The sequence below is a fragment of the Pseudophryne corroboree genome, chromosome 11 (genome assembly GCF_028390025.1).
Source record: "Pseudophryne corroboree isolate aPseCor3 chromosome 11, aPseCor3.hap2, whole genome shotgun sequence".
NCBI lineage: Eukaryota > Metazoa > Chordata > Amphibia > Anura > Myobatrachidae > Pseudophryne > Pseudophryne corroboree.
In genome coordinates this window covers 18228939-18364556 of record NC_086454.1, presented here as the reverse complement: position 1 = coordinate 18364556, position 135618 = coordinate 18228939, and the positions used below count along the sequence as shown (strand labels likewise).

At 49.1% G+C, this 135618-nt stretch overlaps 1 protein-coding gene and 1 non-coding gene across 3 annotated transcripts; both read left to right on the top strand.

Moving 5' to 3' along the window:
• The first annotated feature begins 28440 nt into the window (after positions 1-28440).
• CARS1 (cysteinyl-tRNA synthetase 1) lies at positions 28441-98224 on the top strand. 2 transcript variants are annotated; one of them, XM_063946324.1, is made up of 23 exons: positions 28441-28545; positions 32789-33034; positions 38069-38160; positions 51386-51474; positions 55901-55997; positions 56458-56556; positions 57782-57931; positions 58092-58232; positions 58433-58521; positions 58624-58745; positions 58834-58946; positions 59831-59959; positions 60059-60188; positions 78622-78725; positions 90007-90104; positions 90751-90940; positions 91489-91557; positions 92499-92580; positions 93448-93528; positions 94081-94148; positions 95029-95088; positions 96069-96152; positions 97830-98224. In XM_063946324.1, the coding sequence occupies exons 1-23, from the start codon at positions 28521-28523 to the stop codon at positions 97959-97961; spliced, it is 2490 nt and encodes an 829-aa protein (XP_063802394.1). In that variant the 5' UTR covers positions 28441-28520; the 3' UTR covers positions 97962-98224. The 2 variants fall into 2 exon arrangements, with proteins under 2 accessions (XP_063802394.1, XP_063802395.1); XM_063946325.1 differs by lacking the exon at positions 32789-33034.
• On the top strand, positions 86612-86727 carry LOC134971062 (U5 spliceosomal RNA). The gene has a single exon (XR_010190211.1). It is a non-coding gene; the product is annotated as a U5 spliceosomal RNA (small nuclear RNA).
• Positions 98225-135618: the final 37394 nt, after the last annotated feature.

Genomic DNA, 135618 nt, shown 5'->3' with positions numbered 1-135618 from the left:
ATACGGCCGCCCTTAAGGAACCTGCTGACAGAAAGCAGGAAAATATCCTAAAATGTATATACACTCACACGGGTGTGATACTGCGACCAGCAATCGCCTCAGCCTGGATGTGCAGTGCTGGGGTGGCTTGGTCGGATTCCCTGACTGACAATATTGATACCCTAGATAGGGACAGTATATTACTGACTATAGAGCATTTAAAAGATGCATTTCTATATATGCGTGATGCACAGAGGGATATTTGCCGACTGGCATCAAGAGTAAGTGCGCTGTCCATTTCTGTCAGAACAGCCAGTTCCCAGGAACAGAAGCCCTCTCCCGTTTCTGCCAAGTCCTCAGCATGACGCTGGGGCTTTACAAGCGGACTCAGGCACGGTGGGGGCCCGTCTCAAAAATTTCAGCAAAAATGTCAGCAAAAATGTCACAGGTGGACCCCTGGATCCTTCAGGTGGTATCTCAGGGGTACAAATTGGAATTCGAGACGTCTCCCCTTCGCCGTTTCCTAAAGTCTGCTTTACCGACGTCTCCCTCCGACAGGGAGGCGGTATTGGAAGCCATTCACAAGCTGTATTCCCAGCAGGTGATAATCAAGGTACCCCTCCTACAACAGGGAAAGGGGTATTATTCCACGCTGTTTGTGGTACCGAAGCCGGACGGCTCGGTGAGACCTATTTTAAATCTGAAATCCTTGAACACTTACATACAAAGGTTCAAATTCAAGATGGAGTCACTCAGAGCGGTGATTGCGAACCTGGAAGAAGGGGATTATATGGTGTCTCTGGACATCAAGGATGCTTATCTCCATGTCCCAATTTACCCTTCTCACCAAGAGTACCTCAGGTTTGTGGTACAGAACTGTCACTATCAGTTTCAGACGCTGCCGTTTGGTTTGTCCACGGCACCCCGGGTCTTTACCAAAGTAATGGCCGAAATGATGATACTCCTTTGAAGGAAGGGAGTTTTAGTTATCCCTTACTTGGACGATCTCCTGATAAGGGCAAGATCCAGGGAACAGTTGGTAGTCGGGGTAGCACTATCAAGTAGTGTTGCGGCAGCACGGTTGGATTCTCAATATTCCAAAATCGCAGCTGATCCCGGCGACACGTCTTCTATTCCTAGGGATGATCCTGGACACAGTCCAGAAAAAGGTGTTTCTCCCGGAGGAGAAAGCCAGGGAGTTATCCGAACTAGTCAGAAACCTCCTAAAACCAGGCCAAGTGTCAGTGCATCAGTGCACAAGGGTCCTGGGAAAAATGGTGGCTTCCTACGAAGCAATTCCATTCGGCAGACTCCACGCAAGAACTTTCCAGTGGGACCTGCTGGACAAATGGTCCGGATCGCATCTTCAGATGCATCAGCGGATAACCCTGTCACCAAAGACAAGGGTGTCTCTCCTGTGGTGGTTGCAGAGTGCTCATCTTCTAGAGGGCTGCAGATTCGGCATTCAGGACTGGGTCCTGGTGACCACGGATGCCAGCCTGCGAGGCTGGGGAGCAGTCACACAGGGAAGAAATTTCCAGGGCTTGTGGTCAAGCCTGGAGACATCACTTCACATAAATATTTTGGAGCTAAGGGCCATTTACAATGCCCTAAGCCAAGCAAGACCTCTGCTTCAAGGTCAGCCGGTGCTGATCCAGTCGGACAACATCACGGCAGTCGCCCACGTAAACAGACAGGGCGGCACAAGAAGCAGGAGGGCAATGGCAGAAGCTGCAAGGATTTTTCGCTTGGCAGAAAATCATGTGATAGCATTGTCAGCAGTGTTCATTCCGGGAGTGGACAACTGGGAAGCAGACTTCCTCAGCAGGCACGACCTCCACCCGGGAGAGTGGGGACTTCACCCAGAAGTCTTCCACATGATTGTAAACCGTTGGGAAAAACCAAAAGGTGGACATGATGGCGTCCCGCCTAAACAAAAAAATTGGACAGGTATTGCGCCAGGTCAAGGGATCCTCAGGCAATAGCTGTGGACGCTCTGGTAACACCGTGGGTGTACCAGTCAGTGTATGTGTTCCCTCCTCTTCCTCTCATACCAAAAGTACTGAGAATTATAAGACGGAGGGGAGTAAGAATATACTCGTGGCTCCGGATTGGCCAAGAAGGACTTGGTACCCGGAACTTCAAGAGATGCTCACGGAGGACCCGTGGCCTCTACCTCTAAGAAGGGACCTGCTCCAGCAAGGACCCTGTCTATTCCAAGACTTACCGCGGCTGCGTTTGACGGCAGGGCGGTTGAACGCCGGATCCTGAAGGAAAAAGGCATTCCGGATGAAGTCATCCCTACCCTGATCAAGCCAGGAAGGATGTAACCGCAAAGCATTATCACCGCATTTGGCGAAAATATGTTGCGTGGTGCGAGGCCAGTAAGGCCCGATGGAGGAATTTCAACTAGGTCGATTCCTGCATTTCCTGTAAACAGGAGTCTCTATGGGCCTAAAATTGGGGTCCATTAAGGTTCAAATTTCGTCCCTGTCAATTTTCTTCCAGAAAGAACTAGCTTCAGTTCCTGAAGTTCAGACGTTTGTCAAGGGGTACTGCATATACAGCCTCCTTTTGTGCCTCCAGTGGCACCTTGGGATCTCAATGTAGTTTTGGGGTTCCTAAAGTCACATTGGGTTGAACCACTTGAATCTGTGGAGTTAAAATATCTCACATGGAAAGTGGTCATGTTGTTGGCCCTGGCCTCGGCGTGTCAGAATTGGCGGGCTTTATCCTGTAAAAGCCCTTATCTGATCTTCCAGACAGGGCGGAATTGAGGACTCGTCCTCATTTTCTCCCTAAGGTGGTTTCAGTGTTTCATCTGAACCAACCTATTGTGGTACCTGCGGCTACTAGTGACTTGGAGGACTCCAAGTTGTTGGACGTAGTCAGGGCCTTGAAAATATATGTTTCCAGGACGGCTGGAGTCAAAAAATCTGACTCGCTGTTTATCCTGTATGCACCCAACAAGCTGGGTGCTCCTGCTTCTAAGCAGACTATTGCTCGTTGGATTTGTAATACAATTCAGCTTGCACATTCTGTGGCAGGCCTGCCACAGCCAAAATCTGTAAAAGCCCATTCCACAAGGAAGGTGGGCTCATCTTGGGCGGCTGCCCGAGGGGTCTCGGCTTTACAACTTTGCCGAGCAGCTACTTGGTCAGGGGAAAACACGTTTGCTAAATTCAACAAATTTGATACCCTGGCTGAGGAGGACCTGGAGTTCTCTCATTCGGTGCTGCAGAGTCATCCGCACTCTCCCGCCCGTTTGGGAGCTTTGGTATAATCCCCATGGTCCTTACGGAGTTCCCAGCATCCACTAGGACGTCAGAGAAAAATAAGAATTTACTTACCGATAATTCTATTTCTCTGACGTCCTAGTGGATGCTGGGACTCCGTAAGGACCATGGGGAATAGCGGCTCCGCAGGAGACAGGGCACAAAATAAAAGCTTAAGGATCAGGTGGTGTGCACTGGCTCCTCCCCCTATGACCCTCCTCCAAGCCTCAGTTAGATTTTTGTGCCCGGCCGAGAAGGGTGCAATCTAGGTGGCTCTCCTGAGCTGCTTAGAATAAAAGTTTAGTTTAGGATTTTTTATTTTCAGTGAGTCCTGCTGGCAACAGGCTCACTGCATCGTGGGACTAAGGGGAGAAGAAACGGACTCACCTGAGTGCAGAGTGGATCGGGTTTCTTAGGCTACTGGACATTAGCTCCAGAGGGACGATCACAGGTTCAGCCTGGATGGGTCACCGGAGCCGCGCCGCCGTCCCCCTTACAGAGCCAGAAGAGACGAAGAGGTCCGGTGAAATCGGCGGCAGAAGACGATCCTGTCTTCAGACTAAGGTAGCGCACAGCACCGCAGCTGTGCGCCATTGCTCTCAGCACACTTCACACTCCGGTCACTGAGGGTGCAGGGCGCTGGGGGGGGGAGCGCCCTGAGACGCAATATTACAGTATATACCTTAGGTGGCTAAAAAGAATACATCACATATAGCTCCTGGGCTATATGGATGTATTTTACCCCTGCCATTTTACACAGAAAAAGCGGGAGATAAGGACGTCGTGAAGGGGCGGAGCCTATCTCCTCAGCACACAAGCGCCATTTTCCCTCACAGCTCCGCTGGAAGGACGGCTCCCTGACTCTCCCCTGCAGTCCTGCTTCAGAATCAGGGTAAAAAAGAGAAGGGGGGGCACGTTTGGCAGCAAATAAATATATTAACAGCAGCTATAAGGGAGTAACACTTATATAAGGTTATCCCTGTATATATATATATATATATATATATATATATATATATATATATATATATATATATATATATATATATATATATATATATATATATATATATATATATATATATATATATATATATATATATATATATATATATAGCGCTTGGTGTGTGCTGGCAGACTCTCCCTCTGTCTCTCCAAAGGGCTAAGTGGGGTCCTGTCCTCTATCAGAGCATTCCCGGTGTGTGTGCTGTGTGTCGGTACGCGTGTGTCGACATGTATGAGGAGGAAAATGATGTGGAGGCGGAGCCGTTGCCTGTGTTGGTGATGTCACCCCCTAGGGAGTCGACACCTGACTGGATGATTGTATTTAAACAATTAAGTGATGTCAGCAATTTGCAAAAAACTGTTGACGACATGAGACAGCCGGCAAATCAATTAGTGCCTGTCCAGGCGTCTCAGACACCGTCAGGGGCGCTAAAACGCCCGTTACCTCAGTGGGTCGACACAGACCCTGACACAGATACTGAGTCTAGTGTCGACGGTGACGAGACAAACGTAATGTCCAGTAGGGCCACACGTTACATGATCACGGCAATGAAAGAGGCATTGAACCTTTCTGACACTACAAGTACCACAAAGAAGGGTATTATGTGGGGTGAGAAAAAACTACCAATAGTTTTTCCTGAGTCAGAGGAAATAAATGAGGTGTGTGAAAAAGCGTGGGTTTCCCCCGATAAAAAACAGCTAATTTCTAAAAAATTATTAGCATTATATCCTTTCCCGCCAGAGGTTAGGGCGCGTTGGGAAACACCCCCTAGGGTAGATATGGCGCTCACACGTTTATCTAAACAAGTAGCGTTACCGTCTCCTGATACGGCCACCCTCAAAGAACCAGCTGATAGAAGGCTGGAAAATATCTTAAAAAGTATATACACACATACTGGTGTTATACTGCGACCAGCAATCGCCTCAGCCTGGATGTGCAGTGCTGGAGTCGCATGGTCGGATTCCCTGACTGAGAATATTGATACCCTGGATAGGGACAATATTTTGTTAACTATAGAACATTTAAAGGATGCATTACTATATATGCGTGATGCACAGAGGGATATTTGCACCCTGGCATCAAGAGTAAGTGCTATGCCCATCTCTGCCAGAAGAGCGTTATGGACGCGACAGTGGTCAGGGGATGCGGATTCCAAACGGCACATGGAAGTATTGCCGTATAAAGGGGAGGAGTTATTTGGGGCTGGTCTATTGGACCTGGTGGCCACGGCAACGGCTGGAAAATCCACCTTTTTACCCCAGGTCACTCCACATCAGCAGAAAAAGACACCGTCTTTTCAAACTCAGTCCTTTCGTTCCCATAAGTACAAGCGAGCAAAAGGCCACTCTTTTCTGCCCCGGGGCAGAGGAAGAGGAAAAAGACTGCACCATGCAGCCGCTTCCCAGGAGCAGAAGCCCTCCCCTGCTTCTGCCAAGTCTTCAGCATGACGCTGGGGCTTTACAAGCAGACTCAGATATGGTGGGGGCCCGTCTCAAGAATTTCAACGCGCAGTGGGCTCACTCGCAAGTGGATCCCTGGATTCTACAGGTAGTATCGCAGGGGTACAAACTGGAATTCGAGGCGTTTCCCCCTCGTCGGTTCCTGAAGTCTGCTTTACCAAAGTCTCCCTCCGACAGGGAGGCAGTTTTGGAAGCCATTCACAAGCTGTATTCCCAGCAGGTGATAATCAAGGTACCCCTCCTGCAACAAGGAAAGGGGTATTATTCCACGCTGTTTGTGGTACCGAAGCCGGACGGCTCGGTGAGACCAATTTTAAATCTGAAATCCTTGAACACTTACATAAAAAGGTTCAAATTCAAGATGGAGTCACTCAGAGCAGTGATAGCGAACCTGGAAGAAGGGGACTATATGGTGTCTCTGGACATCAAAGATGCTTATCTCCACGTCCCAATATACCCTTCTCACCAAGGGTACCTCAGGTTTGTAGTACAAAACTGTCATTATCAGTTTCAGACGCTGCCGTTTGGATTGTCCACGGCACCTCGGGTCTTTACCAAGGTAATGGCCGAAATGATGATTCTTCTACGAAGAAAAGGCATTTTAATTATCCCTTACTTGGACGATCTCCTGATAAGGGCAAGATCCAGGGAACAGTTAGAAGTCGGAGTAGCACTATCTCAGGTAGTGTTACGTCAGCACGGGTGGATTCTAAATATTCCAAAATCGCAGCTGATTCCAACGACACGTCTACTGTTCCTAGGAATGATTCTGGACACAGTCCAGAAGAAGGTGTTTCTCCCGGAGGAGAAGGCCAGGGAGTTATCCGAGCTAGTCAGGAACCTCCTAAAACCAGGCCAGGTCTCAGTGCATCAGTGCACGAGGGTCCTGGGAAAAATGGTGGCTTCTTACGAAGCGATTCCATTCGGAAGATTCCATGCAAGAACATTTCAGTGGGATCTACTGGACAAATGGTCCGGATCGCATCTGCAGATGCATCAGCAGATAACCCTGTCGCCAAGGACAAGGGTGTCTCTCCTGTGGTGGCTGCAGAGTGCTCATCTACTAGAGGGCCGCAGATTTGGCATTCAGGATTGGATCCTGGTAACCACGGATGCCAGCCTGAGAGGCTGGGGAGCAGTCACACAGGGAAGGAATTTCCAGGGCCTGTGGTCAAGCATGGAAACATCTCTTCATATAAACATTCTGGAACTAAGGGCCATTTACAATGCCCTAAGTCAAGCAAAACCTCTGCTTCAGGGTCAGGCGGTGTTGATCCAATCGGACAACATCACGTCAGTCGCCCACGTAAACAGACAGGGCGGCACGAGAAGCAGGAGGGCAATGGCAGAAGCTGCAAGGATTCTTCGCTGGGCGGAAAATCATGTGATAGCACTGTCAGCAGTTTTCATTCCGGGAGTGGACAACTGGGAAGCAGACTTCCTCAGCAGACACGACCTTCACCCGGGAGAGTGGGGACTTCACCCAGAAGTCTTCCACCTGATTGTAAACCGTTGGGAAAAACCAAAGGTGGACATGATGGCGTCACGTCTAAACAAAAAACTGGACAGATATTGCGCCAGGTCAAGGGACCCTCAGGCAATAGCAGTGGACGCTCTGGTAACGCCGTGGGTGTACCAGTCAGTGTATGTGTTCCCTCCTCTGCCTCTCATACCAAAAGTACTGAGAATCATAAGAAGGAGAGGAGTAAGAACTATACTCGTGGTCCCGGATTGGCCAAGAAGGACGGAACTTCAAGAGATGCTCACGGACGAACCGTGGCCTCTACCTCTAAGAAAGGACCTGCTACTGCAGGGGCCTTGTCTGTTCCAAGACTTACCGCGGCTGCGTTTGACGGCATGGCGGTTGAACGCCGGATCCTGAGGGAAAAAGGCATTCCAGAAGAAGTCATTCCTACTCTGGTCAAAGCCAGGAAGGACGTAACCGCAAAACATTATCACCGCATTTGGCGTAAATATGTTGCGTGGTGTGAGGCCAAGAGGGCCCCTACAGAGGAATTTCAACTGGGTCGTTTCCTTCATTTCCTGCAAACAGGACTGTCTATGGGCCTAAAATTAGGGTCCATTAAGGTTCAAATTTCGGCCCTGTCGATTTTCTTCCAGAAAGAACTGGCTTCAGTACCTGAAGTTCAGACATTTGTAAAAGGGGTGCTGCACATACAGCCTCCTTTTGTGCCTCCAGTGGCACCTTGGGATCTCAACGTGGTGTTGAGTTTTCTAAAGTCACATTGGTTTGAACCACTTTCCACTGTGGACTTGAAATATCTCACATGGAAGGTGTCGATGCTGTTAGCCTTGGCTTCAGCCAGGCGTGTGTCAGAATTGGCGGCTTTATCATATAAAAGCCCTTACTTAATTTTTCATTCTGACAGGGCGGAATTGAGGACTCGTCCTCAATTTCTACCTAAGGTGGTTTCTGCATTTCACATGAACCAACCTATTGTGGTACCTGCGGCTACCAGGGACTTAGAGGACTCTAAGTTGCTTGACGTTGTCAGGGCCTTAAAAATATATGTTTCCAGGACGGCTGGAGTCAGAAAATCTGACTCGCTGTTTATCCTGTATGCACCCAACAAGCTGGGTGCCCCTGCTTCTAAGCAGACGATTGCTCGTTGGATTTGTAGTACAATTCAGCTTGCACATTCTGTGGCAGGCCTGCCACAGCCAAAATCAATAAAAGCCCATTCCACAAGGAAAGTGGGCTCATCTTGGGCGGCTGCCCGAGGGGTCTCGGCTTTACAACTTTGCCGAGCAGCTACTTGGTCAGGGGCAAACACGTTTGCTAAATTCTACAAATTTGATACCCTGGCTGAGGAGGACCTGGAGTTCTCTCATTCGGTGCTGCAGAGTCATCCGCACTCTCCCGCCCGTTTGGGAGCTTTGGTATAATCCCCATGGTCCTTACGGAGTCCCAGCATCCACTAGGACGTCAGAGAAAATAAGATTTTACTTACCGATAAATCTATTTCTCGTAGTCCGTAGTGGATGCTGGGCGCCCATCCCTAGTGCGGATTGTCTGCAATACTTGTATATAGTTATTGTTACAAAAATTCGGGTTATTATTGTTGTGAGCCATCTTTTCAGAGGCTCCCTTGCGTTTATCATACTGTTAACTGGGTTCAGATCACAAGTTGTACGGTGTGATTGGTGTGGCTGGTATGAGTCTTACCCGGGATTCAATATCCTTCCTTATTCTGTACGCTCGTCCGGGCACAGTATCCTAACTGAGGCTTGGAGGAGGGTCATAGGGGGAGGAGCCAGTGCACACCATCTGATCCTTAAGCTTTTATTTTGTGCCCTGTCTCCTGCGGAGCCGCTATTCCCCATGGTCCTTACGGAGTCCCAGCATCCACTACGGACTACGAGAAATAGATTTATCGGTAAGTAAAATCTTATTTTCTCATAGTCCGTAGTGGATGCTGGGCGCCCATCCCAAGTGCGGATTGTCTGCAATACTTGTACATAGTTATTGTTAACTAAATCGGGTTATTGTTGTGAGCCATCTATCCAGAGGCTCCTCTGTTATCATGCTGTTAACTGGGTTCAGATCACAAGTTGTACGGTGTGATTGGTGTGGCTGGTATGAGTCTTACCCGGGATTCATAAATCCTTCCTTATTGTGTACGCTCGTCCGGGCACAGTATCCTAACTGAGGCTTGGAGGAGGGTCATAGGGGGAGGAGCCAGTGCACACCAGCTAGTCCTAAAGCTTTACTTTTGTGCCCAGTCTCCTGCGGAGCCTCTATTCCCCATGGTCCTTACGGAGTTCCCAGCATCCACTACGGACTACGAGAAATAGAATTATCGGTAAGTAAATTCTTATTTTATATATATATATATATATATATATAGACAAATATGATATAGCGCTGATTATTGCCTTACAGAGAAAATATAAGATATGTGTAAAGATACACTAGGCGTGTGTCCATATATTTGAATCACAGCAACTTCATGTGGATGTTGCCAGAAGCACTAGATCCTCGTTATAATAGTGGGACCGCAGCTCCCCTTCCAACAATCCGAACTCCTCCGGAGAAAAAGTATCTGTCAACAAAGCATATATAGGGGGCGCTCCATAGTGCATAAAAGTTTTATTTTAAAAATAATACACAGGGTATTTTAAAACCAATAGTAAATATTCGTACCAGAAGGCAACCAGTGTGGGCTGGTTACCACGTGATTCAAGTAAGGGTGATCAATTGGAGCGGAGTCTGGTGACGTACATGATCGTTGGTATCGCTGAGCAAGGAGTCGGGGACGTGTGTGATTCCTGCCCGAGAGCCTGGGGAGACCAGCCGTCGTCGGGTGGAGGTATCCGGTATGATCGCCTGACACTTGCTGCTGCTTTTCCAATTGATCACCCTTACTTGAATCACGTGGTAACCAGCCCACACTGGTTGCCTTCTGGTACGAATATTTACTATTGGTTTTAAAATACCCTGTGTATTATTTTTAAAATAAAACTTTTATGCACTATGGAGCGCCCCCTATATATGCTTTGTTGACAGATAGATATATATATATATATATATATATATTTACAGTATTTAATCTAAACAATTTGTGGGAAGATGGAGATAACATTTTGAGTCTTGATAATTCTCCCCAAATATTCGTACAGATTAATAATAGATAAATGAGATGATTGCAGCCATCAGAAACCCATGCGTAATAAAACCAAAACAAATGGTCTATATGGCACTGAAAGTAGACAGATGATAAAGAATTACATACTACTGCATGTCATTTTATTGCACCAGCATTGATGTGGAAAGCAATATGTTTCTCTAGAACTTACACGGCCCACTATAAATAATGGAGACCGATAAATAGACGGAGAAGAAATCAGATGAAGTAGTGGCTCCCAAACTGGGTGCCGTGACTCCCTCAGGCATCACAGTGCCCTCACCGGGGTGGTCCAATGGGGTAGGGGCCCAGGCTTAGAGAGTACATACCCTGCAGACAACATGGATACTACAGTGGTTGGACCCATATAAATATGTTAACGCAACCATTACATTTGATTGGCAGGAGGGCGGAGCTTCTAGAAACAAACCAAGCAGCCATGTTCCAGCTGTACCAGGTAACTGACCCTCAAATAGAGTAACAATGAGTAACAATGTTTCATGCAATTGGGGCCCACCGGGAATTTTCCACATGGGGCCCAACGCCTCCGCTGTCCACCCCGGACACTGGTCCACCCTCCTACATTTGTTAGATACTCTCTGTGTGCCTGTCACCCCCTTTGTATAACCAGTCTCCAATTCTGAATGTGTACCAGCGTCTCTGTTGTCCATGTCTGTATGTGTCTCCCTTCATACCCCCATACCCATATGTTCCCCCTATTTTATGAGGAGATTTATTTCAGAATGCCGTTCTGATTGCACACACAGCGGGTTACGTCATGCTGCCCGCACGCCCACCCCCACCTCACTCCTTCTATGCTATGCCAATGCCAGCCACTGATGAGGAGCAGCATGCAGCCAGCGATCCTCTTAGGAAGACAAATTCAATACTGGCAGGCGGTCCGCAGCAGCATTGACACATCACTCATTTTTCCAGCAGCGGCAGTACTAGTCTGTGACTGTCAGTGAGTGACTGACTTGTAAGTAAGCTGCTGCAGCTTGCAGGGGAAAGTGAGGGGGAGCCAGAACAGGCTGAGGAGGAGCACAGTAATTGCAGTGAGTGCCATCAGGGGTGTTTGTTTGGTGCACACCACAACATCTGACAATGTATCTGCTTTATTAGGATTGGTACAAGGGTGGATATTTTATATTGCGTTGACCGTCAATAGATTGTGTTAGACACGCCCAAAAGGCGGTGCTAGACATCCCTCAGACAGTGCACCCCCTTATAAAATGTGCTGCGCACGCATATGAGAGACAGGGGTATATAATGGGGGCACTGTGTGCAGGTGTCAGTATATAGAGACAGGGGTATATAATGGGGGCACTGTGTGCAGGTGTCAGTAGATAGAGACAGTGGTATATAATGGGGGCTCGGTGTGCAGGTGTCAGTAGATAGAGACAGGGGTATATAATGGGGGCTCGGTGTGCAGGTGTCAGTATATAGTGACAGGGGTATATAATGGGGGCACTGTGTGCAGGTGTCAGTATATAGAGACAGGGGTATATAATGGGGGCACTGTGTGCAGGTGTCAGTATACGGAGACAGGGGTATATAATGGGGGGGGGTGTACTGTGTGCAGGTGTCAGTATATAGAGACAGGGGTATATAATGGGGGGTACTGTGTGCAGGTGTCAGTATATAGTGACAGGGGTATATAATGGGGGCACTGTGTGCAGGTGTCAGTAGATAGAGACAGGGGTATATAATGGGGGGTACTGTGTGCAGGTGTCAGTATATAGTGACAGGGGTATATAATGGGGGCACTGTGTGCAGGTGTCAGTATATAGAGACAGGGGTATATAATGGGGGTACTGTGTGCAGGTGTCAGTATATAGAGACAGGGGTATATAATGGGGGGGGGGTACTGTGTGCAGGTGTCAGTAAATAGAGACAGGGGTATATAATGGGGGAGTACTGTGTGTAGGTGTCAGTAGATAGAGACAGGGGTATATAATGGGGGGGTACTGTGTGCAGGTGTCAGTATACAGAGACAGGGGTATATAATGGGGGAGTACTGTGTGTAGGTGTCAGTATATAGAGACAGGGGTATATAATGGGGGAGTACTGTGTGTAGGTGTCAGTATATAGAGACAGGGGTATATAATGGGGGAGTACTGTGTGTAGGTGTCAGTATACAGAGACAGGGGTATATAATGGGGGGGTACTGTGTGCAGGTGTCAGTATATAGAGACAGGGGTATATAATGGGGGAGTACTGTGTGCAGGTGTCAGTATACAGAGACAGGGGTATATAATGGGGGGTGGTACTGTGTGCAGGTGTCAGTATATAGAGACAGGGGTATATAATGGGGGAGTACTGTGTGTAGGTGTCAGTATACAGAGACAGGGGTATATAATGGGGGGGTACTGTGTGCAGGTGTCAGTATACAGAGACAGGGGTATATAATGGGGGGGTACTGTGTGCAGGTGTCAGTATACAGAGACAGGGGTATATAATGGGGGAGTACTGTGTGTAGGTGTCAGTATATAGAGACAGGGGTATATAATGGGGGGGGGTACTGTGTGTAGGTGTCAGTATATAGAGACGGGTATATAATGGGGGGTACTGTGTGCAGGTGTCAGTATATAGAGACAGGGGTATATAATGGGGGGGTACTGTGTGCAGGTGTCAGTATACGGAGACAGGGGTATATAATGGGGGAGTACTGTGTGCAGGTGTCAGTATATAGAGACAGGGGTATATAATGGGGGGGGTACTGTGTGCAGGTGTCAGTATATAGAGACAGGGGTATATAATGGGGGGGTACTGTGTGCAGGTGTCAGTATACAGAGACAGGGGTATATAATGGGGGAGTACTGTGTGCAGGTGTCAGTATATAGAGACAGGGGTATATAATGGGGGGGGTACTGTGTGCAGGTGTCAGTATATAGAGACAGGGGTATATAATGGGGGGGTACTGTGTGCAGGTGTCAGTATATAGAGACAGGGGTATATAATGGGGGGGGGTATTGTGTGCAGGTGTCAGTATATAGAGACAGGGGTATATAATGGGGTGGTATTGTGTGCAGGTGTCAGTATATAGAGACAGGGGTATATAATGGGGTGGTATTGTGTGCAGGTGTCAGTATATAGAGACAGGGGTATATAATGGGGGGGTACTGTGTGCAGGTGTCAGTATATAGAGACAGGGGTATATAATGGGGGGGGGTATTGTGTGCAGGTGTCAGTATATAGAGACAGGGGTATATAATGGGGGGTACTGTGTGTAGGTGTCAGTAAATAGAGACAGGGGTATATAATGGGGGGGGGTACTGTGTGCAGGTGTCAGTATATAGAGACAGGGGTATATAATGGGGGGGTACTGTGTGCAGGTGTCAGTATACAGAGACAGGGGTATATAATGGGGGGGGTACTGTGTGCAGGTGTCAGTATATAGAGACAGGGGTATATAATGGGGGAGTACTGTGTGCAGGTGTCAGTATACAGAGACAGGGGTATATAATGGGGGGGTACTGTGTGCAGGTGTCAGTATATAGAGACAGGGGTATATAATGGGGGGGTACTGTGTGCAGGTGTCAGTATATAGAGACAGGGGTATATAATGGGGGGGGGGTACTGTGTGCAGGTGTCAGTATATAGAGACAGGGGTATATAATGGGGGGGGGTACTGTGTGCAGGTGTCAGTAGATAGAGACAGGGGTATATAATGGGGGAGTACTGTGTGTAGGTGTCAGTATATAGAGACAGGGGTATATAATGGGGGGTGGTATTGTGTGCAGGTGTCAGTATACAGAGACAGGGGTATATAATGGGGGGTACTGTGTGCAGGTGTCAGTATATAGAGACAGGGGTATATAATGGGGGGTGGTATTGTGTGCAGGTGTCAGTATATAGAGACAGGGGTATATAATGGGGGGGTACTGTGTGCAGGTGTCAGTATATAGAGACAGGGGTATATAATGGGGGGGGGTACTGTGTGCAGGTGTCAGTATATAGAGACAGGGGTATATAATGGGGGGGGTACTGTGTGCAGGTGTCAGTATATAGAGACAGGGGTATATAATGGGGGGGGGTACTGTGTGCAGGTGTCAGTATACAGAGACAGGGGTATATAATGGGGGGGGGTACTGTGTGCAGGTGTCAGTATATAGAGACAGGGGTATATAATGGGGGGGTACTGTGTGCAGGTGTCAGTATATAGAGACAGGGGTATATAATGGGGGTACTGTGTGCAGGTGTCAGTATATAGAGACAGGGGTATATAATGGGGTGTACTGTGTGCAGGTGTCAGTATATAGAGACAGGGGTATATAATGGGGGGTGGTACTGTGTGCAGGTGTCAGTATATAGAGACAGGGGTATATAATGGGGGGGGGTACTGTGTGCAGGTGTCAGTATATAGAGACAGGGGTATATAATGGGGGTACTATGTGCAGGTGTCAGTATATAGAGACGGGTATATAATGGGGGGGGTACTGTGTGCAGGTGTCAGTATATAGAGACAGGGGTATATAATGGGGGGTACTGTGTGCAGGTGTCAGTATATAGAGACAGGGGTATATAATGGGGGGTACTGTGTGTAGGTGTCAGTATATAGAGACAGGGGTATATAATGGGGGAGTACTGTGTGCAGGTGTCAGTATATAGAGACAGGGGTATATAATGGGGGGTACTGTGTGCAGGTGTCAGTATATAGAGACAGGGGTATATAATGGGGGTACTGTGTGCAGGTGTCAGTATATAGAGACAGGGGTATATAATGGAGGGGGGTACTGTGTGCAGGTGTCAGTATATAGAGACAGGGGTATATAATGGGGGGGGGTACTGTGTGTAGGTGTCAGTATATAGAGACAGGGGTATATAATGGGGGGGGGGTACTGTGTGCAGGTGTCAGTATATAGAGACAGGAGTATATAATGGGGGTACTGTGTGCAGGTGTCCGTATATAGAGACAGGGGTATATAATGGGGGGGGGGGGGGAGTACTGTGTGCAGGTGTCAGTATATAGAGACAGGGGTATATAATGGGGGGTACTGTGTGCAGGTGTCCGTATATAGAGACAGGGGTATATAATGGGGGGGGGGGGGGAGTACTGTGTGCAGGTGTCAGTATATAGAGACAGGGGTATATAATGGGGGGGGGGGGGGAGTACTGTGTGCAGGTGTCAGTATATAGAGACAGGGGTATATAATGGGGGGGGGTACTGTGTGCAGGTGTCAGTATACAGAGACAGGGGTATATAATGGGGGGGGTACTGTGTGTAGGTGTCAGTATATAGAGACAGGGGTATATAATGGGGGGGTACTGTGTGTAGGTGTCAGTATATAGAGACAGGGGTATATAATGGGGGGGGGTACTGTGTGCAGGTGTCAGTAAATAGAGACAGGGGTATATAATGGGGGGGGGGTACTGTGTGCAGGTGTCAGTATACAGAGACAGGGGTATATAATGGGGGGTACTGTGTGCAGGTGTCAGTATATAGAGACAGGGGTATATAATGGGGGGTACTGTGTGCAGGTGTCAGTATATAGAGACAGGGGTATATAATGGGGGAGTACTGTGTGTAGGTGTCAGTATATAGAGACAGGGGTATATAATGGGGGGGTACTGTGTGCAGGTGTCAGTATATAGAGACGGGTATATAATGGGGGGTACTGTGTGCAGGTGTCAGTATATAGAGACAGGGGTATATAATGGGGGGTACTGTGTGCAGGTGTCAGTATATAGAGACAGGGGTATATAATGGGGGGGGGTACTGTGTGCAGGTGTCAGTATATAGAGACAGGGGTATATAATGGGGGGGGGTACTGTGTGCAGGTGTCAGTATACAGAGACAGGGGTATATAATGGGGGGGGGTACTGTGTGCAGGTGTCAGTATATAGAGACAGGGGTATATAATGGGGGGGTACTGTGTGCAGGTGTCAGTATATAGAGACGGGTATATAATGGGGGGTACTGTGTGCAGGTGTCAGTATATAGAGACAGGGGTATATAATGGGGGGGGGGGGAGTACTGTGTGCAGGTGTCAGTATATAGAGACAGGGGTATATAATGGGGGGGTACTGTGTGCAGGTGTCAGTATATAGAGACAGGGGTATATAATGGGGGGGGGTACTGTGTGCAGGTGTCAGTATACAGAGACAGGGGTATATAATGTGGGGGTACTGTGTGCAGGTGTCAGTATATAGAGACAGGGGTATATAATGGGGGGTACTGTGTGCAGGTGTCAGTAAATAGAGACAGGGGTATATAATGGGGGGGGGGGAGTACTGTGTGCAGGTGTCAGTATATAGAGACAGGGGTATATAATGGGGGAGTACTGTGTGCAGGTGTCAGTATATAGAGACAGGGGTATATAATGGGGGAGTACTGTGTGCAGGTGTCAGTATATAGAGACAGGGGTATATAATGGGGGAGTACTGTGTGCAGGTGTCAGTATATAGAGACAGGGGTATATAATGGGGGGGGTACTGTGTGCAGGTGTCAGTATATAGAGACAGGGGTATATAATGGGGGGGGTACTGTGTGCAGGTGTCAGTATATAGAGACAGGGGTATATAATGGGGGAGTACTGTGTGCAGGTGTCAGTATATAGAGACAGGGGTATATAATGGGGGAGTACTGTGTGCAGGTGTCAGTATATAGAGACAGGGGTATATAATGGGGGGGTACTGTGTGCAGGTGTCAGTATATAGAGACAGGGGTATATAATGGGGGGGGTACTGTGTGCAGGTGTCAGTATATAGAGACAGGGGTATATAATGGGGGAGTACTGTGTGCAGGTGTCAGTATATAGAGACAGGGGTATATAATGGGGGGGTACTGTGTGCAGGTGTCAGTATATAGAGACAGGGGTATATAATGGGGGGGGTACTGTGTGCAGGTGTCAGTATATAGAGACAGGGGTATATAATGGGGGGGTACTGTGTGCAGGTGTCAGTATATAGAGACAGGTATATAATGGGGGGTGGTACTGTGTGCAGGTGTCAGTATATAGAGACAGGGGTATATAATGGGGGGTACTGTGTGCAGGTGTCAGTATATAGAGACAGGGGTATATAATGGGGGGTGGTACTGTGTGCAGGTGTCAGTATATAGAGACAGGGGTATATAATGGGGGGGGGTACTGTGTGCAGGTGTCAGTATATAGAGACAGGGGTATATAATGGGGGGTACTATGTGCAGGTGTCAGTATACAGAGACAGGGGTATATAATGGGGGGTGGTATTGTGTGCAGGTGTCAGTATATAGAGACAGGGGTATATAATGGGGGGTACTGTGTGCAGGTGTCAGTATATAGAGACAGGGGTATATAATGGGGGGGGGGGGGTACTGTGTGCAGGTGTCAGTATATAGAGACAGGGGTATATAATGGGGGGGGTACTGTGTGCAGGTGTCAGTATATAGAGACAGGGGTATATAATGGGGGAGTACTGTGTGCAGGTGTCAGTATACAGAGACAGGGGTATATAATGGGGGGGGGATGTACTGTGTGCAGGTGTCAGTATATAGAGACAGGGGTATATAATGGGGGGTACTGTGTGCAGGTGTCAGTATATAGAGACAGGGGTATATAATGGGGGGTGGTACTGTGTGCAGGTGTCAGTATATAGAGACAGGGGTATATAATGGGGGGGGGGTACTGTGTGCAGGTGTCAGTATATAGAGACAGGGGTATATAATGGGGGGTACTATGTGCAGGTGTCAGTATACAGAGACAGGGGTATATAATGGGGGGTGGTATTGTGTGCAGGTGTCAGTATATAGAGACAGGGGTATATAATGGGGGGGTACTGTGTGCAGGTGTCAGTATATAGATACAGGGGTATATAATGGGGGGGGGGGGGGGGGGGGAGTACTGTGGGCAGGTGTCAGTATATAGAGACAGGGGTATATAATGGGGGGGGGTACTGTGTGCAGGTGTCAGTATACAGAGACAGGGGTATATAATGGGGGGGGTACTGTGTGCAGGTGTCAGTATATAGAGACAGGGGTATATAATGGGGGGGTACTGTGTGCAGGTGTCAGTATATAGAGACAGGGGTATATAATGGGGGGGGGTACTGTGTGCAGGTGTCAGTATACGGAGACAGGGGTATATAATGGGGGGTGGTATTGTGTGCAGGTGTCAGTATATAGAGACAGGGGTATATAATGGGGGGTACTGTGTGCAGGTGTCAGTATATAGATACAGGGGTATATAATGGGGGGTGGTATTGTGTGCAGGTGTCAGTATATAGAGACAGGGGTATATAATGGGGGGTACTGTGTGCAGGTGTCAGTATATAGAGACAGGGGTATATAATGGGGGGTGGTATTGTGTGCAGGTGTCAGTATATAGAGACAGGGGTATATAATGGGGGGGTACTGTGTGCAGGTGTCAGTATATAGAGACAGGGGTATATAATGGGGGGTGGTATTGTGTGCAGGTGTCAGTATATAGAGACAGGGGTATATAATGGGGGGTACTGTGTGCAGGTGTCATTATATAGATACAGGGGTATATAATGGGGGGGGGGGGGGGGGGGGGGAGTACTGTGTGCAGGTGTCAGTATATAGAGACAGGGGTATATAATGGGGGGGGTACTGTGTGCAGGTGTCAGTATATAGAGACAGGGGTATATAATGGGGGGGGGTACTGTGTGCAGGTGTCAGTATATAGAGACAGGGGTATATAATGGGGGGGTACTGTGTGCAGGTGTCAGTATATAGAGACAGGGGTATATAATGGGGGGGGGTACTGTGTGCAGGTGTCAGTATACGGAGACAGGGGTATATAATGGGGGGGGGTACTGTGTGCAGGTGTCAGTATATAGAGACAGGGGTATATAATGGGGGGGGGTGTACTGTGTGCAGGTGTCAGTATATAGAGACAGGGGTATATAATGGGGGGGCACTGTGTGCAGGTGTCAGTATATAGAGACAGGGGTATATAATGGGGGGGGGTACTGTGTGCAGGTGTCAGTATATAGAGACAGGGGTATATAATGGGGGGTACTGTGTGCAGGTGTCAGTAAATAGAGACAGGGGTATATAATGGGGGGGGGGGGGGAGTACTGTGTGCAGGTGTCAGTATATAGAGACAGGGGTATATAATGGGGGCACTGTGTGCAGGTGTCAGTATATAGAGACAGGGGTATATAATGGAGGGGGGTACTGTGTGCAGGTGTCAGTATATAGAGACAGGAGTATATAATGGGGGGTACTGTGTGCAGGTGTCAGTATATAGAGACAGGAGTATATAATGGGGGTACTGTGTGCAGGTGTCAGTATATAGAGACAGGGGTATATAATGGGGGGGGGGGTACTGTGTGCAGGTGTCAGTATATAGAGACAGGGGTATATAATGGGGGGTACTGTGTGCAGGTGTCCGTATATAGAGACAGGGGTATATAATGGGGGGGGGGGGGAGTACTGTGTGCAGGTGTCAGTATATAGAGACAGGGGTATATAATGGGGGGGTACTGTGTGCAGGTGTCCGTATATAGAGACAGGGGTATATAATGGGGGGGGGGGGGGAGTACTGTGTGCAGGTGTCAGTATATAGAGACAGGGGTATATAATGGGGGGTACTGTGTGCAGGTGTCCGTATATAGAGACAGGGGTATATAATGGGGGGGGGGGGGGAGTACTGTGTGCAGGTGTCAGTATATAGAGACAGGGGTATATAATGGGGGGGGGGGGGAGTACTGTGTGCAGGTGTCAGTATATAGAGACAGGGGTATATAATGGGGGGGGGCACTGTGTGCAGGTGTCAGTATACAGAGACAGGGGTATATAATGGGGGAGTACTGTGTGTAGGTGTCAGTATATAGAGACAGGGGTATATAATGGGGGGGGTACTGTGTGTAGGTGTCAGTATATAGAGACAGGGGTATATAATGGGGGGGGTACTGTGTGCAGGTGTCAGTAAATAGAGACAGGGGTATATAATGGGGGGGGGGTACTGTGTGCAGGTGTCAGTATATAGAGACAGGGGTATATAATGGGGGAGTACTGTGTGTAGGTGTCAGTATATAGAGACAGGGGTATATAATGGGGGGGTACTGTGTGCAGGTGTCAGTATATAGAGACGGGTATATAATGGGGGGTACTGTGTGCAGGTGTCAGTATATAGAGACAGGGGTATATAATGGGGGGGTACTGTGTGCAGGTGTCAGTATATAGAGACAGGGGTATATAATGGGGGGGGGTACTGTGTGCAGGTGTCAGTATACGGAGACAGGGGTATATAATGGGGGGGGGTACTGTGTGCAGGTGTCAGTATATAGAGACAGGGGTATATAATGGGGGGGGGTGTACTGTGTGCAGGTGTCAGTATATAGAGACAGGGGTATATAATGGGGGGGCACTGTGTGCAGGTGTCAGTATATAGAGACAGGGGTATATAATGGGGGGGGGGTACTGTGTGCAGGTGTCAGTATATAGAGACAGGGGTATATAATGGGGGGTACTGTGTGCAGGTGTCAGTAAATAGAGACAGGGGTATATAATGGGGGGGGGGGAGTACTGTGTGCAGGTGTCAGTATATAGAGACAGGGGTATATAATGGGGGGGTACTGTGTGCAGGTGTCAGTATATAGAGACAGGGGTATATAATGGAGGGGGGGTACTGTGTGCAGGTGTCAGTATATAGAGACAGGAGTATATAATGGGGGTACTGTGTGCAGGTGTCAGTATATAGAGACAGGAGTATATAATGGGGGGGGGGGTACTGTGTGCAGGTGTCAGTATATAGAGACAGGGGTATATAATGGGGGGGGGGGGAGTACTGTGTGCAGGTGTCAGTATATAGAGACAGGGGTATATAATGGGGGGTACTGTGTGCAGGTGTCAGTAAATAGAGACAGGGGTATATAATGGGGGGGGGGGGAGTACTGTGTGCAGGTGTCAGTATATAGAGACAGGGGTATATAATGGGGGGTACTGTGTGCAGGTGTCCGTATATAGAGACAGGGGTATATAATGGGGGGGGGGGGGAGTACTGTGTGCAGGTGTCAGTATATAGAGACAGGGGTATATAATGGGGGGGGGGGGAGTACTGTGTGCAGGTGTCAGTATATAGAGACAGGGGTATATAATGGGGGGGGCACTGTGTGCAGGTGTCAGTATACAGAGACAGGGGTATATAATGGGGGGGTACTGTGTGTAGGTGTCAGTATATAGAGACAGGGGTATATAATGGGGGGGGTACTGTGTGTAGGTGTCAGTATATAGAGACAGGGGTATATAATGGGGGGGTACTGTGTGCAGGTGTCAGTAAATAGAGACAGGGGTATATAATGGGGGGGGGGGTACTGTGTGCAGGTGTCAGTATATAGAGACAGGGGTATATAATGGGGGAGTACTGTGTGTAGGTGTCAGTATATAGAGACAGGGGTATATAATGGGGGGGTACTGTGTGCAGGTGTCAGTATATAGAGACGGGTATATAATGGGGGGTACTGTGTGCAGGTGTCAGTATATAGAGACAGGGGTATATAATGGGGGGTACTGTGTGCAGGTGTCAGTATATAGAGACAGGGGTATATAATGGGGGGGGGGTACTGTGTGCAGGTGTCAGTATATAGAGACAGGGGTATATAATGGGGGGGGGTACTGTGTGCAGGTGTCAGTATACAGAGACAGGGGTATATAATGGGGGGGGGGTACTGTGTGCAGGTGTCAGTATATAGAGACAGGGGTATATAATGGGGGGGGGTACTGTGTGCAGGTGTCAGTATATAGAGACAGGGGTATATAATGGGGGGGTACTGTGTGCAGGTGTCAGTATATAGAGACAGGGGTATATAATGGGGGGGTACTGTGTGCAGGTGTCAGTATATAGAGACAGGGGTATATAATGGGGGGGTACTGTGTGCAGGTGTCAGTATATAGAGACAGGGGTATATAATGGGGGGTGGTATTGTGTGCAGGTGTCAGTATATAGAGACAGGGGTATATAATGGGGGGTACTATGTGCAGGTGTCAGTATACAGAGACAGGGGTATATAATGGGGGGTGGTATTGTGTGCAGGTGTCAGTATATAGAGACAGGGGTATATAATGGGGGGGTACTGTGTGCAGGTGTCAGTATATAGAGACAGGGGTATATAATGGGGGGTACTGTGTGCAGGTGTCAGTATATAGATACAGGGGTATATAATGGGGGGGGGGGGGGGGGGAGTACTGTGTGCAGGTGTCAGTATATAGAGACAGGGGTATATAATGGGGGGTGGTACTGTGTGCAGGTGTCAGTATACAGAGACAGGGGTATATAATGGGGGGGTACTGTGTGCAGGTGTCAGTATATAGAGACAGGGGTATATAATGGGGGGGTACTGTGTGCAGGTGTCAGTATATAGAGACAGGGGTATATAATGGGGGGGGGTACTGTGTGCAGGTGTCAGTATATAGAGACAGGGGTATATAATGGGGGGGGGGTACTGTGTGTAGGTGTCAGTATATAGAGACAGGGGTATATAATGGGGGGGCACTGTGTGCAGGTGTCAGTATATAGAGACAGGGGTATATAATGGGGGGGGGTACTGTGTGCAGGTGTCAGTATACAGAGACAGGGGTATATAATGGGGGGTACTGTGTGCAGGTGTCAGTATATAGAGACAGGAGTATATAATGGGGGGGGGGGGGGGAGTACTGTGTGCAGGTGTCAGTAAATAGAGACAGGGGTATATAATGGGGGGGTACTGTGTGTAGGTGTCAGTATATAGAGACAGGGGTATATAATGGGGGGGTACTGTGTGCAGGTGTCAGTAAATAGAGACAGGGGTATATAATGGGGGGGGGGTACTGTGTGCAGGTGTCAGTATATAGAGACAGGGGTATATAATGGGGGAGTACTGTGTGTAGGTGTCAGTATATAGAGACAGGGGTATATAATGGGGGGGGGTACTGTGTGTAGGTGTCAGTATATAGAGACAGGGGTATATAATGGGGGGGTACTGTGTGCAGGTGTCAGTAAATAGAGACAGGGGTATATAATGGGGGGGGGGTACTGTGTGCAGGTGTCAGTATATAGAGACAGGGGTATATAATGGGGGAGTACTGTGTGTAGGTGTCAGTAAATAGAGACAGGGGTATATAATGGGGGAGTACTGTGTGTAGGTGTCAGTATATAGAGACAGGGGTATATAATGGGGGGGTACTGTGTGCAGGTGTCAGTAAATAGAGACAGGGGTATATAATGGGGGGGGGGTACTGTGTGCAGGTGTCAGTATATAGAGACAGGGGTATATAATGGGGGAGTACTGTGTGCAGGTGTCAGTATATAGAGACAGGGGTATATAATGGGGGGGTACTGTGTGCAGGTGTCAGTATATAGAGACGGGGTATATAATGGGGGGGTACTGTGTGCAGGTGTCAGTATATAGAGACAGGGGTATATAATGGGGGGTACTGTGTGCAGGTGTCAGTATATAGAGACAGGGGTATATAATGGGGGGGGGTACTGTGTGCAGGTGTCAGTATATAGAGACAGGGGTATATAATGGGGGGGTACTGTGTGCAGGTGTCAGTATACAGAGACAGGGGTATATAATGGGGGGGTACTGTGTGCAGGTGTCAGTATATAGAGACAGGGGTATATAATGGGGGGGTACTGTGTGCAGGTGTCAGTATATAGAGACAGGGGTATATAATGGGGGGTACTGTGTGCAGGTGTCAGTATATAGAGACAGGGGTATATAATGGGGGGGTACTGTGTGCAGGTGTCAGTATATAGAGACAGGGGTATATAATGGGGGGGGGGTACTGTGTGCAGGTGTCAGTATACGGAGACAGGGGTATATAATGGGGGGGTACTGTGTGCAGGTGTCAGTATAGAGACAGGTATATAATGGGGGGGGGGGGGTACTGTGTGCAGGTGTCAGTATAGAGACAGGGGTATATAATGGGGGGGGGGTACTGTGTGCAGGTGTCAGTATATAGAGACAGGGGTATATAATGGGGGGGGGGTACTGTGTGCAGGTGTCAGTATACAGAGACAGGGGTATATAATGGGGGGGGGGTACTGTGTGCAGGTGTCAGTATATAGAGACAGGGGTATATAATGGGGGGGGGTACTGTGTGCAGGTGTCAGTATATAGAGACAGGGGTATATAATGGGGGGGGGTACTGTGTGCAGGTGTCAGTATATAGAGACAGGGGTATATAATGGGGGGTACTGTGTGTAGGTGTCAGTATACAGAGACAGGGGTATATAATGGGGGGTACTGTGTGCAGGTGTCAGTATATAGAGACAGGGGTATATAATGGGGGGTACTGTGTGCAGGTGTCAGTATATAGAGACAGGGGTATATAATGGGGGGGAGTACTGTGTGCAGGTGTCAGTATATAGAGACAGGGGTATATAATGGGGGGGGGGTACTGTGTGCAGGTGTCAGTATATAGAGACAGGGGTATATAATGGGGGGGTACTGTGTGCAGGTGTCAGTATATAGAGACAGGGGTATATAATGGGGGGGCACTGTGTGCAGGTGTCAGTATATAGAGACAGGGGTATATAATGGGGGGGGCACTGTGTACAGGTGCCAGTATATAGAGACAGGAGTATATAATGGGGGTACTGTGTGCAGGTGTCAGTAAATAGAGACAGGGGTATATAATGGGGGGGGGGGGGGGGAGTACTGTGTGCAGGTGTCAGTATATAGAGACAGGAGTATATAATGGGGGGGGGGGGGGGGAGTACTGTGTGCAGGTGTCAGTAAATAGAGACAGGGGTATATAATGGGGGGGGGGGGGAGTACTGTGTGCAGGTGTCAGTATATAGAGACAGGAGTATATAATGGGGGTACTGTGTGCAGGTGTCAGTAAATAGAGACAGGGGTATATAATGGGGGGGGGGTACTGTGTGCAGGTGTCAGTATATAGAGACAGGAGTATATAATGGGGGTACTGTGTGCAGGTGTCAGTAAATAGAGACAGGGGTATATAATGGGGGGGGGGGGAGTACTGTGTGCAGGTGTCAGTATATAGAGACAGGAGTATATAATGGGGGTACTGTGTGCAGGTGTCAGTAAATAGAGACAGGGGTATATAATGGGGGGGGGTACTGTGTGCAGGTGTCAGTATATAGAGACAGGGGTATATAATGGGGGTACTGTGTGCAGGTGTCAGTATATAGAGACAGGGGTATATAATGGGGGGGGGTACTGTGTGCAGGTGTCAGTAAATAGAGACAGGGGTATATAATGGGGGGGGGGGGAGTACTGTGTGCAGGTGTCAGTATATAGAGACAGGGGTATATAATGGGGGGTACTGTGTGTAGGTGTCAGTATATAGAGACAGGGGTATATAATGGGGGGGTACTGTGTGCAGGTGTCAGTAAATAGAGACAGGGGTATATAATGGGGGGGGGGTACTGTGTGCAGGTGTCAGTATATAGAGACAGGGGTATATAATGGGGGGGTACTGTGTGTAGGTGTCAGTATATAGAGACAGGGGTATATAATGGGGGGGGTACTGTGTGCAGGTGTCAGTAAATAGAGACAGGGGTATATAATGGGGGGGGGGTACTGTGTGCAGGTGTCAGTATATAGAGACAGGGGTATATAATGGGGGAGTACTGTGTGTAGGTGTCAGTATATAGAGACAGGGGTATATAATGGGGGGGTACTGTGTGCAGGTGTCAGTATATAGAGACGGGTATATAATGGGGGGTACTGTGTGCAGGTGTCAGTATATAGAGACAGGGGTATATAATGGGGGGGGTACTGTGTGCAGGTGTCAGTATATAGAGACAGGGGTATATAATGGGGGGTACTGTGTGCAGGTGTCAGTATATAGAGACAGGGGTATATAATGGGGGGGTACTGTGTGCAGGTGTCAGTATACAGAGAGAGACAGGGGTATATAATGGGGGGTACTGTGTGCAGGTGTCAGTATATAGAGACGGGTATATAATGGGGGGTACTGTGTGCAGGTGTCAGTATATAGAGACAGGGGTATATAATGGGGGGTGGTACTGTGTGTAGGTGTCAGTATATAGAGACAGGGGTATATAATGGGGGTGTACTGTGTGCAGGTGTCAGTATATAGAGACAGGGGTATATAATGGGGGGTACTGTGTGCAGGTGTCAGTATACGGAGACAGGGGTATATAATGGGGGGGGTACTGTGTGCAGGTGTCAGTATATAGAGACAGGGGTATATAATGGGGGGGGGGTACTATGTGCAGGTGTCAGTATACAGAGACAGGGGTATATAATGGGGGGGGGTACTGTGTGCAGGTGTCAGTATATAGAGACAGGGGTATATAATGGGGGGGGGGTACTGTGTGCAGGTGTCAGTATACAGAGACAGGGGTATATAATGGGGGGTACTGTGTGCAGGTGTCAGTATATAGAGACAGGGGTATATAATGGGGGGGGGTACTGTGTGCAGGTGTCAGTATATAGAGACAGGGGTATATAATGGGGGGTACTGTGTGCAGGTGTCAGTATATAGAGACAGGGGTATATAATGGGGGGGCACTGTGTGCAGGTGTCAGTATATAGAGACAGGGGTATATAATGGGGGGTACTGTGTGCAGGTGTCAGTATATAGAGACAGTGGTATATAATGGGGGGGGGATGTACTGTGTGCAGGTGTCAGTATATAGAGACAGGGGTATATAATGGGGGGGGGATGTACTGTGTGCAGGTGTCAGTATATAGAGACAGGGGTATATAATGGGGGGTACTGTGTGCAGGTGTCAGTATACGGAGACAGGGGTATATAATGGGGGTGTGTGTACTGTGTGCAGGTGTCAGTATATAGAGACAGGGGTATATAATGGGGGGGGGGGTGTACTGTGTGCAGGTGTCAGTATACAGAGACAGGGGTATATAATGGGGGGGGGTGTACTGTGTGCAGGTGTCAGTATACAGAGACAGGGGTATATAATGGGGGGTGGTACTGTGTGCAGGTGTCAGTATATAGAGACAGGGGTATATAATGGAGGGGGGTACTGTGTGCAGGTGTCAGTATATAGAGACAGGGGTATATAATGGGGGGTACTGTGTGCAGGTGTCAGTATATAGATACAGGGGTATATAATGGGGGGGGGGGGGGGGGGAGTACTGTGTGCAGGTGTCAGTATATAGAGACAGGGGTATATAATGGGGGGGTACTGTGTGCAGGTGTCAGTATACGGAGACAGGGGTATATAATGGGGGGGGGATGTACTGTGTGCAGGTGTCAGTATACAGAGACAGGGGTATATAATGGGGGGGCACTGTGTGCAGGTGTCAGTATATAGAGACAGGGGTATATAATGGGGGGCACTGTGTGCAGGTGTCAGTATATAGAGACGGTATATAATGGGGGGGGGGGGGGGGGGGGGAGTACTGTGTGCAGGTGTCAGTATATAGAGACAGGGGTATATAATGGGGGGGTACTATGTGCAGGTGTCAGTATATAGAGACAGGGGTATATAATGGGGGAGTACTGTGTGCAGGTGTCAGTATATAGAGACAGGGGTATATAATGGGGGGGGGGGGGGGGGGAGTACTGTGTGCAGGTGTTAGTATACAGAGACAGGTGTATATAATTGGGGGGGGGGGGGGGCACTGTGTGCAGGTGTCAGTATATAGAGACAGGGGTATATAATGGGGGGGGGGGGGGGGGAGTACTGTGTGCAGGTGTCAGTATATAGAGACAGGGGTATATAATGGGGGAGTACTGTGTGCAGGTGTCAGTATATAGAGACAGGGGTATATAATGGGGGGGGGGGGGGGGAGTACTGTGTGCAGGTGTTAGTATACAGAGACAGGTGTATATAATTGGGGGGGGGGGGGCACTGTGTGCAGGTGTCAGTATATAGATACAGGGGTATATAATGGAAGGTTAGGGTTAGGCTGCGGCCCGGGGGGATGGTGGTGGTATAGGCTGCTAGAGGTGAGGGGTATGGGGGACGGTAAGTATACTCACCTTCCCCTGTCGGGATTCTGAGCGCCTGCATTTCACTGACTGGCAGTGTACAGCACCGAGCACACCCTGGGGTGACACTCAGGGAGGAGACCGTACTGGGGAGTATGAGGCCGGGGAGACCAGGAGAGCAGCGGTGTCACCGCCTGCCCCGCCTGAGCCCTGCGCTAGGCCGCAGCGGCGTCCCTGTTGCCTGGTAACCGAGCGCGCCGGAAGTGGGGCAGACAGCGACTTCCGGACACGTTATGTTGATGGTTGCATCAGCGACTGAGCAGCAGGGACGGGATGGCGGCAGCTACCGGGGAGCAGGGTGAGTTGCCCGGGGGGTGATCCAGTGCCCAGCTGTCACTGGCTGCAGGGGCATGGGTGCCACAGCACTGATAGTCAGCTCTTCTGCCAACTCCTGAGGGGCAATCGCAGGGAATGCAGTGGGCGAACCCTTCCTGGGCAGGGCTGTATATATATATATATATATATATATATATATATATATTACACTCACCTTTCCAGTAGGGATATGTATGTATATATATATATATATATATATATATATATATATATATATATATATATATATACATACATACACTATTCAAGTACAGGTGCTGATCACTTCTGTTTATCATATGGTTACCCCCTTTCTATCTTAGTGGGTGAGGGGTGATTATCACTTCTGGGGCTGTAGATAGGATGTGTGCCAGCGGCGCTCTTAGACATTTGCAGTTACAGTGGAGAATCCTTCCAGAATTGCTCATTTTCCTGGTTCCTTTCATTGCTATGTATCTGGGTGTGAGGCTATGAGCGGGTTGGGCAGGGACATTGGCAGATACACCCATACACCCACATCTTCTCTATAGTATTGCGGCTGCTAGTGGAGGTCACCTAAGTGCACGATGGCTAAGGCGCAGAAGTATCTTTGGGCTGAACGTGCACATCAGTTTGGCGCACATGTGCCCAGCTTTCTGGGAGAAGCGCGCTGGTTTATGGAATGTGGCTTTGGTGGTGAAGCAGAAGTTTGCGCAGGGCAGTGGCAGTGTAAGGGCATCTTTGGCTATTTGCTGGCATTTGCCCCGTTTGCAGAGCATTACAATAGGAACAGCTATAAAGCATATGTGTATATGAAGAGTATATCCTGCACTGAATCTGTGTGTTGATGTACTGGTCACAGTAGGTTGTGTTGGGGTTGGTGTACACAGATGTACTGAATTCATATAAGCATTCTATCGCTTCTGTTCTCCTGTAGTTAGAAGATATTTGGAGCAGAGTATTTGATTAGTCCCCATGATGTTCCCAGATAGTGGGAAAACATTCAGATTCCTCCCACGCATTTCCTAGAAAGGTCAATGGAACCTTTCCCCTAAACACAGCTGTACAAGTGCTGACAGTCCTGCTAGGAGTCCCATCGTTTCATGAACCCCTATACGCCCTCCCAGACCCCGGGAGTGGGCATCGCAATCTGGTCTCCATTGCCTGTAGTTCCCTCTGAGTGATCACAGCTTCGTGACCATTTAGCTATAAGTAAGTGGTGGTAGTACGACAGTAACGCTTAGTAAAGGAATGAGGGTGAATTATATATTTCATGTATGTGACGGGGCTTTATTAGCCTTCGTAAATTGTATTTTCTTTATTTAAGTTTATTAAATATAAAAATTATTATTTCTATGCCCCAGTAATGTTTTTTTACCTCATTTCCTCTTGTGCAGAGAAAGTCATAGGGGCGAGAATGTTTTTGTATTTCTCCCTCATCCTTGGGAGACGCAGCTCACTCTTCAGCGGGGAACCAGTACCGAACTTCTGTACCACTGGGAAGAGAGTGCAGGGTGTAGAGGGGCGTCAGGTGGGGGCTCCTAGTTTTAGCAGCACCTGGTAGAGTCAGCTCAGTTTCTCAGTGTTGCTGGAACCTGCAGCTGGTGCTTTCCCTGAGTATCACCACCTCCTCGACCATTTCCCAGGTGATAACCCTCTGTAATAGCCATTATTTGGGGTGATGGCAGCTCTCAGAATGGTCATCGTGCTCCCTCTCCTCCTCCACTATCTTCCGGTCATGCTGATGGGGTTTGTTTCCCTGCTGCTCTTCCGCTGTATTTCCGGTAGCATCTTTCTGAGGGGTCCCAGCCGCACATTACTTATATGTGTGTGTGTGTGTGTGTGTGTGTGTGTGTGTGTGTGTGTGTGTGTGTGTATGGGGCTTGGGTCAGTGCATGGCACGTCATATGCTCCCTTGAATTGTAGGCTGCAGCGTTCTGCTTATATAATGGTGCCAGGGTGCGGCCTCTATTCCGAAATAACGACCAAATACAGCTGGTAGATATAAAGACCATATCCACATGCAGTGAAATGTACATCACTATTTCCTGTGCTTTACAGTTATTTTAAAATAGTCAAAACCATATAATGTGATTGCAATAAAAATACAAGTGTGCAATATCAAATTCTCCCTTGTTTCTATTGAGTTGTTTAGAGCCATGTTTTCTGAGCAGTGATGCAGGACTTCATCACATTCAGAAAACAGACAAATTAATATTTGCGGGGTAACCTCCCGATAGTGTACGGGAAATGTCTGTCTCCCGGCAGTTGCAGCTTCCGAAGGCTGGGAGAGAGCTTCTGTTGTCTTTTAATGCTCCCCCGTGGATCCTGCACTGCAGATTAATGTCAGTCATGCTCCGTATTCCATAGAGATTTTCCTGCAATACATTTCCATGAGTTGGGACATGTCTTTTAGCGTGCTCATCTGCTAAATCAAACAGTCCTCTGTACAACGACTGCTCAGTGCTAACCAGACGTATTCTGCGTCTCTCACTGCGGAATATGTTCGGTTGCCGCGTTACGGATTAGCCAGAGGAAATGTTCAGGATTTAGTTTCCTGTTATAGGAAATTCTACTTAAGAATCAGCTTCTCCGCTAAGGTCTGTTGTAGAACCTAGTGCTGGATCTCCATCGCTATCCGCTCTAAGGCCGGTGTGGGAGGTTTCGCTGTACGCTTTATGGCCCGTGGTTGGTTAGGCATTTGATTATTGGGGAACATTCTTTAAAGGCAGGTAATTGGTCTGCAGTGTATACAAGCAGGAAGCTGTGATTGGCATTTGCAGGTGTCTGGAGTCCAGTCCGTATAGCTGTCTGCTCTTTGTAGAAACCCTCCTTACTGATTTATTGTGTGCGTTGTCTAGCGACAGCTAAGGGCGGACTCCAGTGTTGGGTGAATTATTCATATGAAGATAATGGGCTATCAGGTACAACATTTCCCATATGGGCCGTGCACCAAATCACTAGACGGGTCATCCATAAGATACTCAGAAGGCCCAGATGCCATCATACCCTGGCAGCATTGCTGGGGCCAGTACTCTGCCTGTAAAGAACAATATTATTAATATTTACTTGTTACCACTGCCCCCAAATCATCAGGGGTACAGAGAGGAGTGATAGGGCCTGACGCGGAGGTCTGAGTAACGCAAACAAGAGTAAGTGACTGCGCACCTGGAACAATCCACGCAGCACTGCAAGGGGGGAGGGGTGGGGGGCAAATACTTTTTTTTGTATTTGCATGCAGGGTAAATACTGTCTGGTTTTGCATTTAGCCCACACATGCTAGACAGTTTTATATATAGCTTGGACACTCCCCTCTCATATCTCACTCTTTGTGTTTTAAATCTGCCCCACCTGCAGCACAGCATGGTATTGCGTCGGTGCACAGTTATTGTCTGTTTTGCGGTACTTCCAGCTCAGAATCAGGTCGTAGTGCAGTGGTTTCCAAACTTTTTTGAATCACGGCGCCCTAGAACATCAGAATTTTTTTCACGGCGCCCCTAGGCGAGAAATTTAGAAAGAAATATTCCATTAAGTAGATGGCGTTTATATGTCATCCTTAGGGTCAGTTGTGTGGTGAGGGACAAGATTTGCTTCTGTTTGGCCACATATTTTATGACTGGCAGCCACCAGCACTGGTTTTGCCTATTATATTGACCATGAATAATTTGAATTGGTCCTGGACCACCAACCCAGGGCACCCCTGCAAGTGTCCCGTGGCACCCCAGGGAGCCACGGCACACAGTTAGGGAAAGACACTACGGCAGAGGTTCCCAATCTGGTACAGACTTTGCTGAGCATACTGTGTAGACCAGACAGCAGTGACGGGAGACAACCAGACCGCACCCAGAATGATGAGACCTCTACGTGTGGGGATCAGATCGTTGATACACCAGCCGCAGCAGCAGGCAAATGTCACTGCATTTTATACTACACAACAAATGCTGCTGCTTCAGGATCAGAAATACTGACGTCCGCATCACAATTGTGCACTGATCTTATGAGACTTTTTTGACATGTGTTCCATAGGAAAACACAGGGTGATATCCCTCGCTTCCTGTGTGTTCTGGAAATAGCAGTTAGGTTAGCGTAGTCTGTGGGACCAGTCATTTGCGTCACACGGTGTGGACATTGTGTAAGAGAAACACAACATGGTCTGTTGATTGCGTTTGAGGTTCCGTGTGATGGATCTGCCCCCTCCCTAACCCACGGCTGGCCTGCGCACTGAATGTTCTGTCCCTTTCTTGCAGCTCTCAGCTACCGGTCTATCCTGAGCGTTAGTGACGAGGCGGCCCGGCTTTCGGCCTTGCAGGAGTTCCTTAGCACCCGCAGTTACATCCAGGGCTACACTTTCTCACAGGCCGATGTAGAGGTGTTCAGGCGACTGACGGGACCCCCGCCTGACCATTACTTCCATGTGGTCCGATGGTACAGGCACATAGCGTCCATATCATCCAGCGCGGTGCTGCAGAGCGACCCCAGTAGTGCGCAGTCATGTGAGTAACGAGATTGAGCATGCCTGTGATTGTGGGGGTCATTCCGAGTTGTTCGCTCGTTGCCGATTTTCGCAACGGAGCGATTAAGGCAAAAATGCGCATGGTTCGCAGTGCGCATGCGCTAAGTATTTTAACACAAAATTTAGTAGATTTACTCACGCCCGAACGAAGATTTTTCATCGTTGAAGTGATCGGAGTGTGATTGACAGGAAAGGGGTGTTTCTGGGCGGAAACTGGCCGTTTTCTGGGAGTGTGCGGAAAAACGCAGGCGTGCCAGGGAAAAACGCGGGAGTGCCTGGAGAAACTGGGGAGTGTCTGGGCGAACGCTGGGCGTGTTTGTGACGTCAAACCAGGAACGAAACGGACTGAGCTGATCGCAATCTAGGAGTAGGTCTGGAGCTACTCAGAAACTGCAAATAATTTTTTAGTAGCAATTCTGCTAATCTTTCGTTCGCTATTCTGCTAATCTAAGATACACTCCCAGAGGGCGGCGGTCTAGCGTGTGCAATGCTGCTAAAAGCAGCTAGCGAGCGAACAACTCGGAATGAGGGCCAGTGTGCGGTGATGCCCTTTCATGTATATTATATTTTAGGGTTACAGATGCACAGTAGATTATAACCCCATGGTTTTATTATATGTAACCATTGGATTAATACATTGAACTGTAGAGAACATCGATCATTTGTATTGATAGGCAAGCGGGTGTGCTTTTGTGTCCCTACACCCAGCTCCCATCTCTAAGACACCTGAAAATCTGTATTTGTTTCATACACTCTTCTAGAAAATCTTATAAAACAGTCGCTACAGATTGAGGTTATATGTGCGGGTCTGCAGCCTCCGCAGGGTGGTGACTGTGACCAGGGATATAGGATTCATCATTTCATGCTTTTCTAGGAAGACCAGGAAGAATCTGTCACTTGGGGACATGTTGGACATTTGCACATTTTCTGTAGTACGCTTGTAGTGCGGTCGGTGTTTGTATATTTAGCCATGAGCCACTTCTTCGTTGTGACCCTCGGTAAGAAGAGATTACTGGCTGTCGATTTCAGATTTATTTCCCCTTATGACTTTACTAGAGGAAGTCAGGAATATTGGGGTCGATTCAATTCGGCAAGTTATGAATAGCGCCGGGAGTTGGCTCCCAACGCTATTCAATTCAGCTCCAGTTAAGGCGGCGATGGCCCGTTCTCGCCGACTAAACAGGTTGAATTGTCGGGAGAACGGGCATTCCCCGACTTAACTCCCCGGCGAGAGGCTGATTCCCGACAGAATCAGCCTCGCGCCGGCCGCGAGGAAGCACTTTTGTCGGTTTTCTTCTCTCATCCCCCGGGGACGAGAGAAGAATTCCCGACAATTGCGGGTAACTAGCAGCTGAATTGAGTAGCGTCGGGAGCTAATTCCCGGCGCTATTCATAAGTTGCCGAATTGAATCGACCCCATAGAGTAGCAAACCGAAAACGGTCATTAACAGTAATTAGCAGATTAGGCTTTTGCAACCAAATCAAGAAATCAGTATTTATACCTGTGTCTGAATGTGGCCTTCAGTGACGGGATCAGGAGTGTCTGCGATTCTGCTTGTAGAACATGTAGTAAGGGTTAATCTCGTTAAGCAGTGGTTTCATCCGCTGGATTTACTGGGGCAAATATATTCGGTACTAAAGACACCTGATCTTGTATTGAAAACATTTGTCCCTTTAAATCCAGGATCTGAAGCTGCTGAAGACTTTGCAAAGTGTTGCTTAGTAATTTTAGCCACAAGTTCCTGTAATTATTAGCCCTATAGGAAGAGTGCATTACGTTTGTTCTGGGGTCTGTAGGCGGTGCACTCTTTGTGCCACGTGACATGCACTAGTGTTGTACCTAGAGGTGCCTGGCCGGGAAATCCTAGAACGTGTAGTACTTTGGCTTTTCCTAATAGGATTGGTATTGGAAGCTCTTTAGCTTCTTTAGTTGCTTAAACCCAACGTTAATCTTTACAGTGTGCGTACCGCACCCCAGTCCCACAAACATGAATCCCAAGGCACTCCCCAGTTTAGTGTGTATATAAAAGGGGTGGAAGTGATTTATTGGGGATCAGTCACACCTGCCAATCCCCTCTTTACAAGGTAAACCTACCATTCTTTGCAAGACCATGGCCGAAACCCCAAACCCTGCCCTCTCTCCTACCAATCCCACCATCCCTGGAACAAACGCCAAAATATCTTGCCATGCCGGTGTTTGAGGACGTCGGCCACCAAGATGGAGCTAAGAATTGGATCTTTGCTAGACACTTTATTTGTAAGGAAAGTTTTTAGTTGTTCTCCCCCCCCCACCTGTATATTGTCATTTAGTGTGTCACTTCATAGGCACACACATGTCACAGCATGGTGGTGCCGAGCGGAATAGGCAGCACAGACGTTTGTTTCTCACCAGGTTCCTGTCTGTGTGGAGTTTGTGTGTTTCCATGTGTGTATGTTTGTGTGGGTTTTCTCTGGGTGCCAAGGTTTCCTTCCACAATCCGAAAACACAACTGCACTATGTAGACAAAAGTGATTGGACACTGACAGCAGATAGATCAGCGGGATGTTACTGACGTCCGTACCGTGTATGTCCACCGCGGACAGTGATTACTGCAGACACCCTTAATGGCAAACTGTCCACAAGTTCCTGGACAACTGCAGGCGTATGTTCTGCCATTCCGCCTCAATCGCATTGACCAACTGCAACACTGAAGGAGGGCGAGTCTGTCTAGAACGTGTCGCTCCAATTCATCCCAGAGGTTCTCAGTGGGGTCAAGCTCTGGACTCTGAGCTGACCAGTCCATCCGGGTTACTGAATGTTCTGTATAGCAGTCCAGCGTCACCCTGGAAACGTGACATTGCGCAGCCTACGATGATCTGCTTTTCAACCTGTTAGCTCCTTCTAGCAAACTAGCAAATGATCTAATCAGTGCCCTTCTACACGTTTTATACCTTCACAAACACATGGCTGCTGCAGGAACACACCATAGCGTAGTAGGCTAATTGGCTGATGAATCAGTGGTTTTAAGAACGATATTTGATCTTTAGAACGATATTAATGGAAGCACACAGTTGTATGTCTGATGGCTCAGAGGCGTATGTTCCCCCTGGCCGTTTATCCGCATGGTTTTCAGGAGTGTCCCTTTAACACATCTTTATTTTCGAAGCAATAAAATCACTGCAGGAAAGACCATAAACTTGTCCTGTGTCCTTCCAAGTCTCTCCTTCCCTCCCTCCATATATGAATGTACTGTGTGTATGTATACATGTGTATATATGCGTATGTATGTAATACTAGACAGATATCACATCTTACAGTATGTGTCCCTAGATATAGACTATTATAGGCAAAATCCTAGCAGAGAACGTAGGTTGCGTTTCTGAACTGCACATGGCGAGTTCTGTACTATTCATCCTAGCACCCTGCACGCCTGTCTTTCCTGCCTGCGGCGTCATGCTCTGCTCTGGTGCTTCTAGCACACTCTGATCTGTCATCTCAGCAGAGAGTGGCACCTCGGGCAGGAAAGAGGAACTTATGGTGACTGTAGGACGAATAGTAGGGGATGGGGACTGTGGGACGAATAGTAGGGGATGGGGACTGTAGGATGAATAGTAGGGGATGGGGACTGTGGGACGAATAGTAGGGGATGGGGACTGTGGGACGAATAGTAGGGGATGGGAACTGTGGGACGAATAGTAGGGGATGGGGACTGTGGGACGAATAGTAGGGGATGGGGACTGTGGGACGAATAGTAGGGGATGGGGACTGTAGGACGAATAGTAGAGGATGGGGACTGTGGGACGAATAGTAGAGGATGGGGACTGTGGGACGAATAGTAGGGGATGGGGACTGTGGGACGAATAGTAGGGGATGGGGACTGTGGGACGAATAGTAGGGGATGGGGACTGTGGGACGAATAGTAGGGGATGGGAACTGTGGGACGAATAGTAGGGGATGGGAACTGTGGGACGAATAGTAGGGGATGGGGACTGTGGGACGAATAGTAGGGGATGGGGACTGTGGGACGAATAGTAGGGGATGGGGACTGTGGGACGAATAGTAGGTGATGGGGACTGTGGGACGAATAGTAGGGGATGGGGACTGTGGGACGAATAGTAGGAGATGGGGACTGTGGGAAGACTAGTAGGAGATGGGGACTGTGGGAAGACTAGTAGGAGATGGGGACTGTGGGAAGACTAGTAGGAGATGGGGACTGTGGGAAGACTAGTAGGAGATGGGGACTGTGGGAAGAATAGTAGGAGATGGGGACTGTGGGAAGAATAGCGGGGGATGGGGACTGTGGGAATAATAGCAAAGAATGGTGACTGGGAAGAATAGCAGGGGATGGTGAATAGCGGGGGATGGGGACTGCGGGCAGACTAGCGGGGGATGGGGACTGCGGGCAGACTAGCGGGGGATGGGGACTGCGGGCAGACTAGCGGGGGATGGGGACTGCGGGAAGAATAGCGGGGGATGGGGACTGCGGGAAGAATAGCGGGGGATGGGGACTGCGGGAAGAATAGCGGGGGATGGGGACTGCGGGAAGAATAGCGGGGGATGGGCATTGCGGAAGAATAGCGGGAGATGGGGACTGCGAGAAGAATAGCGGGGGATGGGGACTGCGGGAAGAATAGCGGGGGATGGGGACTGCGGGAAGAATAGCGGGGGATGGGGACTGCGGGAAGAATAGCGGGGGATGGGCATTGCGGAAGAATAGCAGAGTATGATGACTGTAGGACGAATAGTAGAGGATGGGGACTGTGGGACGAATAGCGGGGGATGGGGAGTGCGGGAAGAATAGCGGGGGATATAAGTTAACACGTTGGTCAGACCTGCTTATGGCTGTAATGTATGTTCAGCCCCCAGTAATGATCGTTCTCTGGGGTAAAATCGACGCTAACGGTGCCCTCTGATTGTCCTCCATACATGTGTGCTGTGTAGATTCTGTGGAAGTGTCATTAGTACAGTACCGGTGTGCAGCGATGTACTGTACAGTAATCTAGTCATGCTTCACTACTACTCTGTTCTTTACAGGCAAGGGGAGACGCACACAGCCTCCGTGGTCACCTCCAGAGGGAAAAGAACAACCCAGACTGCGCCTGTACAACAGTCTAACGCGCAACAAGGTACTTACAGTGCAAATGTGACAACTCTCTATAAGACCTGCGCTGTGAGTGACGCCGTACAGTAACAGACCATCCGGGACCTGCGCTGTGAGTGACGCTGTACAGTAACAGACCACCCGGGACCTGCGCTGTGAGTGACGCTGTACAGTAACAGACCACCCGGGACCTGCGCTGTGAGTGACGCTGAACAGTAACAGGCTGTCCGGGACCTGCGCTGTGAGTGACGCCGTACAGTAACAGGCCACCCGGGACCTGCGCTGTGAGTGACGCCGTACAGTAACAGACCACCCGGGACCTGCGCTGTGAGTGACGCTGAACAGTAACAGGCTGTCCGGGACCTGCGCTGTGAGTGACGCCGTACAGTAACAGACCATCCGGGACCTGCGCTGTGAGTGACGCCGTAAAGTAACAGACCATCCGGGACCTGCGCTGTGAGTGACGCTGTACAGTAACAGACCATCCGGGACCTGCGCTGTGAGTGACGCTGTACAGTAACAGACCACCCGGGACCTGCGCTGTGAGTGACGCTGTACAGTAACAGACCATCCGGGACCTGCGCTGTGAGTGACGCCGTAAAGTAACAGGCCACCCGGGACCTGCGCTGTGAGTGACGCCGTACAGTAACAGACCATCCGGGACCTGCGCTGTGAGTGACGCTGTACAGTAACAGGCCACCCGGGACCTGCGCTGTGAGTGACGCTGTACAGTAACAGGCCACCCGGGACCTACGCTGTGAGTGACGCCGTACAGTAACAGACCACCCGGGACCTGCGCTGTGAGTGACGCTGTACAGTAACAGACCACCCGGGACCTGCGCTGTGAGTGACGCCGTACAGTAACAGGCCACCCGGGACCTGCGCTGTGAGTGACGCTGTACAGTAACAGACCACCCGGGACCTGCGCTGTGAGTGACGCCGTACAGTAACAGACCACCCGGGACCTGCGCTGTGAGTGACGCTGTACAGTAACAGACCACCCGGGACCTGCGCTGTGAGTGACGCAGTACAGTTACAGACCACCCGGGACCTGCGCTGTGAGTGACGCTGAACAGTAACAGACCACCCGGGACCTGTGCTGTGAGTGACGCTGTACAGTAACAGACCACCCGGGACCTGCGCTGTGAGTGACGCTGTACAGTAACAGACCACCCGGGACCTGCGCTGTGAGTGACGCTGTACAGTAACAGACCACCCGGGACCTGCGCTGTGAGTGACGCTGTACAGTAACAGACCACCCGGGACCTGCGCTGTGAGTGACGCTGTACAGTAACAGACCACCCGGGACCTGCGCTGAGAGTGACGCTGTACAGTAACAGACCACCCGGGACCTGCGCTGTGAGTGACGCTGTACAGTAACAGGCCACCCGGGACCTGCGCTGTGAGTGACGCTGTACAGTAACAGACCACCCGGGACCTGCGCTGTGAGTGACGCTGTACAGTAACAGACCACCCGGGACCTGCGCTGAGAGTGACGCTGTACAGTAACAGGCCACCCGGGACCTGCGCTGAGAGTGACGCTGTACAGTAACAGGCCACCCGGGACCTGCGCTGTGAGTGACGCTGTACAGTAACAGACCACCCGGGACCTGCGCTGTGAGTGACGCTGTACAGTAACAGACCACCCGGGACCTGCGCTGTGAGTGACGCTGTACAGTAACAGACCACCCGGGACCTGCGCTGAGAGTGACGCTGTACAGTAACAGGCCACCCGGGACCTGCGCTGTGAGTGACGCTGTACAGTAACAGGCCACCCGGGACCTGCGCTGTGAGTGACGCTGTACAGTAACAGGCCACCCGGGACCTGCGCTGTGAGCGACGCCGCACAGTAACAGGCCACCCGGGACCTGCGCTGTGAGTGACGCAGTACAATAACAGGCCACCCGGGACCTGCGCTGTGAGTGACGCTGAACAGTAACAGGCCACCCGGGACCTGCGCTGAGAGTGACGCTGAACAGTAACAGGCCACCCGGGACCTGCGCTGTGAGTGACGCTGAACAGTAACAGGCCACCCGGGACATGCGCTGTGAGTGACGCTGAACAGTAACAGGCCACCCGGGACCTGCGCTGTGAGTGACGCAGTACAATAACAGGCCACCCGGGACCTGCGCTGAGAGTGACGCTGTACAGTAACAGACCACCCGGGACCTGCGCTGTGAGTGACGCTGTACAGTAACAGACCACCCGGGACATGCGCTGTGAGTGACGCTGAACAGTAACAGGCCACCCGGGACCTGCGCTGTGAGTGACGCTGTACAGTAACAGACCACCCGGGACATGCGCTGTGAGTGACGCTGAACAGTAACAGGCCACCCGGGACCTGCGCTGCTGCGCTGTGAGTGACGCCGTACAGTAACAGGCCACCCGGGAACGGTGCTGTGAGTGACGCCGTACAGTAACAGGCCACCCGGGAACGGTGCTGTGAGTGACGCCGTACAGTAACAGACCACCCGGGACTTGCGCTGTGAGTGACGCCGTACAGTAACAGACCACCCGGGACTTGCGCTGTGAGTGACGCCGTACAGTAACAGACCACCCGGGACCTGCGCTGTGAGTGACGCCGTACAGTAACAGGCCATCCGGGACCTGCGCTGTGAGTGACGCAGTACAGTAACAGACCACCCGGGACCTGCGCTGTGAGTGACGCCGTACAGTAACAGGCCATCCGGGACCTGCGCTGTGAGTGACGCTGTACAGTAACAGGCCACCCAGGACCTGCGCTGTGAGTAACGCTGTACAGTAACAGACCACCCGGGACCTGCGCTGTGAGTGACGCCGTACAGTAACAGGCCACCCGGGACCTGCGCTGTGAGTAACGCTGTACAGTAACAGACCACCCGGGACCTGCGCTGTGAGTGACGCTGTACAGTAACAGACCACCCGGGACCTGCGCTGTGAGTGACGCTGTACAGTAACAGACCACCCGGGACCTGCGCTGTGAGTGACGCTGTATAGTAACAGACCACCCGGGACCTGCGCTGTGAGTGACGCCGTACAGTAACAGACCACCCGGGACCTGCGCTGTGAGTGACGCCGTACAGTAACAGACCACCCGGGACCTGCACTGTGAGTGACGCTGTACAGTAACAGACCACCCGGGACCTGCGCTGTGAGTGACGCTGTACAGTGACAGACCACCCGGGACCTGCACTGTGAGTGACACTGTACAGTAACAGACCACCCGGGACCTGTGCTGTGAGTGACGCTGTACAGTAACAGACCATCCGGGACCTGCGCTGTGAGTGACGCCGTACAGTAACCGACCACCCGGGACCTGCGCTGTGAGTGACGCTGTACAGTAACAGACCACCCGGGACCTGCGCTGTGAGTGACGCTGTATAGTAACAGACCACCCGGGACCTGCGCTGTGAGTGACGCCGTACAGTTACAGACCACCCGGTACCTGCACTGTGAGTGACGCTGTACAGTAACAGGCCACCCGGGACCTGCGCTGTGAGTGACGCTGTACAGTAACTGTCAGACCACCTGGGACCTGCGCTGTGAGTGACGCCGTACAGTAACAGACCACCCGGGACCTGCGCTGTGAGTGACGCTGTACAGTAACAGGCCATCCGGGACCTGTGCTGTGAGTGACGCCGTACAGTAACCGACCACCCGGGACCTGCGCTGTGAGTGACGCTGTACAGTAACTGTCAGACCACCCGGGACCTGCGCTGTGAGTGACGCTGTATAGTAACAGACCACCCGGGACCTGCGCTGTGAGTGACGCTGTACAGTTACAGACCACCCGGGACCTGCACTGTGAGTGACGCCGTACAGTAACAGGCCACCCGGGACCTGCGCTGTGAGTGACGCTGTATAGTAACAGACCACCCGGGACCTGCGCTGTGAGTGACGCCGCACAGTAACAGACCATCCGGGACCTGTGCTGTGAGTGACGCTGTACAGTAACTGTCAGACCACCCGGGACCTGCGCTGTGAGTGACGCCGTACAGTAACAGACCACCCGGGACCTGTGCTGTGAGTGACACTGTACAGTAACTGTCAGACCACCCGGGACCTGCGCTGTGAGTGACGCCGTACAGTAACAGACCATCCGGGACCTGCGCTGTGAGTGACGCTGTACAGTAACAGACCACCCGGGACCTGCGCTGTGAGTGATGCTGTACAGTAACAGACCACCCGGGACCTGCGCTGTGAGTGACGCCGTACAGTAACAGGCCACCCGGGACCTGCGCTGTGAGTGACGCTGTACAGTAACTGTCAGACCACCCGGGACCTGCGCTGTGAGTGACACTGTACAGTAACAGACCACCCGGGACCTGCGCTGTGAGTGACGCCGCACAGTAACAGACCATCCGGGACCTGCACTGGGAGTGCCGCTGTACAGTAACAGACCACCCGGGACCTGCGCTGTGAGTGACGCTGTACAGTAACAGGCCACCCGGGACCTGCGCTGTGAGTGACGCTGTACAGTAACAGACCACCCGGGACCTGCGCTGTGAGTGACGCTGTACAGTAACAGACCACCCGGGACCTGCGCTGTGAGTGACGCTGTACAGTAACAGACCACCCGGGACCTGCGCTGTGAGTGACGCAGTACAGTAACAGGCCACCCGGGACCTGCGCTGTGAGTGACGCCGTACAGTAACAGACCACCCGGGACCTGCGCTGTGAGTGACGCTGTACAATAACAGGCCACCCGGGACATGCGCTGTGAGTGACACTGAACAGTAACAGGCCACCCGGGACCTGCGCTGTGAGTGACGCTGAACAGTAACAGGCCACCCGGGACCTGCGCTGCTGCGCTGTGAGTGACGCCGTACAGTAACAGGCCACCCGGGAACTGTGCTGTGAGTGACGCTGTACAGTAACAGGCCACCCGGGAACGGTGCTGTGAGTGACGCCGTACAGTAACAGGCCACCCGGTACCTGCGCTGTGAGTGACGCCGTACAGTAACAGACCACCCGGGACTTGCGCTGTGAGTGACGCAGTACAGTAACAGACCATCCGGGACCTGCGCTGTGAGTAACGCTGTACAGTAACAGACCACCCGGGACCTGCGCTGTGAGTGACGCCGTACAGTAACAGACCACCCGGGACCTGCGCTGTGAGTGACGCCGTACAGTAACAGACCACCTGGGACCTGCGCTGTGAGTGACGCCGTACAGTAACAGACCACCCGGGACCTGCGCTGTGAGTGACGCCGTACAGTAACAGACCACCTGGGACCTGCGCTGTGAGTGACGCCGTACAGTAACAGACCACCTGGGACCTGCGCTGTGAGTGACGGCGTACAGTAACAGACCACCCGGGACCTGCGCTGTGAGTGACGCCGTACAGTAACAGACCACCTGGGACCTGCGCTGTGAGTGACGCCGTACAGTAACAGACCACCCGGGACCTGCGCTGTGAGTGACGCCGTACAGTAACAGACCACCCGGGACCTGCGCTGTGAGTGACGCCGTACAGTAACAGACCACCCGGGACCTGCGCTGACCTGCGCTGTGAGTGACGCCGTACAGTAACAGGCCACCCAGGACCTGCGCTGTGAGTGACGCTGTACAGTAACAGGCCACCCGGGACCTGCGCTGTGAGTGACTCCGTACAGTAACAGACCACCCGGTACCTGCACTGTGAGTGACGCCGTACAGTAACAGACCATCCGGGACCTGCGCTGTGAGTGACGCTGTACAGTAACAGACCATCCGGGACCTGCGCTGTGAGTGACGCCGTACAGTAACCGACCACCCGGGACCTGCGCTGTGAGTGACGCTGTACAGTAACAGACCACCCGGGACCTGCGCTGTGAGTGACGCTGTACAGTAACAGACCACCCGGGACCTGCGCTGTGAGTGACGCTGTATAGTAACAGACCACCCGGGACCTGCGCTGTGAGTGACGCCGTACAGTTACAGACCACCCGGGACCTGTGCTGTGAGTGACGCCGTACTGTAACAGACCACCCGGTACCTGCACTGTGAGTGACGCTGTACAGTAACAGGCCACCCGGGACCTGCGCTGTGAGTGACGCTGTACAGTAACTGTCAGACCACCTGGGACCTGCGCTGTGAGTGACGCCGTACAGTAACAGACCACCCGGGACCTGCGCTGTGAGTGACGCCGTACAGTTACAGACCACCCGGGACCTGTGCTGTGAGTGACGCCGTACTGTAACAGACCACCCGGTACCTGCGCTGTGAGTGACGCTGTACAGTAACTGTCAGACCACCTGGGACCTGCGCTGTGAGTGACGCCGTACAGTAACAGACCACCCGGGACCTGCGCTGTGAGTGACGCTGTACAGTAACAGGCCATCCGGGACCTGTGCTGTGAGTGACGCCGTACAGTAACCGACCACCCGGGACCTGCGCTGTGAGTGACGCTGTACAGTAACTGTCAGACCACCCGGGACCTGCGCTGTGAGTGACGCCGTACAGTAACAGACCACCCGGTACCTGCGCTGTGAGTGACGCTGTACAGTAACAGGCCACCCGGTACCTGCGCTGTGAGTGACGCTGTACAGTAACAGACCACCCGGGACCTGCGCTGTGAGTGACGCTGTATAGTAACAGACCACCCGGGACCTGCGCTGTGAGTGACGCTGTACAGTAACAGACCACCCGGTACCTGCACTGTGAGTGACGCCGTACAGTAACAGGCCACCCGGGACCTGCGCTGTGAGTGACGCTGTACAGTAACTGTCAGACCACCCGGGACCTGCGCTGTGAGTGACGCCGTACAGTAACAGACCACCCGGTACCTGCGCTGTGAGTGACGCTGTACAGTAACAGGCCACCCGGTACCTGCGCTGTGAGTGACGCCGTACAGTAACAGACCACCCGGGACCTGCGCTGTGAGTGACGCCGTACAGTAACAGACCACCCGGGACCTGCGCTGTGAGTGACACTGTACAGTAACAGACCACCCGGGACCTGTGCTGTGAGTGACGCCGTACAGTAACAGACCACCCGGGACCTGCGCTGTGAGTGACACTGTACAGTAACAGACCACCCGGGACCTGTGCTGTGAGTGACGCCGTACAGTAACAGACCATCCGGGACCTGCGCTGTGAGTGACGCTGTACAGTAACAGACCACCCGGGACCTGCGCTGTGAGTGATGCTGTACAGTAACAGACCACCCGGGACCTGCGCTGTGAGTGACGCTGTACAGTAACAGACCATCCGGGACCTGCGCTGTGAGTGACGCCGCACAGTAACTGTTAGACCACATGGGACCGTGGTGCTCTGTACCTTACAGCTAATTAAACTGCCACATAGAATGAGACTCTTTGGGGGGAATTCAAATGTTTGAAAAAGTCAGTTGGGTGTCTGTTTTTTCCTGTCTAATAGACAGGAATAAATAGACTTTTCAAACATTTGAATTCCCCCCATAGTGTGACAGGTTACTGCAGTGGTAACCAAGCCCTTTTGAATCGCGACCCCCTAGAGTATCCGTTTTTTCACAGCGCCCCTGGGCCAAACGTTTCTTATTGAGAAATTTTAAAAAAATATTAACTGAAGTAAATTGTGTTTCTCTGCCATCCACTAGGGGACACTGGAGTTCATACAGCTGGGGTGTGAAGAATGGAGACCGGAGGTGGCACAATATATGCAAATAAATTGAAGTGCACAACTGGCTCCTCCCCCTTCACGCCCCTCTTCCTCCAGTTTGAAAAATTGTGCTGAGGAGGAAGAAGCACATGAGGCAGCTCAGGCTCCTCTTAGGATTTTATTTTATTTAAAAACATAGAAAGAAGTGCAATAACCTACTCCCAGCCAATAAAGGGTGAGACCACGGTTTTCGGTTACTCTGAGGAGTAATCGGTGACCAAGATCCGGTCACAAAGGATCCGCTGATCACACTGGGGAGCGCAGTGAGTATTTCCTTCCCCTGCAGCGTCTCAGCGAATAGATTAGATTCCGGGTATCGCACACTCTCTCTCCCGCAGCAGACATACACTACAACTGCTCACTAAAAACCCGGTTCCCTGCTCCCAGCAGCAGAGGCCTCGCAGCCCGTGACCTAGCAACCGGCGGCTAGCACTGCGTTTCCAGTCAGTTTAGGCTGCCGGAGAAGCGATGAGTCAGGCAGCGACGCAGGTCCTTGCTGGACGTAGTGCTGAGGGGGACGCGGAACGGGACGTCTCTGAGATAGGAGCACCTACTTATGGCTTCAAAACCACCATCCAAAAACACAAAAACTTATTATGTTTGTACAAAATGTGACAAGAAGAGCACGCGTGTGGGCAGCGCCGGGGTGTGCGACACAGGCTGGGAGCAGTAGTTCCCATAGTTTGTGGCAAAGTGCCTTGGCAAATTTGTCCAAGGAGATGGTGGCATCTCGTAGGCAACATCAGGAATGGGCTGCGGGATTCTCTAAAACCATGGAGAAATTTATGATAAGACTTACCCCCACGACACAGGTTGAGAGACCTGTCCGAACGGCAGTCAAAAGACCCCTTCAGGTAGTACAGGAGGAGTCAGAGGAAGAAGAAGGCCCTTTGGTAGATGATGAGGACAGGGAGCCGGGGGAGGAGATTGTAGATATTTCACCGTCGGAAGAAGATTCCGATATTAAGGGATTAGAATCCCTTATTGACGCCGTGAAACAGGTCCTTGGCTTCAAGGAAGATGAAGTCAAGGAACCGGAAGAATTTGATTTGTTTGAGTCCCAAAAGCCTCAAACAGACGTATTTCCTATACCCAAGTCGCTGCAAGAACAGATGGGTAAGGCCTGGAAACAGGCTGAAAAAACATTTACAGTTGCCAAAGAAATTTACAGCTAACTATCCTCTACCGATAGCGGTTATGACAAAGTGGGAGAGCCCACCAGTGGTAGACGCTTCCATAGGTAGATTGTCCAAGAAGACAATTTTACCTATTCCCAATGTTACTACATTAAAGGATGCCTCTGACCGCAAGTTGGACACAGCACTTAAGTCCATTTTTGTTGCAGCGGGAGCATCACATAGACCAGCGTTAGTGAGTGCCTGGGTTAGTAAGGCTATGGGGCCTTGGGCTGGTCAGATAGTCAGTGCGGTTTACGGAAGACTGACCAGGAAGAGATTTCCCGGTTAGCAGAACATATCCGCGAGTCAGCCTCCTATCTCTGCCAGGTGGTAAAAGATGCTACTAGAATAGCATCTATGCATCTGCAGTGTCGGCAAGGCGCATTTTATGGCTCAGAGAGTGGCAGGGGGATTCGGAATCCAAGAAGGCGGTAGAGGCCATACCGTTCCTAGGAGATGCCTTGTTCGGTCCAGAATTGGACTAATGGACCTCACATGCTACTGCGGGAAAATCAACCTATTTGTCTATTCCATATCCAAAATACACACCCACGACCAGACGAGGGTACTCGGGACCAACTTTCTCTTCGTTCAGAACTCAATCCTTTCGCGCCAGGGGTAGAGGTTATGGAGGACCATCCTGTGGTAATAGAGGCAGAAGACGTTCCCAGTCAACCGGCCGAAAACAGGACTCTTAGCCCTCGGAAAAGACTGGCAGGACGGTCTCCCAGCTCACTTTGGTTCTCCCAAGGTGGGCGCACGGTTGACGGTGTTTTGGAAAGCCTGGCCGAAACCATTCCAGAGATCGGGGTCAACAATATTATTTCCCAGGGTTACAAAATAGAGTTCCTCATGCGTCCTCACAGCCAATTCTTCACTACGGGTCTACCTCAGTGCCCTCTAAAGGCAAGGGCATTGAAATCGGCTATCCTAAAGTTGATCTTATCAGAGGTCAAAGTGGCAGTGCCGGTACTATAGAGAGGATTGGGAATTTATTCAAATCTTTTTGTTGTACTCCAACCAGACGGGTCAGTCAGAACCATTCTAAATCTGAAGGTCCTAAATCCATTTCTCACATTTTACCGCTTAAAGATGGAATCAATACAGTCTGTCATAGCTGGTTTGGAACAAGAGGGATTCATGATGTTGATGGACATAAGGGACGCGTATCTGCACGTGCCAATCTGGACACCACACCAAGTGTATCTGAGGTTTGCGGTGGAGAAGAACCACTATCGATTCAGAGCGCCTCCGTTCGGTCTATCCTCAGCTCCAAGGATATTCACGAAGATCATGGCAGTAATGGTGGCAAAGTTACGATCCTTGGGAGTAACTATAATACCATACCTGGACAACCTTTTTATCAAGGCCCCAGCTCCAGACATCCTGATCAGACATGCGGAATTGACTCATCAGGTCCTAACTCAGCACGGTTGGATGATACATTTCAAGAAATCCAACTTAAGTCCCTCCCAAAGACTTCACTTCTTGGGTCTGGTTCTGGATACGACTCGGCTCAGGGTCTTTCTTCCAGCAAACAAGATGCAAGATATCAGGCGTATGATTCAACAGGTGCTGCAGAATCCGAAGGTATCTCTACACCTTTGCATAAGGCTTCTGGGGAAGATGGTAGCATCTTTCTAAGCAATTCAGTATGGCGGACTTCATTCGCGAACGTTCCAGATGGAACTAATCTCACAAGGGGAAGGCAGACCTCTTTCTTCACAGGAAGATCCGCCTGAAGTCTCAAACCAGAATTTCGTTGACTTGGTGGTTAATACACAGGAACCTGGCAATGGGGAAGAGGTTCGGAATTTGGGATTGGATCATTTTGACGACGGATGCATGTCTAAGAGGTTGGGGCGCAGTCCTGGGCGAGCACCAGTTTCAAGGGAGATGGTCTCCCTGTGAGAGTCATCTCCCCATAAATGTACTGGAACGCTGAGCGATCTACAATGCTGTCCTTCAAGCAGAGAGCCTGGTCAAAGGTCAACATGTGAGAATTCAAACAGACAATGTCAGAGCGACGGCTTATATATTCCAACAAGGAGGAACAAAGAGCCGAATGGCTCCAAAGGAAGCGGCAAGAATCCTATACTGGGCAGAAAATCGCGACATAATTCTGTCGGCAATCTTCATTCCCGGAGTAGACAGCTGGGAGGCGGATTATCTTAGCCGTCAGGACATGCACCTAGGAGAGTGGGGCCCACACTTTCAGGTATTCAATATGATTGTAAGACGGTGGGGGTTACCTCAGGTGGATCTCATGGCCTTCCTACACAATCATCAACTTCCGAACTATGTCTCCAGGTCAAGGGATCCGAAGGCAGTGGCAGTGGATGTGTTGTCACTTCCTTGGCGTTACAATCTAGTATACATATTCCCACCATTTCCATTTCACACCATTTCACAGTTTTGAAGACGGTAAAAAGAGAGAGAATGTGGGTAATCCTAATAGCTCCGGACTGGCCGCGCAGGATTTGGTATTCAGATCTGAGGAGTCTTCTGACGGAGGAGCCTTGGAGGTTGCCACAGAGCGAAGATCTGTTGTCGCAGAGTCCATTCCTTTATCCATACCTGAACCATCTTTGTTTAACGGCCTGGCTCTTGAGACAAAATTTTAAAGGAAAAGGGTTTTCCTAGTTTGGCGATGCCTACCATGATTGCAGCAAGGAAGACGGTTACGGCGGCTCACTATCATAGAATTTGGAAGAGATACATGGATTGGTGCCAACCTAAGGGTTGGAACCCCAGACAGTTCCGTTTTAACAGATTATTGCGGTTCCTCGAGGGTGGTTTGAGATTGGAATCTTTGAAGGTACATATCTCGGCCCTTTCTATTTTCTTTCAGCAACGTCTGGCTTCCTTGCAGGGTATGTTGAGGCTTCAACCACCTTTTCGTCCTCCCACGGCTCTGTGGGATTTGAATCTGGCTTTAGAATTTAAGATTTGACACTTTTGAAACGTTGCAAAGGGCTGACCTTAAATATGTGTCTTGGAAGACTGTTCTGTTGCTCGCTTTGGCTTCAGCGAGGAGGGTCTCGGAACTAGGAGCCTTATCTTGCACAAGTCCTTTCTTGGTGTTTCATGAGGATAGAGCAGAACTTCGTACTAAAGCGGAGTTCCAAGGTAGTTTCGAGTTTTCACATCAACCAACCTATTGTGGTTCCATCTTTTGGGATGTCGGATGGCGATAGCTCGCTGGATGTCGTAAGGGCACTAAGAGTGTATGTACGAGCAACTAAGTATCTGAGACGGTCAGATGTGTTATTTGTCTTGTATAGTGGGCCAAAATGGGGTTGGCCGGCGACAAAGCAAACCTTGTCAAGGTGGATGAGACTTGCTATCCAACAGGCTTATGTGGCTAGTGGTAAGAAGGTCCCATTTGGGTGAGGGGTCACACCACCAGATCAGTAGGGACTTCTTGGGAGGCTGTCAGGGGAGCCTCTACGAGTTAGCTTTGTAGGGCTGCTACGTGGTCTTCGGCCCATACCTTTACTTGTTTTCATAAGTTTGACACGTTTGCGGCTAAGGATTCCACTTTTGGCCGTTTGGTTCTCCAGGCTTCGGACAGCACTCCCGCCCATGGGAGTATCTTTGGGACGTCCCCAGCTGTATGAACTCCAGTGTCCCCTAGTGGATGACAGAGAAAGGAAGATTTTGGTACTTACTGATAAATCTTTTCTCTGAATCCACTTGGGGACACTGGATGCCCGCCTCGGTCCTGCCTGCCTGTGTGTGTTCTTGTTAATTTGCTTCTATCTGGTTTTCTGCTTGGTTAAGAATTGTTTGTTTACAATGTTGTTGGTTTACGCCATGGCGTGTATGCTTCCTTCCTGTATATCTTTCTCATGTCCCCTATTCTCTCCGGACAGTTTTCCAAACTGGAGGCAGAGGGGCGTGAAGGGTGAGGAGCCAGCTGTGCACTTCAATTAATTTGCTTATATTGTGCCACCTCCGGTCTCCATTCTTCACACCCCAGCTGTATGAACTCCAGTGTCCCCGAGTGGATTCAGAGAAATCGATTTATCGGTAAGTACCAAAATCTTCTTTTTATATGTCATCCATAGGGTCAGTTATGTGGTGGGGAATAATATTTGCTTCTGTTTGCCCACATATGTTATAGCTGACAGCCACCAGCACTGGATTTACCTATTACGTTGACCATAAATAATTTGAATTGGTCCTGGACCACCAATTCAAGGCACCCCTGCACGTGCCCCGAGGCACACCGTTTTAGAACCACTGGGTTACGGTCTAGTTCTGGGCATGAACATATAGCAATGGGACGTTCCATTCCTCCTTTCATTGATGGCGACGTTATACGGTTCTCTAACCCCAATACGCTCCCTCTCTACATGACCGCTTGGTATGGCTACACTGTTACTAGTGACTACTCATTCTCTCTGGGTGTAACCTGGGCTTCTGCTACCTGAGGCACAATGCAGACTGACCGTGTGTTCTGTTCCTGCAGGAGGTGTTTGTGCCGCAGGATGGTAATAAAGTCACGTGGTATTGCTGTGGACCAACCGTGTATGATGCCTCTCACATGGGCCACGCCAGGTGCGTATATATAAATGAGGCCTATTGTCATCTGTGTGGCATCGTTACAGGATTGCCAAGTATCCAGTTATATCATAATATGCACTGTTTGGGCTCATTGAGTGCAATATAATGTGTGTGTGTGTGTGTGTGTGTGTGTGTGTGTGTGTGTGTGTGGTTCCACTCACATGGATCTATACATAAAGACTACAATACACAAGGGACACTAATATCTGTATAAATAATATACGTGTCCGCAGCGAATGCTGGTGTCATTGCCTCGATGTTACTTGCATCTGAAAGGAATAATTGTACATTTCCTAAATATAAGAAATCACTCTCCAGGTTTCTCTAACCTGTGTAAAAGAACTCAGCATGCGGCTTTTTATATGGCGACCTCTGATGTTCCGGGCAGTTACAGTAGGGAGAGACTGTGACCTCTGATGTCCCGGGCAGTTACAGTAGGGAGAGACTGTGACCTCTGATGTCCCGGGCAGTTACAGTAGGGAGAGACGGTGACCTCCGATGTCCCGGCCAGTTACAGTAGGGAGAGATGGCGACCTTTGATCCGGGCAGTTACAGTAGGGAGAGACGGTGACCTCTGATTTCAAGGCCAGTTATAGTAGGGAGAGACTGTGACCTCTGATGTCCCAGGCAGTTACAGTAGGGAGAGACGGTGACCTCTGATGCCTCCGGGCAGTTACAGTAGGGAGAGACGGCGACCTCTGATGTCCCAGCCAGTTACAATAGGGAGTGACCTCTGATGTCCCGGCCAGTTACAGTAGGGAGAGACGGTGACCTCTGATGTCCCGGCCAGTTACAGTAGGGAGAGACTGTGACCTCTGATGTCCCGGTTGGTTACAGTAGGGAGAGACTGTGACCTCTGATGTCCCGGTTGGTTACAGTAGGGAGAGACTGTGACCTCTGATGTCCCGGTTGGTTACAGTAGGGAGAGACAGTGACCTCTGATGTCCCGGTTGGTTACAGTAGGGAGAGACTGTGACCTCTGATGTCCCGGTTGGTTACAGTAGGGAGAGACTGTGACCTCTGATGTCCCGGTTGGTTACAGTAGGGAGAGACTGTGACCTCTGATGTCCCGGTTGGTTACAGTAGGGGAGAGACGGTGACCTCTGATGTCCTGGCCAGTTACAGTAGGGAGAGACGGTGACCTCTGATGTCCCGGGCAGTTATAGTAGGGGGGAGACGGTGACCTCTGATGTCCTGGCCAGTTACAGTAGGGAGAGACGGTGACCTCTGATGTCCCGGTTGGTTACAGTAGGGGAGAGACGGTGACCTCTGATGTCCCAGGCAGTTACAGTAGGGAGAGACGGTGACCTCTGATGTCCTGGGCAGTTACAGTAGGGAGAGTCTGTGACCTCTGATGTCCCGGGCAGTTACAGTAGGGAGAGACGGTGACCTCTGATGTCTCCGGGCAGTTACAGTAGGGAGAGTCTGTGACCTCTGATGTCCCGGGCAGTTACAGTAGGGAGAGACTGTGACCTCTGATGTCTCCGGGCAGTTACAGTAGGGAGAGTCTGTGACCTCTGATGTCCCGGGCAGTTACAGTAGGGAGAGACTGTGACCTCTGATGCCTCCGGGCAGTTACAGTAGGGAGAGACGGAGACCACTGATGTGCCGGGCAGTTACAGTAGGGAGAGACTGTGACCTCTGATGTCCCGGTTGGTTACAGTAGGGGAGAGATGGTGACCTCTGATGTGCCGGGCAGTTACAGTAGGGAGAGACGGTGACCTCTGATGTCCCAGGCAGTTACAGTAGGGAGAGACGGTGACCTCTGATGTCCCAGGCAGTTACAGTAGGGAGAGACGGTGACCTCTGATGTCCTGGCCAGTTACAGTAGGGAGAGACGGTGACCTCTGATGTCCCGGGCAGTTACACTAGGGAGAGACGGTGACCTCTGATGTCCCGGGCAGTTACAGTAGGGAGAGTCTGTGACCTCTGATGTCCCGGGCAGTTACAGTAGGGAGAGACGGTGACCTCTGATGTCCCGGGCAGTTACAGTAGGGGAGAGACGGTGACCTCTGATGTCACGGGCAGTTACAGTAGGGAGAGGTGGTGACCTCTGATGTCCCGGTTGGTTACAGTAGGGAGAGACTGTGACCTCTGATGTCCCGGTTGGTTACGGTAGGGGAGAGACTGTGACCTCTGATGTTCCGGGCAGTTACAGTAGGGAGAGACGGTGACCTCTGATGTCCTGGCCAGTTACAGTAGGGAGAGACGGTGACCACTGATGTGCCGGGCAGTTACAGTAGAGAGAGACTGTGACCTCTGATGTCCCGGTTGGTTACAGTAGGGGAGAGATGGTGACCTCTGATGTCCCGGTTGGTTACAGTAGGGGAGAGATGGTGACCTCTGATGTCCCGGGCAGTTACAGTAGGGAGAGACGGTGACCTCTGATGTCTCCGGGCAGTTACAGTAGGGAGAGTCTGTGACCTCTGATGTCCCGGGCAGTTACAGTAGGGAGAGACGGTGACCTCTGATGTCCCGGGCAGTTACAGTAGGGAGAGATGGTGACCTCTGATGTCCCGGGCAGTTACAGTAGGGAGAGTCTGTGACCTCTGATGTCCCGGGCAGTTACAGTAGGGAGAGACTGTGACCTCTGATGCCTCCGGGCAGTTACAGTAGGGAGAGACGGAGACCACTGATGTGCCGGGCAGTTACAGTAGGGAGAGACTGTGACCTCTGATGTCCCGGTTGGTTACAGTAGGGGAGAGATGGTGACCTCTGATGTGCCGGGCAGTTACAGTAGGGAGAGACGGTGACCTCTGATGTCCCAGGCAGTTACAGTAGGGAGAGACGGTGACCTCTGATGTCCCGGGCAGTTACAGTAGGGAGAGACGGTGACCTCTGATGTCCCGGTTGGTTACAGTAGGGAGAGACGGTGACCTCTGATGTCACGGGCAGTTACAGTAGGGAGAGACTGTGACCTCTGATGTCCCGGTTGGTTACAGTAGGGGAGAGACGGTGACCTCTGATGTCCCGGTTGGTTACAGTAGGGGAGAGACGGTGACCTCTGATGTCCCGGGCAGTTACAGTAGGGAGAGACGGTGACCTCTGATGTCCCGGGCAGTTACAGTAGGGAGAGACGGTGACCTCTGATGTCCCGGGCAGTTACAGTAGGGAGAGACGGTGACCTCTGATGTCCCGGGCAGTTACAGTAGGGAGAGACGGTGACCTCTCATGTCCCGGGCAGTTACAGTAGGGAGAGACGGTGACCTCTGATGTCCCGGGCAGTTACAGTAGGGAGAGACGGTGACCTCTGATGTCCTGGGCAGTTACAGTAGGGAGAGACGGTGACCTCTGATGTCCCGGTTGGTTACAGTAGGGGAGAGATGGCGACCTCTGATGTCCCGGGCAGTTACAGTAGGGAGAGACGGTGACCTCTGATGTCCCAGGCAGTTACAGTAGGGAGAGACGGTGACCTCTGATGTCCCAGGCAGTTACAGTAGGGGGAGACGGTGACCTCTGATTTCTCCGGGCAGTTACAGTAGGGAGAGACGATGACTATATATATATATATATATATATATATATAAGTTTTTTAGATCAGTGCGCTTATCCTGCAATCGGGAATTCCCTCTAGGGGTCAGTCACAAGCTGTTTACAAAGTCTAAACAACCGTCACAGTCCTCAGTAAATTGGTCGGATCGTCAAAATCCTATGGGCCCACTCCAGACTTCCTGGCGGCAGCTCAGTTCTTCAGTAAATGACCCGGGTATATTCAGTCATGGAATTTAAATGGTACTAGGAAAGAAGAACAAGCGCCTTATGGTGCAGTAATTTTGTTAATAGTGTATTTATAAACACAAATAATGGAGAGATCCGTACCAGATGGCAACTTGTGTAAAGGCCTATCAATTCCTTATCCAGTGGCTGTTCTCCACCTATATATCAGGAGACATAGAACATCGCCATATAGTGTAATACCTTCATATATCAACCAGGGTCCCACCCCTATAAATCACGCGTACCAAATCAAATCTTTAACCTGTACGTGTCAGATAAGTCTTTATCCAATCCGTATAAAACAATGGAAGACTCCTGACTCTCATGGGGTTGATATATGAAGGTATTACACTATATGGCGATGTTCTATGTCTCCTGATATATAGGTGGAGAACAGCCACTGGATAAGGAATTGATAGGCCTTTACACAAGTTGCCATCTGGTACGGATCTCTCCATTATTTGTGTTTATAAATACACTATTAACAAAATTACTGCACCATAAGGCGCTTGTTCTTCTTTCCTAGTACTATATATATATATATATATATATATATATATATATATGTTACTATTTTTTTATTATTTTTTTGTGCTTATGAAGTACATTGCAGCATTTGGTAATGGTCCATTTAAACCATATGTGTACATGAATTTCTGCAACATCAATCTCCTATTAAGGAATTCACCTTTCTTCTTTGCAGGTCCTATATTTCTTTTGATATCCTCAGAAGAGTTTTAAAAGACTATTTTAAATATGATGTTTTTTACTGCATGAATATCACGGATATAGATGACAAGGTGAGTGATTAATCTCTGTGAGAGCTAATGGGGGATATGTATTGCTGGGTACCACGGTATAAGCAGTGAGTGCTTTTATGGGCTTACCTCTATATAACACTAATGAGAGATGATACAGTCTAGTTTTACAGAAATCTTTTTTCTACAGAATAAACTTGGACAATATAGTTTTATAGAGGTCGTCTTTCTATAGCATAAGCTGGGAAGGTAACAATAGCGTGCGTATAGAGGCGGTCTATTTCTATATAATAACCCAGTAACCCATCGCATCCTGTAAGATTACTGACCACATACAAGATTTTACGCTGTCCGTTCCCTGCACACATGGCTACAGGTGATGGGAAGACACATAATTGTTATATAGTCGTGTTTTATTATGTTTTTCTCTTTTAGGTTTTACAGGTTCTTTTTTTAATTGTCTGTTTCATTTGTTGTTTTTGGCCTTTCTCCCTATTACTAGATCATAAAGCGGGCCAGGCAGAACTATTTGTTTCAGCAATACAAAGAGAGCCATCCGCAGGCTGCCGCCGTACTGCGTGACGTGAACACTGCGCTAGCGGTACGTATGTATGATCATAGGAATGTGTGTCAGCGTTAGACTTGTATTTATTGTGTCATCTACATAAATATAACATTAGCCTTTTGCAGTAGCTAACATAAACCGTACCACTTAGGGGGTAATTCAGACCTGATCGCAGCAGCCAATTTGTTAGCAGTTGGGCAAAACCATGTGCAGTGCAGGGGGAGCAGCTGTAACATGTGCAGACGGAGTTAGATTTGGGTGGATTATATTGTTTCTGTGCAGAGTAAATACTGGCTGCTCTATTTTTACACTGCAATTTGATCACACCCCACCCAAATCTAACTCTCTCTGCACATGTTACATCTGCCCCCCGTACCCCCCCCTGCACTGCACATGGTTTTGCCCAACTGGTAACAAATTTGCTGCTGTGATCAGGTCTGAATTAGGTGCCATGTGATTAGTGCTTAGTGTTTATGTGGCATTGCTAATCAATAATTGTACAACACAGCATCATAGGAGCAAACTGCAGCAATATACACACCGATATGTTGTCTACAGCAGAGTTTCCCAAACTACGCCATTACAGGCCAGGTTTTAAGGATATCCGTTCTTGAGAACAGATAGGTAAATGAAATTGACTGAGGTACTAATTCAGTCACCTCTGCTAAAGGATGGATATCCTTAAAAGCTGGACGGTAATGGCGTTTGGGAAACACTGGTCTATAGTTTTGTTGTGGTCCATGTGTGGCCTTTCAGTCCGTGTTCTGCCCGTCCACAATGTCACATTACATTGTGCAGCGTAACGTAACGTTGGTGGCTGCTGTTCCCCATGGACGACCTGTAATAAGGGGTCATTGCTGAGCCCTTGTTAATGGTGTTTTTAAAAAGTGTAGAAGCGTATGTATTCACATGGCGCAAGGTGCAGTAGTCAGGTGTAGGCTGTCGTTTTCCAAGCTCGGCAGTAAAAACAAATACAAGCTTAAGTCTGATTGGCTGTAATGGGTGCTTTTATACCTTTGGGAACATCTCACCTTGTTATTAAATTAGGCCTTAATTGCCATAATTGTTAGTCTTTGACCAATCATCTGAGAGCATTTGTTCAAAAGTTACTGCTTGGTTATATAAACATGTTACTATTTTTAATGCTGATTTGGTCTCTTGTCTGCACCATTGTAGTCTATGGGTGATAATTCCTCCTTATATAATGTTTAAATGCTTCTGTCCCTCACAAGTAACACGCCGCTGTTCCTGTTCCCGTTAGCCGTTTGTACAAAAGATCGGTGAGACAACAGACCCGGATAAGAAGCAAATGCTGGAGAAGATTCAAAATGCGGTGACTGCCGCCATCCGTCCCCTTGAAGAAGCGATCAGTAAATCAGCATGTGGCAAGGAAGTTCAGACGTACGCACAGGTGGGTTCCATGGCGACGTCTTCTGCTTTGGTTGCTGAACCTAGAGTGAACCTGTACCCTAAATGCCCCCACACTTTAATCCCCTTTATTTCCTGGGTTATTTAGTTAGTATTCGAATGATTTGGCTGGTATGGAGAACAACTAATTTCTCTTTATCCAGACATTACTAGAGGAATCGGCAGATCTGCTCTCAGACTGGCTGGACACCAAGAAAGGGGGAGACGTGTCCGACAACTCTATCTTCTCACAGCTCCCCAAGTACTGGGAAGGAGAATATCACAAGGACATGGATGCACTGAATGTAAGTGGATCGCTGCTTGTCCGTAGGGCTTGGTCCATTCGATATGGATGTAGCGCATTTGTTTTAACCATGTCCTATATAAAGCACCTAAATATTGTGTATTATTTACATTCATTTTAAATCTTTTATCTGTAACTTTATTTTCCTTCATGTAAATGTTTTATTTTTGAAATGTGAGTGAACGGACATATTTCTTCTAGGTTCTACCCCCAGACGTACTCACACGGGTTAGTGAATACGTGCCAGAGATTGTGGAGTTTGTGCAGAGAATTGTGGATAATGGTTACGGGTAAGGGGTTCTCTTTATTTAATCATCTTTTCTTCTTAAGTTTTTTATTTTTGTACCATTTGCTGCCAACAGAATTCATCCACTTTTTCCGCCTTTCTTTAGGTATGTGTCCAGCGGGTCTGTTTACTTCAGTACGGCAAAGTTTCATGCCAGCGATAAACATTACTACGCCAAGTTAGTGCCAGAAGCCGTCGGAGATCAGAAAGCTCTTCAGGAGGGAGAAGGTGAGCGGGTACCGTCCTCCTGGGTAAATACTTGTCTGTAGAGCTGACGTTTCTTTCTGATGACCGCTAATTGACTCACCGCATACAGGGGACCTCAGCATCTCGGCCGATCGGCTGAGTGAGAAGCAGTCGCCCAATGATTTCGCCCTGTGGAAGGCATCTAAACCAGGGGAACCATCGTGGGATTCTCCCTGGGGCAAGGTCAGGATGGATGGGTTTATTCCATAAATAAAATGAATGAGCCACTAATATGATTTTCCCTTCTCTCTTGTATAATAATATTTGCTTTGCAGCGATTCATGTACAAGTTTATAATACTAGGAACAAGATATCTGGGAGCGGATACTCTTTGTCTGGCCCTGTTGGAGGGTCCTGGGTCCTGCTGACCCCCATTTTACCCGTTACAGACAGCGGCCATTCATGCTTGAGAGAGAAGTCTGACTGCAACAGTCTTTCTCCCCAGCCCAGCAGGTGCTGATTATGTGCTGGGCTGGGAAGACAGGCAGCTGCTGGAGCAGTCGGTCCTTTCTTTCCCTGTGTTATGTGCGGTCGGGACTCGGCGATCACACCCGCCGCCCATCGGATATGACACCAGCACCCCCATCTGTGATGCACGCAGATGCGCGTCAGCTATCATTTTTTTATATTTTCACATGAGTGGGTCTGGCCACACCTCCCTGCACTGACCACACCCCCTCCCAGTATCGGGCCCTGGCACAGCGGTTGGCTCCCCATACTAGGTGCAAGAGATTAGTGAGATACAGGCTTCCTTTCCCTGCATGCATAGCTGAGAATCGCACGGAGCAGATCAGGACGGACATACACAAGGATGCATAAATTTGCATCGGCACATGGGCTGTATGCAGGAAATCGCCGCTTACGCCCCTGCCCAGAGATCTGTCCGCTCAGCACCAGGCCCTATGTAGTAGGAGGACCCAAATGTAGCGAAAGGGCCTCTTACTGTTGCACCTGTAGTTCTATATTCTATTCAGAAAAGAGTTTGCAGCTCACCGGCTGTACTTACTGATTCATTGACTATCCCAGTATACTAGACTGTTACATTATGTTGTCCTTCTTTCTTTCAGGGTCGCCCTGGCTGGCACATTGAGTGTTCGGCAATGGCTGGCTCTATCTTTGGAGAATCCATGGACATTCACGGAGGGGGGTTCGATCTCCGTTTTCCCCACCATGATAATGAGTTGGCGCAGTCTGAGGTACGGGAAAATGAGGAACCTTTTTCTAAGATCCGATGATAATCTTGTCACTTGTATTGCTCCTGTAATATTCACTGATCGAGCTCCTCTTGCGTCTAGGCTTACTTCGACAATGACCACTGGGTGCGCTACTTCCTGCATACCGGTCACCTGACCATCGCAGGCTGCAAAATGTCCAAGTCTCTGAAGAACTTTATCACTATAAAAGATGCACTACAGAAAAATACAGGTATAGGTGCAGAGGATTGGTGTGTGGTCGTTGTTGGTCCTCTTTGGATAATGCAGGGGAAATAGGTGTAGATTTTGGTAATGACAGGAGATCAGGTAGTGGCTATAGAGTGACGTGTGCTGCTATCACAGCTCTCAGTATTTATTACATATATTCATATAGCGCCAGCATAAACTGTAATAAAATGAGACCGGATAATAACCGTCTGTCTAGATCTCGCTCTTGCTCTCTCTCGCTCTATAGATATAATCTGCCATGGTCCGTCTCCAGCATGCATGCCGGGGGGTGGTGGGGTCCAGTGGCTTCCCCTGCTAGGTACCCTAGCATAGCAGGAGCCAGGACGGTGGTGCAACAGAGCAGCAGGCAAAGAGGTGTGCGGGGTCCAGAGGTTCCCACTGCTAAGGAGAGAGGACAGAGCCTAGCAGGAGTCAGGAGAGGCCAGTGAGAACATAGTATAGGGACAGGACAGGTTGGGACAGAGAAGCAGGCAGACAGAGGACGGGGCAGCAGCAGGCAGATACGGGATTGAGGCGGGTCAGAGCAGCAGGCAGAGAGGTGTGCGGGGTCCAGAGGTTCCCACTGCTAAGGAGAGAGGACAGAGCCTAGCAGGAGTCAGGAGAGGCCAGTGAGAACATAGTATAGGGACAGGACAGGTTGGGACAGAGAAGCAGGCAGACAGAGGACGGGACAGCAGCAGGCAGGTACGGGATTGAGGCGGGTCAGAGCAGTGGGCAGACACTGAGGTGACCAAGAATATGCTGGGTTCCATTAATAGCTGTACCTAAGGATTGCAGGTACATATAGATATATATGTGCAATCATTGTGTACCGCTCCTTTAATGAGATAAATATGGTCTACGTATGTTTCTTGGCTGATACTTTATCTCTCTTTATCCGTCTCCACTTTATCTCTTGTTAAGGCTTAATACATGTGGGCCTTCATTCTTTATCTTCTCTCTGGATTTCCTGAACTATTTTACCTCCTTAGTAGTCTCCTCTCCTGTGTTGCCGTCAATGTCGTCCTCTATCTGCCCTTGTCCCCATGTCAGTCATCCCCATACCTTGTGCCTCATTCTATTACTTTTTCTCTAACGTCCTAGTGGATGCTGGGGACTCCGTCAGGACCATGGGGAATAGCGGCTCCGCAGGAGACAGGGCACAAAAGTAAAAGCTTTAGGATCAGGTGGTGTGCACTGGCTCCTCCCCCTATGACCCTCCTCCAAGCCTCAGTTAGATTTTTGTGCCCGGCCGAGAAGGGTGCAATCTAGGTGGCTCTCCTAAAGAGCTGCTTAGAGTAAAAGTTTTGTTAGGTTTTTTTATTTTCAGTGAGTCCTGCTGGCAACAGGCTCACTGCATCGAGGGACTTAGGGGAGAGAAGTGAACTCCCCTGCGTGCAGGATGGATTGGCTTCTTAGGCTACTGGACACCATTAGCTCCAGAGGGAGTCGGAACACAGGTCTCACCCTGGGGTTCGTCCCGGAGCCGCGCCGCCGACCCCCTTGCAGATGCCGAAAAGTGAAGAGGTCCAGAAACCGGCGGCAGAAGACTTTTCAGTCTTCATAAGGTAGCGCACAGCACTGCAGCTGTGCGCCATTGTTGTCAGCACACTTCATAGCAGCGGTCACTGAGGGTGCAGGGCGCTGGGGGGGGCGCCCTGGGCAGCAATGATAGTACCTTATTCTGGCTAAAAATACATCACATATAGCCCCTGGGGGCTATATGGATGTATTTAACCCCTGCCAGGTCTCAGAAAAACGGGAGAAGAAGCCCGCCGAAAAGGGGGCGGGGCCTATTCTCCTCAGCACACAGCGCCATTTTCCCTCACAGAAATGCTGGTGGGAAGGCTCCCAAGCTCTCCCCTGCACTGCACTACAGAAACAGGGTTAAAACAGAGAGGGGGGGCACTGATTTGGCGATATGACTACATATTTTAAAATGCTATAAGGGAAAAGCACTTATATAAAGGTTGTCCCTGTATAATTATAGCGTTTTTGGTGTGTGCTGGCAAACTCTCCCTCTGTCTCCCCAAAGGGCTAGTGGGTCCTGTCCTCTATCAGAGCATTCCCTGTGTGTGTGCTGTGTGTCGGTACGTGTGTGTCGACATGTATGAGGACGATGTTGGGAGGCGGAGCAAATTGCCTGTAATGGTGATGTCACTCTCTAGGGAGTCGACACCGGAATAGATGGCTTATTTAAGGAATTACGTGATAATGTCAACACGCTGCAAGTCGGTTGACAACATGAGACGGCCGGCAAACATATTAGTATCTGTCCAGGCGTCTAAAACACCGTCAGGGACGTTATAATGCCCATTTCTCTAACGTCCTAGTGGATGCTGGGGACTCCGTCAGGACCATGGGGAATAGCGGGCTCCGCAGGAGACAGGGCACATCTAAAAAGCTTTTTAGGTCACATGGTGTGTACTGGCTCCTCCCCCTATGACCCTCCTCCAAGCCTCAGTTAGGTTTTTGTGCCCGTCCGAGAAGGGTGCAAACTGGATGGCTCTCTTAAGGAGCTGTTTAGTAAAGTTTTTTTTTAGGTTTCTAATCAGTGATTCCTGCTGGCGACAGGATCACTGCAACGAGGGACTTAGGGGAGAGACTTGCAACTCACCTGCGTGCAGGAGGATTGAAGTTTTAGGCTACTGGACACTGAGCTCCAGAGGGAGTCGGAACACAGGTCAGCCTGGGGTTCGTCCCGGAGCCGCGCCGCCGATCCCCCTTACAGACGCTGAAGAAAGACGGCGGAACGGAGGTCCGGAAACAGGCGGCAGAAGACTTCACAGTCTTCAGAGAGGTAGCGCACAGCACTGCAGCTGTGCGCCATTGTTGCTACACGGCTCACTGACACGGTCACGGAGGGTGCAGGGCGCTGCTGGGGGCGCCCTGGGCAGCAATATAAATACCTATTTGGCAAATAAATACATCACATATAGCCATTAAGGCTATATGTATGTATTTAACCCAGGCCAGTTTTCCTAATAACCGGGAGAAAAGCCCGCCGTGAAAGGGGCGGAGCTTATTCTCCTCAGCACTCAGCGCCATTTTCCTGACCAGCTCCGCTGGTGAGGAAGGCTCCCACTCTCCCCTGCACTACAGAAACAGGGTTAAAGAGAAGGGGGGCATAAATTGGCGATATAATTATATATTAAGAGCCCATATATAGAAACAACACCTTCTAGGGTTGTTATATACATTATGGCGCTTTTGGTGTGTGCTGGCAAACTCTCCCTCTGTCTCCCCAAAGGGCTAGTGGGTCCTGTCCTCTATCAGAGCATTCCCTGTATGTGTGTGCTGTAGGTCGGTACGTGTGTGTCGACATGTATGAGGAAAATGTTGGTGAGGAGACGGAGAAAATTGCCTGTAATGGTGATGTCACTCTCTAGGGAGTCGACACCAGAATGGATGGCTTACTTATGGAATTACGTGATAATGTCAACACGCTGCAAGCCGGTTGACGACATGAGACAGCCGGCGGACAAATTAGTATCGGTCCAGGCGTCTCAGACACCGTCAGGGGCTTGTAAAAACGCCCATTTACCTCAGTCGGTCGACAGACACTGACACGGACACTGACCCCAGTGTCGACGGTGAAGAAACAAACGTATTTTTCCTTTAGGGCCACAAGTTACGTGTTAAGGGCAATGAAGGAGGTGTTACGTATTTCTGATACCACAAGTACCACAAATAAGGGTATTTTGTAGGGTGGGAAAAAACTACTTGTAGTTTTGCCTAAATCAGATAAATTAAATGAAGTGTGTGATGATACGTGGGGTTCCTCCGACAGAAAGTTATGGGCGGTATACCCTTTTTCCCGCCAGTAGTAAGGGCGAGTTGGAAAACACACCTTAGGGTGGACAAGGCGCTCACACGCTTATAAAAAACATGGCGTTACCGTTTCCAGATACGGCCGCCCTCAAGGAGCCAGCTGATAGGAAGCTGGAAAATATCATAACAGTATATACACACATACTGGTGTTATACTACGACCAGCAATCGCCTCAGCCTGGATGTGCAGCGCTGAGGGGGCTTGGTCGGATTTCCTGACTGAAAATTTTGATACCCTTGACAGGGACAGGATTTTATTGTCTATAGAGCATTTTAAGGATGCATTTCTATATATGTGTGATGCGCAGAGGCATATTTGCATTCTGGCATCAAGAGTAAATGTGATGTACATATCTGCCAGACGAAGACACGACAGTGGTCAGGTGAGGCAGATTCCAGACGGCATATGGAAGTATTGCCGTATAAAGGGGCGGTCCATTGGACCTGGTGGCCATGGCAACAGCTGAAAAATCCACCTTTTGTTACCCCGAGTCACATATTGGCAGAAAAGGACACAGTCTTTTCAGTCTCAGTCCTTTCGTCCCCATACGGGCAGGCGGGCGAAGGCCAGTCATATCTGCCCAGGGGGAGAGGAAAGGGAAGAAGACTGCAGCAAGCAGCTCATTCCCAGGAACAGAAGCTCCTCACGGCTTCTGCCAAGTCCGCAGCATAACGCTGGGGCCGTACAAGCGGACTCAGGTGCGGTAGGGGGTCATCTCAAGAGTTTCAGCAACACTCGCAAGGGAACTCCGGGATCCTACATGTAATATCCCAGGTGTACATTGGAAATTCGAGACGTCTCCCCCTCACACAATTCACAGGCTGTATTCCCAGCAGGTGATAATCAAAGTACCCTTCTTACAACAAGGAAGGGGGTAGTATTCCACACTATATTGTGGTACTGAAGCCAACCGGCTCGGTGAGATCTGAAATATTTGAACACTTACATACAAGCGTTCAAATCAAGATGGAGTCACTCGGAGCAGTGATAGCGAACCAGGAAGAAGGGGACGATATGATGTCACTGGATATCAGGGACGTTTACCTACAGGTCCAAATTTGCCCTTCTCACCAAGGGTACTTCAGGTTCCTGGTACAGAACTGTCACTATCGGTTCAGACGCTGCCGTTTGGATGGTCCACGGCGCCCCGGGTCTTTACCAAGGTAATGGCCGGAATGATGATTTTTCTTAAAAGAAACATGGACGCTTTCCTGATAAGGGCAAGGTCCAGAGAACAGTTGGAGGTCGGAGTAGCACTATCTTAAGTAGTTCTACGACAGCACGAGTGGATTCTAAATATTCCAAAATCGCAGCTTTTTCCGACGACACGTCTACTGTTCCTAGGGAAGATTCTGGACACAGTCCAGAAAAACGTGTTTCTCCCAGTGGAGAAAACCAGGGAGTTATCCGAGCTAATCGGGATCCTCCTAAAACCAGGAAAAGTGTCAGTGCATCATTGCACAAGAGTCCTGGTAAAAATGGTGGCTTATTACGAAGCAATTCCATTCGGCAGATTTCCCGCAAGAACTCTTCAGTGGGATCTGCTGGACAAATGGTCCGGATCGCATCCTCAGATGCATCAGCGGATAACCCTATATCCAAGGAAAAGGGTGTCTCTCCTGTGGTGATTACAGAGTGCTCATCTTCTAGAGGGCCGCAGATTCGGCATTCAGGATTGGATGCCGGTGACCACGGAGGCCAGCCTGAGAGGCTGGGGAACAGTCACACAGGGAAAAAATTTCCAGGGAAGTGTGATTAAGTCTGGAGAATTCTCTCCGCATAAATAAGCTTAGAGCAAATTTATAATGCTCTAAACTTAGCTAGACCTCTGCTTCAAGGTCAGCCGGTATTGATCCAGTGGGATAACATCACGGCAGTCGCCCACGTAAACAGAAGGGCGGCACAAGAAGCAGGAGGGCAGTGAAAACTGCAAGGATTTTTCGCTAGGCGGAAAATCATGTGATAGCACTGTCAGCAGTGTTCTTTCCGGGAGTGGACGACTGGGAAGCAGACTTCCTCAGCAGGCATGACCTCCACCCGGGAGAGTGGAAACTTCATAGGGAAGTTTTTCAACATGATTGTGGACCGTTGGCAAAGACCAAAGGTGGACATGATGGCGTCCCGCCCGAACAAAAACGGGACAGGTATTCCGCCAGGTCATGAGACCTTCAGGCGATAGCTGTGGATGTTCTGGTAACACCGTGGGTGTACCAGTCTGTGTATGTGTTCCCTCCTCTGTTTCTCATAACCAGGGTATTGAGAATTATAAGACATAGAGGAGTATGAACTATACTAGTGGCTCCGGATTGGCCAAGAGGGACTTGGTACCCGGAACTTCAAGAAATGCTCACAGAGGACTAAGGGCCTGGGGAGCTAAGAAGGGACTTGATTCAGCAAGTACCATGTCTATTCCAAGACTTACCGCGGCTGCGTTTGACGGCATGGCGGTTGAATGCCGGATCCTGAGGGGAAAAGGCATTCCATAAGAGGTCATACCTACCCTGGTCAAAGCCAGGAAGGAGGTGACCGCACAACGTCATCACCACATGTGGTGAAAATATGTTGCGTGGGTGAGGCCAGGAAGGCTCCACGACGGAAATTCAACTAGGTCGATTTCTACACTTCCTGAAAACAGGAGTGTTTTGGACCTCAAATTGGGGTTCATTAACATTTAAATTTCGGCCCTGTAGATTTTCTTCCAGAAAGAATTGACTTCTGTTCCTGAAGTCCAGATTGTAAAGGATGTATTGCATATACAGCTTTTTTGTGCCCCTAGGGGCACCGTGAGATCTCAACATAGTGTTGGGATTTCTTAAAATCATATTGGTTTGAACCGCTCAAATCTGTGGATTTGAAATATCTCACATGGAAAGTGACCATGCTGTTGACAAATATCTCACATGGGAAGTGACCATGTTGTTAGCCCTGGCCTCGGCCAGGCGATTGTCAGAATGGGCGGCTTTGTCTTACAAAAGCCCATATTAAAATTTTCCATTTGAGCAGGACAGAACTGGGACTCGTCTCCAGTTTCTTCATGAAGGGGTGTCAGCGTTTTCACCTGAAACAACCTCTTGTGGTGCCTGCGGCTACTAGGGACTTGGAGGACTCCAAGTTACTAGACGTGGTCAGGGCCCTAAAAATATATATATATATATATAGTTAGGACGGCTGGAGTCAGAAAGTCTGACTTGCTGTTTATACTGTATACACCCAACAAGCTGGGTGCTCATGCTTCTAAGCAGTCTATTGCACGCTGGATTTGTAGTACAATTCAGCTTGCACATTCTGTGGCAGGCCTGCCACAGACGAAATATGTAGATGCCCATTCCACAAGGAAGGTGGGCTCATCCTGGGCGGCTGCCCGAGGAGTCTCGGCATTACAACTTTGCCGAGCAGCTACGTGGTCAGGGGAGAACACGTTTGTAAAATTTTACAAATTTTGATACTCTGGCTAAGGAGGACCTGGAGTTCTCTCATTCGGTGCTGCAGAGTCATCCGCACTCTCCCGCCCGTTTGGGAGCTTTGGTATAATCCCCATGGTCCTGACGGAGTCCCCAGCATCCACTAGGACGTTAGAGAAAATAAGAATTTACTTACCGATAATTCTATTTCTCGTAGTCCGTAGTGGATGCTGGGCGCCCATCCCAAGTGCGGATTGTCTGCAATGCTTGTACATAGTTATTGTTACAAAAATCGGGTTATTACTATTGTTGTGAGCCATCTTTTCGGAGGCTACTTCGTTTTGTTATCATACTGTTAACTGGGTTCAGATCACAAGTTGTACGGTGTGATTGGTGTGGCTGGTATGAGTCTTACCCGGGATTCAAGATCCTTCCTTATTGTGTACGCTCGTCCGGGCACAGTACCTAACTGAGGCTTGGAGGAGGGTCATAGGGGGAGGAGCCAGTACACACCATGTGACCTAAAAAGCTTTTTAGATGTGCCCTGTCTCCTGCGGAGCCCGCTATTCCCCATGGTCCTGACGGAGTCCCCAGCATCCACTACGGACTACGAGAAATAGAATTATCGGTAAGTAAATTCTTATTTTCTCTGACGTCCTAGTGGATGCTGGGGACTCCGTCAGGACCATGGGGATTAGCGGCTCCGCAGGAGACAGGGCACAAAAGTAAAAGCTTTAGGATCAGGTGGTGTGCACTGGCTCCTCCCCCTATGACCCTCCTCCAAGCCTCAGTTAGATTTTTGTGCCCGGCCGAGAAGGGTGCAATCTAGGTGGCTCTCCTAAAGAGCTGCTTAGAGTAAAAGTTTTGTTAGGTTTTTTATTTTCAGTGAGTCCTGCTGGCAACAGGCTCACTGCATCGAGGGACTTAGGGGAGAGAAGTGAACTCACCTGCGTGCAGGATGGATTGGCTTCTTAGGCTACTGGACACCATTAGCTCCAGAGGGAGTCGGAACACAGGTCTCACCCTGGGGTTCGTCCCGGAGCCGCGCCGCCGACCCCCTTGCAGATGCCGAAAAGTGAAGAGGTCCAGAAACCGGCGGCAGAAGACTTTTCAGTCTTCATAAGGTAGCGCACAGCACTGCAGCTGTGCGCCATTGTTGTCAGCACACTTCATAGCAGCGGTCACTGAGGGTGCAGGGCGCTGGGGGGGGCGCCCTGGGCAGCAATGATAGTACCTTATTCTGGCTAAAAATACATCACATATAGCCCCTGGGGGCTATATGGATGTATTTAACCCCTGCCAGGTCTCAGAAAAACGGGAGAAGAAGCCCGCCGAAAAGGGGGCGGGGCCTATTCTCCTCAGCACACAGCGCCATTTTCCCTCACAGAAATGCTGGTGGGAAGGCTCCCAGGCTCTCCACTGCACTACAGAAACAGGGTTAAAACAGAGAGGGGGGGCACTTATTTGGCGATATGACTATATATATTAAAATGCTATAAGGGAAAAACACTTATATAAAGGTTGTCCCTGTATAATTATAGCGTTTTTGGTGTGTGCTGGCAAACTCTCCCTCTGTCTCCCCAAAGGGCTAGTGGGGTCCTGTCCTCTATCAGAGCATTCCCTGTGTGTGTGCTGTGTGTCGGTACGTGTGTGTCGACATGTATGAGGACGATGTTGGTGAGGAGGCGGAGCAATTGCCTGTAATGGTGATGTCACTCTCTAGGGAGTCGACACCGGAATGGATGGCTTATTTAAGGAATTACGTGATAATGTCAACACGCTGCAAGGTCGGTTGACGACATGAGACGGCCGGCAAACCAATTAGTACCTGTCCAGGCGTCTCAAACACCGTCAGGGGCGTTAAAACGTCCTTTTACCTCAGTCGGTCGACACAGACACGGACACTGACTCCAGTGTCGACGGTGAAGAAACAAACGTATTTTCCTTTAGGGCCACACGTTACTTGTTAAGGGCAATGAAGGAGGTGTTACATATTTCTGATACTACAAGTACCACAAAAAAGGGTATTATGTGGAGTGTGAAAAAACTACCTGTAGTTTTTCCTGAATCAGATAACTTAAATGAAGTGTGTGATGATGCGTGGGTTTCCCCCGATAGAAAATTATTGGCGGTATACCCTTTCCCGCCAGAAGTTAGGGCGCGTTGGGAAACACCCCTTAGGGTGGATAAGGCGCTCACACGCTTATCAAAACAAGTGGCGGTACCGTCTCCAGATAGGGCCGCCCTCAAGGAGCCAGCTGATAGGAGGCTGGAAAATATCCTAAAAGTATATACACACATACTGGTGTTATACTGCGACCAGCGATCGCCTCAGCCTGGATGTGCAGCGCTGGGGTGGCTTGGTCGGATTCCCTGACTGAAAATATTGATACCCTTGACAGGGACAGTATTTTATTGACTATAGAGCATTTAAAGGATGCATTTCTATATATGCGAGATGCACAGAGGGATATTTGCACTCTGGCATCAACAGTAAGTGCGATGTCCATATCTGCCAGAAGTTGTTTATGGACACGACAGTGGTCAGGTGATGCAGATTCCAAACGGCACATGGAAGTATTGCCGTATAAAGGAGAAAAAGACAACGTCTTTTCAGCCTCAGTCCTTTCGTCCCCATAAGTGCAAAAGCGGGCAAAAGGCCAGTCATATCTGCCATGGGATAGAGGAAAGGGAAGAAGACTGCAGCAGGCAGCCCATTCCCAGAAACAGAAGCCCTCCACCGCTTCTGCCAAGTCCTCAGCATGACGCTGGGGCCGTACAAGCGGACTCAGGTGCGGTGGGGGGGGTCGTCTCAAGAGTTTCAGCACGCAGTGGGCTCACTCGCAAGTGGACCCCTGGATCCTACAAGTAGTATCCCAGGGGTACAGATTGGAAATTCGAGACGTCTCCCCCTCGCAGGTTCCTGAAGTCTGCTTTACCAACGTCTCCCTCCGACAGGGAGGCAGTAGTGGAAACAATTCACAAGCTGTATTCCCAGCAGGTGATAATCAACGTACCCCTCCTACAACAAGGAAAGGGGTATTATTCCACACTATATTGTGGTACTGAAGCCAGATGGCTCGGTGAGACCTATTCTAAATCTGAAATAGTTGAACACTTACATACAAAGGTTCAAATCAAGATGGAGTCACTCAGAGCAGTGATAGCGAACCAGGAAGAAGGGGACTATATGGTGTCCCGGGACATCAGGGATGCTTACCTCCATGTCCCAATTTGCCCTTCTCACTAAGGGTACCTCAGGTTCGTGGTACAGAACTGTCACTATCAGTTTCAGACGCTGCCGGTTGGATTGTCCACGGCACCCCGGGTCCTTACCAAGGTAATGGCCGAAATGATGATTCTTCTTCAAAGAAAATGGACGATCTCCTGATAGGGGCAAGGTCCAGAGAACAGTTGGAGGTCGGAGTAGCACTATCTCAAGTAGTTCTACGACAGCACGGGTGGATTCTAAATATTCCAAAACCGCAGCTGTTTCCGACGACACGTCTGCTGTTCCTAGGGATGATTCTGGACACAGTCCAGAAAAAGGTGTTTCTCCCGGAGAAGAAAGCCAGGGAGTTATCCGAGCTAGTCAGGAACCTCCTAAAACCAGGAAAAGTGTCAGTGCATCATTGCACAAGGGTCCTGGGAAAAATGGTGGCTTCTTACGAAGCGATTCCATTCGGTAGATTTCACGCAAGAACTTTTCAGTGGGATCTGCTGGAAAAATGGTCCGGATCGCATCTTCAGATGCATCAGCGGATAACCCTGTCTCCAAGGACAAGGGTGTTTCTTCTGCGGTGGCTGCAGAGTGCTCATCTACTAAAGGGCCGCAGATTCGGCATTCAGGACTGGGTCCTGGTGACCACGGATGCCAGCCTGAGAGGCTGGGGAGCAGTCACACAGGGAAAAAATTTCCAGGGAGTGTGATCAAGTCTGGAGACTTCTCTCCACATAAATATACTGGAGCTAAGGGCAATTTACAATGTTCTAAGCTTAGCAAGACCTCTGCTTCAAGGTCAGCCGGTATTGATCCAGTGGGACAACATCACGGCAGTCGCCCACGTAAACAGACAGGGCGGCACAAGAAGCAGAAGGGCAATGGCAGAAACTGCAAGGATTCTTCGCTGGGCGAAAAATCATGTGATAGCACTGTCAGCAGTGTTCATTCCGGGAGTGGACAACTGGGAAGCAGACTTCCTCAGCAGGCACGACCTCCACCCGGGAGAGTGGGGACTTCATCGGGAAGTATTCCACATGATTGTGAACCGTTGGGAAAGACCAAAGGTGGACATGATGGCGTCCCGCCTGAACAAAAAACTGGACAGGTATTGCGCCAGGTCAAGAGACCCTCAGGCAATATCTGTGGACGTTCTGGTAACACCGTGGGTGTACCAGTCGGTGTATGTGTTCCCTCCTCTGCTTCTCATAACCAAGGTACTGAGAATTATAAGACGTAGAGGAGTAAGAACTATACTCGTGGCTCCGGATTGGCCAAGAAGGACGTGGCACCCGGAACTTCAAGAAATGCTCACAGAGGACTCATGGCCTCTGCCGCTAAGAAGGGACTTGCTTCAGCAAGTACCAGGTCTGTTCCAAGACTTACCGCGGCTGCGTTTGACGGCATGGCGGTGGAACGCCAGATCCTAAGGGAAAAAGGCATTCCGGAAGAGGTCATTCCTACCCTGGTCAAAGCCAGGAAGGAGGTGACCGCAAAACATTATCACCACATGTGGCGAAAATATGTTGCGTGGTGTGAGGCCAGGAAGGCCCCACGAAGAAATTTCAACTCGGTCGATTCCTGCATTTCCTGCAAACAGGAGTGTCTATGGGCCTCAAATTGGGGTCCATTAAGGTTCAAATTTCGGCCCTGTCAATTTTCTTCCAGAAAGAATTGGCTTCAGTTCCTGAAGTCCAGAAGTTTGTCAAGGGAGTATTGCATATACAACCCCCTTTTTGTGCCTCCAGTGGCACTGTGGGATCTCAACGTAGTTCTGGGATTCCTCAAATCACATTTTAAACCGCTCAAATCTGTGGATTTGAAATATCTCACATGAAAAGTGACCATGCTGTTGGCCCTGGCCTCGGCCAGGCGAGTGTCAGAATTGGCGGCTTTGTCTCACAAAAGCCATATCTGATTGTCCATTCGGACAGGGCAGAGCTGCGGACTCGTCCCCAGTTTCTTCCTAAGGTGGTGTCAGCGTTTCACCTGAACCAGCTTATTGTGGTACCTGCGGCTACTAGGGACTTGGAGGACTCCAAGTTGCTAGATGTTGTCAGGGCCCTGAAAATATAGGTTTCCAGGACGGCTGGAGTCAGGAAAACTGACTCGCTGTTATCCTGTATGCACCCAACAAACTGGGTGCTCTTGCTTCTAAGCAGACGATTGCTCGTTGGATTTGTAGCACATTTCAACTTGCACATTCTGTGGCAGGCCTGCCACAGCCTAAATCTGTCAAGGCCCATTCCACAAGGAAGGTGGGCTCATCCTGGGCGGCTGCCCGAGGGGTCTCGGCATTACAACTCTGCCGAGCAGCTACGTGGTCGGGGGAGAACACGTTTGTAAAATTCTACAAATTTGATACCCTGGCTAAAGAGGACCTGGAGTTCTCTCATTCGGTGCTGCAGAGTCATCCGCACTCTCCCGCCCGTTTGGGAGCTTTGGTATAATCCCCATGGTCCTGACGGAGTCCCCAGCATCCACTAGGACGTCAGAGAAAATAAGATTTTACTTACCGATAAATCTATTTCTCGTAGTCCGTAGTGGATGCTGGGCGCCCATCCCAAGTGCGGATTGTCTGCAATACTTGTACATAGTTATTGTTACAAAAATCGGGTTTTTATTGTTGTGAGCCATCTTTTCAGAGGCTCTGCTGTTATCATGCTGTTAACTGGGTTCAGATCACAGGTTGTACAGTGTGATTGGTGTGGCTGGTATGAGTCTTACCCGGGATTCAAAATCCTTCCTTATTGTGTACGCTCGTCCGGGCACAGTATCCTAACTGAGGCTTGGAGGAGGGTCATAGGGGGAGGAGCCAGTGCACACCACCTGATCCTAAAGCTTTTACTTTTGTGCCCTGTCTCCTGCGGAGCCGCTAATCCCCATGGTCCTGACGGAGTCCCCAGCATCCACTACGGACTACGAGAAATAGATTTATCGGTAAGTAAAATCTTATTTTTACCTCAGTCGGTCGACACAGACACGGACACTGACTCCAGTGTCGACGGTGAAGAAACAAACGTATTTTCCTTTAGGGCCACACGTTACTTGTTAAGGGCAATGAAGGAGGTGTTACATATTTCTGATACTACAAGTACCACAAAAAAGGGTATTATGTGGGGTGTGGAAAAACTACCTATAGTTTTTCCTGAATCAGATAAATTAAATGAAGTGTGTGATGAGGCGCGGGGTTCCCCCGATAGAAAATTATTGGCGGTTTACCCTTTCCCGCCAGAAGTTAGGGCGCGTTGGAAAACACCCCTTAGGGTGGATAAGGCGCTCACACGCTTATCAAAACAAGTGGCGGTACCGTCTCCAGATACGGCCGCCCTCAAGGAGCCAGCTGATAGGAGGCTGAAAAATATCCTAAAAAGTATATACACACATACTGGTGTTATACTGCGACCAGCGATCGCCTCAGCCTGGATGTGCAGCGCGGGGGTGGCTTGGTCGGATTCCATGACTGAAAATATTGATACCCTTGACAGGGACAGTATTTTATTTACTATAGAGCATTTAAAGAATGCATTTCTATATATGCGAGATGCACAGAGGGATATTTGCACTCTGGCATCAAGAGTAAGTGCGATGTCCATATCTGCCAAAAGATGTTTATGGACACGACAGTGGTCAGGTGATGCAGATTCCAAACGGCACAAAGATGTATTGCCGTATAAAGGGGAGGAGTTATTTGGGGTCGGTCCATCGGACCTGGTGGCCACGGCAACTGCTGGGAAATCCACCGTTTTTACCCTAAGTCACATCTATGCAGAAAAAGACACCGTCTTTTCAGCCTCAGTCCTTTCGTCCCCATAAGCATATCTGCCCAGGGATAGAGGAAAGGGAAGAAGACTGCAGCAGGCAGCCCATTCCCAGGAACAGAAGCCTTCCACCGCTTCTGCCAAGTTCTCAGCATGACGCTGGAGCCGTACAGGACCCCTGGATCCTACAAGTAGTATCCCAGGGGTACAGATTGGAAAGTCGAGACGTTTCCCCTCGCAGGTTCCTGAAGTCTGCTTTACCAACGTCTCCCTCCGACAGGGAGGCAGTATTGGAAACAATTCACAAGCTGTATTCCCAGCAGGTGATAATCAAAGTAACCCTCCTACAACAAGGAAAGGGGTATTATTCCACACTATATTGTGGTACTGAAGCCAGATGGCTCGGTGAGACCTATTCTAAATCTGAAATATTTGAACACTTACAAAGGTTCAAATCAAGATGGAGTCACTCAGAGCAGTGATAGCGAACCAGGAAGAAGGGGACTATATGGTGTCCCGGGACATCAGGGATGCTTACCTCCATGTCCCAATTTGCCCTTCTCACCAAGGGTATCTCAGGTTCGTGGTACAGAACTGTCACTATCAGTTTCAGACGCTGCCGTTTGGATTGTCCACGGCACTCCGGGTCTTTACCAAGGTAATGCCCGAAATGATGATTCTTCTTCGAAGAAAATGGACGACCTCCTGATAAGAGCAAGGTCCAGAGAACAGTTGGAGGTCGGAGTAGCACTATCTCAAGTAGTTCTACGACCGCACGGGTGGATTCTAAATATTCCAAAACCGCAGTTGTTTCCGACGACACGTCTGCTGTTCCTAGGGATGATTCTGGACACAGTCCAGAAAAAGGTGTTTCTCCCGGAGGAGAAAGCCAGGGAGTTATCCGAGCTAGTCAGGAACCTCCTAAAACCAGGAAAAGTGTCAGTGCATCATTGCACAAGAGTCCTGGGAAAAATGGTGGCTTATTACGCAGCGATTCCATTCGGCAGATTCCACGCAAGAACTTTTCAGTGGGATCTGCTGGACAAATGGTCCGGATCGCATCTTCAGATATATCAGCGGATAACCCTATCTCCAAGGACAAGGGTGTCTCTCCTGTGGTGGTTACAGAGTGCTCATCTTCTAGAGGGCCGCAGATTCGGCATTCAGGATTGGATGCTGGTGACCACGGAGGCCAGCCTGAGAGGCTGGGGAGCAGTCACACGGAAAAAATTTCCAGGGAGTGTGATCAAGTCTGGAGACTTTTCTCCACATAAATATACTGGAGCTAAGGGCAATTTATAATGCTCTAAGCTTAGCAAGACCTCTGCTTCAAGGTCAGCCGGTATTGATCCAGTGGGACAACATCACGGCAGTCGCCCACGTAAACAGACAGGGCGGCACAAGAAGCAGGAGGGCAATGGCAAAAACTGCAAGGATTTTTCGCTGGGCGGAAAATCATGTGATAGCACTGTCAGCAGTGTTCATTCCGGGAGTGGACAACTGGGAAGCAGACTTCCTCAGCAGGCACGACCTCCACCCGGGAGAGTGGGGACTTCATCGGGAAGTTTTCCACATGATTGTGAACCGTTGGGAAAGACCAAAGGTGTACATGATGGCGTCCCGCCTGAACAAAAAACTGGACAGGTATTGCGCCAGGTCAAGAGACTTTCAGGCAATAGCTGTGGACGTTCTGGTAACACCGTGGGCGTACCAGTCGGTGTATGTGTTTCCTCCTCTGCTTCTCATACCCAAGGTATTGAGAATTATAAGACGTAGAGGAGTAAGAACTATACTCGTGGCTCCGGATTGGCCAAGAAGGACTTGGTACCCGGAACTTCAAGAGATACTCACAGAGGACTCATGACCTCTGCCGCTAAGAAGGGACTTGCTTCAGCACGTACCATGTCTGTTCCAAGACTTACCGCGGCTGCGTTTGACGGCATGGCGGTTGAACGCCGGATCCTAAGGGAAAAAGGCATTCCGGAAGAGGTCATTCCTACCCTGGTCAAAGCCAGGAAGGACGTGACCGCACAACATTATCACCACATGTGGCGAAAATATGTTGCGTGGTGTGAGGCCAGGAAGGCTCCACGAAGAAATTTCAACTCGGTCGATTCCTGTATTTCCTGCAAACAGGAGTGTCTATGGGCCTCAGATTGGGGTCCATTAAGGTTCAAATTTCGGCCCTGTCGATTTTCTTCCAGAAAGAATTGGCTTCAGTTCCTGAAGTCCAGAAGTTTGTCAAGGGAGTACTGCATATACAACCCCCTTTTGTGCCTCCAGTGGCACTGTGGGATCTCAACGTAGTTCTGGGATTCCTCAAATCACATTGGTTTAAACCGCTCAAATCTGTGGCTTTGAAATATCTCACATGGAAAGTGACCATGATGTTGGCCCTGGCCTCGGCCAGGCGAGTGTCAGAATTGGCGGCTTTGTCTCACAAAAGCCCGTATCTGATTGTCCATTCGGACAGGGCAGAGCTGCGGACTCGTCCCCAGTTTCTCCCTAAGGTGGTGTCAGCGTTTCACCTGAACCAGCTTATTGTGGTACCTGCGGCTACTAGGGACTTGGAGGACTCCAAGTTGCTAGATGTTGTCAGGGCCCTGAAAATATCGGTTTCCAGGACGGCTGGAGTCAGGAAAACTGACTTGCTGTTATCCTGTATGCACCCAACAAACTGGGTGCTCTTGCTTCTAAGCAGACGATTGCTCGTTGGATGTGTAGTACAATTCAGCTTGCACATTCTGTGGCAGGCCTGCCACAGCCAAAATATGTAAATGCCCATTCCACAAGGAAGGTGGGCTCATCCTGGGCGGCCGCCCGAGGGGTCTCGGCATTACAACTCTGCCGAGCAGCTACGTGGTCGGGGGGAGAACACGTTTGTAAAATTCTACAAATTTGATACCCTGGCTAAAGAGGACCTGGAGTTCTCTCATTCGGTGCTGCAGAGTCATCCGCACTCTCCCGCCCGTTTGGGAGCTTTGGTATAATCCCCATGGTCCTGACGGAGTCCCCAGCATCCACTAGGACGTTAGAGAAAACAAGATTTTACTTACCGATAATTCTATTTCTCGTAGTCCGTAGTGGATGCTGGGCGCCCATCCCAAGTGCGGATTGTCTGCAATACTTGTACATAGTTATTGGTACAACAATCGGGTTATTGTTGTTGTGAGCCATCTTCTCAGAGGCTCCGCTGTTATCATGCTGTTAACTGGGTTCAGATCACAGGTTGTACAGTGTGATTGGTGTGGCTGGTATGAGTCTTACCCGGGATTCAAAATCCTTCCTTATTGTGTACGCTCGTCCGGGCACAGTATCCTAACTGAGGCTTGGAGGAGGGTCATAGGGGGAGGAGCCAGTGCACACCACCTGATCCTAAAGCTTTTACTTTTGTGCCCTGTCTCCTGCGGAGCCGCTATTCCCCATGGTCCTGACGGAGTCCCCAGCATCCACTACGGACTACGAGAAATAGATTTATCGGTAAGTAAAATCTTATTTTCCCCCACCCTGTGCCTCATTCTGCGCCTGTTTCCCCCTGCCCTGTGCCTCATTCTTTCCTTTTGCCACTGCATTGTGTATTCTCTCCCTTTCCATCTCTCTGTATTCTGCGTGTTGTTACTATTAATGTAAGTGACCTTATCTCCCTTTACACTCCCACCCGTCCTCTTCGCTCTGCTAATGCACGCCGGCTCTCCTGTCTTCTGATTACTTCCTCCCTCTCCTACCTCCAAGATTTCTCACGTGCTGCACCACTTCTTTGGAATTCCCTACCTCTCCCCCTCAGACTCTCCACCTCTCTACAAAACTTCAAACGGGCTCTCAAGACCCACTTCTTCACCAAACCCAGTCATCTCTCATCCTAACCCTCTGTTCTTCACTCTCTATGTACCCCATCTGTGTCACCCCTGTCTGTCTACCCCTCCCCTTTAGAATGTAAGCTCTCACGAGCAGGGCCCTCTTCCCTCATGTGCTTATCCTTTCTTACTTTAATAATCTTCAACTGCATCAACTCCAGCAGTCTTCTGCCACCTGATACTTATTCCAGTGTCATCTGCTGATATAACTATGTCTATATACCCTGTACTTGTCCTATACTGTCATCAACTGTAAGTTGCTGTTTTCCTGTTTGATTATGTGCATATGTACTCTGTAATTGGGCGCTGCGGAACCCTTGTGGCGCCATATAAATAAAGGATAATAATAATAATAATTCCTCCCTGCAGCCCGGCAGCTGCGTCTGGCGTTCCTCATGCACTCCTGGAAGGACACGCTGGATTATTCTAGCAACACCATGGAGTCGGCCGTCCAGTACGAGAAGTTCATGAATGTGAGCAGATGACAAGTAAATTACGGATGGGTAATACAGCGTGACACGGGGCCCGATCCAGGGGATGGGTATTACAGCGTGACACGGGGCCCGATCCAGGGTATGGTATTACAGCGTGACACGGGGCCCGATCCAGGGGATGGGTAATACAGCGTGACACGGGGCCCGATCCAGGGGATGGGTATTACAGCGTGACACGGGGCCCGATCCAGGGGATGATATTACAGCGTGACACGGGGCCCGATCCAGGGGATGGTTATTACAGCGTGATACGGGGCCCGATCCAGGGGATGGTTATTACAGCGTGACACGGGGCCCGATCCAGGGGATGAGTATTACAGCGTGACACGGGGCCCGATCCAGGGGATGAGTATTACAGCGTGACACGGGGCCCGATCCAGGGGATGGGTATTACAGCGTGACACGGGGCCCGATCCAGGGGATGGGTATTACAGCGTGACACGGGGCCCGATCCAGGGTATGGTATTACAGCGTGACACGGGGCCCGATCCAGGGGATGGGTAATACAGCGTGACACGGGGCCCGATCCAGGGGATGGGTATTACAGCGTGACACGGGGCCCGATCCAGGGGATGATATTACAGCGTGACACGGGGCCCGATCCAGGGGATGGTTATTACAGCGTGACACGGGGCCCGATCCAGGGGATGAGTATTACAGCGTGACACGGGGCCCGATCCAGGGGATGGGTATTACAGCGTGACACGGGGCCCGATCCAGGGGATGGGTATTACAGCGTGATACGGGGCCCGATCCAGGGGATGGGTATTACAGCGTGATACGGGGCCCGATCCAGGGGATGGGTATTACAGTGTGACACGGGGCCCGATCCAGGGGATGGGTATTACAGCGTGATACGGGGCCCGATCCAGGGGATGGGTATTACAGCGTGACACGGGGCCCGATTCTGGGGATGGGTATTGCAGCGTGACACGGGGCCCGATCCAGGGGATGGGTATTACAGCGTGACACTGGGCCCGATCCAGGGGATGGGTATTACAGCGTGATACGGGGCCCGATCCAGGGGATGGGTATTACAGCGTGACACGGGGCCCGATTCAGGGGATGGGTATTACAGTGTGACACGGGGCCCGATCCAGGGGATGGTATTACAGCGTGACACGGGGCCCGATCCAGGGGATGGTATTACAGCGTGACACGGGGCCCGATCCAGGGGATGGTATTACAGCGCGACACGGGGCCCGATCCAGGGGATGGGTATTACAGTGTGACACGTGGCCCGATCCAGGGGATGGTATTACAGCGTGACACGGGGCCCGATCCAGGGGATGGTATTACAGCGTGACACGGGGCCCGATCCAGGGGATGGTATTACAGTGTGACACGGGGCCCGATCCAGGGGATGGTTATTACAGCGTGACACGGGGCCCGATCCAGGGAATGGGTATTACAGCGTGACACGGGGCCCGATCCAGGGGATGGGTATTACAGCGTGACACGGGGCCCGATCCAGGGGATGGTATTACAGCGTGACACGGGGCCCGATCCAGGGGATGAGTATTACAGCGTGACACGGGGCCCGATCCAGGGGATGGGTATTACAGCGTGACACGGGGCCCGATCCAGGGGATGGGTATTACAGCGTGACACGGGGCCCGATCCAGGGGATGGGTATTACAGCGTGATACGGGGCCCGATCCAGGGGATGGGTATTACAGCGTGACACGGGGCCCGATCCAGGGGATGGTTATTACAGCGTGACACGGGGCCCGATCCAGGGGATGAGTATTACAGCGTGACACGGGGCCCGATCCAGGGGATGGGTATTACAGCGTGACACGGGGCCCGATCCAGGGGATGGGTATTACAGCGTGACACGGGGCCCGATCCAGGGGATGGGTATTACAGCGTGACACGGGGCCCGATCCAGGGGATGGGTATTACAGCGTGACACGGGGCCCGATCCAGGGGATGGTATTACAGCGTGACACGGGGCCCGATCCAGGGGATGGTATTACAGTGTGACACGGGGCCCGATCCAGGGGATGGGTATTACAGCGTGACACGGGGCCCGATCCAGGGGATGGGTATTACAGTGTGACACGGGGCCCGATCCAGGGGATGGTTATTACAGTGTGACACGGGGCCCGATCCAGGGGATGGTTATTACAGTGTGACACGGGGCCCGATCCAGGGGATGGTTATTACAGTGTGACACGGGGCCCGATCCAGGGGATGGGCATTACAGTGTGACACGGGGCCCGATCCAGGGGATGGGTATTACAGCGTGACACGGGGCCCGATCCAGGGGATGGGTATTACAGCGTGACACGGGGCCCGATCCAGGGGATGGGTATTACAGCGTGACACGGGGCCCGATCCAGGGGATGGGTATTACAGCGTGACACGGGGCCCGATCCAGGGGATGGTATTACAGCGTGACACGGGGCCCGATCCAGGGGATGGTATTACAGTGTGACACGTGGCCCGATCCAGGGGATGGTATTACAGTGTGACACGGGGCCCGATCCAGGGGATGGTATTACAGTGTGACACGTGGCCCGATCCAGGGGATGGTATTACAGTGTGACACGGGGCCCGATCCAGGGGATGGTATTACAGTGTGACACGTGGCCTGATCCAGGGGATGGGTATTACAGTGTGACACGGGGCCCGATCCAGGGGATGGTATTACAGTGTGACACGGGGACCGATCCTGGGGATGGTATTACAGCGTGACACGGGGCCCGATCCAGGGGATGGTATTACAGCGTGACACGTGGCCCGATCCAGGGGATGGTATTACAGTGTGACACGGGGCCCGATCCAGGGGATGGTATTACAGTGTGACACGGGGCCCGATCCAGGGGATGGTATTACAGTGTGACACGGGGCCCGATCCAGGGAATGAGTATTACAGCGTGACACGGGGACCGATCCTGGGGATGGTATTACAGCGTGACACGGGGCCCGATCCAGGGGATGGTATTACAGCGTGACACGGGGCCCGATCCAGGGGATGGTATTACAGTGTGACACGGGGACCGATCCTGGGGATGGTATTACAGCGTGACACGGGGCCCGATCCAGGGGATGGTATTACAGCGCGACACGGGGCCCGATCCAGGGGATGGGTATTACAGTGTGACACGGGGCCCGATCCAGGGGATGGTATTACAGCGTGACACGGGGCCCGATCCAGAGGATGGTTATTACAGTGTGACACGGGGCCTGATCCAGGGGATGGTATTACAGCGTGACACGGGGCCCGATCCAGGGGATGAGTATTACAGCGTGACACGTGGCCCGATCCAGGGGATGGTTATTACAGCGTGACACGGGGTCCGATCCAGGGGATGGTATTACAGTGTGACACGGGGCCCGATCCAGGGGATGGTATTACAGTGTGACACGGGGCCCGATCCAGGGGATGGTATTACAGTGTGACATGGGGCCCGATCCAGGGGATGGTATTACAGTGTGACACGTGGCCCGATCCAGGGGATGGTATTACAGTGTGACACGGGGCCCGATCCAGGGGATGGTATTACAGTGTGACACGTGGCCCGATCCAGGGGATGGTATTACAGTGTGACACGGGGCCCGATCCAGGGGATGGTATTACAGTGTGACACGGGGCCCGATCCAGGGGATGGTATTACAGCGTGACACGGGGCCCGATCCAGAGGATGGTTATTACAGTGTGACACGGGGCCCGATCCAGGGGATGGTATTACAGCGTGACACGGGGCCCGATCCAGGGGATGAGTATTACAGCGTGACACGTGGCCCGATCCAGGGGATGGTTATTACAGCGTGACACGGGGTCCGATCCAGGGGATGGTATTACAGTGTGACACGGGGCCCGATCCAGGGGATGGTATTACAGTGTGACACGGGGCCCGATCCAGGGGATGGGTATTACAGCGTGACACGGGGCCCGATCCAGGGGATGGGTATTACAGCGTGACATGGGGCCCGATCCAGGGGATGGTATTACAGTGTGACACTGGGCCCGATCCAGGGGATGGTATTACAGTGTGACATGGGGCCCGATCCAGGGGATGGTATTACAGTGTGACACTGGGCCCGATCCAGGGGATGGTATTACAGTGTGACACGGGGCCCGATCCAGGGGATGGGTATTACAGCGTGACACGGGGCCCGATCCAGGGGATGGGTATTACAGCGTGACACGGGGCCCGATCCTGGGGATGGGTATTACAGCGTGACACGAGGCCCGATCCAGGGGATGGGTATTACAGTGTGACACGGGGCCCGATCCTGGGGATGGATATTACAGCGTAACATGGGGCCCAATCCAGGGGATGGGTATTACAGCGTGACACGGGGCCCGATCCTGGGGATGGGTATTACAGCGTGACATGGGGCCCGATCCAGGGGATGGTATTACAGTGTGACACTGGGCCCGATCCAGGGGATGGTTTTCTTTATCATCCACTAGGGGTCACTGGAGTACTCTTGGGATATGGACGGGCGTAGCCGAACAAAGGCACTGAATATTCAAATTTAGGACTCTCCCCCCCCCTCCATATCCCCAAGTACCTCAGTGTACTTTGCCAGTGTTTTTTCGGTGCTCACAGATGAACATCGGCTTGTGGCAATGGCCACTTTTCAGATTTTTATTTTTAATTTTTACACTTCCCGTCTCAGTTTATGGAAAAACATGGGTCCGGGATGGTGCCGCTGCAAGGCAGCGGATGGCGTGTCGGTCCTCACAAAGAGCACCCTCACAGCCACAGGCGCTATAGGCAAGCGCATGGCGTGTCGGTCCTCACAAAGAGCACCCTCACAGCCACAGGCAGCCACTGTCTCCTGCAAACTGAACGGAGCTTACAGAAAGAAGCTCCGTCACAGCCAGGATAAGACAAAGAGCTGGAAGGATCTACAGCTGCAAGGAGCTTACAGAAGCTCCGTCACAGCCAAGATGAGGCTGAAACGGAGCTTGCAGAGAGAAGAGAAGGCGGCACAAGGTATGAGTGTCAGGGCGGTCAGCTCACGCTGCCGCCCTGCTGTGTGTGAGTGTTATACTGTAGAAATGCCATAGCCGCTGAGCACGTGAGTGTTATACTGTAGAAAGAGCACGCCGCTGAAGGTCTTGCTGAACGATGCGCAGAGCGGCCGCACGTCACTCAGACGTTGGCCGCTCTCACTGCGCTGATGGCCCGGTACGAGAATCTCCGTGCGCTGTACTAAGCAGAGCGGCCGCACGTCACTCAGACGCCGGCCGCTCTCACTGCTCTGAGGGCACGGCACCGCTACACGCCACCGACATTCTCCTGGGCTGAACTAAGCAGAGCGGCCGCACGTCACTCAGACGCCGGCCGCTCTCACTGCTCTGATGCGGCACCGTTACACGCCGCCGACATTCTCCGGGCGCTCAACTAAGCAGAGCGGCCGCACGTCACTCAGACGCCGGCCGCTCTCACTGCTCTGATGGCCCGGCACCGCTACACGCCGCCGAGACGCTCCTCTACTAAAGAGAGCGGCCGCACGTCACTAAAGGACGCAGGCCACTCTTCCAGAGAGACACCGCAGACACAGGGAGACTGTGTACTGCTGTAGGAAGCAGCTGCCGGACGGCTCCCCGGCGCTAGATTCAGGCTCTCCTGCTCTCCCTGCTCCCGATCTCCGTACGCTGCAGGTAAGGGATGCAGGGGGGGGGGGGGGGGGGAATAATACCCATAGCAGCAGCAAAGGCTGCAGGGGTTCAAAATACACAAGCAGCGCAGCACGTTAAACAATGTACACTGTGTACTGTGATGTTTCAGCACGTTTTATATATATATATACATATAATGAAGCTTTTGCTGGCGAAACTGTCTATAATATCAGTATGAACTGTGATTATATGTGTAAACACTTTGTATATATATATAATATATATATGAGGCTTTGGCTGGCAATAGGTTATCAGTGGCATAACCTATTGCACGTTTAACCATGTTTTCTGTTATTTTTGGTTACAGTTGCAAGATAAATACACTGCAGGCAGTGCTCATATTATTTGAATAAATGCATATATTTTACTGTATCCTACACCTGGGCAAAGTAACTGTATAATAGGCTATTAAGCCTATATTAAAACTGCAGCAGGTAACCTGTACTGTGATTTTCTGGGAAAGCATGGCATGACGGCCATTTTAATCATTGCTGGTTTTCCAGTTATAATTCCAGACCATACACCTCTACTCCACAAGGAGGCGCAGGGGTGTTAGTGGGAATTTTTTAGTTCAAGATAATTCTAGAACATTCCTGCCCTACATCTTTAAGCCACCAGAAGGCGCAGGGGTGTTAGTAGGAATTTGGTTCGGGTTTCATGCCCATGTGAACTGCTTTTCACATAAAGACTTTAGTTTCCTAATAAATATGCTGTTCAGCAATAACATATATATATAGATATATATGCCATATAATAATGTTATTAAGTCGTGCAAGTGTCTGTCGCCTATTATGATGTCTGTCTACATAGCGAATAAGGCTCTAGTGCAGACTAAAAATGTTAACATTGGCAATTCAAATTAAAACAGCGGTAATCTGAGTCTCAGAATAACTCCGCCAGCGCTAACAAAAGACAATCTTTCCAAAGTGACAATTTTCCTTTGGGTACCAGAGTGTTTATTTCACTAGTCTTATAATTTAATGCACGATTCTATGTCAAATCTCACACCGATAACTACAAGTGAGAAGGGTACATTAGTCCAGCATTCAGATAGTGCGGGGTTTTGAACAACCATACATAATCGTTTCCAAAAGGACGCGATCCGCCATTGGTATATGCGTTTCTGTCAAACATGCCGATCACGGTTAAAAGAAGCTGCAGAGTATATCTGTAAAGCTTTTGCTAACGCCGGTTATTTTCAATGTCGCTAGTTAAGCGCGACAAGGCCAGAGCTTGTTTGCTCCTAAATTGGATATATGTGTAACGACATTTTATCCCTTTACGATATTCTGCCATTAGCGCATACAATATACTTGTAACGGCGTTTTATTCCTTTATAAAAATCACTCACGCCTTGTAACGACAGGACGTTACAGTCAGCAAGCCAGTGGTTTGATGACCTCTTTTACAATTGTGGAAGTGCGTCTTTTCAGGTTACATTTGCGAGGTTTCATGACTTCAACTCATATATGTCTCAGCTATTTACAGCTTAGAGTACAAAACTGCTTCTGGCGAACGGTTTGGCAGGTTGTCATTTAGTCTTTGCTGGTTTATAAACCAGGCAATAGTACGCCAACAGAGTCAAAATTACTTATTCCCGTCTGTTTGAGCAAAATCAAACAGCTCCGTTGCAATATCAATCAGCAAGTCATTTACTACAGTTAGAAAATGAAAATGGATTTTCTGCAGTTAGTTTTTGCTTATTGCAGCCACAAAATTGTATAATTGCATTTGATCTTCACAATGCGTATTTACCCAGTCCGGTTTCTTCATCACAGGTTCTAGCGTTTGCAAATCGCCACAACCATTAACCATTTCATTTATACCGTTGCTTATCGCTCCCGGTATTTACCAAAGTGATGTTGGGATGATAGCTCATCTCACATAAAAACTATGTATCAACAAAGTTCCTCTAGCTTGCGCTACTAAGGTATACTGCGGTAGCAGATTAAGTTTGAAAACAATCACATCTAAGTCTGTCTAAACGATGTCAATTCCTAGGTAAGATTATAAATAAGGTAAATCAAAGACTTTTACCTACTACACCAGCAAGAACAAAGGTACACGCACAGCGGTACATTGGTGTATTCACTTATTAAGAATAAAGATGTGTTTTCAACGCAAAGGTTCTAAAACACGACAGATTGCTGTCAATAAATGTCCTAGAACTCTGTGCATTTTACAATGCAATAAATGATTCGTTTTCAGTCTGACCAGGGATAGACTCTGGGTTCTCTTCAGAACGAATAAATCTTTCGCTTTTTACTAAAGATTTCTGTGGACAGGAACAACCGTGAGTTTCATGTAATTTTGTTTTTTCATGCCTGGCTCACGCTGCCCTTAAGCAGTCAAACAAAGCAACGGCAGTTGCATACACAACAACCAGTGAAAACCAAGAAGCCGCATGGCAATGCGGCAGGTAACTCAAATCTTCAATGGCTCAGAACGCCATTATGTGAAAATGTCAAGACATCAATCCGTGAGTGGACATTTGTTAGACAAAAGATCTCACCCGTCAGGGTTTGGATCTTGAAAACTGGACATTAAATCCAGAGGTGTTTCATATGTGAGTCCACAGAAGGCGGTTACCCCAAGTATACATAATGGCATCTCGCCACAATTACAAAAGCTCAGTATGTGTACATCACATTCATGGGGTCATTCAGCATCGTGTATCTGGCTCCACCATTTTCCGCTTCTCTCTTCGTTGCCAAAACGGATCAGAAGACAGTTCGTCACAGTCATACTGGTGGTATCTCATGGGTTTCGGAGAAGTTTGCTTCTCGAATTTTCAAGTAATACTTGCACACGATCTTGGCCCGCTCATAATACGGCCAACCTGTTACATCACGGAACGTTCTTTTACCCATAGTTACCTATGTACCTATTATCTATGTACCGCAGCTGCGGTTGACGGGGTGAGAGTTCAGACCGCTCTCTTAAAAAATAGAGAATTACAGTATCGGTTATACCAACCATGTTACGAAATAGTAAGCCGCTTAAGGCAGCTCATAATTAAAAAAAAAAAAAAATTTCGTGTGCTTACATAGGTTATAAACCTCGGAAGTTTCCAACATCATACTTCAAGTACCCGTATTCTGTTAAACGGGATGGGATGGAAAACTGCGTTCATCTGCACTAAGAGTGCAGGTATCTGTGTGGTAAACTTATTTTCAAAGCGTTTGCCTCTATTTACGTCTGTAAACCTCTTTCTACAAGGTGTCACCAAAGTTCAGACTCTATTTATCCCACCTACAGCGCCAGGCGATTTGAGGTTGGGTTCAGATTTCTTAGTTTTCATATTTTGGAATCCTTTCAACAAATGGGAATTAAGTTCCATATTTTTGAACCCTTACAACAAATGGGTATTAAGTTCTCACTTTGGAAAACATTTTTCTTCTAGCCTTGGCTTCGCCAAGGGTGCTTCGGCAAGGATTTTGTTTTCATATTTGGGTGCCTTGTATTCCAAGCCACCGTATTTGAGTTTTCTCATTACAAAGCAGATCTTCCGACGAAATCCGCTTTCGTATTCTTCACATCAATATACCAATAGTGGTTCCTGTGGGGACAGCACATTCTAAAATTCTGAATGTGGTACACGCGTTACGCGTTTATATATGTAGTACGTGATATGAATACGTTGTTTGTTCTATATGATACTGCAAACTGGGGTTAGCCAGTTTCTCAGCAGATTTTATCCGGTTGGATAATAATGACTACAAGTCAGGCTTACTTTAAGGCTAAGTTACAATCGCCTACGTCAGTAATAGCATCCCACAGGTTCTGTGGGAATGTCACACCCAGCGGGTCGTGGAGCGTCTACGACGCGGCTACATAGCCTTTAGTGCACCACGTTTGTGCACGTTTACACGTTATGAATGGTGGCGCCATCAGCATTTAGCTTTGGCTGCCTACTGTTACAAGTATCAAACAGCTCTCCCGCCCACGAGGGAAGCTTTGGTACGTCCCAAGAGTACTCCAGTGACCCCTAGTGGATGATAAAGAAAATAGGATTTTGGTACTTACCAGGTAAATCCTTTTCTTTGAATCCATAGGGGGCACTGGACGCCCACCCAGAGCAGTTTTACCTGGGTTGTTGTAAGCTCAAGGGAGCTTAGTGAACAAATTTAACTTGGATGGTATTAAGCTCGAAGGAGCTTAGGGTAACACATTTTCACCAATTGGCTCAAATTATAAAGTTCTATCGGTTAAGGTGTCAACTGTTTAGTTGACAATAAGGTTACGGATCAACTTTGTGGTTGTCCGTTATGTTATAGGGATTCTCCATTGTCAACCTCTCTATATCCTGTTCGCTCAGTAAAAAACACTGGCAAAGTACACTGAGGTACTTGGGGATATGGAGGGGGGGGAGAGTCCTAAATTTGAATATTCAGTGCCTTTGTTCGGCTACGCCCGTCCATATCCCAAGAGTACTCCAGTGCCCCCTATGGATTCAAAGAAAAGGATTTACCTGGTAAGTACCAAAATCCTATTATTACAGCGTGACACGGGGCCCGATCCAGGGGATGGGTATTACAGCGTGACACGGGGCCCGATCCAGGGGATGGGTATTACAGCGTGACACGGGGCCCAATCCAGGGGATGGGTATTACAGTGTGACACGGGGCCCGATCCTGGGGATGGGTATTAGTGTGACACGGGTCCCGATCCTGGGGATGGGTATTAGTGTGACACGGGGCCCGATCCTGGGGATGGGTATTAGTGTGACACGGGGCCCGATCCAGGGGTTGGGTATTACAGCGTGACATGGGTCCCGATCCTGGGGATGGGTATTAGTGTGACACGGGGCCCGATCCTGGGGATGGGTATTACAGTGTGACACGGGGCCCGATCCAGGGGATGGGTATTAGTGTGACACGGGGCCCGATCCAGGGGATGGGTATTAGTGTGACACGGGGCCCGATCCAGGGGATGGGTATTAGTGTGACACGGGGCCCGATCCTGGGGATGGGTATTAGTGTAACACGGGGCCCGATCCTGGGGATGGGTATTAGTGTGACACGGGGCCCGATCCAGGGGTTGGGTATTACAGCGTGACACGGGTCCCGATCCTGGGGATGGGTATTAGTGTGACACGGGGCCCGATCCAGGGGATGGGTATTAGTGTGACACGGGGCCCGATCCTGGGGATGGGTATTAGTGTGACACGGGGCCTGATCCAGGGGATAGATGCAGTGTTGATTGCAGATATCAACCAAGGTTCCGAGTTGCAATATACATGCGTCCCGATGGTTACCACCTGTGGGCGTTCCTGGGTGGTAAGGGGGTGGGGGGGGAACTAGCCAGAGTTGAGGGAGTCGTGGCCAAAGACGTAGTTGAACTGGCATCGGATCCTGTTCCCACTGACATTCTGATCAACCATGGGGCTGCTCTAATGTCTGATGGTGCAACTTTTTACATAAAGCAGAGGATTAGAGCTGCAGCCAGTTAGCGTCTCAGATCGAATGCCATTGGCTGTGTCATTAATATAATGCCGCAGACCCACTGTGTAAACAGAGGCGGTCACTACTGTATTAGCGGCCACCCCTGAATCAGGCCCATACTGATGAGGTCACGCGTGGCACTGTCACTGATGAGGTCACTTTCTATCCTCAGGAATTCTTTTTAAATGTGAAGGATATTCTGAGGACCCCTACGGATATCACCGGCCGCTTTGTGAGGTGGGAATCTCAGGAGATCGAGCTCAACGACAGGTTTGTGTTTATGATCTTACATTATACCGCATAAGACCACGTGGGTGACCTCTTACATAACGTTGAGAGCGGTGACCTTCCATGTTTTATATACTGCTGTGGGGGAGTCGCTTCCGGCAAATCTTCCTCCTTGTCTAATGCCCGCAATTGTTCGGAGTCATTATGTACTTTTACACCCTTGTGCAGAGTATACTGTGGTTCTGACAGGGTATGCTGGGACTTGTACTCCCACAGCAGCTGTAGAACAACCAGAGATTACACAGTGCCTTAGTGACACTTGTTGGACAGCTGTCCACATACCCACACTTGTCACTGCTTAATACATCTCCACCTTGGTCTGTAATGAATTTCCCCAATGGGCAGTGACGTTGCACCCGTCGTGCTGCACGTTGCACCCGTCGTGCTGCACGTTGCACCCGTCGTGCTGCACGTTGCACCCGTCGTGCTGTACCAGTTGGATGTAATATATATGATTCCCTTCCGCTGAATAAGTGATAATGGTGATACGTGAGCGCTATTTATACGAATCCCGACACCTCCTCGTGTGCCTGCTTACTCTGCGGTGGTGCCCCACCAGCTTCCCCCATCCTGTTGTGTCCGCCTCCCCTCATTATGCTGATGGTTAGTGTCTTGTCTGTCACACTAGTTTCTATAACAAGAAGGCCGCTGTGCACGCAGCTCTGTGCGATAACATGGACACCCGGACTGTCATGGAAGAAATGCGCTCGCTGGTCAGTCAGTGTAACTCCTACATTGCATCCAGGAAGGCCGCTAAGCAGCCCCCCAATAGGATGTTATTGGAGAGCATCAGCACCTACCTCACCAGCATGCTCAAGGTAAGTCCTTGTCCCTTTAAATCCAGGTCTTTACAATGATTTTAGGCATTCAGTAGATACTGTGTGTGTCTTATGTCAGACAGTGCAGACGTCCTCGGGGAGCTGGAGACTGTAGAAGATTACATAGCGGAGCCCAGAAAGTGTGGCTGAGCACATAATGTGCGTGAATCTGAACAGTCACTCCCCAGGAACACCGTGCATCTCCGTCACAAATGCGTCTCTGTGCGTACACGCCGTGGGACACATACACAGTGCGACTTAGGTGTATGCGCAGTCTTCCTCTGTATCCGACCTCATCATTACATGCATGTTTGACTTGGGTCCTATATACATAGCAGGGAGACCGCCACCATAGAGCAGTCACATGACTCCACCAGGTCGATGAGTACTGTAACCTAACCTGAGTCAGTGAGGTGTGTCTGACCTCTGACCTGTTCTACAGTGAGCAATTGTGTCCAAGATTCATGTAAATACCAGACAGGACAGGATGTACTTATTATGTTGTGTATGTGCCGCTCTAGTTTACAGAGCATAATGTTGTCTTCTAGATATTTGGAGCCATAGAAGGAGAAGAACCCATTGGGTTTCCTGTTGGGGGAAGTGCGCAAAATATTAATGTAAGTTTCAGTATACTTTGGTAGGAGCAGATTTCCATTGTATCTTCCCCTCTGTGGCCGGACAGATCTGTAGTGTTCCCTTGGCACATACAGAGCTGTTCCTTCATTTCGCATATTCAGGGTATATGGACTTCGTTTGATTAACTCTAACTATGCCTGCCCTCTCCCGTCCCTCTAGCGTTAGCCGCTGTCTCTCTGCCATCTCCATCTTCTGCTTCCTTGTGCTGTGTCTCTAATACTGAAATCATTGTCATCAGACCAGTGTCTGGGTGTCATCTTTGACTATTCCCTCTCTCCACACATACTGTACCACTCCCATTCTTGTTGTCTCCATCTCCCCAATATTATCCCCTTTCTCATCCTGGAAGTCAATAAAACCCTTCTCCTATCATTTCTCGCCTTGGTTACAGTACCGCCACTGGCCTACCTATCTCCTGCCAAGCCCTCCTTCCGTCTAGTTAATTCTGCTGCAGGCTTCCTTTTCCTCTTGCAGTGCCCCACCTCTGCTTCCCCCCCTGTCAGTCTCTTCACTGGCTCCCTGTCTCGCTGACTTTCGAATCCCTCCCTACATCTCGTGTCTCAGTCCCACTCTCACTCCCCCCAGCCCACTTTGCTCTTCCAATGGTTGCTGCCTCACCTGTTCCCTGGTCTGACACCAATATTTCTCCCTTGCTGCTCCTATCCCATGGAATGCCCTCCCATCCTCTATCAGACACTCACCCAGCCTACAGACGTGTCTTCAGTACTCCTCTCTTTAGCCACCCCTGTTCCTCCTCCTAGTACTCTGGCCTCTACAATACCCAACTCTGCTCCCCGCTCCCCCTTTGTGGCGCCATATAAGTAAAAGATGATCTAGTTTTGTGGTTTGCAGCCAGGCGCTGCGATAGCGTGACACATCTTATGTCTAAGTGTCTATTTATCCCATTAATGATTCCCTGCAGCTGGAGTCCACAGTCATACCGTATCTTCAAGTGCTGTCCCAGTTCAGAGAGGGCGTTCGTCAGATTGCCAGAGAGAACAAAGGTGAGAGCGGCTGGCGTGTCCTGGAGTATAACTGCCCTGTGTGCTGTCACACATTTACTTTGCAATCAGGATGGGAAAAATACAGAATGTGACCTACTTGTATGATTATATAATAAATCAAAGTGTCATTAGAGGGGTGATCTGTACCAGCCAGGGTGTGGGCAGCCCGGGTTTTGTGGGTACACCTTTACATGACCTCAGCAGATAATGGGTTTATTTATATCATGGTTCTACAACCTGCGGCACTCCAGCTGCTGTGGAACTACACATCCCAGCATGCCCTGCTTCAATTTTAGCATGCCTTAATTCCAAAACTGTGGCAGGGCATGCTGGGATGTGTAGTTACACAGCAGCTAGAGGGCCACAGGTTGAAGAGCCATGCTTTATATGCTTAGTAGTATATTTGCTGCAAGTGATGGGTAATATACTACATGGGGTTCAGTACGAAGTCCCGCTGGACGGGATCCCGGCGGTCGAAATTCCCGACACCGGAATCCTGACCAGCACAATCCCGACAGGGGTGGCGAGCAGAACGCAGCCCCTTGCGGGCTCGCTACGCTGCTGGCACGGTGGCTTGCTACGCTTGGCGCACTAATTTATTCTCCCTCTATGGGTGTCGTGGACACCCACGGAGGGAGAATATGTTGGGATTGTGCCGGTCGGGATTCCGGTGGCGGTATTTCGTCCGCCGGGATTCCGTCCGGCGAGATGTTGACCGCATCCCACTACATGATATAAATACGGATTGCCACCCAGCTGTTATAACTTGGAAGTTAATGGAAGACAGTATGGACTTGTGTAGACTATGCACTTTGCTACACGCTGCTTATTTTACCTTAATTTCATTTTTAATATTCCTCCCCCCAGTGCTAGGAGTGCTGCAGCTGTGCGACGCTCTTCGCGATGACGTCCTCCCAGACCTCGGCGTGCGGCTAGAAGACCATGAAGGTAACAGCAGCTTATTCTGTCTGTATGCTGACCCGCGGTACTAAGATTGTCTGAGACTGGCCATGGGAATAAATGCAGGCCCCTGAGAACACAGAGGTTGCTAGTGGAGTTACTGAAAACCTGATTACTTACACTGAGAGCACATTAAGGGGTCAGTCCAATTTCCCTCGATTTGCCATATGTTGCACTTATGGTACCGCTGGACAACGCTCCATAGAGCGATGTACAAAAAGAATAGGCTGCAAAGGGGGCCAGTTCTGATGCAGTTGCTGGTATTTACATGCCGCTGTGTGTTCCAGTGCAAATGTATGGGTTATAACAGATGTGCAGCTGCTGGTCGGTTCCTGACGGTCAGGAGAATGTGAATATCAGCAGCAGGATTGTCTTTCTGGAATAGAAATAAAAGTCCCATCATGCTTTGCCTGGCTGCTGGGTGTGCTGGGACTTACAGTCCATCAGTAATCAGAGACATGGCTTTTCATTGGACAGGAGTAAGCAGCTTTGAGACTTGGATAAACCTCTCCAGTTTATGTGAAATGTTCTGTATTTTAGGGCTTCCAACCGTGGTCAAACTTGTGGACAAAGAAACTTTACTGAAGGAAAAAGAGGAAAAGAAAAAGGTAACGGAGTCGGCTCCTCTTTCTTCATAAGATAAATAATAAGGTCATAATATTTCACTGCAGTGTCCGTTTGTGGCCTTACTTAATAATATATCGCTACACTGTCCATTTGTCAGTCCAGGGAGAACAGTGCGCAGGGTGCGTCGATGAAAGGTGACACTTATACACCCAACTAGAGCGGAAGTTGTAACTCGCTAGACCGGGCAGAAGCTGTCATTTAGGATTGATCATTAAAGTGTAATAAACATGCGGCTAACCCAACTTTAATTGACTTAATTTTATCGCTAAGTTGCAGGATGATATTTATATGCAGCGTTGAGTACAGAGAGCAATGTTCCGCTCATACGGTTTTGTACGCTGTGTTACCATCATAGAACTGTATGGCTGTCAGTGAGGACACAACACGCACAGATACAAGGACTGCTCACACTAGCAGCTTAATGGGGGCTTTTATGAAAAACATCTGCGCTGGCAACTTGCTGTAACCCATAGCAACCACAGTGTAACTGATCTTGCAAGTAGAATCTTGAAAGAAAGCAAATGTCAGGTTGCCGGGGGTTACCACATCTTTTTGGGACACCTGTGCTCCCATTTTCCATAAATGACCTATTTATAAATGTTTTGAGTTTAAGCTGTGTAACCAAAGACACAATTTATATAAAGACTAGTGCTACAGAAAATGATTTTCTGTAGTTTATAAGCGATTAAGCCAGATTGCCTTGCAGAATAACCTTCACCAATCATCCACTTTCTTATTTGTTGTGTCCGTTGTTTTTAATCCGCTAGATGACTGTTCTGATGTGTCTCCCCAGCTATGTTGTGCTGAGTGGCTGCACCTAATGGATGATATGTCCCTGTTTGTGTATTTTATTTTATTCAGGCTGAGGAGGAGAAGAGAAGGAAAAAAGAAGAAGCTGCGAGAAAGAAACAGGAACAGGAGGTATATCTGTCCTGTGCCTTATATGGTGCCACTTGCCGCAATGATGTTGCAAGAGCTAGTGACGGTTTGCAGCGTACTCGTCTAATAAACCAGCATTGTAGGGTCTGCACCACTGCACATAAGAATACTGTGTAGTAACCGGCAACATCACTGATTGTCTCTCATGGATCAATTCTAGTTCTGCTGCCTAGGACTGATAGTCTGCAGAGACCGCTGTGACGCCGTGTGTTAAGGTTACGGTATAATACAGTAGCCGTCGGCGTGTACAGCGCAGCAGTTGCTGTAAGTCTTACGATGAGACTGGCTGTTCTCCCAGACAATGGGCGGAAGTCCTGTTTCCCTTCTGCTTCTATTTTCTCCGTCAATAATCTGCTCAACGTGACACTGATCCCTCATGACGGAACGGATGCTGTGGAAGCTGCACTTCCGAAGCTTCGGAGTCTCATCCATCCATGAATGCACTAATACCCTGCACAAGTATTTCCATTCTGCACAGCGATTACAGTAGCAGTACGTTTTCTACATGTCGGCCTTGTGTGCAGCAGCGCAAAGCGCAAAAGAAAAAATACAGGATATTTGAGGATAAATCTGGGAATACAAATCTTATCAGGTGTCTGGGAGAAAAATCCGGCCATCTCTTCTTTTATTTTACATTTTTTTTTCTCTCCTTTACAGTATTACATTGATGGAAGAGTTGGGGATATTTTGCAAGGGAACACCTAAAATAATTAGGAAGAGCGTTCTGCTTTTTGGCACAGGATGGAATGTGGGACTAACATTTGGACCCGTTACTGTCCAGTCACATTTTCTGAGTCAATGACGCATTACTATATATTTGCCACACTGTAGAGTTGCCTATGTCCAGTGCTCGGAGGTATTTTCAGTGTAATAGCTCCCTGATAGAAGCTGAGGTATAAAGTGACTGTCTGCACGTATGTCCTGACTGGTTGTCAGACTGTTCTATGCTATGTTTTCCGCAGGCCGCAAAACTGACGAAGATGAAGATCTGTCCGAGTGAGATGTTTAAAGCGGAAAGTGACAAATTCTCCAAGTTTGATGAAACTGTGAGTAGCCCGCTGGTTGTACAGTTTATGTGGACTCCTAGAAAAGATTAATTGCTTGCAACATGTAAAAGCGCGCCACTTGTTGCAACTGGGCATGGGCACGCGTCCGTCTTTTTTGTAAATGTTTGTGCATGTTATAAGGGCGGTGGCACTCCGGATGCTTTTTTTGGGGGCCTGTAATGTTGAAGTCTGGCACCCAAAGAGAAAGCGTTGCCTAACTTACGCATTACACGGTTTGTGGACTGGACACTGAGCCTAATTCAGACCTGATCACTAGGCTGCGTTTCAAACAGCCTGCGGTCAGGTGTAAACTGCGCATGCGTATGCAACGCAATGCGCAGGCGCATCGCACGGGTACAAAGCGGATCGCCGCTTAGCGATGGGTTTGTGCGAAGAATCCATTCGCACGGGCTTTCGCAAGGAGATTGACACAGGAAGAAGGCGTTTGTGGGTGTCAACTGACCGTTTTCTGGGAGTGGTTGGAAAAACGCAGGCGTGTCCAAGCGTTTGCAGGGCGGGTTCCTGACGTCCATTCCGGTCCCGGACAGGCTGAAGTGATCGCAGCGGCTGAGTAAGCCCTGGGCTACACTTGTAAAGCTAAAATACACTCCCCTATAGGCGGCAACTATGCAAACGCAGGCCTGCAAAAAAAACCCTAGCGAGTTATCCGGTCTGAATTAGCCCCACTGTGATTGCTTTGCACAGTCACAGAACAGGATACAGATCCCCAGTGGTCGCTGTTTAGAAGCTTGGCTAAATGATAGAACAATGGTGCTTGTCGCCTGTAAAGTTAGCCCCTAGGGGGATCCCTGCAAATTTATTGATCCCTTCTGCTCATCATTAGACAAATGGGAAAATTAAAATAGTATATAATGTATAATGTAGCCTGTACTGGCAACAAGAGATAGACCTTTGCTAGACAGAAGCGGATTTGCATAGCAGACGGGCACAGGGAAGGCAGCCTGTTCAGGTCCCTTGACCTGGCTGGACAAGGGTGCAGAAGGGAACTGTAAAGGGCTCAGTAATATTAATATATCCCACAGGGTGGCTGAGCAGGGCAGAGGGTTATTGCTATGCGGTAGGGACCTGAACAGGCTGCCTTCCCTGTGCCCGTCTGTTATACAAATGGGATGTTCATTCTGACCCGTCGTGTCCTTTTTATTCTAATAAAAACTAATATATTGCTGATTCATCTACTAACTATTGCTGACATGGCTGATGAAGAGCTGATAGCGAGTTACAAACATTTGTCCAATACTAGATGATGTGAATGTATTGGTGTTGATACCTTGCTCTATCATTGTGGCTTCTGTGCTGCTTAGCCATGTCTCTATGTAATCATACACTGTAATTTTTTTAATATTTTTTTTTTTTTGGGGGGGGTGGGGGGGGGGACTCTTAGATTGTACACACAACCGTTTTCTGAGTACAGTTCTTCCAATAAGGAGAAAGCAGAACAGATCTGTAACTGTTATGTGACGTAACAATAAATAGCACTGTCCGATGATTTAGATACATGGCTGAAATGCACAGAACGAAGTGGGAAAGTTAAAGCCATCAGTTTAGTAAAAGTTACAAGAAAACATGCACATTCTAATGATTGAAAGTTCAGCGAATGGTATTTTTTGTTTTTTATTTGACTTGATTTAAAGATTTTGTTTTTGTATTCTTCATTAGGGGTTTCCCACGCACGATACCGAGGGCAAGGAATTAAGTAAGGGCCAGACCAAAAAACTCAGGAAACTATTCGAAGCTCAAGAAAAACTGTACAAAGAATATCTGCATATGGTTCAAAATGGAAATGCTTAAACGGTAACAAGGAGAAGAAAGTGCGCGATCAAATAATGTATAGGACTGCGAGTGTATTTATTCATGCGCATTGCCCGTCAGTGCGCACATTGCAACGCCAGGATTTCCATGGCGTAGCGTCCAGACTATCACCAGTAAGTTATGTCCCACTGCGGGTACTTCAGTTCTATGCCAGCCTGACTGTTATAATCTGCAGCAAGGTGGGGGGGATTCATCTACCAGTTACACACTGCCACTGGCGAATAATAAATCCGGTATAAGACGCTTTGTGCCAGGCTGGTTTTTTCCTATAGAAAATAATGTTTTATTTTAATGCCCGATTGTTATTGTTATTTACGCGGGTGTATTTTCTTGTGTGTCGTAGCGCTCGTTTCTCTTTTGTATTAGTTGCTGCTCTGTTCCATCCATCCCGACACCCACACGATGCTGAAAGCGAAGTTTACAATCCAGCCAGGAACCAGTGGTGTCACCACGCTGGCGCACACATGGTGTCAGTGTGGTGACATTATTTTTATCAGTACTTATAGGCATACATAGTATTTATTGGAGACAGTGGACACATACCTTGGGCCCCTTCTTTTAAAGGGGGTCCCCGGACCATTAAGTTAAAGCTGCAAAACTATAAGCAGGGCAGAGAGGGAGGGGGAGTCTGTGTTATGGGGGCGGGGCTACACAGTACTACAGTCCTGCTCCTGCAGGCGCCATTGCAGATAATAGGCAGTGGAGTCTGAGTAGGGGGGGGCTGCTGCAGCCACCATGGTATATAATAAGGGGTGCAGCTGCTGCACCCCACAGACTGAATGTGACCTTTACTTAGTAATGGGAGTGGGGACAGTATACGGTCACCACTGTCTGTATCTCTGTATGACCCTGTATGTGTGTGAGATCCTCCTGTTTGTGCCCCCCCCACCCCCCGTTTATGTGCCAGCCTGAAGAAATCTGTGTGTACGAGGGGTGTGCGATAAGTTTGCGGATGTGCAGTGCATCGGTAGAGTAGACACAATCTGACTGTCTGGTTGGGAACTGTAATCTCTGACTAAAGTTCCTGTGAAATGTCAGGGCACAGAGCCGTATATAAGTAGCACTGCACACCGAAGCAGTCAGTATGTTCCCTTCCTTCACTAACCCGTTATGGAGCTCAACAGAGGCCACTGGAGAGCCAGGGTCTTCTGCTACTACAAGAGTGGTCTGTGACGGCAGGAGAGCTTTGAGCGACTGCGAGCTGCTTTTGTGGAGAAAGTACCATCCCGAACCACTGTGTTTGAGTGGTTTGTAGAATTTAGGCACGGGAGACAGTTCCTGGAAGATGAGAAGAGCTGCGGCCAACCTTGGTCCGCCATCACCGAGGACAAAGTTGCTGCCTTACGGGCCATCATTGAATTGGACATCAGGGTGACCATAGCCCAGTTAGAGAAGGAGAAGGCATCTCATCGGGATCCATACGCTTCATACGGTACTCCCACGAAAAGCTTGGCCTGAGCAAAGTTTCTGCACGCTGGGTGCCCCATCAGCTGATGCGAGAGCAGGAGCAGGCTCGCGTGACTTGGTGCAGCAACATGCTGGCCAGGTTTGATGACGGTCGCTAAAACTGTGTCTGAGAGATCATCAGTGGTGATGAATCCTGGATCTACAGTCTTACAACAATCGGCCCAGTTGACGTTGCACTGCCAGAGGAACTACGGTGTGAGTGCAGCGTGGCCAAGCAGATGGTGGATGTTTTTGAGGTAAGACTGGTCATGTAGCTACCGTACCACTCGTGCAGCAGTGCCCCGTCACTGGGGACTGGTACGCCAACAGCAACTAATGCCTGCCGCAAGTGCTGGAAGTCATTTCCAGGCGCAGTCCAAGAACTCGCACTTGTGGTGCCCTTCTCCATCGCAACAATGCAATTTCCACAAGTCCAGGAAAGAGGTAGATTTTCTGGCCCATAATGCATCCAGGAGTTTGGTCATCCACCGTACAGTCCACACCTTCTTTGTGTTCCCATAAATCCATCACAAGGTGCGTGGGATTAGTTTTGAAGTCACTGAAAGCTGCGGCAGAGACCTTCAGACGTACCTGCTTCGGATTGGTCCATCTGCTTCACCAAGCGCATGCTGAGCTTTGCACAGACTCCTCTGACGAATACTTTGATGCAATGTTCACTTTGTAAATGAAATGCTTTTTGTGCATCCGGAAACATATTGCACACCCTTTGTAACTCTGGCATGACTGTGATTCCATGCATGGCTGAGTGACTATGGGGTCCTTGTCTTCAGCGACTGTAGATGGTTGTTATGGAAGTAACATCCCTGACACAGGTGGGTGGGGTCAGAGGCGATACCGGCTGTCATCACATTCCAATGTGATGAGATCATTTTTATCAGCAGTCTGTTTTATTACATAGATGGCTGCTCTTTTTTAAAACTTTGTGAGTGCAGAAGCTTATTGTATCCTGCAGGTGGCAGTGCTGCAGCTGTGCTTTGTAGAAATAATAGTCCCGATTCACAGTGGAATCAGTGACACTCGCCGGTTGTAAAATGAATACTTATGCCATACTGCAAGGTGCAGCGTACTTATGGTAGAATTCTTTTATTTTTATTATAATTAATTGGTAGTTCCTGCACACCCATCCTCTTCCCAAAAGCTCACCTTACATTTTGTATCCTCTGTACAGGATCACGATTATTAGTGTATGCTTTTACTCTTACAAAAACTTGGATTTGTCCGTTGCGTAGCGCCCTGCGTTGAGACAACAGCTGAACTGATAGCCATAAGACTATAAGCCCGGCATGTGGCTCTCCTGCTCTAATACAACTACATGTCCCAGCATGCCTTGTTACATTTTAGCATTCCCTAATTGTAAACTGTGGCAGGGCATGCTAGGAATTGTAGTTCCACAACAGCTGCTAGGTTGGCTAGGCCTGCTACAAGCAATCCGTTCAGTAGGAATCAGTAGATAGTACATCTCTTCTTACACTGGTGCATATCAGCTGCTTCCCCTGTCCTGGCTTCAAGGTGAGTGACCAGCAAAATGATGTGTATATATACCTGAAAACGTACTACAATATAAGTGTGTGTGTGTGTATATACACACACGTACATGAACCCCTTTTGTCAGGAGAGAACACACAAATGAACATAAGAGGCCCAAAATGCTGTAGCACGCAGGTGACACACCTGCAAATGGTAGATAATTAGATATATAGGCAAGATACAGAACAGGGACAAGGTACACACAAAAACATGGTGTTTAAAGAGACACATACGATAGTAAATGCCGGAAGCACAGCTACATCCATATACAAAATGATAAAACACAGAACAATGCACATTACAGGAAACAGTGATGCCATAAGATTTCATTTACCGTAAGCCCTTTGGTGAAACTGTATCTAATAGATATAACCATTTAGATTTGCGTTGTAACAGCCTCTCTGAACGCCCCCTCCTCTAGCTAGGGTTACCCCCTCACCACTTTCATCCTGGACACATTCATTACACAGGTTCTGTGGCTGATTATAACCAGGTGAAATAAAGTCATGAAGTCAGCCAGCCACAGAACCTGTGTAATTAATATGTCCAGAATTAATGGGATGAGGTGGTAACCCTACCTCTAGCCGATGGTAAGAGACAGTCTATCATATAACAAATAGATGACAGACTGTGTCTAGCATGCAAAAAAACAGCCTGTTCACTAGAACCTATAAGGAGTGCAGTACCTATAGCAGAACGATGTAAGGTCATTGTCTCCTTAAATTTACGACTTGTCTTTTTGTGCATTGCTAGACACAGTCTGTCATATATTCTACATTTCCTTGAGGAGGGCAACAAAGCAGTTATACTTTTTACTTTTCTACATGATAGTGAGTGCCGATATATTTGTATTCACACATATATATATATATATATATATATATATAGTGTGTGTATAGAAAGAAATCTCAGTTTGCTCTGTACTCACTATATTATGTAACAATGGACTTTTAGCTCATGTATTGATCAATGTCCTTAAGCCTGCAGCCCCCAACAAGGGACCCCACTGTAATACAGATGCTACTCTATTGTTCAAAATAATTACCATAAAAATAGCCATAACATTACTGTTAAACTCTTGATTACGCTACCTGGTGTAAAGCTCACAGCAGTTTTGCTCTCAAAGGTGAGGCAGTTACTAACACAACTGTTGTAAAGCATCTAGGAAACAGCTGACAAGCTATAATAAATACGTTAAATGCATTGAACAATACATGAACTAGAACGCCACTGTTTATTATTGTTGGTAAATATGGTGAGTGCAGGGTTTATGCTACCAGCGGCTGCCGTTCTTAACAGGAGTGAAGGGGAGCTTTGGGTCTTGGGTGCAGGCCATGACTGGCGGTAGGGGGAGCATCAGGCCTTTGAAGCAGCCCCCCCCCCCCCCTCAAATAGCAGCTGCACCCAGGGTAGTGAAGCCACTGTATACAGTACTGTTCAAAAGTTTTAGGCAGGGTGGAAAAAATGCTGCAAAGTCAGAATGATTTCAATAATAGAAGTGTTAATAGTTTATTTTTATGAATTAACAAAATGCGAAGTGAATGAACAGAAGAGAAATCTAAATCACATCAATATTTGGTGTGACCACCCTTTGCCTCCAAAACAACATAAATTCTTCTAGTTACAGTTGCACACAGTTTTTTGAAGGAACTCAGCAGGGAGGTTGTTCCAAACATCTTGCAGAACTAACCGCATATCTTCTGTGGATGCAGGCTTACTCAAATCCTGTCTCTTCATGTAATCCCAGACAGACTCAATGATGCTGAGATCAGGGCTCTGTGCGGGCAATATCATCATCACTTCCAGGACTCCTTGTTCTTCTTTACACTGAAGATAGTTCTTAATGATATTGGCTGAATGTTTGGGGTTGTCGTCCTTCTGCAGAATAAATTTAGAGCCATTCAAAAAATTCTAAATTTATTCTGCAGCAGGACAACGACCCCAAACATACAGCCAGTGTCATTAAGAACTATCTTCAGTGTAAAGAAGAACAAGGAGTCCTGGCAGAGATGATATGGCCCCCACAGAGCCCTAATCTCAACCTCATTGAGTCTGTCTGGGATTACATGAAAAGACATAAGGATTTGAGCAAGCCTACACCAACAGAAGATCTGTGGTTAGTTCTCCAAGATGTTTGGAACAACCTCCCTGCCGAGTTCGTTCCAAAGCTGTGTGCAAGTGTACCTATAAGAAATGAGAATTAGACAAAAATGTGTAATATATGAAACGTTTACATTATTTACAAGCGGTCACGCTGACTATCTGAAGCACTGGCCGGTATAAGAAGTCCCATGAGTGCCGTCTTCTCCTTCTCTCGGTCTATATATAATTTTATATTTATTTATATATATATATATATATATATATATAAAAAATTGATGTTGTGAGGATAAGTGAGCTTGCTATGGTGAGTGCTGAACTTTCTGTTTGTATGTATTTGGGTTGGTGGCCATGGGCTGCATGCACCCCACCCTAAAGGTGGGTACACACTAGTAGATATATCTGCAGATCAATTGATCTGCAGATATATCTATGTACGGATCAAGCAGTGTGCTGTGCATACACACTGCCCGATCCGTCGGGGGACTGACGTCATGAACTGGGCGGGCGGGCGCAGAGGCCGTCAGGGTCTCAAAAGCGCACACTATCCCAGATAGTTGACACAGTTGTCGACACGGAAGCTGACTCCAGTGTCGATGACGATGAGGCAAAGTTGCAGCCTAAAATGACTAAAGCCATCCGCTACATGATTATAGCAATGAAGGATGTATTACACATTTCTGAGGAAAATCCTGTCCCTGACAAGAGGATTTATATGTATGGGGAGAAAAAGCATGAAGTGACTTTTCCCCCTTCACATGAATTAAATGAATTATGTGAAAAAGATTGGGATTCCCCTGACAGGAAGGTGATAATTTCCAAGAGATTACTTATGTCGTATCCTTTCCCGCCAACGGACAGGTTGCGCTGGGAATCCTCCCCTAGGGTAGACAAGGCGTTGACACGCTTGTCTAAGAAGGTGGCCCTGCCATCTCAGGATACGGCCGCCCTAAAGGATCCTGCGGATAGAAAGCAGGAAGCTATCCTGTAGTCTGTTTACACACATTCTGGTACACTGCTGAGGCCGGCAATTGCTTCGGCCTGGATGTGTAGTGCGGTATCTGCAGGGACGGATAGACGGTCTTTCGGACCTAGTTTCCACAGCTACAGCTGGGAAGTCAAATTTCTTGCCTTATGTCCCTCCACAGCCTAAGAAAGCGCCGTATTACCAAATGCAGTCCTTTCGTTCTCAGAAGAGCAAGAAGGTCAGAGGTGCGTCCTTTCTTGCCAGAGGCAGGGGTAGAGGAAAAAAGCTGCACCATGCAGCTAGTTCCCAGGAACAAAAGTCTTCCCCGGCTTCCACTAAATCCACTGCATGACGCTGGGGCTCCACAGGCGGAGCCAGGAGCCGTGGGGGCGAGTCTCCGACATTTCAGCCACCAGTGGGTTCACTCACAGGTGGATCCTTGGGCTATACAAATTGTGTCTCAGGGATACAAGCTGGAATTCGAGGTGACGCCCCCTCACCGTTACCTAAAATCGGCCTTACCAACTTCCCCCATGGAAAGGGAGATAGTGTTGGCGGCAATTCACAAACTTTCTCTCCAGCAGGTGGTGGTAGAGGATCCCCCCCTTCAACGGGGAAGGGGCTACTATTCTACTATGTTTGTGGTACCGAAACCGGACGGTTCGGTCAGACCCATTTTAAATTTAAAATCCCTGAACATTTATCTGAAGAAATTCAAGTTCAAAATGGAATCGCTCAAAACGGTCATTGCAAGCCTGGAAGAGGGGGATTTTATGGTGTCTCTGGACATCAAGGATGCTTACTTGCATGTCCCCATTTATCCACCTCATCAGGAGTACCTCAGGTTTGTGGTACGGGACTGTCATTACCAATTCCAGACGTTGCCGTTTGGCCTGTCCACGGCACCGAGAGTTTTTACCAAAGTGATGGCGGAAATGATGGTGCTCCTTCGGAAGCAAGGGGTTACAATTATCCCATACTTGGACGGTCTCCTCATAAAGGCGAGGTCCAGGGAGCTGTTGCTGATCAGCGTAGCACACTCTCAGGAAGTGTTGCGTCAGCACGGCTGGATTCTGAACATTCCAAAGTCGCAGCTGATTCCTGTGACGCGTCTGCCCTTCCTGGGCATGATTCTGGACACAGACCAGAAGAAGGTGTTTCTCCCGCAGGAGAAGGCTCAGGGGCTCGTGACTCTGGTCAGAGACCTCCTAAAGCCAAAACAGGTGTCGGTGCATCACTGCACACAAGTCCTGGGAAAGAGGGTGGCGTCATACGAAGCCATTCCCTTCGGCAGGTTCCATGCGAGGATCTTTCAGTGGGATCTGCTGGACAAGTGGTCCGGATCGCATCTTCAGATGCATCGGATGATCACCCTGTCCCCCAGGGCCAGGGTGTCTCTTCTGTGGTGGCTGCAAGGTGCTCACCTCCTCGAGGGCCGCAGATTTGGCATACAGGACTGGGTCCTGGTGACCACGGTTGCAAGCCTCCGAGGGTGGGGGGCAGTCACTCAAGGAAGAAACTTCCAAGGGCGGTGGTCAAGTCAGGAGTCTTGTCTGCACATAAATATCCTGGAGCTACGGGCCATATACAACGCCCTGAGTCAAGCGGAGCCTCTGCTTCGAGACCAACCAGTGCTGATTCAGTCAGACAACATCACGGCAGTCGCTCATGTAAACCGCCAAGGCGGCACAAGAAGCAGGGTGGCAATGGCGGAAGCCACCAGGATTCTTCGTTGGGCGGACAATCACGTGCAAGCACTGTCAGCAGTGTTCATTCCGGGAGTGGACAACTGGGAAGCAGACTTCCTCAGCAGACACGACCTCCACCCGGGAGAGTGGGGACTTCATCAAGAAGTCTTCACGCAGATTGTAAATCGATGGGAACTGCCACAGGTGGACATGATGGCGTCCCGCCTCAACAAAAACTTAAAGAGGTATTGCGCCAGGTCAAGGGACCCTCAGGCGATAGCTGTGGACGCACTGGTGACACCATGGGTATTCCAGTCGGTCTATGTGTTTCCTCCTCTCATACCCAGGGTACTGAGAATCGTAAGAAAAAGAGGAGTGAGAACAATACTCATTGTTCCGGATTGGCCAAGAAGGACTTGGTACTCGGAACTGCAAGAAATGCTCACAGAGGACCCATGGCCTCTGCCTCTCAGACAGGACCTGTTGCAACAGGGGCCCTGTCTGTTCCAAGACTTACCGCGGCTGCGTTTGACGGCATGGCGGTTGAACGCCGGATCCTAGCAGAAAAGGGCATTCCGGATGCAGTTATTCCTACGCTGATAAAGGCTAGGAAGGACGTGACAGCAAAACATTATCACCGTATATGGCAAAAATATGTTGCTTGGTGTGAGGCCAGGAAGGCCCCTACAGAGGAATTTCAGCTGGGTCGATTCCTGCACTTCCTACAGTCAGGTGTAACTATGGGCCTAAAAGTAGGGTCCATAAAGGTCCAGATTTCGGCCCTATCCATTTTCTTTCAAAAAGAACTGGCTTCACTGCCTGAGGTTCAGACGTTTGTTAAGGGAGTGCTGCATATTCAGCCTCCTTTTGTGCCACCAGTGGCACCTTGGGATCTTAAAGTGGTCTTGGGTTTCCTAAAATCCCACTGGTTTGAGCCACTTAAGACAGTGGAGCTAAAGTATCTCACGTGGAAAGTGGTCATGCTGTTGGCCTTAGCCTCAGCTAGACATGTGTCAGAATTGGCGGCTTTGTCATGTAAAAGCCCCTATCTGGTTTTCCATATGGATAGGGCAGAATTGCGGACTCGTCCGCAGTTTCTGCCAAAGGTGGTGTCATCTTTTCATTTGAACCAACCTATTGTACTCGTGACTTGGAGGATTCCGCGTTGCTTGATGTAGTCAGGGCTTTGAAGATCTATGTTGCCAGGACGGCTGGAGTCAGGAAAATTGACTCGCTGTTTATCCTGTATGCATCCAACAAGCTGGGTGCTCCTGCTTCAAAGCAAACCATTGCTCGCTGGATCTGTAACACGATTCAGCAGGCTCATTCTGCGGCTGGATTGCCGCATCCAAAATCAGTGAAAGCCCATTCCGCAAGGAAGGTGGGCTCTTCTTGGGCGGCTGCCCGAGGGGTCTCGGCATTACAGCTTTGCCGAGCTGCTACTTGGTCGGGTTCAAACACATTTGCAAAATTCTACAAGTTTGATACCCTGGCTGAGGAGGACCTGGTGTTTGCCCATTCGGTGCTGCAGAGTCATCCGCACTCTCCCGCCCGTTTGGGAGCTTTGGTATAATCCCCATGGTCCTTACGGAGTCCCCAGCATCCACTAGGACGTTAGAGAAAATAAGAATTTACTTACCGGTAATTCTATTTCTCGTAGTCCGTAGTGGATGCTGGGCGCCCGTCCCAAGTGCGGACTTTCTGCAATACTTGTTTATAGTTATTGCTTAACAAAGGGTTATGGTTATGTAGCATCGGTTGAGTGATGCTCAGTTGTTGTTCATACTGTTAACTGTGTAAGGTTATCACACGTTATACGGTGTGATTGGTGTGGCTGGTATGAGTCTTACCCTGGATTCCAAAATCCTTTCCTTGTAATGTCAGCTCTTCCGGGCACAGTTTCCTTAACTGAGGTCTGGAGGAGGGGCATAGAGGGAGGAGCCAGTGCACACCAGATAGTACTAAATCTTTCTTTAGAGTGCCCAGTCTCCTGCGGAGCCCGTCTATTCCCCATGGTCCTTACGGAATCCCCAGCATCCACTAGGGACTACGAGAAATAGAATTACCGGTGAGTAAATTCTTATTATTCTCTTTATGATAGACTAGGATAATAATGTCCCTATCTCCTGTAGACTGGTTTTCACTTGGCTGAAGGTTGTGAAGTGTTTTTCCTTTACAATGGAAAGGATCCTGCAGTCATCCATCACTGTTGTCTTCTGTGGTTATTTCTCTTACGTCCTAGAGCAGGGGTGGGGAACCTCAGGCCCGAGGGCCGTATAAGGCCCTCAAAGCCACTTGATCCGGCCCAGCCAGGCTCACCTAACCGAGAGGAGATGCCGAGCGCCCGCTGAGATTTTACAACCAGCGGGCGCCCGTCTCCTCAGCAGCAGCCGGAGGCAGGAGCTCACTCCTGGGCTCCAGCTTCAGGCTCAGGCAGTGTACATGTGTGGCTGTTCGGTGCTATGGGAGAGATGTCATGACATCTCTCCCATAGTTCCGAGGAGAGGGAGGGCAGCGGTCCGGATGCAGGAGCGGGGCTGGTGAGCTTTGTGTCTTTTTTTTCTTTTAATGTGTGTGTGTGTGTGTGTGTGTGTGTGTAAGCGGCGCTACTAGGGGGCATATCTAATGGGGCATAACTACAGGGGGCATATTTAATGGGGCATAACAACTGACGGGTCATCTAATGGGCCAAAACAACTGACAATGGGCATATCTAATGGAGCATAACAACTGACTGGGGGCAAAACTAATCGGGCATAACAAGTGACTGGAGGGCATAACAACTGACTAGGGACAGGCTAATTTTTAAGTTGATAATTTTTGTATGGCCCCCGAAGGATTTTATAAATATCCAAATGGCCCTTGGTAGAAAAAAGGTTCCCCACCCCTGTCCTAGAGGATGCTGGGGACTCCGTAAGGACCATGGGGTATAGACGGGCACCGCAGGAGATATGGGCACTCGAAAGAACTTTTAGTATGGGTGTGCACTGGCTCCTCCCTCTATGCCCCTCCTCCAGACCTCCGTTAGATTCTGTGCCCAGAGGAGACTGGGTGCATTACAGGGGAGCTCTTCTGAGTTTCTCTGATAAAAGAATTTTGTTAGGTTTTTTATTTTCAGGGAGCCCTGCTGGCAACAGGCTCCCTGCATCATGGGACTGAGGAGAGAGAAGCAGACCTACTTAAGTGATAGGCTCTGCTTCTTAGGCTACTGGACACCATTAGCTCCAGAGGGACTCGGAACGCGGGTCTCCCCCTGCCGTTCGTCCCAGAGCCGCGCCGCTGTCCTCCTCGCAGAGCCGGAAGATAGAAGCCGGGTGAGTATAAGAAGAAAAGAAGACTTCAAAGGCGGCAGAAGACTTCAGATCTTCGCTGAGGTAACGCTGCGCGCCATTGCTCCCAAACGTTACACACACTGACAGGCACTGATGGGTGCAGGGCGCAGGGGGGGCGCCCTGGGCAGCAATAAACCTCTAGGGCTGGCAAACATACATATATAGGCTACAGAGGCACTATATATCATAACCCCCGCCAGTATTGTAAAAAAAATGAGCGGGACTGAAGCCCGCTAGTGAGGGGGCGGAGCTTGATACCTCAGCACTAACCAGTGCCATTTTCTCCACAGCACAGTGCATGGAGCTGGCTCCCCGGACTCTCCCCTGCTGAAGACACAGGGCAAAACAGGGGGAGGGAGGGGGGGGGGGGGGGCACTTATTAGCAGCAGTAGTGTATATTATACATATATTTATAATAAGCGCTGTTTTATCTGGGAATTCTATTTCCGGTGCCAGTTGGCGCTGGGTGTGTGCTGGCATACTCTCTCTCTGTCTCTCCAAAGGGACTTATTGGGGATCTGTCTCCATGTAAATATCCCTGTGTGTGTGGGGTTGTGTCGGTACGTGTGTGTCGGCATGTCTGAAGCGGAAGGCTCATTTAAGGTGGAGCAGATGATTGTGGTGTCTCAGTCGGCAACGCCGACACCTGATTGGTTGGACGTGTGGAATGTTTTAAATGCAAATTTAAATTTATTACATAAGAGATTGGACAAAGCAGAGTCCAAGGATTTGACTGTGTCACAGGGCCCTTCAGGGTCTCAAAAACGTCCCCTGTCCCAAATAGTAGACACCGATACCGACACGGATTCTGACTCCAGTGTAGACTATGATGTTGCAGAGTTACACCCAAGGGTGGCAAAAAGTATTCATTATATGATTATTGCAATAAAAGATGTTTTGCATATCACAGATGACCCCTCTGTCCCTGACACGAGGGTGCACATGTTTAAGGAAAAGAAACCTGAGGTAACGTTTCCCCCATCTTATGAGCGGAACGCATTATTTGAAAAAGCTTGGGAAACTCCAGACAAAAAACTGCAGATTCCCAAAAGAATTATTATGGCGTATCCTTTCCCCTCAAAGGACAGGTTACGGTGGGAATAATCACCCGCGGTCGACAAGGCCTTGTCCAAAAAGGTGGCCCTACCGTCCCCGGACACGGCGACACTAAAGGATCCTGCGGATCGCAAGCAGGAAACTACCTTAAAATCAATTTATACACATACGGGAGCTTTGCTCAGACCGGCAATAGCATCGGCTTGGATTTATAGTGCGGTAGCAGCTTGGACAGATACCTTGTCAGCTGATATTGATACCCTAGATAGGGATAGGACTGCATCTGATACTGCAGCGTTTTCATTTGCTGTGGGGGAACATAAGGCAAAAAAAAGGTAGATTCACCCGCGGTAGCTGTTTAAACCAGGTCCGCGAGACCTACCCCAATTAAAAGCTCACCCTTGTAAGGCAAAATTTCTATATGCCACCTTGAGTCGGCATCACCCGTCCATTGGCGGGTCCACAGCATAGATAAGACTGCGTCTTTGATGTGACCTAAGGTCAATAAAATGGTTTCGGTCGCATAAATCCAGAAGAGGTCGGGGCTCTTCCTTCCTCACCAGAGGTAAGGGTAGAGGGAAAAGAATGCCTGCTACGGCCAGTTCCCAGGAACAGAAGTCCTCCCCGGCTTCTACTAAATCCACCGCGTGACGCGGGGGCTCCACTGAGGGAGTCCGCTCCGGTGGGGGCACGTCTTCGACTCTTCAGTCACGTCTGGGTTCAGTGGGATGTGGATCCTTGGGCGATGGAAATTGTGTCCCAAGGTTACAAGCTGGAATTCGAAGACGTGCCTCCCCGCCGATTTTTCAAATCGGCTTTACCAACGTCTCCCCCAGAGAGGGAGATAGTGTAGGCTGCAATTCGAAAGCTGTGTCTACAGCAAGTGATTATCAAGGTTCCCTTAATGCAACAGGGAAAAGGGTACTATTCAACCCTATTTGGGCTCCCGAAACCGGATGGCCCGGTCAGACCCATTCTCAACTTAAAATCACTGAACCTGTACTTAAAAAGGTTCAAGCTCAAAATGGAATCGCTCAGGGCAGTGATCTACAGCCTGGAAGGGGGGGATTTTATGGTGTCACTAGACATAAAGTATGCATACCTTCATGTCCCCATTTATCCTCCTCATCAAGTGTACCTGAGATTCGCTGTACAGGCCTGTCATTTCCAATTTCAGATGTTGCCGTTTGGGCTTTCCACGGCCCCAAGGGTTTTTACCAAGGTAATGGCGGAAATGATGGTACTCCTGCGCAGGCAAGGGGTCACAATTATCCCGTATTTGGACGATCTCCTGATAAAAGCGAGATCAAGGAACAGTTACAGAAAAGCGTGTCGCTCTCCCTGAGAGTGCTGCAGCAACATGGCTGGATTCTAGTTCTACCAAAGTCACAGTTGATTCCAACAACTCAGCTGTCTTTCTTAGGCATGATTCTGGACACAGTACAGAAGAGGGTTTTCTCCCAATGGGAAAAGCCCAGGAACTCCAGAACATGGTCAGAGACCTGTTAAAACCAAAAAGAGTGTCAGTCCATCAATGTACTCAAGTACTGGAGAAAGTGGGGGTGACCTACGAGGCCATCCCATTCGGTAGTTTTCAGGCGAGGACTTTTCAGTGGGACCTTCGGGACAAGTGGTCCGGGTCTCACCTTCAAATACATTAGAGGATAACCCTGTCCCCCAGGGCCAGGGGGTCTATCCTGTGGTGGCTGCGGAGTGCTAATTTTCTAGAAGGTCGCAGGTTCGGCATTCAGGACTGGGTCCTGGTGACCACGGACGCGAGCCTCCGAGGATGGGGAGCAGTCACACAAGGAAGGAATTTTCAGGGACTGTGGTCAAGCCAGGAGGTTTGCCTACACATCTACATACTGGAATTAAGGGCCGCTTACAACGGCCTACGACAAGCGGAGAATCTTCTTCGCGACCTACCGGTTCTGTTTCAATCAGACAACGTCACAGCTGTGGCTCATGTAAACCACCAAGGCGGTACGAAGAGCAGAGTGGCAATGGCGATAGCCACCAGGATTCTGCAGTGGGCAGAAAATCACTTAAGCACTCTGTCAGCGATATTCATTCCGGGAGTGGACAACTGGGAAGCAGTCTTCCTCAGCAGACACGATCTCCATCCGGGAGAGTGGGGACTTCATCAAGAAGTGTTTGCAGAGATAACAAGTCGTTGGGAGCTTCTTCAAATAGACATGATGGCATCACACCTTAACAAGAAGCTTTGGAGGTATTGCGCCAGGTCAAGGGACCCTCAGGTAGTAGCGGTTGACGCCCTGGTGACACCATGGGTGTTTCAGTCGGTCTATGTGTTTCCTCCTCTTCATCTCATCTCAAAAATATTGAGAATCATAAGATGGAAAAGAGTACTGACAACACTCATTGTTCCAGATTGGCCTCGAATGGCCTGGTATTCAGATCTTCAGGGGATGCCCACAGAAGATCTGTGGCCTCTTCCTCTCAGACAGGACCGGTTGCAGCAGGGGCCCTGCGTGTTCCAAGACTTACCGCGGTAAAGTTTGACGGCATGGCGGTTGAACACCGAATCCTAGCGGGAAAGGGTGTTCCGGAAGTAGTCATCCCTACTCTGATAAAGGCTAGGAAGGAAGTGACGGCGAAACATTATCACCGTATCTGGAGAAAGTATGTATCTTGGTGTGAAGCCAAGAATGCTCCTATGGAAGGTTTCCACTTGGGCCGTTTTCTCCACTTTCTACAGACAGGAAGGGATATGGACCTAAAGTTAGGCTCCATTAAGATAAAGATTTCGGCCCTGTCTATATTGTTCCAGAAGAAATTGGCTTCTCTCCCAGAAGTCCAAACTTTTGTAAAGGGAGTGCTACACATCCAGCTTCCTTTTGTGCCCCCAGTGGCACCATGGGACCTTAACGTAGTGTTACAGTTCCTTTAATCGCACTGGTTTGAGCCTCTTCAAACAGTTGAATTGAAATTTCTCACTTGGAAAGTGGTCATGTTATTGGCCTTGGCATCTGCAATGGCGGGTGTCCGAATTGGCGGCTTTGTCTCACAAGAGCCCCTATCTGATTTTCCATGTGGATAGAGCGAAATTGAGAACTCGTCCGCAATTTCTACCTAAGGTGGTTTCGTCTTTTCACTTGAACTATCCTATTGTGGTGCCTGTGGCTACGGGTGACTTGAAGGATTCCAAGGCCCTGGATGTAGTCAGGGTTTTACAAATATATGTAGCCAGAACGGCTAGGGTTAGGAAAACAGAGGCACTGTTTGTCCGGTATGTAGCCAACAAGGTTGGCGCTCCTGCTTCTAAGCAGACTATTGCACGCTGGATCTGTGACACGATTCAGCGGGCTCACGCTACGGCGGGATTGCTGTTTCCAAATTCGGTAGAGGCCCATTCCACTAGGAAGGTGGGCTCTTCAAGGGCGGCTGCCCGAGGCGTTTCGGCTTTACAGCTTTGCCGAGCAGTTACTTGCTCGGGTTCAAACACTTTTGCAAAATTCTACAGGTTTGATACCCTGGCTGATGAGGACCTTGCGTTTGCTCAGTCGGTGCTGCAGAGTCATCCGCACTCTCCCGCCCGGTTTGGAGCTTTGGTATATACCCCATGGTCCTTACGGAGTCCCCAGCATCCTCTAGGACGTAAGAGAAAATAAGATTTTAAACCTACCGGTAAATCTATTTCTCCTAGTCCGTAGAGGATGCTGGGCGCCCGTCCCAGTGCAGGCTAAATCTGCAAGACTTGTATATAGTTGTTGCTTACATAAGGGTTATGTTACAGTTGGAATTGGTCTTTGACTGATACTGTTTTTTGTTCATACTGTTAACTGGTTGCGTATATTCCAGGTTATATGGTATGATTGGTGTGGGCTGGTATGAATCTTGCCCTTGGATTAACAAAATCCTTTCCTCATATTGTCCATCTCCTCTGGGCACAGTTTCTCTAACTGAGGTCTGGAGGAGGGGCATAGAGGGAGGAGCCAGTGCACACCCATATAAAAAGTTCTTTAGAGTGCCCATATCTCCTGCGGAGCCCGTCTATACCCCATGGTCCTTACGGAGTCCCCAGCATCCTCTACAGACTAGGAGAAAAAGATTTACCGGTAGGTTTTAAATCTTATTTTTTTATTTACCGAGCGCACAAGTGCGTCCTTTTTTTTCTCTGACTGTAGCAAACTTGATTTTTCCACTCTTAAGGTTGCCGCTATCTCTGGTATGAGAACTGCTGTGACTGCATGTTGTGGATTCACAGCAGCAACTTCCAAATGCAAATTCCACACTTGGAATCTTCTCCAGACCTTTTGCCTGATTCATTGATGAAGAAATGACAAAGGAACAGCCCAGACCTATCCATGAAACAGCTTTCGAGACAATTGTCCAATTACTTTTGGTCCCTCGAAAAAGAGAGGGCTACATATTAAACAGCTGTAATTCCTAAACGCTTACTCCATGTGGATGTGAAGACCCTCAAAGCGGATAAAACCAGATCTTATATAATAAAAGGCTAGCTGCTCCTCACCTCTGTTATGTGTGGAGGCGGCCACTAGAGGCCGCCACACGGACCAACTGAAAGTGATCATGCAGGGAGATGTTACAGCACGCTGCTAATGAATTAAAAATATTGATCTGACTGTCTCACACTTGCTAAATTTGCAGAGAGGGTGCTGGAAAGAGAGAGTGGGGGTGGGGGTAGGGGTAGGTTTTTTGTGTGGCAGTTACTATTTATAGCGACCTTTCATATTCAAAACTGACTGGATTTTCTATCCATTAGTTTGATTTCCACTTACGGTTAAATTAATCTATATATATTTCTCATACGTCCTAGAGGATGCTGGGGATGCTTCAAGAACCATGGGGTATAGACGGGATCCGCAGGAGACATGGGCACACTTTAAGACTTTGATTGGGTGTGATCTGGCTCCTCCCTCTATGCCCCTCCTCCAGTCTCCAGTTTAGATTATGTGCCCAGTGAGACTGGTCACACACAGGGGAGCTCTACTGAGTTTCTCTGAAAAGACTTTATGTTAGGTTTATTATTTTCAGGGAGGCCTGCTGGCAACAGGCTCCCTGCTCGTGGGACTGAGGGGAGAGAAGCAGACCTACTTCTCTGAGTTCAAAGGCTCTGCTTCTTAGGCTACTGGACACCATTAGCTCCAGAGGGTTCGATCACTTGGTACGCCTAGCTGCTTGTTCCCGGAGCCGCGCCGTCACCCCCCTTGCAGAGCCAGAAGAAAGAAGCCGGGTGAGTATAAGAAGAAAAGAAGACTTCAGTGACGGCAGTAGACTTCAGTGTTGAGGTACCGCGCAGCGGTCGTGCTGCGCGCCATGCTCCCACACACACAGCGGCACTGGCAGGGCGCAGGGGGTGCGCCCTGGGCAGCATGAACACTGAGGTTTTTTACACTGGCAAATAAGTATGTTTAAAGTGCCTAGGCACTAAATATAAACCCCCGCCAGTATAAATATGTGGATTTGAGCGGGACTGAAGCGCACCGGTGAGGGGGCGTGGCTTAGCCCTCACAGCTCTATCCAGCGCCATTTTCTCCTCACAGAGACGCTGGTCCTTCCTAAACACTGCTGCAGAGATCAGAGTGGAAAACGAGGGGGGGCACAGTGATTTGGTGTAATATAAATTGAAATAAAAACACTATATCAAGGGTGCTGGGGGAAATGAGCTGGTAAACTCCTTCTGTGTTTCCATGACAGTTTGTACTGGGGTCTGTCCCTTATAGCCAGTGTAATGTCGGTGGGTGTTTGGTACACGTGTGTCGGCATTTTTGAGGCTGAGGGCTCTGCCACAAAGGGAATGACTATGTTGGTGCTGTCGACTCCTAATGGTACTTGCTACATGTAAATATGTCAACATGTCAGTAGAGGTATTTTTTTCCCAGGAGAAAACTATATGGGAGACACAGACGTGGGGGGTGTCCCTGTCGGCACCAACAATATCTGACTGGGTGGATATGGACATGATAATGTGATGCATATCAGATAAAGCTATACCTATATGTAATATGTATGTATAGTAAGATTATATAGGTCTGTAGCACGATCACAGACGTGATAATATTTATGGAGGGAGTCATATTCATAGAATGGATTTCTCTCAGACCCCTCAGGGTCGCAAAAATTTTATTTTGTCCAGTTACTACTCCCTGAGATCGACTCGAATAATCTTTCTTAGGTCGATTATAATGTTTCTTGATCAGATCTTCAAAAATTGGCATTCAGTACCTGTTCATACACATTAGAATGTATTAACGTCACTAGGGACCCTGTTGTTCCTGACAAAAAATATGTATACGTATTAGATATGTAGATGTATATGTGTGTATGTATGTATATATATATCTCTATATATGTGTGTATGTATGTATATATATATATATATATATGTGTGTGTGTGTGTGTATGTATGTGTGTATATATATATATATATGTGTGTATAGGTGCATTGGAAGGTATATATGTATGCATATATGTATATAGAGATATTTATAATGAATGCTGAGGTAAAGTTCTGCACGGGGCCCTGTCACAAAGGATCGTATGCAGGAAGATATGTGATACTCCGTCTGCATGTACGTTGATTATACTGGCATTACATGCGCATGGGGGAGTAGTTGTATGCAACTTAATTAGAGTTATGTCTATATCATTGCAGCATACTGCCGTGCGACTACAAGGGATATAGGACTCTTGTTTTCGCGGGCCACTTCCATGGCGGTCTCGACAAGGAGGGCGTTGTGGATTCACCAATGGAATGCTGAGGCTGACTCCGAGAAGAACTGGAGTATCTTCCCTATGAAGGTGAAACCTGGTTTGGGGATGGCTTTGTTAAGTTGATCTCGGCAGATACCACTGGTAAGTCTACCTTCTTGACCTATTGTCCCTCACGACGGTTGGTGACGCATTTTTGTTGGATGCAGTAATTTCGACCATATGGATGCGGTTTTCCCTTTGCAGGTAGAGGAAGGTGAAAAAGGTAAGAGGTCAGCAGCCTCTTCAAGTTCACAGAAGCAGAAATCATCCTCTGTTTCTACCACTTCCACCGCATGTCGCTGGGACTATCTTGCGGTAGCCCACACCGGTGGGACCACGTCTAATACTCTTCAGTCAGTCCTGGAACGGGCATGGACCGGTGAGTTTAAGAATAGAGTACAAAGGAGGACATACTGGAGGTCATTGTCCTGCTGTCCCGGTCACAAAAAAAACCAAAAAAAACTGTTATTCAAGCTTTTTCGTGCTTCTGAGGCCGGAAGGCCTGGGTCAGCACAATTCCAAACAATTTCTACTTAAGAAGTTGAACTATAAGATGGAATCTCTCGGGGCAGGGATCTCCAATCTGTTAAAGGAGAAAGAGGGTCTAAATACGGTTCTTCCGCATTAGGCTTACCTGGGTTTGCTATTTAGGATTGTCAGTGCCAATTCACCGGAGTGATGGCGGTATGATGATTTCCTTCAATAATGAAAGCATTATTATTCTGTACTGGGAGGCTCTCCTGCGTAAGGGGAGGGCAAGAAACAAGTGGTGCAAAACGTTGTTTTATCCCTGACGGATCTTCAACAAGGTGGTTGGCTCCTGAACTTGCCAGAATCACGGTTGATCCCAATGACGCGGTTGTCGGCGTTGGGAAAAATGTTAGATACAGAACTGTTGAGAGTTTGTTTCTTCCAATGGAAAGAGCTCTGAAGATCCAGAGTCGGGTCAGATCTACAACAGTGTCAATCCATCAATACGTTCCATTGATGAAATAGTGAGTTGCGGCCTACGAGGCCATTCAGGTTAAATGCCAGAGTGTTTTTTAGCGGGACCAATTGGACATGTGGTCCGGGTCTCACCTGCACATGCACCGGAAAATAATCTTATCTTCCAGGACCAGATTTCTCTCCTGTGGTGGCTACTCTGTTCTCACCTCCTAGAGTGACGAAGGTTCGGGATCCAGGATGGGATCCTGGTGTTCATGGATGCAAGTCTCCAGGGATGGGGAGCAGTCATTCAAGAGGAAACGAATTTCCAGGGAAAATGGTCAAGCCAGGAAGCTGGTCTGCACATAAACATTCTGGAACATCTTGTTCGTGGTCTGCCCGTCTTAATTCAGTCAGACAACATACAGCAGTAGCGTATGTAAACCGCCAGGGCGGATCGGAGAGCAGAGCGGAAATGGCAGAAGCCACAAAAGTTTTCCGCTGGGCGGAAAGGCATGTAAACACTCTGTCAGCGATCTTCATTTCGGGTGTAGACACCTGGGAACCAGACTTCATCAGCAGACACGATCTCCATTCAGGAGAGTGGGGCCTTCATCAAGAGGTCTTTGCAGAAGTGTCAAGTCGTTGGGAAATTCCTCAAATAGACATGTTGACGTTTCGCCTCAACAAGAAACTTCAAATATATTGTTCCAGGTCGAGGGACCCTCAAATAATAGAGGTGGACACCCTGGGTGTTTCAGTCGGTCTAGGTGTTCCCTCCACTTCCACTCATTCCAAGGTGATAAAGATCATAAGAGGAACAAGGGTTCAGGCGATACTCATTGTTCCAGACTGGCCAAGGAGGGCCTGGTATCCAAATCTTCAGGAGTTGCTCATAGAAGATCCCTGGCCTCTTCCTCTTCGAGAGGTCCTGTTACAACAGGGGCCGTGCGTGTATCAAGATTTACCGTGGCGGCGTTTGATGGCATGGCGGTTGAACGCCAAATCCTAGCCCGGAAGGGTATTTCCAGTGAAGTCATTCCCACACTTCTTCAGGCTAGAAAATAAGTAACGGAAAAGCATTACCACCGTATTTGGAGAATTTATGTGTCTTGGTGTGAATCCAAGAAAGCTCCTACGGAGGATTTTCCGCGGGGGCGGTTGCTCCATATTTTGCAAGCAGGTGTGGATGCGGGCCTAAAGTTAGGCTCCATTAAAGTACAAATTTCGGCCTTATCAATTCTCTTTCAGAAGGAATTGGCCTCTTTTCCAGAAATACAGACCTTCTTGAAGGGCGTGTTGCACATCCAACCTCCCTTTGTTCCCCCTGTTGCTCCATGGGATCTTAATGTGGTGTTGCAGTTCCTGCAATCTCTTCGGTTTGAACCTTTACGTAAGGTTGCATTAATATGACACATATTCTGTGTCATAAGTTTCTTCTTTATTTAATTGTAATAATAAGATTTTACTTACCGGTAAATCTTTTTCTCGTAGTCCGTAGTGGATGCTGGGGACTCCGTAAGGACCATGGGGAATAGACGGGCTCCGCAGGAGACATGGGCACTTTAATGAAAAAATTTAGATTCTGGTGTGCTCTGGCTCCTCCCTCTATGTCCCTCCTCCAGACCTAAGTTAGAGAAACTGTGCCCGGAAGAGCTGACAGTACAAGGAAAGGATTTTGGAAATCCAGGGCAAGACTCATACCAGCCACACCAATCACACCGTATAACTTGTGATCAACTTACCCAGTCAACAGTATGAACAACAACAGAGCATCAGTTCAACCCTGATGCAACAATAACATAGCCCTTATTGCGGCAATAACTACATACAAGTATTGCAGAAAAAAGTCCGCACTTGGGAAGGGTGCCCAGCATCCACTACGGACTAAGAGAAATAGATTTACCGGTAAGTAAAATCTTATTTTCTCTAACGTCCTAGTGGATGCTGGGGACTCCGTAAGGACCATGGGGATTATACCAAAGCTCCCAAACGGGCGGGAGAGTGCGGATGACTCAGCAGCACCGATTGAGCAAACAATAGGTCCTCCTCAGCCAGGGTATCAAACTTGTAGAACTTTGCAAAAGTGTTTGAACCTGACCAAGTAGCAGCTCGGCATAGTTGTAATGCAGAGACCCCTCAGGCAGTCGCCCAAGAAGAGCCCACCTTCCTAGTGGAATGGGCTTTAACTGATTTTGGCATCGGCAATCCAGCCGCAGAATGAGCCTGCTGAATCGTGTTACAGATCCAGCGAGCAATAGTTTGCTTTGAAGCAGGAGCACCCAGCTTGTTGGATGCATACAGGATAAACAGTGACTCCGTTTTCCTGACTCTAGCCGTTCTGGCTACATAAACCTTCAAAGCCCTGACCACATCCAGTAACTCGGAATCCTCCAAGTCACGAGTAGCCACAGGCACCACAATAGGTTGGTTCATATGAAAAGATGACACCACTTTTGACAGAACTTGTGGACGGGTCCGCAATTCTGCTCTATCCATATGGAAAACCAGATAGGGGCTTTTATGTGACAAAGCCGCTAATTCTGACACACGCCTAGCCGAAGCCAAGGCTAATATCACGACCACTTTCCACGTGAGATATTTTAACTCCACCGCTTTAAGTGGTTCAAAGCAGTGTGATTTCAGGAAACTTAACATCACGTTAAGATCCCAAGGTGCCACTGGAGGCACAAAAGGAGGCTGAATATGCAGCACTCCCCTTTACCAACGTCTGAACTTCTGGTAGAGAAGCCAACTCTTTTTTAAAGAAAATGGATAGGACCGAAATCTGGACCTTAATGGAACCCAATTTTAGGCCCAAATTCACTCCTGACTGTAGGAAGTGAAGGAAACGGCCCAGCTGGAATTCCTCTGTAGGAGCATTCCTGGCCTCACACCAAGAAACATATTTTCGCCATATACGGTGATAATGTTTAGCTGTCACGTCCTTCCTAGCTTTTATCCGCGTAGGAATGACCTCGTCCGGAATGCCCTTTTCTGCTAGGATCCGGCGTTCAACCGTCATGCCGTCAAACGCAGCCGCGGTAAGTCTTGGAACAGACATGGCCCCTGTTGCAACAGGTCCTGTCTTAGAGGAAGAGGCCACGGGTCCTCTGTGAGCATTTCTTGCAGATCTGGATACCAGGTCCTTCGTGGCCAATCTGGAACAATGAGGATTGTTCTCACTCCTCTTTTTCTTATTATCCTCAGCACCTTGGGTATGAGAGGAAGAGGAGGAAATACATAGACCGACTGGAACACCCACGGTGTCACCAGTGCGTCCACAGCTATCGCCTGAGGGTCTCATGACCTGGCGCAATACCTCTGTAGCTTTTTGTTGAGGCGGGATGCCATCATGTCCACCTGTGGCAGTTCCCACCGACTTGCAATCTGCGTGAAGACTTCTTAAATGAAGTCCCCACTCTCCCGGGTGGAGGTCGTGCCTGCTGAGGAAGTCTGCTTCCCAGTTGTCCACTCCCGGGATGAACACTGCTGACAGTGCGCTTACGTGATTCTCCGCCCAGCGAAGAATTCTGGTGGCTTCTGACTGAATCAGAACCGGTTGGTCGTGAAGCAGGGTCTCCGCTTGACGTAGGGCGTTATATACGGCCCTTAGTTCCAGGATGTTGATGTGAAGGCAAGTCTCCTGACTTGCCCACAGACCTTGGAACTTTTTTCCCTGTGTGACTGCTCCCCACCGTCGGAGGCTTGCATCCGTGGTCACCAAGATCCAGTCCTGAATGCCGAATCTGCGGCCCTCAAGAAGGTGAGCACTCTGCAGCCACCACAGGAGAGACACCCTGGCCCTGGGGGATAGGGTGATTAACCGATGCATCTGAAGATGTGATCCAGACCACTTGTCCAGTAAGTCCCATTGAAAGGTCCTCTCATGGAACCTGCCGAAGGGAATGGCCTCGTATGATGCCACCATCCTTCCCAGGACTCGAGTGCAGTGATGCACTGACACCTGTTTTGGTTTTAACAGGTTCCTGACCAGTGTCATGAGCACCTGAGTTCTCTCTATCGGGAGATAAACCCTTTTCTGGTCTGTGTCTAGAAACATGTCTAGAAAAGGCAGATAAGCCGTAGGAACCAACTGCGACTTTGGAATATTTAGACTCCAGCCGTGTTGCCGTTACACTTCCAGAGAAAGTGATACGCTGTTCAGCAACTGCTCTCTTGATCTCGCTTTTATGAGGAGATCGTCCCAGTACGGGATAATTGTGACACCTTGCTTCCGCAGGAGCACCATCATTTCCGCCATTACCTTGGTGAAGATTCTCGGGGCCGTGGAGAGACCAAACGGCAGCGTTTGAAATTGGTAATGACAATCCTGTACCGCAAACCTGAGGTACGCCTGATGAGGTGGATAAATGGGGACATGAAGGTATGCCTCCTTTATGTCCAGAGACACCATAAAATCTCCCCCTTTCAGGCTTGCGATGACCGCTCTTAGCGATTCCATCTTGAACTTGAACCCTTTCAGGTATATGTTCAGGGATTTTAAATTCAATATGGGTCTGACCGAACCGTCCGGTTTCGGGACTACAACATGGTCGAATAATAACCCCCTCCTTGTTGAAGGAGGGGAACCTTGACCACCACCTGTTGAAGATACAATTTGTGAATTGCAGTTAACACTGTTTCCCTCTCGTGGGGGGAAGCCGGCAGGGCCGTCGGTGAGGGGGCATCTCCTCAAAGTCCAGCTAGTATCCCTGAGACACAATATCTATTGCCCAGGGATCCAACAGGGAGTGAACCCACTTGTGGCTGAAATTACGAAGACGTGCCCCCACCGGGCCTAGCTCCGCCTGTGGAGCCCCAGCGACATGCGGTGGATTTTGTAGAGGCCGGGGAGGACTTCTGTTCCTGGGAACTAGCTGTGTTGTGCAGCTTCTTTCCTCTGCCCCTGCCTCCGGCAAGAAAGGACGTACCTCGGACTTTCTTGTTTCTTTGTGATCGAAAGGCTGCATTTGATAATGTCGTGCTTTCCTAGGCTGTGCAGGAATATAAGGCAAAAGATCAGAATTACCAGCCATAGCTGTGGAGACCAGGTCCGAGATCCCTTCTCCACAAAATCCTCAGCCTTCCATATGCCTCTTAAGTCGGCATCACCTGTCCATTGCATATCTACAGGACACGTCAAGCAGAAATCGACATAGCGTTGACTCTAGAACCCAGTAGACTAATGCCTCTTTGGGCATGTTTTTTATATATATATCTTAAGACAGCATCTTTAATATATATATATATCTATATATCTATATATATATATATATATATCTATATATCTATATATATATAAAAAAAAAAAAGATGAGAATAGGCGCCTCCTAGTGCATTATCTCACATAAAACTGTGACCTCCACCTTAAATAACACCCTGGTGAATTCAAGGTGTACCTTGTATGGTGGAATTCCAACCACCTAAATGAATCGCAAAATACCATGTATTTCAGTGTATAATGGGGATACTTTTCATCACGATAATCCTGGTGGTGCTTTTCCCAAATTTGTATCTCACATAAGAAGGATAAAAGCAAAAAGGACCAATAGTGCAATATGTTTCATAACAAATAAAAACACATTTATTTCAAAAATTGGTCATATATAAAAGTAGTTGCCCGTACAATATAAAAAGATAAAAGACAGCTTATCTGTTAGTAGTCATCCATACGAGAAAACACTCAACGCGTTTCGTCCTTTGCCCACGGCCTAGACTTCCTCAGGAGTATAATGATACATGTTACACTAATCCTATATTTATACCCATATAAATCTTTCAATCAAACAGGAAATTGATGGCTGTCAGGTTCCCGGAAGTGATATCACTTCCGCCCGGAAGACTTAAGATCCCAATATTACCATAGCGTAATCAATATTATAAATTTAAAACAAAGTCCTAGCAGACTCACTAACCCTGCGCCACTGCACAGAGTTATATTGTGTGGGGTGGGGAGGCTGATCCGCTCCAGTCCGCCGCGATCGCCGGAAATCACGGACGGATAGGGCATCACAGCCGCCCTTACTTCATTCAGCCTCGCAGCGCACAAGGCGCATGCGCTGGCCCGGCTGGTCACAATGCCGCCTGCCGTCGCCGCACCCCTACGTCACGGGCATCTGAAGCTATACACCAGTGTCCACACTTACGGCGCCATATTTAAGGAGACCAAATGATACAGGATATGGACAGAAGTATTATACTACTAGAAAACGGAGGAATAGATCATAGAACATAATCAGAATTACTAATACAAGGAGATAATTTAGAAAGAGAGGTAATATACCTTAAATACTGACCATTACTAAATGTGATTAGTGTGTCATTATTAAAGTGCTCATATAATATTATTTCTATTTTTACTAGCCCCAAATTTAAATACTATATTATACATAAGTAGACTACCTTGTTACCTGCATAATTATGTGCATCACGTGCTCATATGATTATACATTTTTTTATCAATTTAGTGATTAATTTATATTTAAATTTAAAGTGACAGTGCCCTTAAATAAATTATAAAGTGCTATTAGTGTTAACCGTGTCTAAAGAAGGTGCATATATGTAGACTCTCTCAGAAATATATGAGAAATTGTTAAGAACATCTTAACTGTTAGGGATACATAAGGAAAAAAAGTCATTAATTTTAAATATATATAAAAGTACTTCAAAGGAACGGTGCTATTTCATAATAATCATTAAGGCCGTTTGGAGCCAAAGTTTTTAGTTCATAAATCCAATACATCTCTCTTTGCGAGAGTCTCTTTTCCCTATCACCTCCTCTATGTCCCACTTTAATGATCTCAAGGATCCTAACTGTCAGACCCTTAGGATCCGATTTGTGGAAAAGATTAAAGTGTTTGGGTACTGAATGGTGTTCTTGTTTATTTTTAATGCTCCTGAGATGTTCTTGGACACGTAATTTCAATTGTCGTTTCGTCTTTCCTATGTATCTCAGTCCACAGGGGCATTCAAGCATATAGACCACCCAATTGGTATTACATGTCGCTCTTTCTTTCATAAAGTAGGTTTTTGAACCTTCGGAACTTTTGAAGGATTTAGTATTAGGATTTATATACTGGCAGATATTGCAATGCTGACATTTGAAAAGTCCCTTCATGTCCCAGAGACTCTTTTTTTCTTGTTGGATAGGAAACAGCATACTAGGTGCAAGGCGGTCTTTCAAGTTTTTTGCTTTTTTAAAAATTACTCGTGGTCTATCAGGTAAAATGGTACTCAGAATGGGGTCACTTTTTAAAACCCCCCAATGCCTATTTAAAATCCCTCTGATTCTTTTATCTTGACAATTAAAAGTAGTAATAAAATTCAACCCGGTATTTTCTTTATCTTTGTTCTTATATCTCAACAGATCTTGACGATTAGTAGCAAGTGTTCTCTCTCGTGCCTCGTCTACTAGATCCTTAGCATAACCTCTTTCGCGGAAACGTTCTCCATATAAACTCAACTGCTTTTTTGTATCCTCTAGATTAGTGCAATTCCTTTTTATCCTGCAAAATTGCGAATAAGGAATATTGGTTTTCCATTTCATCGCATGTCCACTCTTGTAGTGTACGTACGAATTAGTATCCACTTCCTTAATAAAGTTTCTGGTGATTACTTCAGTACCATCATTAGTTAGAATCAAATCCAAATATTCAATTTCTGTAGTGCCCATCTTGTAAGTAAAAGACAAATTGTGACTTCCGGTTCCGGGACCCATGGAGTGAGCCGCACGCTGCAGGAGCTCCGTCCCGCCGCCCACCGCAACTAACCTTTTCAAGGCTGTTACAGCCTCTACATCACCCGGCATACCCTCTGCAAATTCAGCGGTCAGCATGGATCGCTATGTGACGCCCATGGCCGCGGCTGCACAGGCTCCGGCAGGCGTAAATGCGAGGCTGGAAAAGCGCCGCGCGGGAACCAACATGGCGCCTGGCGCCGGCCCTGAAGTCACCTCCCCAGCCTCCAAAAAAGTTGCGGCCGAGGGGACAGACATCACAGGATCACAGGTATGCCGTGACCCTGAAGCCCCTGTAACGTATGGAGATGTAGTGGCAGCAATAAAGGCAACCATGGCCCCTCTGTTATCACAGGCTGTCACTGATATCACTACACAGCTGCAGCACTTACAGCAGAGAGTCACTCACACTGAATCCCAGCTGCAAGCTGCAACCCATGATATTGAGGGACTGCATCACTCAGTAAAATCTCTTACCACAGAGAATTATCAAATATGGAATAAGCTAGATGATATGGAAAATCGCTCAAGAAGAAATAATATCAGATTGGTGGGTTTACCAGAGTCACTTAAGGGCACAGCACTAGCTCATTTTGTACGTGTCACCCTGCCTACACTTTTGGGCATAGAACGAGACTGCAGTGATCTAGTTATTGAGAGGGTCCATCGTGTGGGCCCTGTCCCCACCCCCGCCAGACCGCGTCCACGGGTAACACTATTTCGCTGTCTAAACTACCTTCATAAAATGGCATTCTGGTCTGCATCCCGAAAAATGAAAGATATCCAATGGGAGGGTAACAAGCTTTTCATATTCCAGGACTATTCGGTGGAACTGACCCAGGCCCGTAAAGCGTTTTCACCTATTTGCACTCAACTTGTGTCCGAGGGCCGCAAGTTTGGATTACTCTACCCCGCACGCTTACGCATTTATGAGGGTACCTCCCACAAAGATTTTCTATCACCCGCAGACGCAGTGGCCTACCTCCGTAATATCTCTAGAGAAGACGCCACAGATATTACAGATCTCCCTTCGGCGGCTGCTGGATTGTAATATACAGGTTTTCCCCCTGCGATTCCATCATATCTTCTGATCAGTGCTGGTTCTTTTTGCTAATGATCTCTTGCATCATAGTGACTGCTGCCGCTCTATATTTGATTCGGCTTCATTATAGCTTCGATATGATTACATATATACAAAACAAGAAAGAAAAAGAAAAAAAAAAAATGTTCTATAATTGTTTATCATGTCACTTGCATATGCTGGGGACTCCCCCATTATCATGGACTTCCGTGGTTATGTTTACTTATTTGTAATCCTTCCCATATATTCTTTACATTACTCGACTCACTACATTTCACCCAAGAGCTGTTGTTTTTAGGAGTATGCTGCTACCCTGCTTATTTTTTGAGGGATGCTGGGTGGGTATAGATAATAGAATTATGGCGGTGGGGAGGGGATCCTCCTTTCCTGCTAGTGCCCATCACTGTATACTCAGGCGCGGGTACACCATCACTGGTGCTTGCTCATATTTGCTGACCGGAGGTCACTGGCCACTGGCATATTAGTGACTTTTAAAATTGTACTTCTACGATTGTACGGCCTGTTACTCACGATTGCCTCCTATCTCCCTTTTTCTTCTCTTGTTTTGTCTCTCTCCACCCCCCACTTCCCCACCCCCCATCCATCAGGTTGTGATTATGTCGCTGTTTCTTGTGAAGGTGGTAAAGAACGCATCTGTTTTGCCTTTTCCTCTGACATATGGCTGACCTGACGGTAGGATCCTGGAATGTTGGGGGCTTTAATTCCCCAGCAAAGAGACGGAAAATACTTCTCTATCTTAATAAACAACGGGTAGACCTGGCGTTCCTCCAGGAAACACACCTGACTTCAGAGGAGACGGCAAAACTAAATGCTTTGAATTGGCGAGTATTGGGGTTTGCCTCTTTCAATTCTAAAGCCAGAGGTGTTGCTATATTGATCAAACGTTCTATCCCGGCGGAAGTTCTGTCCACTGTGGCTGATCCTGAGGGTCGTTATGTGATACTATCTGTTAAGATACATGGTAGAGTTTATTCAATGTGTAATGTATATGCACCTAACGTCTATTCTAAGAAATTTTTTCAGTCCTTACTGGCCAAACTGACTCCCTTCCTCACAGATCCCTTGATACTCAGTGGGGATTTCAACCTTATCTCCTCCTCCTACCTAGACAGATCACACCCACCAGCAAGACCTCTCTCATTGCCCAAATTCGGGGTACCCCTGCTGGCTGAAAGACTGCAGGTAGTAGATATTTGGAGAGCCTTACACCCCACAGACAAAGAATACACCTGCCTCTCTGCGGCCCATCATACATTGTCTAGGATAGACTACATTTTATTATCCCATTCTCTTCTACCACATATATCCAACTCTCAAATCGAGGCAATATCTCTGTCGGACCATGCTCTAGTCACAGCGACCCTTCACTTTCCAGACGCTCCCTCATCTCCCAAATTGTGGAGATTCCCTACATATCTAGCCAACTCCCTGATGTCACAACTGAGGGCCTGAGCTGACGGGAGGCAGCCTCAGTTGTAGGGGCTGAGATGTACCGGAACCTGGGAGGTTGTATCAGACCCCTGGACATGTAAGTAACATAAATAATAACTGCCCGAAGGCGTGACCACGACAACTTAGATAAAAGTCAATGATGTTTATTATGACAACTCCGCATCACAGCAGCAATAAAAGAAAACGTAAAAGTCAGCAAAGAATAAATACAGTTCCTGAGTACTACAGCATGGCAGGAGCCACAGGGCACTGGTAGTATGAGATAGTTCTTATGATCTTCTAGATGGAAAGTCCTTACCAGGCCCGGCTGTAGCAATGGAGATAACCCAGGATTGTACCAGCTGGTGTTCCAGGAAGAGCTGGGTTGCTGAAGGTAAAACAGCTGCTGTGGATACTGGCTGGAACCAGACTGTTGTTAGCACGGAGTGGATACTGGCTGGAACCAGTTAAATAATAAATGAACTTTGGGAGCGATGAAATGTGAACTGAAATGTAGAACTTGAGAGCGGAGAAATAATAATTCCGGTGGAGAGTGGTAAAGTGTAGAAAGGACACCGGCCCTTTAAGGGAAGCTGTATTCTGCTGGAAGCTGAGGCTGGAAGCAGGTAGTGTTGTAGCTGGAAACAGATGAATCCACAATGGATTGGAGAGTCAGGCTACACCGCAGGTGGAATGCTGGTGCGGGTCTCTATGGTGGAAGTCTTGAGACAGGAGCTGGAACCTGGAAGACAATCATAGAAGAGAGACAAACAGGAACTAGGTTTGACAACCAAAGCACTGACGTCTTCCTTGCTCAGGCACAGCTTACTTATACCTGCAGCAAGGAAGGGGTTGGCTAGGCAATTATGCAAATCAACAATACAAACAGCAGATTGGTGGAAATGATCAGATGACAGAATCCAAGATGGCTGCGCCCATGCAGACACTTGGAGGGAAGTTTGGTTTGTAATCCATGTGGTCTGGGAAACAGTAATGGCGGCGCCGGCCACCGGAGACAGGAGACGCCAGGCTGATAGATGCACATTTAACCACGCGGGCACAGCGGAGGCCGCGGCTGATGAAAACACCACTCTGACACTCTGCATGTGGAAACTCAGGAACAGCGGAATCTGGTCCTGGAACGCTGAGCCCGCCTTAGGAGGCATCTGAAGGGTAAGTAATGGCGTCCAGATACCCGGATCGTGACAGCACCCCCCCCTTTAGGAGTGGCCCCAGGACACTTCTTAGGCTTTAAAGGAAACTTTGCGTGGAAATTTCGGACCAAGGCAGGAGCATGGACGTCAGAGGCATTGGTCCAAGAGCGTTCTTCAGGACCATAGCCCTTCCAGTCAATGAGATACTGAAGTTGACCGTAACGGTGACGTGAGTCCAGGATCTTGGCCACTTCATACTCAACGCCTCGTTGAGTTTGGACTTTCGGAGTTGGTGGAAGTGAGGAATGAAACCGATTCAAGATTAGCGGTTTCAACAGGGAAACATGGAATGTCCTGGGTATTTTTAAGCAGGGAGGTAACTGGAGTCTGTAAGCAACAGGATTGATGACTTGATCAATTTTAAAAGGACCGATGTAGCGAGGTGCAAACTTCATACTGGGAACTCTTAACCTCAAATTCTTCGTGGATAACCATACCCGATCACCCACTTTGAGAGCAGGAACTGCTCGACGCTTCTTATCCGCAAACTTCTTGTACCTGAACGATGCCTTGAGCAGAGCTGATCGTACGCTCTTCCAGATATTGGCAAACTGATGCAAGGTGATATCCACTGCGGGAACAGAAGTTGCTGGAAGCGGTTGGAACTCAGGGACTTTAGGGTGGAATCCAAAGTTGGTGAAGAATGGTGTTGAAGAAGATGAAGAATGATACTGGTTGTTATGACAGAACTCGGCCCAGGGAAGTAATTGAACCCAGTCATCTTGAGAGGAGGACACATAGATGCGGAGGAAGGCCTCCAAGTCCTGATTCACCCTCTCAGTTTGACCATTGGTCTGAGGATGGTAAGCCGTGGAAAACTTTAACTTGACTTGGAGGACTTGACATAAACTTCGCCAGAATTTGGCTGTGAATTGAACTCCTCGATCTGAGATAATTTCTTCTGGAAGACCGTGGAGTCGGAAGATCTCTTGTATGAATACTTGAGCCAACTTGGAAGCTGACGGAAGACCGGTGAGAGGAATGAAGTGTGCCATCTTGGTGAACCGGTCAACTACCACCCAGATGGTATTGAACTTGTTGCACATGGGCAAATCTGTAATAAAATCCATCGACAAATGGGTCCATGGTCGACGGGGAACAGATAGTGGAACCAGTTGCCCCGCAGGCGACTGGCGGGATACTTTATGTTGAGCACACTTTGGGCAAGATGCAATAAACTCCAAAACGTCCTTTTTCAGAGTTGGCCACCAATAGGACCTAGAGATAAACTCCAGGGTTTTTTGGATACCTGTATGTCCGGCAAAACGGGAAGCATGGGCCCAATGCATGAGCTTCTTCCTTAGTGTCGGCTTCACAAAACTTTTCCCTGATGGGGGCGTAGAGTCCATCCCTACCGTGGAGAATGCCAACGGATTTATAATAGGATGCTTGTCTGAAGACTCTGACTCATTTTCTTGCTCCCATGAGCGGGAAAGGGCATCGGCCTTGCGATTCTGAGAGCCCGGACAGAACTGGAGTTTAAAGTCGAACCTGGAAAAGAAAAGTGCCCATCTGGCCTGACGAGGGTTGAGACATTGTGCGCCTTTTAGATATAGAAGGTTCTTGTGGTCTGTAAGGATGGTGATTGAATGAGAAGCTCCCTCCAACAGATATCTCCACTCCTCTAGAGCGAGCTTGATGGCTAGCAACTCCTGGTCGCCAATGGCATAGTTGCGCTCCGCTGGGGAGAACTTCCGTGAGAAGAAACTGCAAGGATGTAAATGACCATCTTTAGCCCTCTGAGATAACACCGCTCCTACTCCAACGGAGGAGGCATCCACCTCTAAGATGAAAGGAGAGTCGACGTCAGGCTGTTTCAGGACAGGTGCAGAGATGAACCTCTGTTTTAAAAGATGAAAAGCTTGCATGGCTTCTTCAGACCACTTGGACGGGTTAGCACCCTTCTTGGTGAAAGCAGTAATAGGCGCCACAATGGTGGAAAAGTCTCGTATAAACTTTCGGTAATAATTGGCGAACCCTAAGAACCTCTGGACCCCTTTGAGGGTTAAGGGTACTGGCCAATTCTGGATTGCTTGTAGTTTCTCAGGATCCATCTCTAGTCCGGAACCGGACACAATGTACCCTAGAAACGGAATGGACTTGACTTCAAAGACGCATTTCTCTAATTTGCAGTAGAGATGATTGACACGGAGACGGGACAGAACCTCCTTTACCCAGAAACGATGTTCCTCTAAATTGTTGGCAAAAATGAGGATATCATCTAGATAGACCACGACATGACGGTATAGAATGTCTCTGAAGATCTCATTGATGAAATGCTGGAAGACAGCTGGAGCATTGCTCAATCCGAAGGGCATGACGAGGTACTCATAATGTCCGTCACGGGTGTTAAATGCGGTCTTCCACTCGTCACCCTCACGGATCCGGATGAGATTGTATGCACCTCTCAGGTCCAGCTTTGTAAAGATGGTAGCTCCGCTAACTCTGTCAAAGAGCTCAGTAATCAGGGGTAAAGGATAGCGGTTCTTGATGGTAATGTCGTTCAAACCTCTGTAGTCGATGCACGGCCGCAGACCACCATCTTTCTTCTTTACAAAAAAGAAGCCTGCGCCGGCTGGAGAAGAAGAAGGTCGAATGAACCCCTTTGCTAGGTTCTCCTTTATGTATTCCTCCATAGAATGCGTCTCGGGGAGAGACAACGGATAAGTTCGGCCTCGAGGTGGAACCTTCCCTGGAACGAGATCAATCGGGCAGTCCCATTCTCTATGAGGGGGAAGGATATCAGCAGAAGCTTTACTGAACACATCCGTGAAATCTTGATATGGAGGAGGTGGAACATCAGACGACCTGGGGGAGGAGGAACAGACAGGCAACACTTTAAACAAACATGTCTTAGTACAGGAGGAACCCCATGCCAGGATTTGCGTAGTCGTCCAATCAATTGTAGGATTGTGAAGACGGAGCCATGGAAGGCCCAGGACCACAGGATGTGTGGCTCTTGGAATCACTAAAAGTGAAATAAGTTCGGAATGAAGAACTCCCACTCTCAGACGAACTGGTAGAGTCCTTAGAGAAATAACTGTATCAAAAATTTTACTGCCATCCACAGCAGTTAAGGAAAAGGACGAAGGAAGTCTCTCGGTGGGTAGGGACCACCGTTTAACATAGGCTTCGGTAATAAAGTTCCCAGCTGCTCCGGAATCCAGGAGGGCAATGACGTTCTGATAACGTTGAGCAACTTGAAGCGAGACTGGGAGGTTACAATCTTGAGGAGATGGAGAGGAGATCATTACTCCTAGCCGGCCCTCTCCTTGGCGAGCTAGGATTTGGAGTTTCCCGGACGTTTGGGACAGGCATTAATGGTGTGAGACGGAGCTGCACAGTACAAACAGAGAAACTCGGAGAGACGTCTTCGGCGCTCAGCAGGAGTTAAACGGGAACGGCCAATTTGCATGGGTTCATCTTTAGTTGGTGACAGTTGGCGAGGAGGAGGAGCAGAAGATTTTGGAGCAGATGATCTTCCACGCTCAGTTGCTCTCTCTCTGAAACGTAAGTCAACTTTCGTACAAAGTGAGATTAACTCATCTAACTTGGAGGGTAAGTCTCTGGTAGCTAACTCATCTTTAATACGCTCGGATAAACCATGCCAGAATGCAGCATACAGGGCCTCGTCGTTCCATGCCAGTTCGGATGCCAGGATCTGGAACTGTATAAGATATTGTCCTACAGTACGTGATCCCTGGCGTAAACGGAGAATCTCAGACGAAGCTGAAGTTACCCGGCCTGGCTCGTCGAAGATGCGCCTGAATGTTGACACGAATGCAGTGTAAGAAGATAGCAGGGTGTCGGACCTCTCCCATAACGGTGATGCCCAATCGAGGGCTGAGCCACTGAGAAGAGAAATAATGTAGGCAATTTTTGTACGGTCACTGGGGAAATTGCCAGGTTGTAGCTCAAACTGAATCTCACACTGGTTGAGAAATCCCCTGCAGAATCTTGGAGATCCGTCAAATTTTGCTGGCGTTGGAAGATGAAGACGTGGAGCAGGAATGGGTAAGGTGGGTGGGGTTATAGCTGGAGTCACTGTGGTTGACGCACCAGACGCGCCTGATCCACGGAGAGTGGTCTGAATCCCATCCAGCCGAGTAGAGAGATCCTGGAGACAGCGGATGATGTGGCCCTGTGCAGCCTCCTGATGTTCTAGTCGGGCTGCCAGTTCTTGCATCGGCCTGGCCGCTTGATCCTGGTCTCCGGCTGGATTCATTAGGTCAGTGCTTACTGTCACAACTGAGGGCCTGAGCTGACGGGAGGCAGCCTCAGTTGTAGGGGCTGAGATGTACCGGAACCTGGGAGGTTGTATCAGACCCCTGGACATGTAAGTAACATAAATAATAACTGCCCGAAGGCGTGACCACGACAACTTAGATAAAAGTCAATGATGTTTATTATGACAACTCCGCATCACAGCAGCAATAAAAGAAAACGTAAAAGTCAGCAAAGAATAAATACAGTTCCTGAGTACTACAGCATGGCAGGAGCCACAGGGCACTGGTAGTATGAGATAGTTCTTATGATCTTCTAGATGGAAAGTCCTTACCAGGCCCGGCTGTAGCAATGGAGATAACCCAGGATTGTACCAGCTGGTGTTCCAGGAAGAGCTGGGTTGCTGAAGGTAAAACAGCTGCTGTGGATACTGGCTGGAACCAGACTGTTGTTAGCACGGAGTGGATACTGGCTGGAACCAGTTAAATAATAAATGAACTTTGGGAGCGATGAAATGTGAACTGAAATGTAGAACTTGAGAGCGGAGAAATAATAATTCCGGTGGAGAGTGGTAAAGTGTAGAAAGGACACCGGCCCTTTAAGGGAAGCTGTATTCTGCTGGAAGCTGAGGCTGGAAGCAGGTAGTGTTGTAGCTGGAAACAGATGAATCCACAATGGATTGGAGAGTCAGGCTACACCGCAGGTGGAATGCTGGTGCGGGTCTCTATGGTGGAAGTCTTGAGACAGGAGCTGGAACCTGGAAGACAATCATAGAAGAGAGACAAACAGGAACTAGGTTTGACAACCAAAGCACTGACGTCTTCCTTGCTCAGGCACAGCTTACTTATACCTGCAGCAAGGAAGGGGTTGGCTAGGCAATTATGCAAATCAACAATACAAACAGCAGATTGGTGGAAATGATCAGATGACAGAATCCAAGATGGCTGCGCCCATGCAGACACTTGGAGGGAAGTTTGGTTTGTAATCCATGTGGTCTGGGAAACAGTAATGGCGGCGCCGGCCACCGGAGACAGGAGACGCCAGGCTGATAGATGCACATTTAACCACGCGGGCACAGCGGAGGCCGCGGCTGATGAAAACACCACTCTGACACTCTGCATGTGGAAACTCAGGAACAGCGGAATCTGGTCCTGGAACGCTGAGCCCGCCTTAGGAGGCATCTGAAGGGTAAGTAATGGCGTCCAGATACCCGGATCGTGACACCTGAAATTTCAACAAAGACTGGAATCTTCTTGGGAATCTTATAAGACTAATAATTCATCCCATTTAGATAAGGATCCTATGTTATTTTGGATGACCGCAAAGTCGGTTCTCTGAGGTGATATAATATCCTATGTCTCCGCCACTAACAAGAAATACACCTCTAAGTACCTAGAGTTCCAGAGGCCCCTGTCGACGGCCTATCAGCAATACAAATCCTCTCCTACTCCACACAACCGTCTCCTTTATTTGGAGGCCAAAACACATTTCGATGAATTTATGTCTTCCATGGGTAATAGGTTCTCCTTTTCAGTGAATCACAGGTTTTATAAGTTTGGCAATAGAACTGGAAAATTGCTAACGACTCTTCTTACTGGTTCCCGACCTCCCATGGTCACCCATCCCTTACGCACCACCACTGGCGCATTAACTACAAACAACCAGGAAATCTCTGAGATAATGAAATCTTACTATAACGATTTATACTCCTCAACACCACATCCCTCCCCCTCCACGGAACCCACCCCTCCACCATGGCCCAAGGAGTTTTGGGACACTCTTCCTATCCCCCAACTTCAACCCTCCATGGTACAATCATTGCTTGATCCGATCTCATTGGAAGAAGTCCAGAGTGTCATTGGTCAATTTGGCAGAGATAAAGCACCGGGCCCTGATGGCTTTAGCGCCGATTTTTATAAAATCCTTTTACCCCGCATAGGGGACACTCTAGTGTCTGTACTAAATGCGATTTTGTCCTCTGACACTCTTCCCAGACATTTTAATACTGCTGTCCTTAAAGTCCTTCCTAAACCAGGTAGAGATTTGTCCCAGCCTGGATCATATCGCCCGATCTCATTGTTAAATCTTGATTATAAGTTACTCACTAAAATATTAGCAAATCGAA

Coding starts and splice junctions, on each gene's coding strand:
- CARS1 (XM_063946324.1), top strand. CDS start 28,521: ATGGCGGCAGCTACCGGGGAGCAGG. Junction 51,475..55,900: donor TCTCACATGGGCCACGCCAG/GTGCGTATATAT, acceptor TCTTCTTTGCAG/GTCCTATATTTCTTTTGATA. Junction 58,947..59,830: donor GGGATTCTCCCTGGGGCAAG/GTCAGGATGGAT, acceptor TCTTTCTTTCAG/GGTCGCCCTGGCTGGCACAT.